This window comes from Cervus canadensis, chromosome 8 (genome assembly GCF_019320065.1).
Source record: "Cervus canadensis isolate Bull #8, Minnesota chromosome 8, ASM1932006v1, whole genome shotgun sequence".
In the NCBI taxonomy this organism is placed as follows: Eukaryota; Metazoa; Chordata; class Mammalia; order Artiodactyla; family Cervidae; genus Cervus; species Cervus canadensis.
The window spans coordinates 47,965,552-48,109,730 of record NC_057393.1 but is presented as its reverse complement, the minus strand read 5'-3'; the positions used below and the strand labels follow the sequence as shown (position 1 = coordinate 48,109,730).

Below are 144,179 nucleotides of genomic sequence, written 5' to 3'. Positions count from 1 at the left end.
ATGTTTTAAAGGAGTTTATGTTTTAAGGGCATTACAACATATGAAAATCTTTGATACTTAACATTTCTTCATTTTGTTTCATGGGCCTCTTATTAGTTTCCTGAGAAAAGTGCACAGGAAATTTATTACTTAAGCCACTGAATCTCTGAAATACCTTTATTCTGTTCTCTTACTTAAAGGATAGTTCTGCCAGATGTAGAATAATTTGATTGTCAAGGTATATATTTATTTTTGGTTTTCAATTTTGCCCCTGAGAAGTTTGCTATCATTCTTAGTCCTGGAGTCAAACAATTATTTTTTTCTCTTTTGAAGTTTTAGTATTTTCATTTTTATTTCTGGAGTTCTGAAATTTCATAATAATGATCATTGAAGCAGATAGAATTTTGAGTCATTATTCTGGGCGCATAGTTGGTCATTTAAATCTGGAAACTCATTGATGTTGAATTTTGTGAATCAGTTATATGATTATACACACTTTCCCCATTTCTTTGTAATATTTGCCTTTTTATGTACCCTTAGAGCAAATATTTTAGAATACTTGGTGCGTTTGCTGTGATGATTAAGCATTTTGAAAATCATCTCTTCTTATCACTATTCTGCCATCCAACTTGTACTTTCCTTTTCAGTGAAGGAGTTTTATTCATAATAGATATGATAGGTTCAAATTTCTTGACTATTTCTCTAACTGGAGTACTTTCAGTTCAGTTCAGTCACTCAATCGTGTCCGACTCCTTGTGATGCCATGGACTGCAGCATGCCAGGCCTCCCGGTTCATCACCAACTCCTGGAGTTTACTCAAACTCATGTCTATTGACCTGTGATGCCATCCAACCATCTCATCCTCTGTCATCCCCTTCTCCTCCCGCCTTCAATCTTTCCCAGCATCAGGGTATTTTACAATGAGTCAGCTCTTTGCATCAGGTGGCCAAAGTATTGGAGTTTCAGCTTCAACATCAGTCCTTGCAATGAACACCCAGGACTGATCTCCTTTAGGATGAACTGGTTGGATCTTCTTGCAGTCCAAGGGACTCTCAAGAGTCTTCTCCAACACCACAGTTCAAAAGCATCAATTCTTCAGCACTCAGCTTTCTTTATAGTCCAACTCTCACATCCATACATGACCACTGGAAAAACCATAGCCTTGACTAGACAGACCTTTGTTGGCAAAGTAATGTCTCTGCTTTTTAATATGCAGTATAGGTTGGTCATAATTTTTCTTCCAAGGAGTAAGCATCTCTTAATTTCATGTCTGCAGTCACCATCTGCAGTGATTTTGGAACCCAAGAAAATAAAGTTAGCCACTGTTTCCACTGTTCCCCCATCTATTTTGCATAAAGTAATGGGACCAGATGACATGATCTTAGATTTCTGAATGTTCAGCTTTAGGCAAACTTTTTCACTGTCCTCTTTCAGTTTCATCAAGAGGCTCTTTAGTTCTTCTTCGATTTCTGCCATAAGGGTGGTGTCATCTGCATATCTGAGGTTAGTGACATTTCTCCCGGCAATCTTGATTCCACCTTGTGCTTTATCCAGCCAAGTGTTTCTCATGATGTATTCTGCATATAAGTTAAATAAGCATGGTGACAATATACAGCCTTGTCATACTCCTTTCCCATTTTGGAATCTGTTTGTTGTTCCATGTCCAGTTCTAACTGTTCCTTCCTGACCTGCATACAGATTTCTCAGGAGGCAGGTCAAGTGTTCTGGTATTCCCATCTCTAAGAATTTTCAACAGTTTGTTGTGATCCACACAGTCAAAGGCTTTGGCATAGTCAATAAAGCAGAAATGGATGTTTTTCTGGAACTCTCTTGCTTTTTTGATGATCCAGCAGATTTTGGCAATTAGATCTCTGGTTCCTCTGCCTTTTCTAAAACCAGCTTGAACATCTGGAAGTTCACAGTTCACGTATTGTTGAAGCCAGACTTGGAGAATTTTAAGCATTACTTTACTAGCGTGTGAGTGAATGAAGTCGCTCAGTCATGCCCGACTCTTTGCGACCCCATGGACTGTAGTCTACCAGGCTCCTCCCTCCATGGGATTCTCCAGACAAGAATACTGGAGTGGGTTGCCATGTGAGATGAGTGCAATTATGTGGTAATTTGAGCATTCTTTGGCATTGCCTTTCTTTGGGATTGGAATGAAAACTGACCTTTTCCAGTCCTATTGTTACTGCTGAGTTTTCCAAATTCGCTGACATATTGAGTGCAGCACTTTCACAGCATCATCTTTCAGGATTTGAAATAGCTCAACTGGAATTCCATCACCTCGACTAGCTTTGTTCGTAGTGATGCTTCCTAAGGCTTACTTGACTTCACATTCCAGGATGCCTAGCTCTAGGTGAGTGATCACACCATCATGACATTTTGGGTCATGAAGATCTTTTGTGTATAGTTCTGTGTATTCTTGCCACCTCTTCTTAATATCTTCTGCTTCTGTTAGGTCCATACCATTTCTGTCCTTTACTGAGCCCATCTTTGCATGAAATGTTCCCTTGGTTTCTCTAATTTTCTTGAAGAGATCCCTGGTTTTTCCCATTCTATTATTTCCTCTATTTCTTTCCATTGATCACTGAGGGAGGCTTTCTTATCTCTCCTTGCTGTTCTTTGGAACTCTGCATTCAAATGGGTATATCTTTCCTTTTTCCCTTTGCCTTTTGCTTCTTTTCTATACATAACTTCTCTTCTATACATAACTTGTATAGAACATAGCATGTATAGAAGCTTCTCTTCTATACATAACTATAATCATATTATATATGAAAGTTGTACATTTCAACCCTAGAGTTTCAAACATAAAACCTAGTTACCCTTTTACTGGGCTTCCCTTGTGGCTCAGCTGGTAAAGAATCTGCCCACAATGCAGGAGACCTGGGTTTGATCCCTGGGTTGGCAAGATCCCCTGGAGAAAGGAAAGGCTACCCACTCCAGTATTCTGGTGTGGAAAATTCCGTGGACTGTATAGTCCATAGAGTTGCAAAGAGTCAGAAAGACTGAGCGACTTTCACCTTCACCCTTTTACTGTTGTGGTTCCCAGACCTTTCCAAAGGAACGTTTTCCCGCTTAATCATTTCAGCACCTTGCTGCCTTGGTCTGTATTTAGTCTATTTCTTTCTTTATCTCTTGGGTAACAGGCTCTATTTATTTTGCTCTTTTGACAGGTGATAGATAATCTAATTATGCACTTGAATTTCTTATGGATCACACAAAGATAAATTGTTTGTGTCTCATTATGTATCGATTCATGTACCATTTGCAAAGTAGTTGGCCCGGAGAAATAGTTACTGCTGTTACAGTTCATTTAAAAGAGTTTTCAGCAGTGTAAAGATGTTATCATTTCAGAACTGATAGTCTTTTAGAGAGATAGACTCACACATACACACACACACACACACTTGCCAGGCCTAACAATACTAAAAAAATGAATCATACTTAACATAGTTTCCTATAAAATATTTTTAGCTTTTCTTGTTAAGACGAACAAATCTCATTAATTCTCATAGTTCACAGTTTGACAGTTTAGAAAATAAAATCTGTTTCTTTATATCACTGAGTTTTGTTGACTTCATATAAAGTTCAATAGATTATATAATATGAAGTGTACAAATAGGATCTGTTAAGTGATTTTTCCACTGTCATAATTTACTTTGAAAACTTCTACTCTGATTGTAGAAGGCCTCTGAAATAATTTATTCAAAACCACATAAAAAGATTAACCGTTGATACCAATGGCTAATGGAGATTTGATTTATATTTTTACCAATATATTGTTTACAAAACAATGGCAGAATTTTAGTTTCAATTTTTATATCTTGAGGGAACAAAATGGCAATTCTATGTGTAATATTTTAAACAAAGGTCCAACGTTACTCGTTTGTGTGTCTTTTACTTTTTATAAATTTTCTCATGGACATTACCATATTATTAACATTTTTTTCTTTTTTCATGAGTAAGTGTTAATTTTATTAAAGACTTAGATGACATAGACGTACTCGAAGTGTATACAATATTTGTTATATTCATTTCCAGGTGGAGCTAGTGGTAAAGAACCCACTTGCCAATGCAGGAGAAATAAGAGACATGGATTCGATCCCTGGCTCAGGAAGATGCCCTGGAGAAGGGCATGGCAACCCACTCCAGTATTCTTGCCTGGAGAATCCCATGGTCAGAGGAGCCTGGTGGGCTACAGTCCACAGGATTGCAAAGAATCGGACATGACTGAAGCAACTTGGCGCTCAGCATGCACTTGAGAAAAGCTTCACGTATCTGTCTCAGCCAACTTCCCAAACTTTTTAGTCAACATTGAGTTTCCTCTTCCCTGAAAAAAGAACTTCAAACCACCTTTCTAAATGTTTCTCAACTAGTTTAGTACTTGATTATATACTGTAATTTTTAAGCTCCTAGTTGTTATTTGAAGGAGATGGCAACCCACTCCAGTATTCTTGCCTGGAGAATTCCATGGACAGAGAAGCCTGGCAACCTACAGTGCATGGGGTCACAAAGAGTTGGACATGATTAGTGGCTAACACATACAAGGTCCCTGAGAGAAATAATTGCCAACTCCATCCAGTATATTTTCTGTAAGAGGGTTAGAGTGGTCAAATAGCAAACATGAATACGGGGGCCAGGTAAGTTCCTTTGACACAGACACAGTTGTTTGGCATTTTAGATAGAACTGCTGTAAGGAAATGCATACATTTCCATTTCTCAAAAATGTTCTTGACTTCATTGTTTGCTTTTTCATTGCTTTGGGTATAAGAAATACTTCATGGTCTGGCTTACTGCTAAAATGAGAATAATACAACTGATTCTTGGCTTCGGTGAAAGGGCAACACTAGGGAGCAGTAGAGACTGTGGCTGTGTGGAGAATACCACTTGAGAGTGAAGCTCAGTATGCCAAATGGGCAAATTATTTAAGCAAAGAAAGAAATATAGAATTATTTGGGAGTTCTCCCGAGTTTTATATCTTCACAAATAATTAAAAAAATAAAGATAGTGCAGGCCAAGACTGTGTGGTCCATATAAAATAGGCGTACCATCAATTTGCCACCTCTGGTCTATAGTACATAACAATGAAAAGTGGTCATCAGCACTGTTTACACAATATGTTCATGATGTGGAACCAACTTTTCTTTTATAGTTAGAGGCTAAGCTTGCTCTTCAGCTATAAAGAGCTGGCTAAGCAGGTTTCATTCATCAGAGCATTGTTAATTGCTTAGTTCCTAAGTCATGTCTGGCTCCTGTGACCCCAGGGACTATAGCCCCCACCCTGCCAGTTTCTCTGTCCATGAGATTTCCTAAGCAACAATGCTGGAGAGGATTGCCATTTCCTTCTCCGTAGAATCTTCCCGACCCAAGTATCTAATCTGCGTATCCTGCATTGGCAGACAGATTCTTTACCACAGCACTACCAGGAAGCCCCTTATCAGAGTATATGTTAAATTAGTTGTTATCAGTGCAGTGGGACTTTGAAATGACCATGTGATAATTACTTTAAGTTGATTATAACTTTACCTGTAGTTTCTTAATTTAAATATCTCAGCTACATGAGATGTGTATGTTGAAAAAAATGTGTGTTATTCTTAATGAAAGATGACTAACAATGATGTTTCCAGGTTTCAGTTCAGTTGCTCAGTCATGTCCAACTCTTTGCGATTTCCAGGTTTAGTCCATCAATAAGCTATCTATAGCATAGAGTAGAAGCTTAGGGATTGACCACAGGTTGAGTTGTCAAGGAGAGTGTTTTGTTCTACATTTACCATACTTTTTTTTATTGAGATATAGTTTATATATAATCAATTCACACATTTAGATGTTTAGGTCAATGTCTGTGTTACCACCAAGGCACTTAATATGTAGGACAGTTCCGTTTCCCCAGAAAATTTCGTGGGTCCTTTCAAAGTCAATATTCTCCATTTCCACTCACTTCAGGAAATCACTGACCTGAATTCTCTCACTGTATATTAATTTTGCATTTTCTATATTTTCATATAATTGAAATCCTTGCCTTGTACTTAAAATAATTCTTCACTTGGCTTTGTGTCTGTGAAATATCCATGTTGTTGCTTTTATTAGTAGCTCATTCCTTTTATTGCAGATTGATATTCATTGTGCAGATCTACCAGAATATATTAATTTTTGTTCCATTAGCATTTTTCCAATTACTGGGTATGATAAACAAGATTGCTATGAATATTTGTGTAGAAGTTTTTGTATGAACATATATTTTAATTCATTATGAGTAGATGTAGGCATACCTTGGAGATACTGAAGGTTTGGTTCCAGAACACTGCAGCTAAGGAATATGACAATAAAGCAAGTCACATGAATTTTTTGGTTTCCTAGTGCATTATAGAAGTTACATTTACAATATAGTCTATTAATTATGCATCCAGTTCAGTCGCTCAGTCGTGTCTGACTCTTTGTGACCCCATGAACTGGAGCACACCAGGCCTCCCTGTCCATCACCAACTCCTGGAGTCCACCCAGACCCATGTCCATTGAGTCGGTGATGCCATCCAACCAGCTCATCCTCTGCCTTCCCCTTCTCCTGCCTTCAATCTTTCCCAGCATCAGGGTCTTTTCAAATGAGTCAGCTCTTCCCATCAGGTGGCCAAAGTATTGGAGTTTCAGCTTCAACATCAGTCCTTGCAATGAACACCCAGGACTGATCTCCTTTAGGAGGACTGGTTGGTTCCCCCTGCAGTCCAAGGGCCTCTCAAGAATCTTCTCCAACACCACAGTTCAAAAGCATCAATTCTTCAGCACTCAGCTTTCTTTATAGTCCAACTCTCACATCCATACATGACCACTGGAAAAACCATAGCCTTGACTAGACAGACCTTTGTTGGCAAAGTAATGTCTCTGCTTTTTAATATGCTGTCTAGGAAGGTCATAACTTTCCTTGCAAGGAGTAAGCATCTTTTAATTTCATGTCTGCAGTCACCATCTGCAGTGATCTTGGAGCCCCCAAAAATAAAGTCAACCACTGTTTCCCCATCTATTTGCCATGAAGTGGTGGGACCGGATGCCATGATCTTAGTTTTCTGAGTGTTGAGCTTTAAGCCAACTTTTTCACTCTCCTCTTTCACTTTCATCAAGAGGCTCTTTAGTTCTTCTTCACTTTATGCCATAAGGGTGATGTCATCTGTATATCTGAGGTTACTGGTATTTCTCCTGGCAATCTTGATTCTAGCTTGTGTATGCTTCCTCCAGCCCAGCGTTTCTCATGATGTACTCTGCATATAAGTTAAATAAGCAGGGTGACAATGTACAGTCTTGATATACTCGTTTTCCTATCTGGAACTAGTCCAGTTCTAACTGTTCCTTCCTGACCTGCATACAGGTTTCTCAAGAGGCATGTCAGGTTGTCTGGTATGCCCATCTCTTTCAGAATTTTCCACAGTTGATTGTGATCCACACAGTCAAAGGCTTTGGCATGGTCAATAAAGCAGAAATAGATGTTTTTCTGGAACTCTCTTGCCTTTTTGATGATCCAGCAGATGTTGGCAATTTGATCTCTGGTTCCTCTGCCTTTTCTAAAACCAGCTTGAACATCTGGAAGTTCATGATTCACGTATTGCTGAAGCCTGGCTTGGAGAATTTTAAGCATTACTTTACTAGCCTATGAGATGAGTGCAATTGTGTGGTAGTTTGAGCATTCTTTGGCATTGCCTTTCTTTGGGATTGGAATGAAAACTGACCTTTTCCAGTCCTATTGTTACTGCTGAGTTTTCCAAATTCGCTGACATATTGAGTGCAGCACTTTCACAGCATAGTTTTTCAGGATTTGAAATAGCTCAACTGGAATTCCATCACCTCCACTAGCTTTGTTCATAGTGATGCTTCCTAAGGCTCACTTGACTTCACATTCCAGGATGTCTGGCTCTAGGTGAGTGTGAGTGATCACACCATCATGATTATCTCGGTCGTGAAGATCTTTTTTGGATAGTTCTTCTGTGTATTCTTGCCACCTCTTCTTAATATCTTCTGCATCTGTTAGGCTCATACCACTTCTGTCCTTTATTGAGCCCATCTTTGCATGAAATGTTCCCTTGGTATCTCTCATTTTCTTGAAGAGATCTCTAGTCTTTCCCATTCTATTGTTTTCCTCTATTTCTTTGCATTGTTCGCTGAGGAAGGCTTTCTTATCTCTCCCGGATATTCTTTGGAACTCTGCATTCAAATGGGTATATCTTCCCTTTTCTCCTTTGCTTTTACAGCTATTTGTAAGGCCTCCTCAGACAGCCATTTTGCTTTTTGCATTTCTTTTTCTTGGTGATGTTCTTGATCCCTGTCTCCTATACAATGTCACGAATCTCTGTCCGTAGTTCATCAGGCTCTCTGTCTGTAAGATCTAGTCCCTTAACTATGTTTCTCACTTCCACTGTATAGTCAAAAGGGATTTGATTTAGGTCATACCTGGATGGTCTAGTGGTTTTCCCCAGTTTCTTCAATTTAAGTCTGAATTTGGCAATAAGGAGTTCATGATCTGAGCCACAGTCAGCTCCCGGTCTTGTTTTTGCTGACTGTATAGAGTTTCTCCATCTTTGACTGCAAAGAATATAATCAATCTGATTTTGATGTTGACCATCTGGTGATGTCCATGTGTAGAGTCTTGTATTGTTGGAAGAGGGTGTTTGCTATGACCAGTGCATTCTCTTGGCAGAACTCTGTTAGCCTTTGCCCTGTTTCATTCTGTACTCTAAAGCCAAATTTACCTGTTACTCCAGGTGTTTCTTGACTTCCTACTTTTGCATTCCAGTCCCCTATAATGACATCTTTTTTGGGTATTAGGTCTAGAAGGTCTTGTAGGTCTTCATAGAACTGTTCAACTTCAGCTTCTTCAGCATCACTGGTCGGGGCATAGAATTGGCATATCTTAAAAAACAATGTAATTACCTTAACTAAAAAATGTCTTATTGCAAAAAAAAAAACACTCACCATCATCTGAACCTTCAGAGAATAATAATTGTTTTGCAAGTGAAAGGTCTTACTTTGATGTTTGCTGACTGATCCGATTGGTGGTTGTTGAAATTTGGGGTGGTTGTGGAAATTTCTTAAAATAAAATAGCAATAAGGTTTTCTGCATCAATTGGCTTTTCCTTTCACTCTGCTTTCTTCATATTGTGCAGTGTTGTTTGATAGTGTCTTACCCATAATAGAACTTCTTTCAAAACTGGAGTCTTCTCAAACCCTGTGACTCCTTTATCAACTAAGATTATGTAATGCTCCTAATCCTTATCATTTCAACAGTCTTCACAGCACTTTCACCAGGAGTAGATTCCATTTCAAGAAACCATTTTTACTCACCCACAAGAAGCAATTCCTCATTACTTTAAATTTTATATCAGTTCAGTTCAGTCGCTCAGTTGTGTCCGACTCTTGGTGACCCCATGAACCGCAGCACACCAGGCCTTCCTGTCCATCACTGACTCCCGGAGTCCACCCAAACCCATATCCATTGAGTCAGTGATGCCATTGAACCATTTCATCCTCTGTCTTCCCCTTCTCCTGCCCTCAATCTTTCCCAGCATCAGGGTCTTTTCAAGTGAGTCAGCTCTTTGCATCAGGTGGCCAAAGTATTGGAGTTTCAGCTTCAATATTAGTCCTTGCAATGAACACCCAGGACTGATCTCCTTTAGGATGGACTGGTTGGATCTCCTTGCAGTCTAGGGGACTCTCAAGAATCTTCTCCAACACCACAGTCAAAAAGCATCAATTCTTTTGCACTCAGCTTTCTTTATAGTCCAACTCTTATATCCATACATGACCACTGGAAAAACCATAGCCTTAACTAGATGGACCTTTGTTGACAAAGTAATGTCTCTGCTTTTTAATATGCTAAGATGGTCATAACTTTCCTTGCAAAGAATAAGTGTCTTTTAATTTCAAGGCTGCAATCACCATCTGCAGTGATTTTGGAAACCAAAAAAATAAAGTCAGTGATTGTTTCCACTGTTTCCCCATTTATTTGCCATGAGGTGATGGGACTGGATGCCATGATCTTAATTTTCTGAATGTTGAGCTTTAAGCCAACTTTTTAACTCTCCTCTTTCACTTTCATCAAGAGATTCTTTAGTTCTTCTTCACTTTCTGCCATAAGAGTGGTGTCATCTGCATATCTAATGTTATTGATATTTCTCCTGGCCATCTTGATTCCAGCTTGTGCTTCCTCCACCCCAGCGTTTCTCATGATATACTTTGCATATAAGAATCAGTAACATCTTCCAGCTCGATTTCTAAAGTTTTATTGGAATTTGCACCACATCTGCAATTACTTTCTTCAGTGAAATATTTGAGCCTCCAAAGGTCATCCATGAAGGTTGGCAACTTCCTCCAAATTCCTGTTGATGTTGATATTTTGACCTCTTTCCCTTAGTCATGAATTTTTTTAATTGCATGTAGAGTGTGAATCCTCTTCAGAACACTTTCATTTGGCTCCACCTAGATCCATAAGAGGAATTAGTATCTATAGCAGCTATAGCCTTAAGAAATGTATTTCTTAAATAATATGACTTGAATTTTGAAATAACTCCTTGATCCATGAGCTGCAGAAAGGATGCTGCTTTGGCAGGTGTGAAAACATTAATCCTGTTGTATATCTCCATCAGAGCTCTTGGGTGACCAGGTCTACTATCGATGAGCAGTAACATTTTCAAAGGAATCTTTTCTCTAAGCAGCAAGTCTCAACAGTGGGCTTAAAATATTCAGTGATATTCAGTGAACTGTGTTATAAAGAAATGTGCTGTCATCCAGTCTTTATTGTTCCATTCATAGAGCACAGGCAGAGTAGATTTAGCATAATTCTAAAGGGCCCTAGGATTTTGCAAACAGTGAATGAACATTGACTTCAAGTCTCCAGCAACAGGAGCTGCTACAAAAAGAGTAAGACTATGCTTTGAAGCCTGGCATTGACTTCTCCCTAACTTTGAAAGTCCTAGATGGCTTTTTCTTCCAGTATAAAGCTGTTTTGTCTACATTGAAAATCTGTTGTTTAGCAAGTGTGTGTGCTAAGTCATTTCAGTCATGTCTAACTCTTTGCGAAGCTATGGACTATAGCCTGCCAGGCTTCTCTGTCCAGGGGATTCTCCAGGCAGAAATACTGGAGTGGGTAGCCATTCCCTTCTCCAAGGGATCTTCCCAACCCAGGGATCAAACTGATGTCTCTTAAGTCTCCTAGATTGGCAGGCAGGTTCTTTACCACTAGTGCCACCTGGAAAGCCATTGTTTAGCATATTCACCTTCATTAATTATCTTAGCTACAACTTTTCGATAACTTGCTACAGCTTCTGCGTCAGGACTTGCTGCTTCACCTTGCACTTTGATGTTATCGAGGCAGCTTCTTTCCTAAAACCTCATGAACCAACTTCTGCTAGCCTCAGACTTTTCTTCTGCAGCTTCCTTACCTTTCTCAACATTCACAGAACTGAGGAGTGTTAGGGCCTTGTTCTGGAATAGGCTTTGGCTTAAGAGAATTACTGTGACTGCTTTGATCTTTTATTCAAACCACTAACACATTTTCCATATCAGCTTAAGACTGTTTTGCATTCTTATCATGTGTGTATTCATGTATTCATTGGAGGAACACTCTTAATGTCCTTCAAGAACTTTAACTTTGCTTTCACAACTTGGCTAACTGTGCAGGAGTCCTCACTTTTGGCCTGTCACAGCTTTTACTATGCCTTTACCCTAGGCTTAATCATTTCTAGCTTTTGGTTTAAAGTGAGAGACATGTGGCTCTTCCTTTAACCTGAACAGTTAGAGGCCATTGTATGGTTATTAATTAGCTCAATTTTAATGTTGTTATGTCTCAGGGAATAGGGAGGCCTGTGGAGAGGTAGAGAGAAGGGGTAATGGCTGGTTAATGGAGCAGTCAGAACACACAACATTTATCTATTAAGCTTGCTGTTTGATAAGAGCACAGTTTGTGGTGCCCTGAAACAATTACAAGAGTAGCATCAAAGAGCACTGATCACAGATCACCATAAAAATATAATAATAATGAAAATGTTTAACATATTGCCAGAATTATCAGTATGACACAAGACATGAGATGAGTAAATGCTGTTGGAAAATGTTGCTGATAATCTTGCTCAAAACATGGTTGTCATAAACCTTCAGTTTATTAAACACACACACACACACACACACACACACACACACACACAAACACAGTATCTGTAAAGCATGACAAAGTGAAACACAGTAAAATGAGGTATGCCTATATCCAGAAGTGAAATTGCTAGATGATACAAAGCGTTGTCTTAACCTTATAGTTGAGAAACTGTTAAATTGTTTCACATCCACAATATGAGAGTCAGTTTCTCTACATCTCTCTACCAACACTTGTCAGTATCATCAGTCTTTTTAATTCCTGCCATTGGAAAAGATATGAAGTCCTGTCTCTTTGTACTTTTACTTCAATTTTCTTGAAAGTAATGATGTTCAGCATCTTTTCATGTACTTATTTGCAACTTTTGTGTGTTTGTGACTTGAATGTTAAAATCCTTTGCCTTATTTTTATTAAGTTGCTTATTTCCTCATTGTTGATCTCTTGATATATACTCTATTTAAAGTGAAAGTGAAAGTTGCCCAGTCGTGTACCACTCTTTGCGACCCTGTGGACTATATGGAATTCCAGTCCATGGAATTCTCTAGGCTAGAATACTGGAGTGGGTAGCCTTTTCCTTCTCCAGGGGATCTTCCCAACCCAGGGATTGAACCCAGGTTTCCCGCATTGCAGGTGGGTTCTTTACCAGTTGAGCCACAACTCTATATAAGCCTTTGTTAAATACATATGTTGAAGATTTCCTCCCAGTCTGTAGCTTAGCTTGTCTTTCCATTTCCTGATGTTATATATTGGAGAAGAGAAAGTTTTAATTGGTTTGTTTGGAAGAAGAGACAGTTTTCATTGTTATGCATCTCTGAAAATACTGAGTCTTCCAATCCATGGACATGGTAAGTCTCTTCATTTTTTCAGACCTTTACTTTTGCTCCTCATTTGCTCCTCATTGTTTAATATTTATTAGTTTAATAGTTTCAGGTAGAGGTATGGAACATATTCTGGTGGGGTACATATAAGGAAAAATTCTGAGTGAGTACATATCTTGTCAGATGTGACACAGATACAAAAAGTAATGTGTAAAGATAAAGACGTAAAAGACCAACTAGTAGTTGGTAAAGAAGTTTATGGCAGGAGTGTGAGAACTGTTCCTTAAAATAATAATGAGGGCAAATGATCCTTTTCTCATTTTTGCCTTGTAGCTGAGTATAGTGAAAAGCTGAGTGGTAAGAATTTAGTAGTTGGCAAAGAAAACCACTATTTTCTGAAAAAATAGTCCTGAGCAAGAGGGTGGCACCCATAATCATAGGCATTGAACAACTAATAATTGTTGTTGGGGAAAGGCTGGGGAAAGAGCTTGAGAACTGCTAACAGTGATAGCATGAATAATTTAGATAAGCAAGGCAGGCAAGATAAATACCTTTTCTCCCTTTGGGTTTAATCCAGTTAAGACATTTAAAGCCTGTTTCTATCTTTTCCATATCATAAGGAGTTATTTTCACCTCACTTGATCCAAGGCAGATTTGGTGTAGCTTTTTCTGGTTTCCTTATCTCATGTTCTTGGTAATAACATGATTAGAAGAGACCACCAGTGTAAGTGCCAGTGTGATGTGTGACAGTTCCCAGATGAGGCAGGAACATGTTCTTCATGGTACTTGAAATGTTTTCATAGAGTGATTGTATAAAGCAGTGAGTTCCTTTGAGAATCTTTTTATATATTGTGTTCTTGCCCACTGAAGTTACTAGAAGTGGTATGGACCTAACAGAAGCAGAAGATATTAAGAAGAGGTGGCAAGAATGCACAGAAGCACTGTACAAAAAAGAACTTCATGACCCAGATAATCATGATGGTGTGATCACTCACCCAGAGCCAGACATCCTGGAATGTGAAGTCAAGTGGGCCTTAGGAAGCATCACTATGAACAAAGCTAGTGAGGTGATGGAATTCCAGTTGAGCTATTTCAAATCCTGAAAGATGATGCTGTGAAAGTGCTGCACTCAATATGTCAGTGAATTTGGAAAACTCAGCAGTAACCACAGGACTGGAAAAGGTGAGTTTTCATTCCAATCCCAAAGAATGCTCCAACTACCGCACAATTGCACTCATCTCACAGGCTAGTAAAGTAATGCTCAAAATTCTCCAAGCCAGGCTTCAGCAATACGTGAACTGTGAACTTCCAGATGTTCAAGCTAGTTTTAGAAAAGGCAGAGGAACCAGAGATCAAATTGCCAACATCCACTGGATCATCAAAAAAGCAAGAGAGTTCCAGAAAAACATCTATTTCTGCTTTATTGACTATGCCAAAGCCTTCGACTGAGTGGATCACAATCAACTGTGGAAAATTCTGAAAGAGATGGGCATACCAGACCACCTGACCTGCCTCTTGAGAAACCTGTATGCAGGTCAGGAAGCAACAGTTAGAACTGGACATGGAACAACAGACTGGTTCCAGATAGGAAAAGGAGTACGTCAAGGCTGTATATTGTCACCCTGCTTATTTCACTTATACGCAGAATACATCATGAGAAACGCTGGGCTGGAAGAAGCACAAGCTGGAATCAAGATTGCTGGGAGAAATATTAGTAACCTCAGATATGCAGATGACATCACCCTTATGGCTGAAAGTGAAGAACTAAAGAGCCTCTTGATGAAAGTGAAAGAGGAGAGTGAAAAAGTTGGCTTAAAGCTCAACATTCAGAAAACTAGGAACATGGCATCCGATCACATCACTTCATGGCAAATAGATGGGGAAACAGTGGCTGACTTTATTTTTTTGGTTTCCAAAATCACTGCAGATGGTGATTGCAGCCTTGAAATTAAAAGACTCTTACTCCTTGGAAAGACAGTTATGACCAACCTAGACAGCATATTAAAAAGCAGAGACATTACTTTGTTAACAAAGGTCCGTCTAGTCAAAGCTATGGTTTTACCAGTGGTCATGTGTGGATGTGAGAGTTGGACTATAAAGAAAGCTGAGAGCTGAAGAATGGATGCTTTTGAACTGTGGTGTTGGAGAAGACTCTTGAGAGTCCCTTGGACTGCAGGAAATCCAGCCAGTCCATCCTAAAGGAGCTCAGTCCTGGGTGTTCATCGGTGGGACTGATGTTGAAGCTGAGACTCAAATACTTTGGCCAACTGATGCGAAGAGTTGACTCATTTGAAAAGACCCTGATGCTGGGAAAGACTGAGAGCAGGAGAAGGGGAAGACAGAGGATGAGATGGTTGGACGGCATCACCAACTCAATGAACATGGGTGTGGGTGGACTCCGGGAATTGGTGATGGACAGAGAGGCCTGGTGTGCTGCGGTTCATGGGGTTGCAAAGAGTCGGACATGACTGAGCGCCTACACTGAACTGAAATTACTAGGTAGATTTGCATCTTCCTTTTGTTCTTTTATTTCATGTTTTCTTTCTGTCTTGGCACTCTAGCTATCCATGTGCAATCAGAGATACAGTGCTGAATCACAGAGATGAAAAAGCAGTGTATTTTTTTTAAAATAAATGACCAAAATAAATGAGAAACATGATATAAACTTGTTTTAAATCACTGTAATTATTTAAAGTAGAAATATTTAAATGTATAATAAGTCACAGCTACAGTAAGACTATTTGAGACCATATTAAATTATAAAATATTAATAGCATGTTATAAGGAAGTATATGATTCCACTTTAGATTGTTTAGTTTAACATATACTTTAAATCAAGCTTGAAAGTTAAAACACAAAGGAAATCCTAATGTAGATAATAGTGAAACTTTAGATTAAATGCTTTACAGAACAACACACATGTGAACAACTGTGATATCTAAATACTGTAGAATTGCTTTTGGATTATCTCTAATACTGGGTTTCCCTTGTGGCTCATCTGGTAAAGAATCTGCCTGCAATGTGGAGACCTGGGTTTGATCCCCTGGAGAAGGGAATGGCTACCCACTCCAGTATTCTGGCCCGGAGAATTCCATGGACTGTATAGTCCATGGGGTCGCAAAGAATCTGACACGACTGAGCGACTTTCACTAATATATTACTAACAGCCCACTTCAATTTTCTCTTGTCTACTCATATTTCAGTTTAAAGGTTAATAACAGCAGGTATCCAAAGAGAGGAAAATACATGATTGAGTGTTAAAGAGAAAGTGTGAAAGAGTGTAGCAGCAGTCATCTGTGGCCCTACTCGTATATTCTGACCTCAAGTAGGAGGTTTCTCAGGAAGGAATTTTTTTTCCTCAGGATGTTTGTGACTACAGTGTATAGAACACCTTCTTGGCTTCTCCAGGGACCTTATCTTTGACTGGTTCTCATAGAAGATGTCAAGGTTAAGCAGGGTCTCAAGTAATTTTCTGAAAAATGTGTTCCCTTAAGACGTGCTAAGGCATGAACCTCACTTCTGCCCTCTCAGACACAGTCCAGTCTTTTCCCGACTGGTCCTTCCTCTTTAAGACTAATACTTAGACCATGAGCTTATTTCAGTACCTTTTATTTGAAAGACTCAGTCAAAGTGTTTCATAAGCTTACAAATGAAATTGTTTCTCATATGAAGTCTCACAATTCTTTGTCTCACAATATCTTTGATTCATTGTTCATTTGCAGGTCCTAAGATGCTCAGTTTCAAAATCCTAAACACTATGTAATATTTTTGCTTGTTTTCTTCCAAGGGGCAAAAAAAGGTAACAATTCTCTACTATAAAAAATTTCTTTACCCAAAGGGAAAAAAAAAATTTCTTTACATGGTGCTTTATTTTTATACCAACTCCCCAAATTTAGAATTTTAAGAAATATGCTCTGTATCAGAAAAAAACGCAGACATATGAAAGCTTGATTTAGAAAGAAGCTTCCCTTGTGGCCCAGCTGGTAAAGAATCTGCCTGCAATGTGGGAGACCTGGGTTCAATCCCTGGGTTGGGAAGACCCCCTGAAGGGAAAGGCTACCCACTCTAGTATTCTGGTCTGGAGAATTCCATGGACTGTATAGTCTATGGGGTCGCAAAGAATTGGACACGACTGAGCAGGTTGCACTTGATAACTGAGCAAATTAAAGCATCTTAATTCTGGATTAGACTTACAAAATGTTACTACTCAAAGGAACGTTAGAAATCTGAGGTCCAGATTTTGAAATGATTTTCCCAAGATCAACTATTAAATATTTGTGTTGGAAGAGTGATGATATTGCTTATTTCATTTTTGTTAAGGTTTATTTGGGGTCATACATGTCAAGTACTTGACTCAGTGTCTGGCATATATGTACATAACATTAATTGTTAGTATCCTGTTGTAGTTCAGTAAATCACATTATTACCAGAAAGTCAGCATATGACAGTAATACTCTTGTACCTATATGTGTGCTGCTGCAGCTATTTAGTCACTCAGTCGTGTCTGACTCCTTGCGACCCCATGGACTGTATATAGACCACCAGGCTCCTCTGTCCATGGGATTGCCCAGGAAAAATACTGGAGTGGGTTGCCATTTCCCTCTCCAGTATGTATACTGACTTCCCATTAGTAATAACTAGAAATAAGTCAGGTTCTTATATCAGGGTAATTATCTGCTATTGCAAACAGCTTCCATATCTCAGTGTTGTAACACAATGCAATTTTACTTCTCATTCACTGGATTGTCTAGTGTAGGTCTACAGTGCATTTTCATTCACAGAGTCATGGAGGGACTGGGCTATTTTCATATAGTGTCTCCACCATCATTTAGGGCCTTGGAATTCTGCACTGGGTCCTCTGCATATGGCTGACCATGGAAGGTCATACAGGAAGTTTTAGAGGTGTGGCCTGAAAATGGCATATCACTTTGCTCGCAGTCCATTGAAGAGAGAAATTAAAAGTCAAATTAACTTCTACAGGTTATAGCTTAGAAATTTCTAAGTTCATTAATTAAAAGTATCACTAAATTAATCCATATAAAATATTCATTATTACCCTTTAGGAAATTCATGCTTATGGGTACAATATTTGCATGGTATTCACAGTTCAATTGGAAAAATTAAAACTTGGAAAATTAAAAATGTATGCAATGTGTTTTCTTAAAACCTATCAATTTGCAAAGCTTAAGCATAGAGTTGCAGTTTTTGGAATGCAAACCCATGGGCAAACTGGAGAATGTAGGCCCAGGAGGAAAAGGAAATGGCATTTGATGATCATATGGCATTGACTCTGCAACAGCCAAGGTACAGAGTACAACACACTGACTCACATGGGAGAAAATAATCATATGCTTTCCAAAGCATTACGTCATTTGCACCTATGACATCACAGTGAAATTGGTATATGCTATCACATAAAGAAACTAGATATAAGTGATTTTGTCTAGATGCTATGATTTCTCTTTCATTTGGTTTAAATACTTCATGAAAAATTCTAAGTTTTTCGTACTTGGAAAATGAAAAATTTAATTACACTCATGTTTTTTAGATGCATCTTAAGAGACTTCATAAATCCGGTATTTTGTAGAATATTCCTAACTGCCTTTGTAGATACTAATTCTTTTTTGCTTCCTGAATTAAATTTCAGTTTGGTTAGCATAGTGTCACATTTATCAAAATCTTATTACCTAAATGAAAGCTTAAAATGACTTAATGATTTTAAAATTCTGCCCTTAATTAATTTTCAATGTCTTCCTGGAGGAACCTTCCAAAAATGGCAATACTATGTTTCATCTTTTCTAGTTGATGGATTTTAGGCATATTCATTGCATAATTTTTAAATTTTCTAAATTTTAATTAAATAAAAATTATACTTTGAATAGCATGCAAATTTGGTACTCACAAATATGAATTTCCTAAATGACAGTCATGAATATCTTTATGTGGATTATTTCAGTGATTCTTTTAATAAACTTGAAAACTTCTGCACAGAAACCTGTAGAATTAAATTTAAACTTTATCTCTTTTTCTTTTATTTAAAGGAACTTGATTCTATCATATATTTGTTTGCTGAGCTTTTATGAAAAACAGATATGAACTGGCTAACACTCCAGGCTGACAAAGTTAACTTCTAATTAGAAATTTAAGTACACTTTTTATATCAGTAGGTACATATTTGTACATTAGAAATAGCACTTATTTCTAAAGCTAATTAAAACTGTATATTGAAATCTTACTGGAAATTTTCATTTCATATTAAACTTTTGTTTCTTTCTCCAGCCACCTGATGGTCTTTCCACATATGTTGTTCTGAGTTCCACAGTTTGGGAATGTACTTTACAATTATGTTCCTTAAAATTTTGTTGAGGATTTTTTGCCATGTATGTGACTTCTGTGGTTTTATGTTTCCCTGTAGGGTTGGGACTGGGCTTCCCTCATAGCTCAGTTAGTAAAAAAATCTGCCTGCAATGCAGGAGACCCCGGTTCAACTCCTGGGTTGGGAAGACTTGCTGGAGAAGGGATAGGCTACCCACTCCAGTATTCTTGGGCTTCCCTTGTGGCTCAGCTGGTAGAGAATCTGCCTGCAGTGCAGGAGACCTGGGATCAATCCCTGGGTTGGAAAGATCCCCTGGAGAAGGGAAAGGCTAGCCACTCCAGTATTCTGGCCTGGAGAATTCCATGGACTGTATAGTCCATGGGGTCGCAAAGAACTGGACATGACTGGGTGACCTTCACTTTTACAAAGGATTGGGAAGAGAAAATACCTATAACAGTTAGGGATTATGGAAACACCTATCTACTACTTCCTGATCCTTTCAAAATCTAGATCTGAAAGTACATCAAGCTTGAAGAGACATCCACCACTTTATACAAATGGGTAAAACAGAACTACCAGATGTTAAGGTTTTAAATAATGGTGGAGAGTTTCACAAAGAAGATAGTTGGCCTCTTCACATGTGGCAGACGGGTCTCCTAAGGTGAGGGAGGGTAAAAATGTCTTATAAATGAGAACTGCATCAGCAGTTTAAATCTACGAGAATTTACATGTTACAACTTTAATCCTAGTTCCCAAAATCTGAAAGAGGGACTTATTCGCCTCAGTTGGGATTGATTCAAGATTGGGTGCCACCAGAGAGGGTCTTGGGGAGGAGAGAAATGGTTTTGTAAGGAGGAAAGGCGAGAAGACCAGAGCAGATGTATAGACAGGAGTTTATAGAACAGCAGGAATAGCCTTGGTGTGGTATTCTAAGTCCTGAGTTCTAGCTTGTGGCAGAGGCCTTATCCCACTCCTCAACTTGTGTTCTCTGAGGTAACCACCATCCTTATGATTAATATACTCTCTACTTAAGCTCCTTTAAGATGTATACATATTATTTGCAGCAAAAATCCTATATAATCTAGTACCTATCTCATTGTCAAAATCTGTAGAATAACTTTTTGCAACAGGATCTGCTTGATAACAAGAGTCAATATTTTATTTTTGCAGAAAACTGTGGAGTCTACCAAAGCTCTCACTACATTGTCACTTTTATCCTCATAGTGTTTTGGGAAAAAATCTTGACTCCAGGTAAATTTGCTAAAATATTTGCATCTGAAGGAAGATCTGATAGTTCTGTTTTACCTATTTGTCACTGATAGAGGATATGACTTCCCTTTAAGCCAGTTGAAGTGTAAGTCATATTTTTCTGACTACTATTGAAAGAAATACATCCAGACATAAAGAATATATTCTAAGTATATTTGGAAACCAATATCTTTTATAATATATTGCTTGGTGTCTATTGTCGTTGTAAATCAAGAGGTTTGTGATCTCACACTTTGTGATACCACTATCTGGAATGAATTTATTGTTTTGAGCCTTACCCAGTCTTGATAATGTAGAAATTTCTTAGATCTCTCTACAGGATAAATTGTTTCCCCCAGAAAGTCAGTAGCAGAAAATACATTTTCATGGCCTCTGATGGAGATTGTAATTTGCAATTATAGAAAGGAAGGAATTTGTCCAGGCAGTCCACTTCCTCTTAAAACTCAATTATTTGTAGTCACATGCCTCAAACATGCATACATTGTAATGCTGTTTCCATGAACAGAATATAGATACTGGGGTTTGTGTTAGTCATCATCCGTCTTATAAGCATAGAGAAAAGGGAATAATTAGAATCATTGACATAGACAAAGTGGTGTTACTTGTGTTTTATTAAGAACTAAGTCTCAGAAAGTGTGATTTTAAAATTTTCATCATGATAAAATGATTATATCTTTAAATACAGTCAGGGGGTATAAAATCAGTTATTTTAATTCAAGAGGGGAGTATCAGCTGTATACTTCTCTGGGTTTTTGCTGGCAGTGATGATTCACATGTGTACTCTCTTCCATTATGTAAGACACTGCCTCACAGTGCAGTGAAAAATGACTTTATCTGAGAGTCTCAAACTCCAAACAGATTGCCTTCAAATGAATAGGCCTATACTGTAGTAATCTACTTTTCTTAACTCTCTTCATACTCCTAAGAAAATGAAGAGTATAAGTTATTAATTAAAAGTTCTGAGTAGCTAAGCTGTTGGTCTTATCTTTTCCTTGCTGTTTTTAATGAGTCTTACACTTATGACCCAAAGTCATTGGCAAATCATAATTAGGGAGGGAACTATGCACTTCATAGTTCTTACTCGTATTTTCCTATGATTCTCTTAGTTTCCTTTAGATTCTTATACACTAAAAGAAAGGATTTTCACACTTGTTTCAAAACTTTTATTATTCTACTGATTATTCTGTTATTTTAGTGGGGTATAATTTATTAATCATACTCCCATAGATTTTACAATTTTTTGTAATTTAAAATCCAATAAGATATTAACATTTGAAGTGAAACTGAATTAAATACAACTAACTTTTTAAGAAATGATCCTGACAGCTCCTCTACAAAGCTGATCTTGGGATAAAACTTAAAGGTTCAAATCGAATGGATTTTGGCATTTCTCAGCTGTTGCTTCCTGCGAAAAATTGCTGACAATTTGAGACTCTAAATGTTAACTACACCAAATGATGATAAATGTCCTGGGTGCTAGCATTTTTTCCTTCAATCTTTCTCCTCAAATATTAGATGTTTATATCTCCTCTTTGCTACTCTCACATGTTCTGAGCACACAGGTCAAGGATATAATGGATGTGTGTGTGTGTGTATGTATATATTTACAAAAACCCTCCAATTAAAAAAATTATTTTAATTGGGGGATAATTCCTTTACAATATTGTGATGGTTTTTGCCATACATCAACATGACTCAACCACAGGTATACCTATGTTCCCCCCAACCATCCTGAAACCCCCTCCCTCTGCCCTTCCCACCCTATCCCTCTGGGTTGTCCAGAGCACAGACTTTGAGCGCTGTGCTTCAGGCATCAAACTTGCACTGGTCACCTATTTTACATATGGTAATGTACACGTTTCAATGCTATTCTCTCAAATCATTCCACCTTGCCTTCTCCCACTGAGTCCAATAGTCTGTTCTTTACATCTGTGTCTCCTTTGCTGCCCTGAATGTGGGATTGTTGGTATCATCTTTCTAAATTCCATATATGTGTGTTAATATACAGTATTTGTCTTTCTCTTTTTGACTTACTTCACTCTGTATAGTAGGCTTTAGGTTCATCCACCTTGTTAGAACTGAGTCAAATGCGTTCCTTTTTATAGCTGAGTAATATTCCATTGTGTATATGTACCAGAATCTCCTTATCCATTCACCTGTTGATGGATATTTAAGTTGCTTCCATGTCCTAGCTGTTGTAAATAGTGCTGCAATGAACATTGGGGTACATGTGTCTCTTTCAATTCTGGTTTCCTCAGGGTATACGTACAGCAGTGGGATTGCTGGATCACATGGCAGTTCTATTCCCAGTTTTTTAAGGAATCTCCACACTGTTCTCCATAGTGGCTGTACGAGTTTGCATTCCCAGCAACAGTGTAACAGGGTTCCCTTTTCTCTACACCCTCTCAGTATTTATTGTTTGTAAACTTTTTGTTGATGCCTCATTGTGGTTTTGATGTGCATTTCTCTAATATTGAGTGATTCTGAGTATCAATTCATGTGTTTATTATCCATGTATATGTCTTTTTTGGAGAAATGTTTGTTTAGCTCTTTTGCCCACTTTTGATTGGGTTGTTCATTTTTTTGGTATTGAGCTGCATGAACTGCTTGTGTATTTTGGAGATTAATTCTTTGTCAGTTGTTTTGTTTGTTATTTTCTCCCATTCTGAGGGCTCTCTTTTCACTTTGCTTATAGTTTACTTCATTGTGCAAAATTCCTTCGCTGTGCTTTTAAGTTTAATTAGGTCCCATTTGTTTATTTTTGTTTTTATTTCCATTACTGTTAGGTGGGTCATAGAGATTCTTGCTGTGATTTATGTCAGAGTGTTCTGCCTATGTTTTCCTCTAGGAAACATCTTCCATTTAGGTTTCTAATCCATTTTGAGTTTATTTTTGTGTATGGTGTTAGAAAGTGTTCTAGTTTCGTTATTTTGCATGTAGTTGATCAGTTTTCCCAGCACCACTTGTTGAAGAGACTATCTTTTCTCCATTGTATATATTTGCCTCCTTTGTCAAAGATAAGGTGTCCAGAGGTATGTGGATTTATCTCTGGACTTTCTATTTTGTTTCATTGATCTACATTTCTGTCTTTGTGCCAGTACCATACTGTCTTGATTACTGTAGTTTGTAGTACAGTCTGAAGTCAGGCAGGTTGATTCCTCCAGTTCCATTCTTCTTTCTCAAGGTTGCTTTGGCTATTCAGGGTCTTTTGTGTTTCCTTACAAATTGTGAAATTATTTGTTCTAGTTCTTTGAAAAATACTGTTGGTAGTTTGATAGAGATGGCATTGAATCTATAGATTGCTTTGGTAGTACACTCATTTTCACTATACTGATTGTACCAATCCAAGAACATGGTATATTTCTCCATCTATCTGTGTCATCTTTGGTTTCTTTCATCAGTGTTTTATAGTTTTCTGTATACAAGTCTTTTGTTTCTTCAGGTAAATTTATTCCTAAGTATTTTATTCTTTTTGTTTCAATGGTGAATGGGATTATTTCCTTAATTTTCTAATTTTCCATTTGAATTTGATTTGAATTTGAATTTTCATTTTTCATATGAGTGCAAGGGATTTCTGTGTGTTAATTTTATCTTCTGCAACTTTACTATATTCATCTAGTAGTTTTCTGGTGGCATCTTTAGGGTTTTCTTTCTTTTTTTTTTGGCTCTTATGCTTTTAATGAATAGAGGGAGGTACAAAATGCATCAAATGCAAAAGAATGTTTTACATACTCATTAGCATAGTGATTAATGTTAATTTAGGGATACAAAATGTGTTAAACCTCAATTACAAAGTTTCCTGCAACCTAAGATAATGGAAAAGCTCCTTAAGTTTTTACCAACCACCTTTAAAGTTCTAAATGGTGTCTGGAAGAACTGAAAAATAATAGGCTCCTTTCAGCTGTGGTTAAGAACTCCAGTGAAGCTATATGGCAATGACACTGAGACTGAAGTTTCCTCAAAACGGCTTTCTAGATTACCACATCACAAACTTTAAAGATATTTCCAATAACATAGGCAAGTTGAGTGGCTAAATAGTTTAAAAGTGGAAAGCAGCTAAGATGTCTCATCTTAGTGAATTTTAAAACATGGTATAAATACCATCTCTCTCCTACGGAGAAACTTTTTAAAGCATGGACATAACTTTAAGGATACTAAGGAAACATCGCTTCAATTAACACCCCAAGGCACAAGTGTTCAAAACTTCCCATTCACTAAAATGTCACTGCATTATACTTTTCAAGGTATAGGTATGCTACGCTTGCAGTGAGCGGATGGTTAATTTATGCCTAGTTAAAAGCACCAGGTGTCAAGTTCAGCTTCCATTTACACCGGATGCACCAATAACACTTAGGATAGTGAATAGTTCAGGTACTACATTTCCAACATACTTTGCTTTTTGATTAGTCGGCACTGGGGCTCTTCTGCCTGTAATTCTTCAGAGTATTTTGAAAGAGGATAGAACTACCCTGAATATAGTCTTCAAGCAATATGGAGCCCTTTTGAAAGAGCTGTCTTTTTTCATGATAACATTTAGAGAAGGGAATAAAGACAGAACTGCAAAAGCTGAGTTTCTTTCAAAAGAAAAAAAATAATGTATAATCTGAACCTAAGCTGAAATGTTTTGTGACAAGTGTCAAAAATTGCCAAGACTTTCATTACATGTTTTGGTAAGGAAAAACCACTGTATTGGCAAGGTTAATTGTGTAAAATACAATAGTATCTTAATTAAACAGAAGAATTCACCATTAATGGAAGAAAACGCATGATAAGGGAAGCATCCAAAGACTGGCAATCAAAAGGTTGGGTAATTTTACTGCTTTAGAATACATCAATACACTTTGATTATCAAACTATTTCATTTTTTAAAACTGCAGTGTTTTAATGTACTTCTAATAACAACCCAATCTAAGGAGCCATGGAGACTTATGAAAAAGACCTACCCACTAAGATGCATTTCTAGTGTAGGGGTGAATTAATACTTCTGTAAGAAGGAACCGAATCACCTAAGCATCAACAAATAGCCATTTTCCTTTACACAGTAACTCATAATTTGATGACTAATTTCTCTTTAGTTCGAAATTGGGCAGGAAAGGAACTACATCAGACCCAAAAACAATGATTTCACAAGCCGCAGTCATTCAGCTCATGGATTTGTGATAATCTGTAGAAAATTTGCTTGACTAGTGCTTGATTCCTTCACATCTGTAGAGGGGTTCGATACGATCACTTTAAAAAAAAAATCAACTTTATGCTGCATACAGGCAAAGAGATCACAGACTGTTGGGAGGCTGTAATGGTCTAGGGGAAAGTTGTGTTCCTCCTGTAGGGGTGAATTAAGCAATACTTCCTTGGCCTTCTTTCAGAGTAGCCACTTGTCTTCTCCTGAGGATAATGGGCTAAAATTTCCTGTCATCTTTCCTGGCAAGACCCAGTCAGCTGTGTTAAAGGGACACCAGGCAGTGGCCAAGGGGCTTGTAAGCTTTTGTTTGCCATCCCTGTCCTCTATAAGAGGCACTTCCTTGTTGGGACATCCTTCTTTGTGTGAGGGGGTCATGAGCCACTCTGACAAGGGACTGTTCCTGATGACTTGGAAGGAATCAGCAATTCTAGAAGCCATTGCTTTTGGTGCCTTAGTTTGTTCTGCTGCCTCTCTTCTAGATGGGGAGAGCCACATGTTCAGGGAATCTTTATGTTTCTCAGGTTCAGGTTTTGGTTCCACAGGCATACCATTTTTATCCTTTCCTTCTTTCTTCAGAAGCCATTTACACAGAGCTTCCTTCTCACAATTTTCATCACACATGCACTCTGCAAAACTTGTATAGGGCTCATTGGCTTTGCAGACCACTTCCACTTTATATGGGTCTTGGTGGTTCTGGACAAGTGAATCCTCAGTAGTCAGGCTGGGAGTGGACAAGGGTTTCTTGGCCTCCATGTGGTCGTTCAGGCATTTCAGATTGCCCAGGTTCTCAATCTCCACACCTTTGGGCTGGTTACCCTGACAATTGGTACAGGAATCAGACTTGACAAGCCAATCATTCACATTGTAGGACTCCGGGAACACCTGGAACAAGAGCTTAAACTTCTCACTGGAGGTTTCACAGCTGCTGTTTCCAGGCTTCTCAAGCTTATGGGATTCCTAGGGGAGTTACCAACCAACCAGAAAGATCCATCTCATCTTGATCAAGAGGCTCTAGATAGCTAACCTTTTCAATTTCAGTGGAGTAAGAACTGGTAGTGGTATAGCTGTTAAGACTTTTTGATAACTTGGTTTTTCAGAAACTTCTTGTTGCTGACTCTTGTGGAGTCAGTTTTCCAAACCCTTTAGGTTGCCCCAGACATTATTCAAGAAACTGCAGGCTCTAGCAGATGTCTGACTGTTCTCCAAGGTCTGCTTTTGGTTGAGCCAGTCCTGAAGATTGGTGCTAGGTAGGTAAGGAGCCTGGTGACCAATGGCAGGTTTGCTTCCAAGGAGCCATTCACTGAGAGGGAGAGCTGTGGTGCTGGATGCTGACTTCTGCTCTGGCAATGGGATATAGCCTCTCTTCTCTAAGAAGGACCCAATATTTGATGAACTAGCATGAGCCATCAGGTGCTCAGGAATTTGAATGGTCTTGAGAGACCCAAACGTGGTGATTGCCTGGCATGGGGAAGTTATATCGGCTTCAGAGTAGGGCACTTGAATCTTTAGGTTTGAGGGTCAGACTGCCCAGCCTGTCCAGGCATGTTGAGACTTGATTGGCTAGGTCTTTGTTTTGGGTGTGCTCCAGTTGATGAATAAGACAATTGAACTGGCCCAGTAACCAGTAGAGCTATTGGGTCTGCTGCTGGAGCATCTTCTCTTTAAGCTGATAGATGAGATCTACTTGTTCATACAACCACACCTCACAGCTTCGAAGGCATTCCAGGTGGTGACTTATTCAGCAGTGAATCTGGGCTTTGACCTCTTGCAGGTTATCTTTAATTTGCTGCTCAGCTGGGAGAACTCCAATTGCAAGCTCCAAGTCCTTCCATGCATCACAGCACCTCAAAAGGGGTTTTCTGTTAGTGGAGCAGCCACTCTGGTCCTGTGAGTGCTGGTCCTCTGGTCCTCTCTGGCTGTTCTCTGGTCCAGAGAGCAGCTACTCTGGTCTTCTTCACCTTGTTCCTCCTCTCAAGCTAGGCCCCCATGAGTGAGCTGCCCAGCAAGCAGGACGCTGCTTTATCCAGGCCCGGGTAAAAAAAGTCCCAGGGCTCACAGAGAGCGCCCTGCCCCACCAGCACATCTGGCAGTACCCTAGGGTTTTCTGTGTAGAGAATCATATCATCTAAAACAGTGAGAGTTTTGCATTTTTCTTTTCCAATCTGAATTCCTTTTAATTCTTCTCTTATTGCTATGGCTAGCACTTCCAAACTATGCTGAATAGTAGTGCTGAAAGTGGGCACGCTTGTCTTGTCCCTGATTTTGGACGAAATATTTTCAATTTTTTTCCATTGAGGATAATGTTTGCTGGGGGTTTGTCATATATCAGTTCAGTTCAGTTGCTCAGTCATTTCTGATGCTTTGCAACCCCATGGACTACAAAATGTCAGGCCTCCCTGTCCATCACCATCTCCTGGAGTTTACCCAGACTCATGTCCATTGAGTTGGTGATGCCATCCAACCATCTCATCCTCTTGTCATCCCCTTCTCCTCCTACCTTCAATCTTTCCCAGCAACAGTGTCTTTTAAGATGAGTCATTTCTTTACATCAGGTGGCCAAAGTATTGGAGTTTCAGCTTTAACATCAGTCCTTGCAGTGAATATTCAGGACAGATTTCCTATAGGATGGACTGATTGGATCTCCTTGCCATCCAAGGGACTCTCAAGAGTCTTCTCCAACACCACAGTTCAAAAGCATCAATTCTTCAGCACTCAGCTTTCTTTATAGTCCAACTCTCACATACATACATGACTACTGGAAAAGCCATAGCCTTGACTAGATGGACCTTTGTTGGCAAAATAATGTCTCTGTTTTTAATATGCTGTCTAGTTTGGTCATAACTTTCCTTCCAAGGAGCAAGAGTCTTTTAATTTCATGGCTGCAGTCACCATCTGCAGTGATTTTGGAGCCCCAAAATTAAAGTCTGTCACTGTTTCCACAGTTTCCCCATCTATTTGCCATGAGGTGATGGGACCAGATGTCATGATCTTAGTTTTCTGAATGTTGAGCTTTAAGCCAACTTTTTCACTCTCTTCTTTCACTTTCATCAAGAGGCTCTTTAGTTCTTCTTCACTTTCTGCCATAAGGGTGGTGCCATCTGCATATCTGAGGTTATTGGTGTTTCTCCTGGCCATCTTTATTCCATCTTGTGCTTCATCCAGCCCAGGTTTTGCATGATGTACTGTGCATATAAGTTGAATAAGCAGGGTGACAATATACAGCCTTGACATACCCCTTTTCCTATTTGGAGCCAGTCTGTTGTTCCATGTCCAGTTCTAACTGTAGCTTCCTGACCTGCATACAGGTTTCTAAAAAGGCAGGTCAGGTGGTCTGGTATTCCCATCTCTTTCGGAATTTTCCACAGTTGATTGTGATCCACAGAGTCTCGAAGGCTTTGGCATAGTCAATAAAGCAGAAGTAGATGTTTTTCTGGAACTCTCTTGCTTTTTTGATGATCCAGAAGATGTTAGCAATTTGATCTGTGGTTCCTCTGCCTTTTCTAAAAGCAGATTGAACATCTGGAAGTTCACAGTTCATGTATTGTTGAAGCCTGGCTTGGAGAATTTTGAGTGTTACTTTAATGTGTGAGATGAGTGCAATTGTGTGGTAGTTTGAGCATTCTTTGGCATTGCCTGTGTTTGGGATTGGAATGAAAACTCACCTTTTCTAGTCCTGTGGCCACTGCTGAGTTTTCCAAATTTGCTGGCGTATTGAGTTCAACACTGTAACAGCATCATCTTTTAGGATTTGAAATAGCTCAACTGGAATTCCATCACCTCGACTAGCTTTGTTCATAGTGATGCTTCCTAACGCCCACTTGACTTCACATTCCAGGATGTCTGGCTCTAGGTGAGTGATTGCACCATCATGATTATCTGGGTCGTGAAGATGTTCTTTGTATAGTTCTTCTGCTTCTGTTGGGTCCATACCATTTCTCTCCTTTATTGAGCCCATCTTTGCATGGGTTCCCTTGGTATCTCTCATTTTCTTGAAGAGATCTCTAGTCTTTCCCATTCTGTTTTTTTTTTTGGTCTGTATTTTTGCACTGATCCCTGAGGAAGCCTGTCTTATCTCTCCTTGCTATTCTTTAACACTCTGCATTCAAATGGGTGTATCTTTCCTTTTCTCCTTTGCTTTTCACTTCTCTTCTTTTCACAGCTATTTGTAAGCACTCCTCAGACAGTCATTTTGCTTTTTTTTTGCATTTCTTATTCTTGGGGATGATCTTGATCCCTGCCTCCTGTACAATGTCATGAACCTCCGTCCATAGTTCATCAGGCACTCTGTCTATCAGATCTAGTCCCTCAAATATGTTTCTCACTTCCACTATCTAATTGTAAGGGATTTGATTTAGGTCATACCTGAATGGTCTAGTCATTTTCCCTACTTTCTTCAATTTAAGTCTGAATTTGGCAATAAGGAGTTCATGATCTGAGCCACAGTCAGCTCCCGGTCTTGTTTTTGCTGACTGTATAGAGCTTCTCCATCTTTGACTGCAAAGAATATAATCAATCTGATTTTGGTGTTGACCATCTGGTGATCTCCATGTGTAGAGTCTTCTCTTGCGTTGTTGGAAGAGAGTGTTTCCTATGACCAGTGTGTTCTCTTGGCAAAACTCTATTAGCCTTTGTCCTGGTTCATTCTGTACTCCAAGGACAAATTTGCTTGTTACTCCAGGTGTTTCTTGACTTCCTACTTTTGCATTCCAGTCCCTTATAATGAAAAGGATATCTTTTTTGGGTGTTAGTTCTAAAAGGTGTTGTAGGTCTTCATAGTACTGTTCAACTTCAGCTTCTCCAGCATTGCTGGTCGGGGCATAGACTTGGATTACCGTAATATTGAATGGTTTGCCTTGGAAATGAACAGAGATCATTTTGTTGTTTTTGAGATTGCATCCAAGTACTGTATTTTGGACTCTTGTTGACCATGATGGCTACTCCATTTCTTCTAAAGGATTCTTGCCCACATTAGTAGATATAATGGTCATCTGAGTTAAATTCACCCATTCCAGTCCATTTTAGTTTGCTGATTCCTAAAATGTTGACATTCACTCTTGCCATCTCCTGTTTGACCACTTCCAATTTGCCTTGATTCCTGGGCCTTATATTCCAGGTTCCTACATAACATTGCTCGTTACAGCATCGGACTTTGCTTCCATCACCAGTCACATCCACAACTGGGTGTTGTTTTTGCTTTAGGTCTGTCTCTTCACTCTTTCTGTAGTTATTTCTCCATTGGTCTCCAGTAGGATATTGGGCACCTACTGACCTGGGGAGTTCATCTTTCAGTGTCCTGTCTTTCTGCCTTTTCATACTGTTCATGGGGTTCTCAAGGCAAGAATACTGAAATGGTTTGCCATTCCCTTCTCTAGTGGATCACATTTTGTCAGAACTCTCCATCATGACCCATCTGTCTTGGGTGGCCCTACATGGCATGGTTCATAGTTTCATTGTGTTAGACAATGCCATGGTCCATGTGATTAGATTGGTTAGGTTTCTGTGATTGTGCTTTTCAGTCTGTCTGCCCTCTGATGGAGAAGGATAAGAGACTTTTGGAAGCTTCCTGATGGGAGAGACACAGAGGAGGGAACTGGGTCTTTTTTTGATGAGCGGGGCTATGTTCAGTAAATCTTTAGTCCAATTTTCTGTTGATGAGTGGGACTGTGCCCCCTCCCTGCTATTTACCGTGGGCCAAACTATGGTGGAGGTAATGAAGATAAGGTGACCTCCTTCAAAGATCCCATGCATGTATTGCTACACGCAGTGCCCCCATCCCTGCAGCAGGCCACCACCAACACACACCTCTGCTGGAGACTCCTGGACACTCACAGGCAAGTCTGGGTCAGTCTCTTGTGGGGTCACTGCTCCTTTCTCCTGGGCCCTTGTGCACAACATTCTGTTTGTGCCCTCCAAGAGCCTATTTCCCAGTCCTGTGTATGTTCTGGCAGCTCTTTGGTGGGGTTTATTGTCATATATGGCTTTTTATTATGTTGAGGTATATTCCCTCTATGCCTACTTTCTGGAGAGTTTTTATCATAAATAGATGCTGAATTTCATCAAAGGCTTTCTCTGCAACTATTGAAGTAATCATATGGTTTTTATCATTTTTAAAAACTAGTGGTTTTCAGTTTGTTAATATGGTATATCACATTGATTTATTTGCAAATATTGAAGAATCCTTCCGTTCAGTTGCTCAGCTGTGTCCAACTCTTTGCAACCCCATGGACTGCAGCATGCCAGGCTTCTCTGTCCATCACCAACTCCCAGAGCTTGTTCAAATTCATGTCCATCGAGTCGGTGATGCCATCCAACCATCTCATTCTCTGTAGTCCCCTTCTCCTGCCTTCAATTTTTCCCATCATCAAGGTCTTTTCTAAGAAATCAGTTCTTTGCATCAGGCAGCCAAACTATTGGAGCTTCAGCTTCAGCATCAGTCCTTCCGATCAGTATTCAGGACTGATTTCCTTTAGGATTGACTGGTTTGATCCCCTTGCGGTCTGAGGGACTCTCAAGAGTCTTCTCCGATACCACAATTTAAAAGCATCATTTCTTTGGCACTCAGCTTTCTTTATGGTCTAGCGCTCACATCCGTTCATGACTACTGGAAAAAGCATAGCTTTGACTAGATGGACCTTTGTTGGCAAAGTAATGTTTTTGCTTTTTAATATGCTGTCTAGGTTGGTCATAGCTTTTCTACCAAGGAGCAGGTGTCTTTTAATTTCATGGCTGGAGTCACCATTTGCCATGATTTTGGAGCCAAGAAAATAGTCTGTCACTCATTCCATTTTTTCCCCCATCTATTTGCCATGAAATGATGGAACCAGATGCCATGATTTTCGTTTTTTGAATATTGAATTTTAAACCAGGTTTTTCACTCTCCTCTTTCACCTTCATCAAGAGCCTCTTCAATTCCTCTTTGCTTTCTGCCATTAGGGTGGTGTCATCTGCATATCTGAGGTTATTCGTATTTCTCCTGGAAATCTTGATTCCAGCTTGTGCTTCATCCAGCCTGGCATTTTGCATAATGTACTTTGCATATAAGTTAAATAAGCAGAGTGACAATACACACCCTTACATCCCTGGAATAAAGCCCATTTGGTTATGATATGATCTTTTTAATATGTTGCTGGATTCTGTTTGCTAGAATTTTGTTGAGGATTTTTGCATCTATGTTCATCTGTAATATTGGCCTGTATTTTTCTTTTTTTGTGGCATCTTTGTCTGGTTTTGGTATAAGGGTGATGGAGGCCTCGTAGGAGTTTGGGAGTTATTTTCCCTCTGGAATTTTCTGGAAGAGTTTGAATATAATAAGTTTTAGCTCTTCTCTAAATTTTTGGTGGAATTCACCTATGAAGCCACCTGGTTTTGGGCTTTTGTTTGTGGGAAGATTTTTGATTACAGTTTTGATTTCTGAGCTTGTTATTGGTCTGTTCAAATTTTCTTTTTTTTCCTGGTTCAGTTTTGGAAAAAAACCTTTAGTTTTAAATTGTGCTGTTTTAGAGTGGTGCTTCCTGTTTTCTGCCAAGAAGTTTTTTTTTTATAAAATGCATAGTTGCAGAATTATTTGAATCAAACATCATCACCTTGATTTTTAATTGATAGTGGGATCTATTGTTTTAAAACTTGAGAGATAAAGTGGATGACATAAAAACAGATTTTCATGGGTAAATAAGACTGAGTAAAAGGGAAGACCAGGGGTAAATGAACCATGAATTCATATTGCAGGATTCCTGTCACCTATTATTTTATTTTTCCTTATGTGTGGGTATTTAAGCAAATCTTTTTCCATTGAAGACATCAGGTAAGGCTTGTAAAGGTATGATTTGGGTTTTTTATTATATGGGGCTTATAACAGTTTCTATTTATGTGACTGAACATAGGTAAACATTGAATTAGATGGTGATATTTTCGAAACAAGAAAGCTAAGTTAAACCTAGCTATTCAAGGAACAAATTACTCTTGACTGGATAATCAGTCAGAACAAATGTCAGACTGCAATGAATTGACACAAAATTTGTTATTCTCATATGAACATGTTTTATAGCAGAGTAATTTTTTAATTTTAATGCCTATCTATTTAAAATAGTTGCACATGATTAAATGCCATACAGACAAAACTAGATTGTTCATGTCATATGGCTGAATTAGATATCAATCAAGTTTGGCCATTGTTATTAATGTTAAAATTAAGAAACTGAACATTAGTCACCATATTCAGCAAAATGAAACACAGTATTCTCTCAAACTAGAAGTCACTTCCTATTCAGAGAAAATTCAGCCAAAATCTATTTTTATTTATTGGTATGCTGTTACGATTTTTGGATTGTAATGCCATTTCAGTTTTCGAAACATGAGCAAAGAATATGAATAATATAAAGAGAAGGAAATAACCATTGTGAATGAAAATCTAGGTAAATTATGCTTGTAATCATTGTCTTTCCTTATCCTACTCAGTAGAGTGTCAACTTCCTAAAGACAGAGTCTTGTTCTTCAGTCAGAATCAGTACAGCCCAGAGCAGTAGCTGGCAAGTATAGATGCTCAAAGAAGATTAGATAAATGAAAGTCTGTTTAGAAAACTGATAATTATTCTTCATTTTCCAAAGGTAATAAAGTAGCCTGTATATTGAATTCCTGAATGGTTTCAACCACCAACATATTCTAAACCTAAATGCTATATTTTGTATAGATTAAGAACTCTTATAAAACATCAAAATCTTCTAGTTAAAATAATTATTAATAACTAAGAATTGTTAAAAGTGATTAAAAGTGAGTTTTGACTTACTTGAGGGAAGGCAGAAAATTAAACCTGAACCTTACAAATTGTTAAATCATGATCAATGTGCTCATTTTTATTTCTGAGTGAAAAATATATATTCAAGGCAATATAGTGACTATCTGTGTCTAATATGAATTAATCATCTGCAAACTGGCACCTTCCAGCTTTATTGTTTAGTTTCTAAACCACCAAAAGTATAATTTAATCTTCATTGATGTTTCAATTAAATATATAGATAGCCAGTGGGAATTTGCTATATGTCTCAGGGAACTCAGACAGGGGCTCTGGATCAACCTAGAGGAGTGGGATGGGGAGGGAGATGGGAGGGAAGCTTTAGAGTGTGGGGATACATGTATACCTATGGCTGATTCATGTTGAGGTTTGACAGAAAACAGCAAAACTGTGCAAAACAATTATCCCTCAATTAAAAAATAAATTAATTAAAAAGAACAAAAAATTTTAATGAGTCAGAAATTATTACTGTCAGATTTATAATTAAAGTGTCTAAAAACACGTCTTTAATGTTTACTTCTAGTGAGCATTAGCTAGTGAATGAACTTAGGTCTGATGTATTTGTTCATTACTTTAAACTTCATGGAATAATATTCTGTACCTGGTCCTGAGTGAGTGTATATAAATGTATATAAAATAATGCCAGTTAATGAGATGGGCAATGCTAAGTTTTAAAAATTTGCATTGGTTATATATAAACTTTTTTTTTTTTTTTGGTTATAAACTTTTAAATTGGCTTTCTATATAGAATCCGAGATAGGCTTGATATGGGCACAACACTGTAGTTTAAAAAAAGAAAACCCAAACAAAAAACCCTCTGGTTATCAGCTGGCAATATTTCTCCAAGGGCATAGCTAGAGCTGTCATGTAATGAGGGCTGGGAAGGTATAGACAGTCTGGAAATAAACTGGGAGGGAAAGATGTGGGGACCTTGAGTTTGGGTTCATCAAGAAGCAGTGAGAAACCAGATGACCACGTCTGAATGATTTAGGAAAAAGATCTGCTGACTGTCATCCTTGGCAGTCACTATGTGGATGACAATTTATTTCTCTGTGTTAATCAGTGTTCTGCAGGATTGTTGCAGGGCCAGAGCTCACAGTCTGCTTTGATGGGTCATTGCAAACTTTATATTCCCTAAACCCCATGTTCATTAGTGCTCCTGTTTGGAATCAGAATTTGCCAGATTATTCCTTGTGTGAAAAGATGGGGCCATATTTGTTAAAACAATGTACACAGATTCATGAGAGCATTTATTGCCAGATGGTAGAGCTGTGACAGAAGGGCAGGTGCTTCCGTGCATAGAAAAGGAACTCCAGTGAAATCTCCTCGGAATTTTCTTCATGTTCACAGGATTAACTGAGACAACAGCAAGCTCATATACTGCTTTGTGGGGACTGATGGAAGAGCGAACAGATGCTCACATTCAAAGCTATCTGGCATAAGTTCTGACTCTGGGAGTCGGGACAGGCCAAGAAAGAAAGAGCCAGTGTTGTGCAAGCCACAGAGAGTATTCTGGTTTTCCTTCTAACAGTCCCAGGAGGAATATGTATTATTTGTATTTTTGTTTTTATATGTTTAGAATTGATTTATTGTCTCACATTTCTCTATCAGTGGACACATTTTGGCAACAATGGTGGCAGTGATGGGAGGTTGGAAGCGTCACATTTTTCTAAGGCAATTTAAATGCATTATCTCTCTTAATCTGCAGAAATGTATTTTTTTTGAGAAGATATTAATTTAAAATTTAATAGGTGAGCAAAATGAAGCCTGGAGAGGTAACACAAATTGCTGAAGTCAGAAGGTGATATAGGAATCAGGAAATCATTAATGGTCACAAACCAAACACTCCTCAGTACCACTAAGGAGTAATTCTACTTGGTTTCACTCTGGAATCTGAGCTCTGACCTTATGTGGTCAGAAAGGTTATAAAGTTCTGATTTGATATTTAGTTTTAGAGAATAACTGAGAACATTGGCTTGAGGGCCAGATGATTGTGTGTTAACATTTTTGCTTTTAGATTTTAGCTCTCTGACCTTGGGCAAATTGCTTAATCTTTTTAAGCCTCAGTTTCCTCATCTGTAAAGTACTTACCTATAGTATTGTTGTAAACATGAAAGAGTAGTGGATTAAGTGTTGATATACAAGATATACAAAGAGTGAGGCCGGTTGGCAGCTTCTGCTGTTCCAGTCTGTGTCTCTGAAAGATCACTGCAATGCCTCAGAAATATGGCACATTAATTTGGATGGGGAAACAATGGAAACAGCAAGAGACTATTTTTTTGGGATCCAAAATCACTGCAGGTGGTGACTGAAGCCATGAAATTAAAAGACACTTGCTCCTTGGAAGAAGCTGTGACAAACCTAGACAGCATATTAAAAAGCAGAGACATTACTTTGCCAACAAAGGTTCGTCTAGTTAAATCTTTGGTTTTTCCAGTAGTCATGGATGGATGTGAGAGTTAGACTATGAAGAAAGCTGAGTGCCAAAGAATTGATGCTTTTGAACTGTGAGCTCTGGGAGTTGGTGATGGACAGGGAGGCCTGGCGTGCTGTGATGCATGGGGTTGCAAAGAGTCAGACACGACTGAGAGACTGAACTGAACTGTTGGAGAAAACTCTTGAGTCTCTTGGACTGCAAGGAGATCCAACCAGTCCATCCTAAAGGAAATCAGTCTTGAATATTCACTGCAAGGACTGATGTTGAAGCTGAAACTCCAATACTTTGGCTCCCTGATGTGAAGAAACGACTCACTGGAAAAGACCCTGATGCTGGGAAAGATTGAAGGTGGGAGGAGAAGGGGTGACAGAGGATGAGATGGTTGGATGGCATCACTGACTCAATGGACATGAGTTTGAGCAAGCTCCAGGAGTTGGTGATGGACAGGGAAGCCTGGCGTGCTGCGGTCTATGGGGTTGCAAAGAGTCGGATGCGACTGAGCGACTTCACTTTCACTTTTCACTTTCATGCATCGGAGAAGGAAATGGCAGCCCATTCCAGTATTCTTGCGTAGAGAATCCCAGGGACAGTGGAGCCTGGTGGACTGCCATCTATGGGGTCACGCAGAGTCGAACACTACTGAAGTGACTTAACAACAGTAGCAGCTATTGTTTAACTACCCACATGCAAGGAAATTCAAATGGCTGCCTAAAAACAAACCATTAACTCAGTTTAATGATGAGCACTCAGCCCTACCCTCCCTCTGCAATGGAAAGGGGCTGGGAGGGAATGGGTGTATAATAGTTGCATGTTTAGTTTTATATAAAACTGCCTGACTGCTTTCCAGAGTGGCTGTGCCATTTTACCTTCCTGTCAGCAATGTGTGAGTGATTCAGCTTCCCCATGCCACCATTTGGTGTTGTCACTGTTTAAGTTTTGGCTATTCTGATAATGTAGTGATAACTCTGAGATTTTAATTTGCATTTTTCTAATGACAGAAGATGTTGAACGTATTTGTATGAAATTATTTGCTATCCATATATCCATTTTGCTGAGATACCTGCTCATATCCTTTGCCCAGTTTTTAATTGGGTTTTTTATGTGTGTGGTTGAATTTTTTTGTTTTGTGTATAAACACTCTGGATGGAAGTCCTTTGTTGGATAAATGGCTTACAAATACTTTTTATTAGTCTGTGCCTTTTAATTCTCTTCACAGGGTCTCTGCAGAGCAAACATTTTAAATTTTGATGAGGTGAAATTCATCATTTTCCTTTTATGGATCCTATGTATGTTGTCAAGATGAACTCTTTTTTTTTTTCCATTTATTTTTATTAGTTGGAGGCTAATTACTTTACAATATTGTAGTGGTTTTTGCTATACATTGACATGAATCAGCCATGGATTTACATGTGTTCCCCATCCTGAACCCCCCTCCCACCTCACTCCCCATCCCATCCCTCTGGGTCATCCCAGTGCACCAGCCCCGAGCACTTGTCTCATACATCCAACCTGGACTGGCGATCTGTTTCACACTTGATAATATACAAGTTTCGATGCTGTTCTCTCAGATCATCCCACCCTCGCCTTCTCCTATAGAGTCCAAAAGTCTGTTCTATACACCTGTGTCTCTTTTTCTGTCTTGCATATAGGGTTATTGTTACCATTTGTCTAAGTTCCATATATATGCGTTAGTATACTGTATTGGTGTTTATCTTTCTGGCTTCCTTCACTCTGTATAATGGGCTCCAGTTTCATCCATCTCATTAGAACTGATTCAAATGCATTCTTTTTAATGGCTGAGTAATATAAGCAACAGTTAGAACTGGACATGGAACAACAGACTGGTTCCAAACAGGAAAAGGAGTACGTCAAGGCTGTATATTGTCAGGCTGCTTATTTAACTTATATGCAGAGTACATCATGAGAAACGCTGGTCTGGAAGAAGCACAAGCTGGAATCAAGATTGCCAGGAGAAATATCAATAACCTCAGATATGCAGATGAGACCACCCTTATGGCAGAAAGTGAAGACTAACTAAAGAGCCTCTTGATGAAAGTGAAAGAGGAGAGTGAAAAAGTTGGTTTAAAGCTTAACATTCAGAAAACTAAGATCATGGTATCTGGTCCCATCACCTCATGGCAAATAGATGGGGAGACAGTGGAAACAGTGTCAGACTTTATTTTTTTGGACTCCAAAATCCCTGCAGATGGTGACCGCAGCCATGAAATTAAAAGACACTTACTCCTTGGAAGGAAAGTTATGACCAACCTAGATAGCATATTAAAAAGCAGAGACATTACTTTGCCAGCAAAGGTCCATCTGGTCAAGGCTATGGTTTTTCCAGTGGTCATGTATGGATGTGGAAGAGTGGACTATAAAGAAAGCTGACGTGCCCGAAAAATTGATGCTTTTGAACTGTGGTGTTGGAGAAGACTCTTGAGAGTCCCTTGGACTGCAAGGAGATCCAACCAGTCCATCTAAAGGAGATCAGTCCTGGGTGTTCATTGGAAGGACTGATGTTGAAGCTGAAACTCCAATACTTTGGCCACCTGATGCGAAGAGCTGACTCATTTGAAAAGACCCTGATGCTGGGAAAGATTGAGGGCAGGAGGAGAAGGGGACGACAGAGATGAGATGGTTGGATGGCATCACCAACTCAATGGCATTGAGTTTGAGCAAACTCCAGGAGTTGTATATGGACAGGGAGGCCTGGTGTGCTGCAATTCATGGGGTCGCAAAGAGTTGGCACATGACTGAGCACCTAACTGAACTGATATCTTTGTGTATATGACCAGCTTCCTATCCATTCGTCTGCTGATGGGGCAATACTGGTTGCTTCCATGTCCTGGCTATTATAAATCAGTGCTGTGATGAACATTGGGGTGCACGTGTCTCTTTCAGATCTGGTTTTCTCAGTGTGTATGCCCAGAAGTGGGATTGCTGGGTCATATGGCAGTTCTATTTCCAGTTTTTTAAGGAATCTCCACACTGTTTTCCATAGTGGCTGTACTAGTTTGCATTCCCACCAACAGTGTAAGAGGGTTCCCTTTTCTCCACACCCTCTCCAGCATTTATTGCTTGTAGACTTTTGGATAGCAGCCATCCTGACTGGTGTGTAATGGTACCTCATTGAGGTTTTGATTTGCATTTCTCTGATAATGAGTGATGTTGAGCATCTTTTCATGTGTTTGTTAGCCATCTGTATGTCTTCTTTGGAGAAATGTCTGTTTAGATCTTTGGCCCATGTTTTGATTGGGTCATTTATTTTTCTGGAATTGAGCTGCAGGAGTTGCTTGTATATTTTTGAGATTAATCCTTTGTCTGTTGCTTTATTTGCTATTATTTTCTCCCATTCTGAGGGCTGTCTTTTCACCTTGCTTATAGTTTCCTTTGTTGTGCAAAAGCTTTTAAGTTTCATTAGGTCCCATTTGTTTATTTTTGCTTTTATTTCCAATATTCTGGGAGGTGGGTCATAGAGGATCCTGCTGTGATTTATGTCAGAGAGTGTTTTGCCTATGTTCTCCTCTAGGAGTTTTATAGTTTCTGGTCTTACATTTAGATCTTTAATCCATTTTGAGTTTATTTTTGTGTATGGTGTTAGAAAGTGTTCTAGTTTCATTCTTTTACAAGTGGTTGACCAGAAGATGAACTCTTTACCTTTCTCTAGGCCCCCAAATTTTCCGTTTCAGTTTTACCCAAATGTTCCGCTGTTTTCTGTTTTACATCTAAGTCCATAATCCATTTTGAGTTAATTTTTATATGAGGTATGAGAGTCAGGCTGTGATTTATTTAATTCATTTATGCCTCTGGAAGTCTGATTTCTCCAGCACCAGTTTTTGAATAGGTTACCCTCTTTCTGTTGCTCTTTTTTCAAAGAGCCATTAAGCATATTTGTGTGGGTCTGTTTCTGGGTTCTGTATTCTGTTCTTTTGACCTATGTGTCTCTGCTGATGCCACACATTCTTGGTTACTGTCGCTATATAGCAAAACTTAATATTAGTTAGAGTGTTACCTCCTACTCTTTTTTCCCTTCAAGATTGTTTTAGCTAAGGCTAGCTCATTTCCATTTAAATTTTAAAACTTACTCATCTAGATTATTTGGCAAATGAATTTTGATGAAATTGCATTAAAGCTGAGCAGTTTGGAGAGAATTGGCAACTTTATATTGAGTTATGGACCTAATATATCTCACTGTTTATTTTGGTCTACTTTGATATTTTTTCATCAGCTTTTTGTGTACTATACATGTTTTGTTTGGTTTAAACATAAGCATTTTATTTTTTGGGGTCAATAGAAAGTGAAAGTTGCTCAGTCATGTCCTACTCTTTGCGACCCCATGGACTATACAGGCCATGGGATTCTCCAGGCCAGAATACTAGAGTGGGTAGCCTTTCCCTTTTCCAGGGGATTTTCCCAACCCAGGGATCGAACCCAGGTCTCCCTCATTGCAGGCGGGTTCTTTACCTCTGAGCCACCAGGGAAGCCCAGGAATACTGAAGTGGGTAGCCTATCCCTTCTCCAGTGGATCTTTCCAACCCAGGGATTGAATCGGGGTCTCCTGCATTGCAGGTGGATTCTTTCCCAGCCGAGCTACCAGGGAAGACTATTTTGGATCAATAGTAGATGGTTCAGTTCAGTTCAGTTGCTCAGTCATGTCCGACTCTTTGCAACCCCATGGACTGCAGCATAGTAGATGGTATTGTGTTCTTAATTTTCAGTTTCCACATGTTCATTTTTAATATATAGAAAAGCAATTGATTTTATTTTTGAAATTTTTATTGGAGTATAGTTGATTTACAATGTTGTGTTATTTTCAGATATATAGCAAAGTGAATCAGATACACATATATGTATATCCACTTTTTAAAGACTTTTTCTCCTGTATTGAGGAGAAAATATATTTTCTACTATATTTCTCAATATAAAGTATTGAGTAGAGTTCCCTCTATTTACAGTAGGTTCTATTAGTTATCTCTTTTATACATAGTAGGGTGTATATGTCAATCCCAGTCTCCCAGTGATCCCTCCTCTCCTTATCCTCTGGTAATCATAGGTTCGTTTTCTACATCTGTGACTCTACTTCTGTTTTGCAAATAAGTTCATTTGTGCCCTTTTTTGAATTCCACATACAAGTGATATGATATTTGTCTTTCTGTGTCTAACTTAGCAATTCATTCTTTTTTGTGTGTATGTTTCTTGTATCTTCAACTTGCTGAACTCACTTATTAGTCCTAGAGGTCTTTTTGTAGATTACTTGAGATTGTCTGCATAGACAATCATGTTGTCTGCAAATACAGTTGCATTTCTTCTTTCCAATGTGTCTTTTATTTCTTGCTTCATTGCACTGGCTAAAATTTCTAATACCATGTTGAAAAGAGTGATGATGTATGCATTTGTTACTGTGAGAAAACCAGTTTCTTTGTGTAGCAAAAAAATAATAGTGAACAAGACCCAAGTTATTAGCTTAGCTATCATCATCCTTATGTATTTCTTGTCTGTAATTTTATTTTTTATTGTAATTAAAAAATTAAAAAAATTTTTGGCTGCTCCAGACAGCATGTGGAATCCTAGTTCCATGATGAAGCATCGAACCCATGCCCCCTGCATTGTAAGCATGGAGTCTTAACCACCAAACTAGAAGCAAAGTCCCTTGTTTCTGTGATTTTAAAAATGACTAATAATTTAAAAGGTATTTTATCATCAAGTTGTTGTTACATCATGTTTTGGACAGCACGAATCCCTGCTTACTTTGTTTTGGACTCATTCATAGTAGGTTATTTGTATGTTTTAATAATACTGTATTATGAACTCATTTTTAAGTTCCCAAAATGTTCTCCCCTTGAAGAGAGTAAATATGGCAAGTTTTAGGGAAACAGTTTTCTGGAATGGTTTTGAATTTGCTTTTTTCAGGTGCTGTAGATGTGTTTCTTTCTTTTCCCCATTTTCAAAATAACTTTGTGACTTGATATTTTTTTGGTACCTCTTGTGCATAGTAAAATCGAACTCCAAATCAGTGGAATGCAGTTCTCACAGGAGAATTGTTTTTTCCTTTCATATCTAAGACAGACCCAACCTGTCTTAGTCTGGGTTTCTCCTGAAGGAGACCCCAAGGTAAGGATTCAAATGCAAGTAGTTTATTTGGGCCGTTATCCCAGATAACAGCAGTAGGAGAAGTGCCAAAGTGAGACAAAGAGGGAAAGAAAACCAACAAAGATTGATTGACAATTGTAAATGAGACAATACTTTTGTTTTCAGTTCCCACATTCTCACTTTTAGCATGTAGGATGAGGATACCACTGTGGGTAACTAGAGAACAATTCTGAGAGAGATAATGTAGCACCTACTTCAGACTTACCTCCACAAAGGAGGGAAAATGGTGAGATGTTTATATTCCCACATATCGGCTGTCATTGGTTAGAAGACTTCTGAGAGACATTCTCTCCAGCAGTTCATTTGCCTTGTCTATATACACAAAGCCAAAAAACCCCACAAAATTTCCTCAGGTGATTACCTTTTATTGGATACTTAGGTACTTGCTGTCCACATTGAGAGACAAGGACAGGGTGCTGAAGACCTCTATCAAAACTCTTCTGTCATTTCCCTGGCTGAGTGAGCTGATTAAATGGAGACTTTGCACTGGACTCACAGCCCTTTCAGGGTCCAGCTATCTACAGAGTGCTGAGTTCTAGTCCCTTCCTCATGTAGACCTGTGGCCTGTTCTGTTCTGTGGGGATGTTAAACCCTAAACCTCCAGCCATTGCCAGCTCCAATATTTCCCCTGGGTGCTTCACTGCTGGCAAATGTGTGCGCTGCCGTGGTTTTCAGCATTCTCCTTGCTTTTAGCACTTCTTGTTTTTTGCTGACAGGTTCATCATTTTGCTGGAATTTGAGGACATCTGACTCTTTTAAATAGCTATATAGTATAATAAGCGATGAACTCACACTTATTCAAACTATTTACTTGGCTGTGGACATTTATTTTTTTGTTTCTAGGTTTTTGTTATTTGTTTGTTTGTTTTACACTGTAAACATGTAGCTGATACAAGCTCCCCTTTACATGGATCTTTTGTTGTAGTGCTTTTATGTATGGGATAATGCCCCAGAAGTGATAGAACATTCCAGATATTTTAATAGATTAATTATTTACTGCATTCCAGGAAAGCTACAATGATTTATATTTCTACCAGCAATGCATTCTGCTGGTAAGATTGATCAGTCTTATAAACATCGATCAGAAATTAAAATCTTTTCCTTGGAATGTTAATACTTTAATTCCCTAGCTCCTCAAAGAAAATAATTTTTCCCTTCACTTAAACAGAAAAACTGTATAATAACAATAAAACCAAACCACAAGGATTGAACAATAAATCTGCAATCTTTGTGGCTGGCAAACCCTGAAAGTTGAGACTATATGAACTATCATTTATACCTGGACCAGAGAAAAAGAAATAATAAATCCTCACTTCCAAGTAAAACTAACTCCATCTAAGGAAAATTATTACTTCTTAGCTCCTTGGATAATGAGGGGTCATTCAGGTGCTTGATGTGAGTCCTTAGGGGGCTATAACCTGGGATAATGGCTGCCTGGAGACATCAGTATAGTAATTAGAACATGGTCATGAAATCAGATGAAATAACTACTTCCTTGGAATTTAAAAAACATTGCCTTTTAAAATGTGTAGTCTCAAAGTTATCTTGGGGATGCTTGAATTCAAAGGTTTCTGGCTCTGTTTACTAGACAGGCTTCTCTAAAGTCAACTTGGTTTATCTCTGTTAAAATGAGTGTCTTATTTCTGACACATTCCAGCTGATAAAGGTCTCCCAAGCTCTGCGTGGCCCTGGCTTATGCATTAGCAATATTTCTATGTGAACTGAGAAACTTCTAGAAGAAAAAGATCAACACTGAATGCAATACTATTTCATTCCATTAAAATACAATTCTCATAAAATTAATTCTACCTATAAAGATGAAAACACTGAAATTTTTTTTTTTAATTTATTTTCAGAGCACGGGCTTTAAGCATGCAGGCTTCAGTAGCTGTGGCACATAGGCTTGGTTACTCTGTAGTATGTGAATTCTTCCCACACCAGGGATTGAACCCATGTCCCCTGCATTGGCAGGTGGATTCTTATCCACTTTGTGACCAGGGAAGTCCTGATTGAAATTTAACTACTATGTTATCACTATTCAAATCTCAAATTCAGAATTTATAATTTTAAAATCAGTAGTTACACTGAGATTTATTTTTGTATTATTTTGGGTAAAATCTCAACAATATAAAGACTATAAAGGAAGAATTAAAAACTACCGGATAGTAATTTTTAAGCACTACAAGTACAATATTTAATATAACTTATGCCCCAGTGAAAAACACTAACATAATTGTATATCTTTTTCTACATAATACTTGGTAAGTCTTTTTCTAGTTTTTGTGAGCACATGAAAGTCTCAGAAAAAGGTTTTTTCAAAATATAAATTCCATTTTATTAGCTGAAAATAACTTCATTAATCAGTTCTACTTATTTCTATTTGTTTACTCATTGTGAAATTGTTAGAAATGAGTTTTGGCTTTCAGAATAATATATTATGTATGTCCAGAAAGTTAAAAATAATTGTCGTCGTCTTTTTTTTTTTTTTTGGTGCAGGGGGGAAAAGGAGTTTTAGTTAGGAGAGGCTATCTTAAGTCTTCAAATGGTGTAACTTCTCTTGAAGAGGCTATGTGATTCACCTGTTTATTTATCTGATTGATTGTGGGAGACAGGTGCTCTGAAGAAAGGTTAATGATGCCTTAAGAATGTATGAGAGACCTTGATTTAATTTCAAAGGGTAGTCTAAGAGTGTTCCCTTGAGGAAACAGTGTTTGAGCCAAGATCTGAAGGACAGTGGGGTATAGAGGTTTGCAGAGAGGGTGGGGCACGTGGGTAGGGCACAGGGGTGAAGTGTGTTACAGGTGAAAGAACGTCATGGGGAAAGAGACCGCTGGGACTGACCTAAGACGGGGGTGGGGAGTAACTGAGAGAAGGTGGCAGGTGTGTGGAGTCCAGAGGCCAAGGGGTAAAGGGGTACAAAGTTAGACCCATGAGCAGTGGCTGAGGCCAAGGCAAGGCAGACTCACTGTCTTCATTGCTTCTGGTGTTAGCATCTTTAAATCACATTCATACCTGTTTTCTTATTTTGTTTTCACTTTACCCCTGTGATGTAGGTGGGCAGAATGCCTACAATTGACAGAGGGAAGGAATCTGAGATTCAGGTGATATTCTGAGGCCTCACTGTCAGTTAATGAAGTTGTTGAAAACAACTGTAGATAATCTGAGTTCTGGTCCCAGAGATTTCCTCCCAGGCCGTAGTGATATAGGTGGCTCAGATGGTGAAGAATCTGCCTGCAATGCAGGAGACCTAGGTTCAGTCCCTGGGTCAGGAGGAGCCCCTGGAGAAGGGAATGGCTACCTACTCCAGTGTTTTTGCCTGGAGAATCCCATGGGCAGAGGAGTGTGATGGATTACAGTCCATGGGATTGCAAAGAGTCGAACACGACTGAGAACTAACACTTTAACTTCCACAGTGAATATTGAATTTGCTTTCAGTGATTATTCCTTCTTTCCTTGTTTAGGATATGATAGTTTATTTTGCATCTAAAACACTTAGCAAATATGTGAAGTTGGAATAGTTTTGAACTGTCAGAGGATTTAAAATTCTGGTCTTTTTTTGGTCTGGTGCTTCTGGCTTAATGTTAAAATCATTAAGAGAGGATATTGTACCATGTTGCATGTTTATATATTCAAAATGCTTTGCGAAATCAGTTTTTATAGTACTCCATTTAAAGTTGTGATGCTATTTTTAATACAATTGTTAAAACTCATCAATGTAAATATCAGGAACTTTGTTTCTTATATTCTTTATGGCAGAATCATTTCCTTTATATTGATTTATGCAAATATATCAGTGACATTGTCTTCGATGTGTACTGCAAATTTGTAGAAATGCAAAATGTTTTCAAGAACTCATAGAAAAACATCAGAAAACAGTCTACAAAAGGATTCAACAAAACCAATTTGTGTTGATCCTGTAATCTCATTTTGCAGATAAAACTTTCTACGAATCTAGTTCCCTGAAATAATTTCATATTAGATTGTCAATTCCACCTTAACATAGGCATTATTTTTTGTTGTTGTTCATTTGCTAAGTCATGTCTGACTCTTTGGGACCCCATGGACTGCAGCAGGCCAGGCTTTCCTGTCTTTCACTATCTTCCGGCATTTGCTCCATCTCATGTCCATTGAGTCAGTGATGCTGTCCAACTATCTCATCCTCTGTTGTCCCCTTCTCCTCCTGTAGTCTTTCCCAGCATCGGGGTCTCTTCTAATGAGTTGGCTATTCCCATCCGGTGGCCAAAGTATTGGAATTATCTTTATGTGGCTTGTTTAGAGGAATTTTTTTACTCCCTTAATAGCAACTAGCTATTCTGTTCAACATTGTTGAAAAATTGTGTCTTATTATATAACACAAGTACAATTGTGCCTATATTGAATTTACAATCTCTTTTTCAAAATTTAATTAAATAATTTTTGACCACACCGTCTTCATTGCTGAGCGCAGGCTTTCTCTCTGCTTACAATGTGTTTCTCTGTGTTTACAATGAATTTTTTCAGTAACACATTTTGTAAACATTGTATGAAAAAATAATCTGACATATTTTGTTTTATAATGATTTCAAAATCATATCAATTTCTCCTTTATTACAGGTGCTGTATAAATATTTTGTATTCTCTTTTACTTTTGAATTGTACATTTGTTCTACCACTACTGAATGGCCCTTTAATTTGATTTCTTAAACTCTGATATATAGCTCCACCACTTCTCCCAAGTGAACTCTGCCAATATTCTATAAATGTAGCTCTATTGCTCCCAACCTCTTGGAATATCTGTCATTATCTATACTCTAGTTACAAATGAGTCTGTAACAAGCCTTAAGCCCAAGGAAATAAATGACTGTACACCATAAAAAAGGATCTAAGTGGATAAAAGAAAATCCTAACAGGTGAAGACAAGAATGCAGGCCCCTGAATATTTAAAGTTCCTTTGTTCCTTAAGGAAGCTGACAAGGATAGTGGGCTGCAATTGTTTCAGTATTAGCAGAGAAATTTAGGTGATATAAAGATAATTAAAACTTAAAGCAGCTGAAAGGAAAGTTGCAATCACATATCCTTTCGTAGAACTGAAGAAACGTGTTATGGGGAAAAAAGAAAGAAAAGACCAGCGTTAAATGCTGGTTTCTAAAAAGACCAATATGGAACAGTATTTAGTGAATGACCGCAGCCCTCTCCAGGATCTTATTAGTTTAGTTCAGTCGCTCAGTTGTGTCCGACTCTTTGTGACCCCATGAACTGCAGCACGCCAGGCCTCCCTGTCTATCACCGACTCCCGGAGTCCACCCAAACCCATGTCCATCGAGCCGGTGATGCCATCCAACCATCTCATCCTCTGTCATCCCCTTCACCTCCTGCCCTCAATCTTTCCCAGCATCAGCATCTTTTCAAATGAGTCAGCTCTTCGCATCAGGTGGCCAAAGTGTTGGAGTTTCAGCTTCAACATCAGTCCTTCCAATGAACACCCACGACTGATCTCCTTTAGGATGGACTGGTTGGATCTCCTTGCAGTCCAAGGGACTCTCAAGAGCCTTCTCCAACACCACAGTTCAAAAGCATCAATTCTTCGGCTCTCAGCTTTCTTTATAGTCCAACTCTCACATTCACGCATGACCACTAGAAAAACCATAGCCTTGACTAGATGGACCTTTGTTGGCAAAGTAATGTCTCTGCTTTTTAGTATGCTATCTAGGTTGGTCATAACTTTCCTTCCAAGGAGTAAGTGTCTTTTAATTTCATGGCTGCAGTCACCATCTGCAGTGATTTTGGAGCCCAGAAATATAAAGTCAGCCACTGTTTCCATTGCCATGAAGTGATGGGACTGGATGCCATGATCTTAGTTTTCTGAATGTTGAGCTTTAAGCCAACTTTTTCACTCTCCTCTTTCACTTTCATCAAGATGCTCTTTAGTTCTTCTTCACTTTCTGCCATAAGGGTGGTGTTATCTGCAGGGTCTTATAGCATTGCCTATAACCTGAAAAACTTGTATTCAGTATTTGTATTTGTCTAATATTGCATCTCCTTGTTTTATGATGTCATTCTCAAAAGAGATAAGAGAACCCAGCATTTCCTATAAGATGTTCATGTATGTCATCTGGATATGAAAAATACTTCAACTATTCTAGAGAGGCTGTCATGAGACCATGTAGAAATGAGGTGGCATTCTTCTTTATTCCAGATTACAGAAATCAAATATTACCCATTTAGCATATCTGTCCACCTAGATATTGAATCCTGTCACAGTGCACAAGTTGTAACCAAAATAAAGGCAATATTTTCCTTTAGGGCTCTCATCCAATATCCTTATCTTCTGACCAAAAAAAAAAAAAAATCTGCAGAGAAGAAATAACTTTGTTCTATGATACTGTGGTTTAAAAATTGTGTTTATCAGGAAATTCAACACACTTAAGGTATGTAATTATTATATTGTGAAACTGGAAAGCAATTCAGAGAAAGACAGGTATGAACCCATGGTCAAGATGCTAAGGGCAAAGTAGAATGAATTTATGGTTGTTGAGGGGAAGTTTGGAGGGAAGGGATAGTTAGGGAGTTTGGAACTGACATGTACACACTGCCATATTTAAAATGGATAAGCAACAGGAACCTGCTATATAGCACAGGGAATTCTGCTCAGTGTTATGTGGCAGCCTGGATGGGAGGGGAGTTTAGGGGAGAATGGATACATGTATATGTATGGCTGAGTCCCTTCACCGTTCACCTGAAACTATCACCACATTGTTAATCAGCTATAAACCTCAATCCAAACTAAAGAGTTTTTTTTTTTGTTGTTGTTTTTTAAATGCTAAGGACAAAGTAAATTCAGGAATCATAGATAACTACAGAACCATAATAGCAAGTTTTTAATCATCAATAATGAGTGCTATTGATGTTCTTTCTTCAGATGTGTAATTGAATGCCTATGTGTTATTCTTAGGGCTCAAGAATACAGAATGAACAAAGAATTGGGCTTAGAAAATGTCTCTGAGTATACACTCAAGGAAAGTAGTGTTACAGGTGGTTCTCTGGACATAGTGCCTGAGACAGAGATTTCTTTGCTAGCGCTATAAAGCAGTGCTTTCAAAAGAAACCTGAAAAGGAGTGAGGAAGCCAGAGAGAGAAGCTAGGCAGGTGTCTTCAGGTGAAATCTAACCTCAGTCTGATCCTATGGAAAGTTCTCAGCTGTAAAGAGAGTTGGGCTTTTGTACCTCTCAAGCCAGTCTCTGGCTACTGGATGTAACGGAGGGTGGTCACAACCTTACATGTGTTTTCAGGCAAGACAGCCTTCATTTTCCAAAGGTACTCCTTCAGAGAAGGTGGCAAGAGAAAGCTGTTAGTGGCGACAGAAGTATTAACTGAGTAAAAGGAATTCTAAGAACCTGCATGGCACTGACAATGCTTGCTATTGTAAGTGACAAAGGATGGAAAAGACATTGTGGATGCATGTAAGGAAGTTGATTGTTTTGGATTTGAGAAAAGACATGGGAAATACACTTCATCTCATTAGTGCTAAGGATCCCAAGGGTGAGTGAGGAGTTGAGTCTAATAATGCATCTACCAGAGTACCCCCTCACCAGTGCATGCACCAGTGCATGTCTTTGGACATGCTTGCCGGGAAAGGGGGTATACCGGCTGATCTATAAGGTCATTTTCAACACTTGGGTTTTATCATCTTGCAGAGACGTAGTCCTATGTGTTCCTGCATACCATTTAGCAAAATTTTTATATGGCAACATTTCTAGGATATTCAGTGTCCTAGAACTAATATTTAAGTATTCTAGTGAAATGAAATTCTAGTGAAATGAAAATGCTGTGTCACTGCTAGTTATTGTGAATTTTTGTGGGATCTTGATTCAACAAATTGTCCTATAACTTTGCTGGTCTCCAGTGGGAGGTAAATACTTTTAGGAACAAGCTGAGAACCATACACAGAGAGGGTATTATTAAATACAGTGGATATTGAATGAGTTTCTCAGGGTGAGTTAACTTCTTTTTGCTGTCACCAGGTACCTGTAGAAGCTATGGAATCTCTATCTTGTGCCAACATTTTTATTTAGAAAGGAAATAACAATTTCTGATTTCTCCTATAGTATGGTTACCTTTTGGACTGGTAGCTTCCCAAGTGGAGGTGGTTGTTTTGAAATCAGCAGCTTGTGACTTTTTAATTTGGTAAGGGACCCATTCTGGTCTTGTGAGGAGTAGCAGCCCTTCAGTGGTTCAGCACTGTAATTTCTGTTGAAAAATCATCCAGAATGCATTTTATTTTCAGTGGTTGAACCCTGACAGATCAACTTTTAAATTGAAATTTAGTGATTCCTAGATGTAGAATGTAGAGGTGGTTTAGTTCTTCTAACTCATAGAGTCGAGAAACATTTTTCTTCTCTTTGACAGCTAAACATGTATATATTTACATGTATATATTAGGTTTTAGACTTCAGGTAAAAATGTTTTATTAAAAAGTTTACTGGCTAAAGTGTGATTTGGACAATTTCCCACATTATGCAAAAGCCGAAAATGATTTGCTAAGTGACTTGCTCACTTAAAATATTTATGGTTTTATCTGAATTTAAAAATAAAACTCACATGGAAGAGTCTTTGGAAAGCTAGTTGCACTTTAAGTCTGTTTTTGATGCTCTAGCCAGCCCCCTTCTTGCCCTTACAAACCCCTTTACTTTGGAAAGATAAACTATAAATTATCCTGCTCCTGAAATGCATAATAAGCATCAACCAGTGACTTTTCACACAAGTGTACAATTATCTTTTGCTGGCTGCTTTATCAGTGACTTGGTAACTTTAAATTCTGCATAGATTCTTAATGTTTAGATTTTTTTTCTTCATGAAAATTAACTCCTATGCTAAGGTTTTTCCCTCCCCTATAGTAGTATGCAATATCACTGCCTCTATGATTAATTCAGAAAAAGACATGTAACTTGCTAGTGAATTATTTATTTCCACTGGGTCACCCATAACATTATAGTCTCAGTAATACGATGAAAATAATTCCAGAGAGAATACTTTTAATATGTTATAAATTTCAGTGTTGCTTTACACTGGATAATTTGATTTCCAAACAGAGCAAAGCTTTAAGCAAAAGCTTTTTGTTTTTAATGATGTAGGGCAATGGGTAGGGGGAACATTCTTCAGCTTTCTTGATTAAAGTTAAGGAATTATTTGCAGTCTTGAAATGTGACATGTACTGCATGTCCTTAGAGAATGCCACATAAAATTACAATAACAAAAATGTGTCAGTGTGTTTGGTGCAATATTGCCAGTGACTTGATTTCATTTCAGTAGCGTAAGGTTTCTTATCTCTTGGGGCAATGATATGCCTATTTTTATACTGCAAATCTTCAAAACTTGACTTTCTTCCTGCTTCTGAAGGGTTGTCAACAGTCATTCACCCAACTAAGAAACCACAGAGTTGCCACTGTTCTCTGATAAATGGAAACAACTTGCCCAAGGGCAAAAGTATTGTTACATAGTTAATATTATCTTGAAAATAAACATGGTGATTGAAGAGCCAAGCCATAGACCAAATCTCTAGGGGTTACTGATTTAATGATTGATGTTGTGTATCACACAGGTGGCTCAGTTCCAGTGTTTGAAGATAGCTCATGAAAATGCACTGAATGGCTTGGTTATTTTATGATCAAAGTCAGGGCAATTAATAAATAGCAATTTTTTCACATTATTTATCATATTTATTTGCATATCAATTTAATGTTGGCTGGTAAAGGACTTAGAAAAGAGACTATTCTTTTTCTCTTTGGCTCCCTTAATAGGATTGATTTGTATTGACAGTGACTTAGTGAAAAAATGAACTTTAAATATTAAGTATTACTTGCTTGATAGTATTGAGGGTAATACTTATACTGGAGGAAATGCTATTTTAATTAAGTAGAGTATTTTATACTTTTACAAGTGCATTTGTTTTTCTTTCTTTGCTCTCTATAATACTTCTGAGATAGGCAAGGTATTATTGCCTCAATAGAGATGATAAGAAAACTGAAATTTAGAAAGATTTATTAGACATTATGAAGTCTTGTGACAGAAAAATGGGAAGGAGAAATAATGTCAATGTATAAAGTTTTAAAGACTACATCTCTATCTGCCACTTATTAATGTTTAACTTACTGAATTTCACTCTGATACAGAAATTTAGATTGACTGAGAAAAACAAGGTAATACATATTAAAAATTATGATATTTTATATGTACAGGTAACCTCATTATTTGATAGGCATGTGTTAGGGATATTTATATGCATGAGTGATTACCAGAGTTAAAATATGGGAAATATGATAATTCTATGGGTATCTTTTAAAATATACTCATGTTCTGAGATCATGTATACCTGGAGCATGCCTTAGTCAGCTCTGGCTGCCTTAAAGAATATCATTGTCTGGGTGACTTAAACAACATGCCTTTATTTCTTGTAGTTCCAGAGGCTGGGAAATCCAAGATCAAGATGCTTACAGATTCAGTATCCGGGGTTGGGGTGGGGAGCCCTCTTCATGTTTGTAGATGGCAGCCTCCTTGTTGCATCTGCAAATGACAGAAGGAGAGAGGGTTCTGGCCTCCTCTTCTTTTTATAAGAGCACCAATTGCATCATGTGGGCCCCATCTCGTGACCTTATCCAAACCTAATAATCTCTCAAAAGCACTCCTCCTCCAAATACCATCACATTAGGGATTATGGCTGCGACACATGCATTTTGGGGGGATTAGAGCTTCAAGTCAAGCATTTAGTTCATGGCAGGGTATATTTCAGCCATTGTGTCATTGTTGCTGAATGGAGCACATTCTTAGGTTCAGGTAACTGAGAACCAAATAAATGTTGGGCATCAGGGATATGCATCAACCAGTGAATCCTTATGGCTTCCACACCTGGCAGGTCAGCAGGAACAGGTGATTCTACAGGCCAGATAAATCTGGGAATACACATATGGCTGATTATCGGTGCTTAGGTAATACTGTTACTGCAACATTTCAGTTAGAATGTGGTTTAAATGAGAAGACCCCCTACAGACTTCTCAAAGAAGGATCAGTAGTTAAAATATCTGTAGTGGTTCAAGAATACTTCTTGAGTTTGAGTGGCCTTAGGTTTCCAACATTGAGCCTTTTTGCTCTTTGAAAACTTTGGTTCTGATTCATCCTCTGGCTCTTAATATTTTTATTCAGCTTTGATTGGACATGCCATTCTACCAGCTCAGGCCCCAGAACCAAGCCCCAGGTCTCTTTGACTTGACTGGACTATTCTCAGCTTCATCATGGATGGGATTAATGATTTCAGGGGCATCCTCAAGTTGTATAGGCATGGGATGGTACACACTTTCAGGTCTAGGACTTGGAACTTTCATTTGCCCACTCATGGAAAGTGGTGTCAGCCAGCGATGCAGGTATAACACATATGTTAATGGCAAGGGGCAGCAGTTCAACACAGTCATTGACATCAGGTTTGGCCATTACAGTGGAATAAAGATATATCGATATGGGCTTGGAGCATGAATAAGAGGACTGATTTAGAGAAGCCTCTCAGCAGATCATCAAGCCTTAGTCAATCCTTAGGATAAGAACAGATAGGAGGGTACCAGGGTTCAAGTCCTAAGGCCATTAGTATATAGAGGTATGCCAAAAAAGAGGAAATGATAGAAGTTAATTGAAAAGCTTTGTTTTGAACTCTAGACTGGAAATGAACATGGTCTGCAGTCTACTGCACATACCAGTCTGTCTGTACCATTGGCATCTCAAGCTTAACATGTCATGTACCTGAGCATGTCGGCTTCCCTTGTGGCTCAGCTTGTAAAGAATCCGCCTGCAATGTGGGAGACCTGGGTTCGATCCCTGGGTTGGGAAGACCCCCTGGAGAAGGGAAAGGCTACCCACTCCAGTATTCTGGCCTAGAGAATTCCATGGACTGCATACTCTATGGGGTTGCATAGTCAGACACTACTGAGCAGCTTTCACTTTCACCTGAGCATGCCACTCTCATTCCTGAGGTCCTCTGCTGCAGGGGAAAAGCAGAAGCTTCTGTCCAAGTGCCAGAATTATGGGTGAAGCAGCCTTCTTAGATTTTTATACCAGCAATGACAAGCCCGCTTCATGTTTACTCATCTCTGATGAACTTCCTTTCCCCATAGTGAACCCAGAGAAGGCTGCTCTAATGATAACTTACCTAGTGCTTACCATGTGTCAGGAACTGTTCTAAGGGATTTACACATGGGACCTCATTTGATCGCCTACAACAATTTTAGGAAGCAGTGATTTTTTTTTTTTAATTGTCATTCCCATTTTGTAGATGAGGAAAGGAAGACACAGGAAGGTTAAGTAACTGGCCTGAGGTCCGCCAGAATTACAGCCCAGGTACTCCATCTCCATAGTCTACTATGCTATTCACCACTATACCATGCTGCTGCTGCTAAGTCACTTCAGTCGTGTCTGACTCTGTGCGACTCCATAGACAGCAGCTCAGCGGGCTCCTCCATCCCTGGGATTCTCCAGGCAAGAACACTGGAGTGGGTTGCCATTTCCTTCTCCCATGCATGCATGCATGCTAAGTTGTTTCAGTTGTGTCTGACTGTATGCGAGCCTATGGACAGCAGCCCACCAGGCTCCTCTGGCTACAGGATTCTCCAGGCAAGAATACTGGAGTGGGTTGCCATTTCCTTCTCCACCACTATACCACATTGCATCCTAGTTTTATTATACTGTTAAGATGTTAATAGCTATTGCCTATTAGCCTAAAAGGGTTTTGTGGGGAAGTAAATTTAGAAGTGTTGACTTTATTATACAGATTTGTGGACTGTTAATCCATGATCAGAGTTGGGTGAATTTGGTGGAGTATCACCAGGAGCCAGGCTTCTGCAAAACACATTTCAAAAAAAATTGATACTGGTTATTAAAGAGCCAGCTTTTGTATCCTGGTATATTCTTGCCAGAGAGAAGTTTGTTAGTAGGCTGAAATGTTACTCTTTTGGGCAGAAAGTAGTCATTAAATTTAACCAATTGCTTATGCTAATGATTCAGTAAGATTCTGTGGGAATCAGAGCTAGAATTGCATTCACTCAACTAGAAATTCTCTCATTTCCAACATTATCTGTGAAGATTACTTCCATCTTTCAAGAACCAACTTGAAGGCTTTCTGTCCTTAAAGCATTCCTCCATCTGAAGTCTTCACTTGTTCACATTGGAAATATAATGATTTTAGTTTAGCAGTTCACATTAAAGGCTTGTCATGTGCTACCTGACAGAGTAGTAATTTTTGTACGTTTTTCAACTCCTCTATTATATCGTAAGCTCTGCAGATCAGAAACCATGTTTATGCCTCACAGTAAATTCCCGCGTTTGTGACAGTTGAAGGTCCGTATTTTGTTCTGTGAATGAAAAAAAAGTTTTTCATGATTGGAAAATTACTTTACATGATCATTTACTTTATTTCAGGTACAAATATAATTTTATTATACTTTATTATTATTAATGATAAAGTTAAGAAATAAAGATCTCTGAGTCCATCAATCACATGCATCAAACTGTTGGCCATTTTCTCTGATGGTGCTTGCCATTTTTGCCTATTTCACATGCATGTATAATTTTTTGTAGATTTGGTAACTATAGAGATTTGATTTTTTATACTTTTAGGTTTAATTTTTTAGAGCAGTTTAAGTTCACATCAAAGTTTAGAGGAAAATGCAGAGATTTCTCACACACTCCCTGCTCTGACACATGCATAGCCTTTTTCATTATCAGCCTCACTCATTAGAGAGGTACATTTGTTACCATTGAGAAACCTGCATTGGCACATCATAATCATATTTATTAAGCTGTGTGGGGTTTCATTCAAGAAATGTTCCATAACTAAGTCTTCCCCTAATATTAGACACCCAAGTTGTGCTCTTTTTCCTATTTGACACAAAAATTAAATTTATGTGATTATAACATATACTTAAAAGATTGGAACATTTATGATGTGGGGGCAGTGTGGTCAATGCTATATTAAATTATGGGAGCTCTTTTTCTAAAACTCTTTTTTGTTTAACTGGATAAAAATATGGTAAAGAATGTTAACAGAAGAAATTCCATAATGGTAAAACATGCTGACTGAAATATGAAAAAAAATCATTTTGTAAGTGATTATTATTTTTTCTGCTCAAAGTTTGAATAAAAAAATGGAAAGTTTTTAAAATAAAATTTTGTTTTATGTAGAGACCTACAGATTGAGAAAAGGTCATGGGATCTAACTGAGAGGAGCAATAAGTGAAAGGGCTGAAAATATACTGTACCCAGCCAGCAGTCAATAAATTGTTGAATAGAATAGGATGTAGACACACACACAGACATACAGAGTGTGAACTCAGAAGCAGAGAAAATAGCTGCTCTAACAGACTGATTTTGCCTGTGGTACAGTACAGGAGACCTTCCTAGGAGAACAGCCTTGTGTTTAAAACCTAAATTGGCTCTTTCTACCCGCGAGAGCAGACAGAGAAAGGAAGGGCTCTTGGAAGCTGATGTGGCTCTGGCAATTCCGGAAGAGACTGGACTCACCTCATCCACTCTCTATTGGTTTTTCTTCCTTCTTTCTCTTGGCTTCTTTTCCTTTGTCTCTTTCCCTTCTTTCCCCTCTTTCTTTCTATTATTCTCTATTTAGGGCTTCTAGGACCTGAAGATGCAACAAAAAATAAAATGACATATAACTCGGCTTGTAGGGATTTTACATTCTGGTAAAGGGAGTCATAAAATAGACAAATGCATATACAAACAAATGAAATATTTCAGATCTTGGTAATGAAAATGGAGTAGATGATCATCTCATAGTGATTGATGGAGGCTATGTGTGTGTCATCTTTGAAGTAAGGAATCTGGAAGAGGTACTTTGAAGAACTAAAGATGAGTTAAGACCTGCAGAGTATTGGTTAATAAGACATTAATTTCCTTGCAGAGGGAATACCAAATACAAAGACTCAGGAAGACTGGTGGTTTGTGAAGCCCAGTGTGGCAGGAACGTAGTGAATCATGCTTTTGTGCTTAGTTGTGTCCAACTCTAGGTGATGCCATGCACTGGAGCCCACCAGGCTTCTCTGTCCATGGAATTTTTAAGGCAAGAATACTGGAGTGGGTTCCCATTTTCTTCCTCCAGGGGATCTTCCTGATCCAGGGATCGAACCCTCATCTCCTGTGTGTCTCCTGCATTGCAGGTGGATTCTTTATCCACTGAGCCATGGAGGAAGCCAACCATGCTTAGAAGCAAGTCAATAGCAGCTTGTTTTCTGGGGTGTGAAAAAAATAGAGATGTCTAGGGGAACTAGAGACTGGATCACACCACAGCTTCACAACAAGGCTCCATGGGAAGGTTTTTTTTTTTTTTTTTTTTTTTAAGAACTTAAAGTGATTAATTGAAGCATCAGAGAAAAACATGGCTTTTTTCGTTCTTTAAGTGTGTATCTTGGAGACTTCTTCCCATCGGTCAAAAAGTATATTCTCAAGCTCAATTAGATTACATGTTAACAGACAGTTTATAGAAGTTTGATGCCTACAGTGTTATATTTGTCATGCCAGAATGAACAGACAGAATAATGCTTGTAAAACTTAATTGTTCACTAGAAAATAATTCCTTGCTGGCACAGTTGATATACAATTTAACAAGTTAACTGAGGGATAACTCAGGCTTACATTTTAGAAAATCAATTTACCATCCAATTTAAGGCAAAAAAAAAAACAACTCAGGGTCTGATGATGGAATGGGAATAATATGAACAAATGAGATTATGAAGCTGCCTTATTTTCAGATATTTGGCAAAGAAAACCCAAAGAGAATATTTTCATTGTTGGTGCTCTTATAAAATTCTCAATTATGTGGATTAAAATGTATCATATTTTATATAAATGTTTGATCTAATTTATGAAAGAACATTAGATCTTCCAGTTCCCTCATATTTTTTAAGAAAAACAGGCTGGTGTTCATGGAAAACAAGCATACATAGAATTACTATCCCACTGAAAAACCTTTCAGTTAAATTTCATATAATTTTAAGATTTGAGATATAGTTTGAGTTGACTATAAACCATATGTAATTTGAAACACACATTTGTGTACTTAACTTTTCATGTATCACATTATTTGGAACTACTTGATGAGATGGAAATGTTCTTGAAGGTAGAGAGCACATTATCTGTTTCTTTTTTATGAAGTTCTGTAGAGTCTAGGCCCAAGATAATATGACAAAGTTAATAAGCCATCATGATTTTTGCTGAGTTTTATGTTGGTTTTGGTTGGGACACTGGGATGAATTAGGTAAGGATTGGAAAAATGGCCATGGAGCCTGGTCCTTGGCCTATTTTTGTAAATAAAGTTTTTCTGGTATACAACTATAGCTTTTTGTTATTTTCTGTAGGTACTTTGCTGCTACAACAACAGAGTTGAGTATATGTGACAGAAACTGTATGGTCCTCAAAATTTTAAATACTGAAAAATGCTTATTTTGCAGTATGAGGCCCAAACTATTTCCTTATTTGGTATCCCTGTTAAATAACTATGATATCTTCTCATTTTCCTTTAAAGTACTTTAGTACTTCAGACAAAATTACACATTAAAGTTACACACTGTAAAAAAAAAAAAAAGTACCTATATCTCCAACTAGGTTTAAAAACTTAATTTTTGCATTTGCTTTTATTTTGGAATAAGATATAAAAATATAACTACATTACATTCCTACATGATGGTTGCCTCCATGCCAGTTATTGGGTGATGCATCTGTTCATCGCTAAAATTAACTATCACATTTATTGTACATTCAAGGCCTCAGTTAGAATATTAAAATGTGTTTGAGCTTTTACTATGTGATGCTTACTGTTAAGCATTTTTCTCAGTATGATTTTATCTATTATACACAATAACTTTAATAACTTTATGATGTGTATAGTTTCATTATCCCCATTTTACAGATGAAGAAACTGAGGTACATAGATGTTACATAACCTGTCCAAGGTCACACAGTTAAAAATTTGTGGAGAAAGGAGTTTTTATAGATTTGAAAGAGATGAAGATGGCAGTTGAATGACAGTTGACGGCATGTATAAAATTATTATATGTATTTTCTATTTTGTTTATTTAATTACATAACAAACACATGGTAACAAGCTCTGTTCCAAGTGTGTTATAAACATCAAGCCATCTAAACCTCTAAACAACCTTATGAGGCATCCTTATGATAAAGTATTATCATAGTCAATATTTTGACAGTGAGAAATTGAGGCAGAGAGATGAAGAGGTTTCCTGAGGGTTATCCAACAAGTAAGTGTCAGAGCTGGGATTTAAATCCAGGAATATTTATTTTAGCCTCCTTGCTTATGATCCTTTGGTTTTTTCCCAATAATTACACAAGTGTGTATGTCTAAATATTTTTAAAAATGAACAGTTGCTGACTTATAGGGCAGTAGCAATTCAAGACTGAGATAGAATTTTTAGCATAATTATATAAGTAGAAATCCCAAGAAAATCACCTAAATCCAGTGATATTAATAAAAAACCCTTGCTTTGTATTCCTCAACACACCAGAATATGAAATGCCATCTGCTTGATTTAGAGAGGCAAACTTAAGTGATAAAATCTTGTGAAAACAAGAACTGGTCGTGTGAGTGGCCAAACCTGATAATAGTGTGAAACCTATAAACATAACTCGCATGTTGAAAGAGTTCAAAACTTTTTAAAGCACTAATTTGTGTGTGTGTCTCTGTGTGTGTGTGTGTGTGTGTGTAAAATAAGCTTTCCTTTTCTCCCTTCTTGTTCAATCTAAAACTGGTTTTGAAAGGGGCATCTGTTATTAATAGCTACCTAAACTTTTACAGAAATCTGAAACATTCCTTAAGAGGTATGAATCTTTTCCTTGTCTTCTTTATTTGAATTTGGATGTGTCAAATATAATAAATGGAATTTTAAACCTTACCAGAAAAATCACCCATGGATTCTGCAGAAGATGGATTGATTTCGACCCTAGAGTCATGTATTTCAGACTCCTCTCTCTGAGCGTAGCGGTGCCTCTTCTGGCTCCGCGCGCCTCATTGGTTATTACATTTGGAAGAGCACCACTCTGGGATTCAGAAATGCTTCCTGGGAGCAAACCAATTGAAGCAGAATGATATATATTTATGTTTCCTAATTGGTTATACTTTTACAGTGGGGCTTGAGGTTTTTCCAGGAAGGTGCTGGTATTGGCCATATTCAAACCATATCCATAATCAGGTCAAAGTTCATGTCATATGAAGATAACTCAGGGGAAATAATGGAAGGAAATATTGGATATATTCTATCCTGGACAGCCTTCTCAGCGTGGTGCCATTCATAACTTCTGACTTTCTGAGAGCCAGAACTTAAATCAGTTTTAAATGGTTGGCCTCACTTAAAATTGGGTTTGAAGGAGATAATTGACTCAGTCTCTGGCTCAGACCAGCTTGAAAAGAATTTCATTTGCTAACATTGCGCTGCTAGCTGTTGGCAGCAGTGTCTCCTGGATAGGCTGAGCCAACATCCTGATCAGATGTCAGAGCTTGAATTTCTGAAATGCTGAACCTTTCTTTGTTCCTGGAAGATGAGGATGTTATTTCAATTTTTCAGGAGAAGTTGATCAATGTTAGGTCTCCAACCAAAATGAACAATGAATGAGTGACTATGCTTACAATAATCAGATACTCATCATCCTTTGTGTTTTTTATGCCTGCTGATTTTTTTTATGCCCTCTGATAATGGTAAGTAATTAGGAGAAAATTATGGGACGTTTTAAGTTAAAAGTGCTTAAAATACTAAAATTAGGTTTATTTTTATTTTTATGTCAATAATACATAATCATTTGATAAATGGTAAAATTCAAATCACTATGTCAAATAACCATATTAGCGCCATAACCCTGTAGAGTTAGTGCTAACAAAACCCAAAACTCAGGGGAGAATAAAAGGAGGAAAGAAGAGTAATCAGTAAATGAATTGTTGCTTTGTAAAGTTATAAAAATATCTTTAAAATGCAGGACTTCAGTACAACTGATCTGTTCAAGGATTATTCTTCCTTTAAGTAATGACATATAATTTTTGCTCCCTAGTGGAACATTTGTTTATTATGCAACCCAAGAGAGTATTTGTGCCTGGGGGACTGATCGAGAGGCTGGTACCAATATGCTTAAATTTTATTCAGAACCACATCAGTGCAGCAAACCTAGAGTATTCAGAAAGTTTGATAATTCCTAGTAATAATTCATAGCATTTTAGTCACCACACCAACAACAAACATTTCATGCATATTGATTAAGAAGTGATTTGTGATACAACTTTTCCCAACATTTATATACTGGATCAAGTGAGCCTGAATGCCAGATCACTAAATTACCCTGGGCTTTCTTTTTCCCTTTCTGTATACATGTTCATTCGGAGGAGAAAGACATTTACTACTGACTAGCTTCTTAATAGCTGTGTGAAATTTGATAACTTGCAGAATTATAAAATCTTCTGGATAAAAGGAATCTTATCTTGCCCAGTCTACTATTAATAATAGGATCCTAACTCTCCTCTTCAGCATGGGCATGAAGTAGTTGTCCAGATTCTGTGCAACTCCTTCCAATGATGGGGAACTCAAGACCACCCAAGGGAACTTGGCCACTTTCAGGCACCTCTAATAGTATATTCTCCACAGAGTTCTTTTGTTTTCAGTTATGTAAATCTAACTGGATAAAATGACTATTGCCTTTTTTTTTTTATCTCACGAAAGGATACAATGAGATAATGCTTATAGGAAAGGTAGTGTATTGAGTGACTTGAGATCTAACTGAAGGTACCATTCTTATTACTCTAGCATGCTGATCTGAATGATTATACACAGTTGTTTAGTCTCCCTGGGAAAGGATTATATTTCCCTATCCTAATTAAATTAGTCTTGTCCATGTGACTTCTCTGATCAAAAAAAATAGAATTAGAAGGCCCATGAGTCACATCTACATAAAAAGTTTACACCCTAGCACATGGCCCAAAGCCCAGTTCCCTTTGTCATAACCATGAATGTTCCAGAAGAAGGCTGCTTCAATAGCCTGGATCCTAGAGGGAGGATGACCTAGGGCAGAGCCACAGTCCATCCACGGGGGTGCTGCCTGAGTCAGAAATAAAATGTATTTTGTTGTAAACCACTGAGATATTGGAATTGTTTGTAATCACAGTCCATTCTAGGTTTTACCAATTGGTGTATTCTTTCTTCCACTCTGAGTTCAGGCCTGAATTACAGGTTACATTCTTGTGGACTTCTTTCTATTATAGGGGCTGTGCTGACATTACGGAGCCTTCTATATTATAGCAGCCACTGTAGAAGGCAGGGACATGCTTTTTCTTAGGCAGACCAGATAAAAATCGAAAACATTATGGAGTGCAATTGGGTACTTGAAGCCTTGTGACTTCAGGTACTTCTTCCATGACAACTTCCAAGTTATCAATTGACATCTTTGTAAATTGGGAGCTGTGAGTATTTTTCTATAACTCAATGCTCCTTTACCTTTTCCCCATTATTTCTCCTTAGCCTTTTCACAATTTTTTCCTAGTTATCCACCCTCTCCATGAAATGTCAGTACCATAGATAAACTGTATATCTGTTTGTGTTCTCTAGTGGAACATTTGTTTTGCAGTGGAACTTTTGTTCATTTATCATATAACCCAAATTATTTGTATATTTGTGCATTGTAATTTAGAAGACTGAGATTTTTTTGTTTGCCTTCTTTGAGACTGAATACTCTAGCTAAAGAATGACAAGTTAGGAAAGGCCAGTTTCTGAACCTTCAGGCTGCTGTGGAATATCACAGGATTGGTCCCAAGGCTTCCCAGGTGACGCTAGTGGTAAAGAAGCTGCTTGCCAATGCAGGAGAATTAAGAGACACAGGTTTGATCCCTGGGTTGGGAAGATTCCCTGGAGGAAGAAATGGCAACCTACTCCAGTATTCTTGCCTGGAAAATCCCATGGACAGAAGAGCTTGGTGGGCTGTGGTCCATGAAGTTACAAAGAGTTGGACACAACTGAAGCGACTTAGCACACATACAGAATCGAGTAAGCAGAGATTTTTTTCTGGGTGAGGAAAAAGCTTTCCTCACTATAAATTAGAAGTTTTTGAGAGCTGAAATGCAAATATTTTGTTTAAAAAAAGAGAGAGAAGGAAGTTGTAAATCATCACAATTTTTTAGTGTCAAAGGTGAATGAGTAGAAGACATCATAGACTGTAGTACAAAGAAGCAGAATAGAGCATGATGAAATCTATGTAGAAAGCATTTAGTAAGCTTTTACTGTGCACCTTGCCTTTGCATGATTTCATCTTAATTCTTTTGGCAAGTTTCTGAAGTACTGTTACAAAATTAATTTTATAGATGAGGAAACTTTGACTTTGGTTATGAATGTGCCAAGGCTATGAAATAGGGAGAGGATGATCAGGATGTTTAAGGATCAAGCATGTTTAAGACTTCAACTCCATGCTCCTTGCTAGACATGACACTGTGCTTCATGGTCGAAAAGATGTGTGTCTGGGAATGAGCTCATTGCTGGCGAGGTAAGTAAGTCATAGAAGGATTAGTGTTGTTATCTTAAGGTGTGTCTTTTTAGGGGATTCTGTTCCACTGTTTTCTGAGTAACTAAATAGTGACCGTATATCTGGAATGTCAAAGATACATGTACCATGATTGAGGGATGAGTCTTGTTAGAAATCATATGCACTATATTCCCATTATGCTATTTATGTTTGCTTTATAGTGTGTATGATATCTGTGGTTGAAACGAGTCTCATAAATTTCTCCCCACCCATTTTATTAGGGAGAGAGCAGAACTGGGTCAGTACTCCTTTCACCAAGCTATTTTAGCTGCTCTTATGTGATTTTCCCATTCTGGGCTGACCTTCATACTTATGTCATCCCAGTGTCCTCAGTATAACAATTTTAGGGCCAGTTATAATTTTAGTCTTTTTTGTTTATTTGTATCTTCCTAATCAATTCTTGGCATATAGAAGGAATTTGAATATTTGTTGACTGAAGAGATTAATGACTAATCTATAGAGGACTACTCAAATTCCAGGGGTGTTGTTAACATGGGATTCACTGCCTTCTTATAATACAAATAATAATGTTAACAACACATTGGTGAGTGGCCACTTTTCTTTTTTTGACCAGTGCAGTAGGGTCAAAAACTTTCAGTTCAGTCACTCAGTCATGTCCGACTCTTTGCTACCCCATGGACTGCAGCACACCAGGCTTCCCTGTTCATCACCAACTCCCAGAGCCTACTCAAACTCATGTCTGTCAAGTTGGTGATGCTATTCAACCATCTCCTCCTCTGTCATCCCCTTCTTCTCCTGCCTCATAAACTATTTTCAGGCTCTGCCTTAAAGTAACAAGCTGAACACATGCATTTGAAATCCCAGTGGAATATTAGTAAAGAATTGGTGTTTTAGTTGCTAAGTTGTGTCCATTTCTTGCAACCCCATGGTAGCCTGCCAGGCTCCTCTGTCCATACCTTCTCTAGGGGATCTTCCTGACCCAGGAATTGAACCCAGGTCTTCTGCGCTGCAGGCAGATTCTTTACCAACAGAACTACCATAGAAGCCCAGTAAAGAATTACAAAAGATGATAAAACTTTTAATTATAAAGTATCAATAGTTGAAAGAGAGGTTAACAGAACTTCTGTAAGACAAAAAGGTTGTGAAGGCAGAAAGAAGAGTACTGCAGAGAAATGATTTTCCCAGGGAACCAGTGATGTGGTGGAGCCAGGTCTCAATGACCTGGAATTGTGATCATCTTTTCCTAGCTGTGAATTCACAGATACCATGTGAGTAGCTTGAAATTGGCCATACTGGGCACACAGATCTGGGCTTTTTTCCTTCTCATTAGCTACTGTACATTTACCAGTACATCATTGTAAAGAACCCCATAGAAAATTCACGATTTGATAATCTGGTCCAAATGGTAAGAATGAGTGAAAGTCACTCAGTCGTGTCCAATGCTTTGTGACTCCGTGAACTATACAGCCCATGGAATTCTCCAGGCCAGAATACTGAAGTGGGAAGCATTTCCCTTTTCCAGGGTGTCTTCCCAACCCAGGGATCGAACCCAGGTCTCCCACATTGTAGGTGGATTCTTTACCAGCTGAGCCACCAGGGAAGTCCAAGAATACCGGAGTGGTAGCCTATCCCTTCTCCAGGGGATCTTCCCAACCCAGGAATTGAACCAGGGTCTCCTGAATTGTAGGCAGATTCTCTACCAGCTGAGATACCAGGTAAGAATGAGGGTGTGCTCAAAAAAGAGTAGAATTATTAAAGGTTTAGACTAGCTGTGACAAACCTTTTACCTTATTTCTGTCTGTAGTTCACATTTGTGTCAGTGCCAAACCCTGGGGGGTTTTCTCTAAAGCAGTGGTTTTCAAACCCTGGTCTGCCTCATGATCACCTGGAGCCTTGTTCAAGCACAGATCTCTGTGCCTTGCTCTCAGTTTCTGATTTCGTAGTTCTGGAGGAGATAGCAAGAATTTACAGCTCTAACAAGTTCTAGGTGCTGCTGCTGCCGCTGCTATTCTGAGGAGCATACATTGAGAACCAGTGTCCTAAAGAAATTAAAGGAGAACCTCAGGGCGGGTGTTGTCATTGTGAAGTGAAGTGCTGCTCGTTTGATCCATGTGGTTGTGCGGTGGAGTCTGTCCGCTGACTTCTTGCTCTGCGTCCTAAAGTTAGCCTCCCAGGCAACAAACCCTTTCCATTAGAGACAGCTCAAGTTGCTTTGCCATTCAGTTAATACGCCTGTTGAGGAAACAAAACCAGTTATTCTATAGCTTCTTAGAATCAACCTTATTTTTCCTGTAGTTAATGAATCATTGTATAGACATGTCAATATAACTTCTGTTTATTATCATCTTCAACTTTATGATTGACTTTTCATCAAAGCATAGATAATGTAATTAAGCTTACAAAATATTAAAGTTGATATCCAAATATAGAGTTTTTTTGTGTATAACACTCAACTTTACCAAGGCAAGCAGTAGAAGAACTGAAAAATTTAATATCTCTCAAAAATAAAAAAGGTTAAGAACAGGTATCCTAAAGAAATAAATCCTATTTTTTTTAATAGTAGGGAATAGGTAGAGGGGTGAAAGTCAATAAAGAAATAAAAGGAGAGATAAGGATATTACTTAGTGCTCTGAAGGTAACAATCAGAAGTAAAGACAAATAGTTAAAGGTAATAAACTGATGACTGAATAGTTGGCTTGGCAACTAAGGAGAACATTGGTGCTTCTCATTGCAAAACTTGTGCCATCTTATAACTCAAATGGGCATGTGAATGTATTGTCTTTAAAAATGTCATTTACATTAAGATGACTTCTTGGTATGGACCATCATGAGCATTTATAGTTTATAGCTTAGTTGGAAATGGACAATGGATACAAAGACTTTTTCAGATTGAAGTGTAGTTTATTTACAGTGTTATAGTTTCAGAGAAATTAAGTTATATATTATTTTTCAGTTTCTTTCTCATTATAGGTTATTATAAGATATTGAATATAGTTCCATGTGGCACAATAAATCATTGTTGCTTATATATTATATATATGTAGTAGGGGGTATCAGTTAATTCCAAACTCCTAGCTTATCTTTTCCCTGCCTCTTTCCCCTTTGGTAGCCATGTTTGTTTTCTATTGTCTCCAAGTCTGTTTCTGTTTTGTAAATAAGTTCAATTGTATCATTGTTTAGATTTCACATTAAGTGATATCATATTTGTTTTTCTGTCTGACTTAACTTCACTTAATATGATAATCTCTAGATCGATTGATGTTGCTGCAAATGGTGTTATTTCATTCTTTTTTATTTCTGAGTAATATCCCATTATATGTGTGTGTGTGTATGTATGTATGTACACCACATCTTTATCTGTTCATCATTTGATGGAAGTTTAGGTTGCTTCTGTGTCTTGGCTATTGTAAATAGTGCTGCTACAAATATTAGGGTAAATTTATCTTTTAGAATTTGAGTTTTCATCTTTTCCAGATATATGCCCAGGAGTGGAATTGCTGGATCATATGATACCTCTATTCTTAGTTTTTTGAGGTAACTCCATACTGTTTTCCATAGTGATTGAACCAAATTACATTACCACCAGTGGTGTTGGAGGGTTTCCTTTTCTCCACATCCTCTCCAGCATTTATTATTTATACATTTTCTGATGATGGCCATTATGAGTGGTGTGAGTGGTGCCTCATTGTAGTTTTGATTTGCATTTCTCTAATAATTAGCAATATTGAGCATCTTTTCATGTCCTTGTTGGCCAGTCATGTGCTTGTTGGCCATTTGTATATCATCTTTAGAGAAATGTATGTTTATATCTTCTGCTTATTTTTTGATTGAGCTATTTCATTTTTTGATATTAAGCAGTAGGCGTTATTTGTGTATCTTGGAAATTAATCCATTGTCAGTTGCATCATTTGCAAATAGTTTCTCCCATTCTGTAGGCTGTCTTTGGATTTCATAGTTTCTTTTGCTGTGCCAAAAGTTTTCAATTTAATTAGGTCCTATTTGTTTATTTTTGCTTTTATTTCCGTAACTCTAGGAGATGGATTCAAAAAATGTAAATTGTCACAATTTATATCAAAGAATGTTCTGCCAGTGTTTTCCTCTAGGAGTTCTATAGTTTCTGGTCTTACATGTAGATCTTTAATCCATTTTTGAGTTTATTTTTGCACATGATGTCGTGTGTGTGTGTGCTCAGTCGTGTTCAACTCTTTGGACTTTTTGTGACCCCATGGACTGTAGCATGCCAGGCTCCTCTGTCCATGAAAATTTTCAGACAAGAATACTGGAGTGGGTTGCATTTCCTACTCCAGGGGATCTTCCTGACCCAGGGATCGAACCTGCATCTCCTATGTCTCCTGCATTGGCAGGCGGATTCTTTACCTGGGAAGCATATATGATGTATAGAATGTATTAATTTTATTCTTGACATGTAGCTGTCTGATTTTCCCAGCACCACTTATTGAAGAGACTGTCTCTTCTCCTTGCCATTTTTGTTCGCGTGCGCAGTCACTTCCAACTCTTTGTGACCCCATGGACTAGGGCCCACCAGGCTCCTCTGTCCATGGAATTATTCTCTCCTGGCAAGAGTACTGGAGAGGGTTGCCATTTCCTACTCTGGAGGAATCTTCCTGACCAGGGATCAAACCCACGCCTCCTGTGTCTCTGGCATTGCAGGCAGATTTGTTACCCACTGAGCGATGACTGTGTCTTGGTTTAATTGACCTCAGTACATAGGTTTACTTCTGGGCTCTGTATTTTATTCCATTGATCTATGTGTCTGCTTTTGTGCCAGTATCATACTGTTTGGATTACTGTAGTTTGAAGTTTCAACTGATCGAAACTATGGAGTGTGAGTCCTCCAACTCTGTTTTTCTTAAGGTTATTTTGGCTATTTGGGGTCACACCTTTACAGAATTCGTTGATGAGCTCTAGTGGTTTATAGTGGCATCATTAGGATTTTCTATATATAGTATAATGTCATCTGCAAACAGTGACACAGTTCTACTTCTTCCTTTCCAATTTGGATTCCCTTTTATTTGTTTTTATTCTCTGAGTCCTGTGGATAGGACTTCCAAAACTGTTGAATAAAAGAGGTGAGAGTGAGTATCTTTCTCTTGTTCCTGATATTAGAGGGGAATGCTTTCAGGTCTTCACCATTGGATATGATGTTATCTGTGGGTTTGTCATGTATGGTCTTTTTATTTTGAGATATGTTCCATCCATGCCTACTTTCTGGAGAGTTTTTATCCTAAATGGATGTTGATAAAATTGAAAAAATTTCATCAAAGCATTTTCTTCACCTATTAAAATTATAGTATGATTTGTATTCTTTAATTTGCTAATGTGTAGTCTATCACATTGATTAATTTGTCAACATTGAAAAATCCTTGCATCCCTGGGATAAATCCCACTTGATCATGGTGTGTGATCCTTTAATGTATTATTAGATTTGGTTTGCTGTTATTTTGCAGAGGATTTCTTCATCTCTGTTCATCAGTGATTTTGGCTGTAATTTATTTCTTTGTGATATCTTTGTCTGGTTTTGGTGTCAGGGTGATGGTGGCCTCACAGAATGAGTTTGGGAGTATTCCTCCTTCTTCAACTTTTTAGGATAGTTTCGGAATCATAGGTGTTGTCTTTCCACTCAGTGTTAGGTAGAATTCACCCGTGAAGTCACCTGGCCCTGGACTTTTGTTGAAAGTTTTAAAATTACTGATTCAATTTAAATACTGGTAATTCATCTGTCCATATATTCTATTTATTCCTAGCTCAGCACAAGATTTTTGAATGCAGGAATGGTGGCAGAAAATATGCTATTTTTTGTGAGGAAAACACCGATTGCTGTCTTGAACTGAAATTATTATCAGTTGACTGATAATTGACTGAAAACTTTATTTTTCACCCAGCTCTTTGGGTATCTCTGGAGATTGCAAGTAATAATAGAAGCAATCATTATCCTTTTAATTTGCTTGTATATCAGTGGCTTAATACAGAAAACCAGATTGTGAATGGAAAGCTGTTTAAAAATATAACTTCACACATTGTCAGCTTTGAGGGGCATGTGTCAATAACCTGCTGCCCTGTAAACTGCCTTATGATTTGTGGAAAATATTATTTTTTGGTATGACAATTTCCAAGTTGTAAAGAGAAGGATTCATTTAATGTCTTTCAAAGACTATAATGGTGTCTCTAGCTTTTAATTTTTCTTAGGATTGGGCAGATGGTATTTTTTTCTTAGAACTTGGGGGGATTAAAAGCTATGAAAATGAAATTCCACATGAAATTTCATCAAACTGTCTTTCAGTCAGGTGAATACATTCGTTTATTTTGCCCTTTAATAACAGTTAATGATTAAAGAAAAATCACATAGCTTTCATTTCATAGGTGCAGAATTCTCACATATATGTGGTTTGCTGTCCTTCTTTTGTTCAAAATATATTTATTCATCAACTTATGAGCTGATATTATCAGGAGTCAGTCATGTCACAGTATCTTTAGCTTTCAGTACTCTGATGTAATCATAATCATTGCTTTTTTGTGTTCTGGGTGGATGTTATTTAACATGTAAGATCATTTACAATGAAGATAATGAAGAAAATTTTCTTTTTCAATTGGAACAGCCTGACAGGCCAGGTGCTGAAAGTGGGTACTTTACTTTTCTCTATTATTTAAGATAGAATATAGAGCAGTACATAGGAAACCTGAAGTATATTATTAGTAACTGTCCCTGTAACTAACACAGTAATTTTTTTCAATGAGTTTCTTGGTACAAGGTGGGAAGCTCCATACATTTTACTATTTTGTCAATAGCAGGAGGCTTGAATAGAACTTTTCTTGTGTAAGAGATTCTGGAGGAACTTGGAGAAACTGCATTGAATTTCCTGTGTAATATAATAACTGAAACATTCCTTGAGTTATTATTAATCCTTTTTTGATGGGTTCTTTCACAACATTTGTTTTTTTTCTAATTTTTGATAGCAATAAATGTTTATATACAGATCTCAAAGTCATTGATTCCATTACAGTTGACTTTATTGAAGTAATTTCTATATCAGCTCTCACAAAATACTCCCAATTTCATGTTTCTTATTGAATGAAGAGTAATGTTCTCTTTCATATCTCCAGAAATGCTTCTTCCAAATTTGAGTATCCCCAAGAAGATCTAGTAAAGTTGAGGGTGTAGAAGATTTTTGGTATAGAGTTGTTTGGTAAGATAGCAACAGAAAAGTAGAATTAATTACTTTTCAAACTAGATTTGTATGTGGCCTTGTACAAGCCAGTTAACTCCTGTCTATTTCTCAATTTTTATATTTGTGAAAGACTTATTTAGATGATTTCCAAAGGCTCCTTTGACTCTCAAGATCTAGAACTTGTCAAGAAATTAGATCATTGTATTAGTGAGGATAATTTTCTGAAATATATAGATTTTGTTTATTAGTAGAGACTAGAAATGAGCCTGATTCGCCCTCTCATTTGTCAGTTCGCAGGGGGCAAGCTTGGTTATTTTCATTTATCACTAGCTCTTTCCAGCATTTATTGAAACTTCTCTGCACAGTCAGTGCCTTGATTAATGTTATTTAGTGTACATTCAGACCCTCAGGATGGCTTCAGTAACCTGTGAAATCATTGTGTTGTGTATTTCCTATAGCACTAAGGGACACACAAGGCCACCAGGAAGAAAGAGCATATTCTCTAGTCCCTTCTATTGTTGGGGTCCAGCCCCAGCAGGATCCAGGGGAACCCTCAGGATGAACGGCGTCGGCAAATGAGAGACAGTGAGACAAGTTTGGAGACTGAGTCTGAAGTTTATTTCTGCACGGCCCCTTTATACCCTTTACAACATCTTTTTGGGGGAAGTGCATATTGCTTACAGGTCATCTGAAAATACTACAGCAACTTGACCTTCAACAGAAAAAGGATGTCACCCACACACTTTTCGTTCACAAGAGTCTTTCTTATAATTTGGCCTTCAGGCCCGCTAACATTTTATGGCTTGCACCTGGTGTGACTTAAGCAACTTCAGTAGCCGACCCTGTTTTTCTTGTGATTAATCTATTTTCTTTCTAATAGGCATCATCTCCATGGGAACTAGATAGGATTACATTTTTACAGAACAGAAATGCGAAGGATTGCAAAAACAACAGATATGGCACAAAACAGGCTCTTAGCCTAAAAGTTACCTACCTGCAAGAAGTCGCCAGCTAATCTCTATCTAAAGTATTTTCTATTAGGCACATTTGTGACTATTATTTGTGGAGCTTTTCTCACCCCGCGGAGGGACCTATGCTTAATAGTTTCTTTTGTTAGCGTACTGTGCTTAGGATGTTTAGAACAATCATGAACATTTTTCGCAATGAGAGCACACATTTATCAAACAAGCCAGAATGCCAGCAAAAGGGTTTGAATTGAAGCATTTCTTTCATCCCTGGCTCCTTCATAGGGTACCAGCGTCTAAGAGATTTATTAATTAGGGTTTTAAGTTGGTCTTTATTCAGTGAAAGAGGAGCAGGAGAGCTCTCAGCAGGCAACACAAGAATCTGCAGCAGGGCAAACAAGAACAGCAGAAAAGGGGGAAGGATACAGGGTGGGGTAGAGGCTGAGGCCAACCTGGAGGGTCCCTTATATCCTGAACGGCCTTGCGTGTTAGGTTTTTTCCTCATGACCTCATCATGGATGGGATCCTGGATGGCCTTGCCTGTCAGGTATTTTCTTCATGACCTCGTCATGGGTGGGATCTCACATTATGGTTCCCGGCACTCTATATTTTTTAAGGACATGAAAAGGGTTATAGAGTTACAGGATGAAATGCAAGTGGTGACCTGTATAGTTACACTAGGGGTGTATGTGGTTACGTAATAAGCTTTCAGTTCCAGGTTTATTTGGATAAGGGTACTGACAGCCACAGTGCTGTAGTTACTGAGAAAAAGCTGTGGAAAAGATTGCTGTTAATCAAAATATGCCGGCAGGTCTCTTCTTGTGTCACTGAATTCCTTTGATCTTCACGACCCCGTTCTTGCTAGTTCCAGAGCAAAGAATTCCCCTGGCTCATCCCATCCCTCAGAAATAATGGAGTATGCTGATCCTTGAAAACAGGACATCCAAATTCAGCTATCCTTTTGTTCTTTGGGCTTTTATTTTAAAAATAAATAAATGGAGATGGATGCAAACAATCCATAATGATTTACTTTAAGAAAATATCATATAATAATTGTATGGAAGGGAAGATTTGTCATAGCTGACATTAGGCAGAAGAAACTTTCTGGTGAGAGCAGACCAGAAGTTAGATTTGCCCTGGCACAGTGAGAATGCCATCAAGATGTTCAGTGGCATTTGTACATGTCATAAAGGTGATTATTCTGTGTCAAAGCTCTGGCAAGGTTAGACCTCAGATGCTGTCTTTAAGATTAAGAAATGAGCATCGACAGCAGATAGGCTGCGTTTGAAGAAACTCATGTTTAAGCATTGAGGAAATTGTGTTTTGAGAGATGGTTACAAGCAGTACAATTATGATGCAGAGATTCACTATGAGTGAGTAGGAGTGAATGTGTTATATGGTAGCAGGTCAATATGTAGGGCAATGATATGGACCATAATGCATAAATCATGAATAATTAAGCTACTGAAGGCCTTTGATATGTTTAGAAAAGTAAATTTAAAAGGATAATTATGCAGGGCCAAAAGAGGGTGCTGTGTCTCTACCTATGCATTTTCACATCAGCTGAGTTAGTCCTATGAGAACATCAAAGTAAAGGCTAGTACATAAGAAGTTAATGTTATCCAAAATGCATTGGCAAAGAGTGAAAATTAGAAATCTCTCTCCCATTTCCAGATGGTGAAATATAGAGGACAAGATTTTTGGGTTTTATGGTGAAGGAGGGCACTGAGGATATCTCAGGGGTTTAAGACCAGGGAAGGGGAAGAGATCCCGAAGTCGAGGCCATGCAGATGGTAGAAAAGCACTGGAGAAACTTAAATGCAATTCATAGAAGTAGAAACTTGATACAAGAAAGTTTTGATATGGAACTTTAAGAACAACTGTGGAACTCAGGTTAAATCTGGACTCAACATCAGTCCATAGATCTGCTCTATCAGTTCCCCAGCAGGAACTTTTAAAAAAATATGTAAATCTCAGAGCTTAACATGTAATATTTCTAGATCTTAGGTGAAGCCTAGAAATTAAAAAAAAAATATTGTTTCTGGTTTTTGATTCTGATGAGCAATCGGGCTACGGAAATACCTCCTAGACAATTTGTACAGTATAGGAATAGTTTCTGATAACAGGTAACATGTGATGAGAGAGTGAGGACATGACCTTGTAAATTCAGACTGTCAAAAGAGACTGACTTTAAATTTTCCTGAGTTAAAAAGGCTTACAAAATGCAACACAAACCCCCCAAATTTCCCTGGTTATGTTATATTTTTTCTTGGTTTAGTTATGATATGTTAGTCTGAAGAGGCTCTGCTAACTAAACCAGTATTTACTCTGTGTGGTATGATTCCAGGTAAAATTAAATCAAGTATATTTAAGACATGTAGACAATATTAAAGAACCAGTTGCAAGAGTCTCATGAGTTGATTTCATTAAAACAAAGACTAGTTTGTCAAATATTTTATTAATCAAAAAAGAGCTATAAAAATAACAGCATTCATAGATTTCCATCTGTTTGAGCACCTTTATATAGCTAAAATTAGCAGGAACAGTTGTATGTTATTAAACATATTGGTAAGCTAAATGCAACTCTGAGAATTCATTGTATATGAGGTGAAAAAGAAGATTGACATACCGTTTAACTTTAATCACCATGGAAAATTCAAGTAAGATAATTTAGACTAAGAAGAATATGGCAACAGTTTTCTTGTTAAAAGAACACAGCCATGTTATAAACCCAACTTGTGAGAAGGCGGTTTTAAAATACTTTAATATAATTGACTTTGTCTTCATGAAGTAAAGGCTAAATTATTCTTAATATTGGAAAATAAACTTTTAGGAACGGTAAACTATTTTAGCTATAATTTGAGAGTGTTCCCTTTTGTACTTTTAGCTTGAAATATCAGCTTCTAAAGTCTGAGTTCTTTATACAATGAAATTTGATTTATAAATGTATTTCCACAAAGTCAGTGAGGTCTAGAAACTACTTTTAAAGGCTTATCTCTAATTTTGTATTTTGCTATAGACAACCAGTTGCTCAATACCTATGTAGCATGTAACATACTGGCATACCAAAGTACAAAAGAAATAGAAAATCTTACAATCTAAGAGGGAACACATGTTATTGGTTGTCTTTTCTCCTTCCCACTCTACATTTTTTGTGTGCCTTTTGTAGGCCTTTATAGGCCTTTGTAGGCCTTTTAAACCTCTGCTTTAATACCTCCTGTGGTGAGAAACTCACCACCTCACAATGCTATTTCATTGTTAGAGAACCTACATGAAATAAAAGATCCTCCTTATGTAGAGCATTTCTTAAAGTCCACAAATTGATGCTAGTTCTATAAAATACATAGGAAATTTACATTTCTGCATTTTACCCAGTTAATATCAGAAAAAGAATACTGTTCTGAGTTCTCTATTCCCTTGGCTGAAAATTTCCTGTTTCTGAATTCTTTTATGGAGTCTTACTTCCTACCTAGAGCAAAAAATTCCAAGTGTCTTAGCTTGGCAAGGGCCTTAATCATCTAATTTCTGCTTACTTTTTTTTTGGTTTGTTTTTTAGTTTCATCTTCTGTCATTCTCTAAAACCTCTTCTATGTCCCAATCATGCCAGAATACCCATGGTTTACCAAATGAACCATGCTCTTTCACAGTGATGTATTTAAAGGTGTATTTCTTTCTATGTCTGAAGAACGTTTCTATCTTGCAAACTTCTATCATCTTTTAGGACTCGCTGTAATGACACCTATTCTGAAAGTCCCCTTTGATACCTCCAGGGGAAGAAACGCTCCCTTAACCATCTGAAGGTATCTCTGCCCCAGGTATATTCATGCATCTGTCTTTCAGAGATTACCAACTTCTTGAAAGCAGTGACTATCCTTTTCTTTATTGCTCTGGGTATTGAGTTGCACGTAATCATGCAATGGACGTTCAACAAACATTCATGAATCCATGGCTTACAACTTTAATTTTAAATATTAGATCAGCCCTAAATCCATAAGTCCCCTGGTAATAATTACATTCTACCATGCTTATGAGCATAAATATAATTGAGGACATATGACTACTTTTCAAGTCTCAGTCTCACTTCTTTGTCTCCAAAAATCCGTAAGTGCCAGAGCTAATCTGCTTGGGCTACGTGAGTCGTTGGCTTTATCTCCTCTGACCCAAAAGATTACATTTATCATTTTTTAATTGAAGTATAGTTGACTTATAGTACTATATTCAATATTAGTTTCAGGTCTACCATGATTACTGATGTTGAGCATTTTTTTATGTGCTTGTTGGTCATATGTATGTCTAATTTGGAAAAATGCCTATTTAGGTCTTCTGCCCAATTCATATGGGTTATTTATATTTTATTTTTGTTGACTGTTGTATGAGTTCTGTGTATATTTTGGAAATTAACCCCTTATCAGATACATTGTTTGCAAATATCTGCTCCCATTCAGTTGGTTACTTTTTTGTTTTGTTGATAGTTTCCTTTGCTGTGCAGTAGCTTTTTGATGTATTCCTATTTGTTTATTTTTGCTTTTGCTTCCTTTGTGGGGGGAGAGAGATTAGAAAAAACATTCCTGAGATTGAAGTCAGCATGTACACTAACTATGTTTTCTTGGAGTATTATGGTTTCAGATCTTTTATTTCTTTAATCCACTCTGAATTTATATATATATATGACATGAGAAAATAGTTCAGTTTAATTCTTTAATGCATAGCTGTCCATTTTGCTTTGAAGCTGTAGATTGCCTTGGATGGTGTGGCCATTTTAAAATTACTTCTTTCAATCCATGAGCACAGTGCCTCTTTCCATTTGTTTGTGTTGTCTTTGGTTTTTTTCATTAATGTCTTGTAGTTTTCCAAGTGCAGTTATTTTACCTCCTTTGTTAGATTTATTTTTGTGATGCACTTGTAAATGGGATTGTTTCCTGAGTTCATTTTCTGATAATTCATTATTAGTGTATAGAAATGCAACAGATTTCTGTATACTAATCTTGTATCCTGCAAGCGTGCTGAATTCTTTTAAATTCTAATAGTTTTTTGGTGGCATCCTTAGGATTTCCTATATATAGTTATCATGTCATCTGCAAACATTGACAGGTTTACTTATTTCCCATTTAGAGTCCTTATATTTCCTTTTCTTGTCTGTGGGTGGGCAGGGCTTGATCTCAGCATGGCTGGCTGCTGGGCCAGTCATGGGGTTAGTTTTGACCCCACTGGTGGGTGTGGCCAGTTCCTGGGTCAGCTGGCTCTGGGGCCTGGCTGCTGGGCCTGGTGATGGCGTGTTGGCAGGGGAGTAGGGTCCCAGCTTGGCTGGCTGTGTGGCCCAGGGAACCTTGGGTTGGTGCCAGCCTGATGGTAGTTGTGGCTGGTCCCGGGCAGGTGGTTGTATATCGTGGGTGGGCTGGGCCTGGTACAACTGGCTACACAGTCCCCAGAGTAGCTGCTGACTGAATCTCAGGTGATTGTGGCCAGCGAGGTGAGCTGGCTCGGTGGGCTGTGGGATCGTAGGTTTGACGCCCACCTACTGTGGTGGTGAGGACTTAGTTCCAGGGTGGCTGGCTGCGGGCCACAGTGATTGCATTTGTTCTTTGTAATTTTTGCCATCTTGCCACTCTTGACTCCACTTTGTCTTTGCTCCCGCTTTGGTCTCCACACTGTGGTGAGTCCTGGGCATAAATATGGCAGTACATACAGTGAATTTAAGCAGTGAGCCACGATAGGGATATCTGATAATTAGAAATCAAGCAAGAAGAATGGTTCTAGAATCAGTCTGAAAGGTAAGAACAAGCGTACCAGACAAAGCCATTAGGCAGGTCAAAGTTAGGACTACACAAATCATGAGAACCAGAACCTATAGCAGGAGACAAACCTAGGAGATTATGACTAGAATAAGAACAGTATATAAGCTGGAAGGCTCACAGAGCTGTTGGTCAGAGCCCAAACAGATAACTCTTCACTGACTACATGTCTGGCTGGTACTGTGTTGGGTATTATACACTCTGAGGGGTGAGCAAGGGGGTCAAGCCTCTGCCCTTGGGTTGCATATCGTTGGCTCGGGGGACTCCTACAGAATAAGCAGTTATGACTATTTATGAGAAAAGTTGTGATGGTGGAAGTGTGGGATGCTATGAGAACTCAGAGACCCTCAGATTGCTGCTCCCATGCATTCGAGGGCTATGTCTTTGTTAGTACCCTCAACCCTTAGGTTTGCTTTCCCTTTCCTGTGACCACCTGAAGATTTTCCAATCCTGGGTCTCAGCAATCCCTTTTTATCCATTCTGGTCTCGGACTGCATTGTTGGACCATGTCACAACACTATTGCTCTCTCTCAGCTACTTAGCAATCCTTGTATTTATATCACGTTTACTCCCTAATACATCACTTGAGTGGCTACTCCAGTCCTGTCCCTTCCAATCAACCTCAAATATTTCATCCTCAGCACACGACCTTGTCTTCCATTTTCCTGAGCAGATTGAGGTCAATGAGTGAGAACTCCCTCATTCCTTCACCTGTTGCTCCCTGCCAAAACAATATCCTTGCTATGTCTGTTTCTGCATTTGTGCTTCCATATTTCTTTCCTCCTGACTTAGAGAAAAAGGTAACCTTCCTTCTGAGCTGACCTGTTCCTCTGTGCTGCGGCGTTACTCCTCCTTCCCTACCCAGAATTTCTTCTGTTTCTCTCCCTTTCTTTGGCTGTTGCAGTTTCTCCCTCTGCACTCATTTCTCTTCCAGTTCCAGAATGCATACACAAGTGTTCAACTCAATCTAAAACTATCTTCCTTACCCACTATCCATTTCCTGGTATCCATAATTGTCAGAAATTTCTGGTTAAATCAAGTTGCTAATATTGCGCTGTTAGGGAGAATTTTACTCTGTCATCCAAAGGTTCTTTTGGCTGGTCACATAATCGAGTTGTTACAAAACAGATGAATAGAAGAGAAACCAAATTTAATTTTGTACACACTGAGACCACACATACTTGAGAGGTTCAAAGACAGAAAGGTAAAATGAGGTATATGTGCCATTCTATATATGGCAAGCCTGGGGCTTCCAAGGATGGGAAGTAATTCACAGGGAGATAAGAAAAAGCACGTGTTGGCTAATGAGATGCTTGCCTTGCCATACAGATGGCTCACTCAAATAAGAATTTTCTCTGGTAATAATTCTCACCCTGAGAAAGACCTCCAATTTAAATTCTTATAAGTAGTAATGGAGGGTAAAAGTCTTTCTTGAGCCTGCAGGATCTCAATTGACTTTAGCTTAAAATAATTCATGTGCTAAATGGCACATTTTGGGGAGGTTTGTTCTGAATAAATGCTTGTTCAGTGCTTCACACGTGATGGGTCACCAGGTACAAGATTAATGAGCCAAACCAAAGAGTTACAATCAAGTTTTTATTCACTTATACTGCAGTGTGGTCAGAAGGCAAAAAAAAGGAGGAGACACTGGTTCTCCAACATTCCATTTTTCCCATGGAAGGCATCTGGAGAGGGTCAAATGGATTACACAAGAAAATTATTTCACAGAAATAATTATTATTTTTAGAGTAAGCAGAGAAAATTATTTCACAGCCTTCAAATAAAATGCGTTTTATGAAACCTTGGTCTTGGGATAGAGAGAAAGGAAAGGGCTGGGGGTGGAAAAGTATGGATTCAGAGGGGAGAAAAAGTTATTTAGCCAGGGCCTGTTCCCCCATATGCCACCTGGATTAGGAATGCAGGTAGGTGTATGAGTGTCACTAGTTCACTGCCCCTGCTTTCCAGGACCTTGACTGCTACTCCCTCCAGAAAACTGCAGTGAGGGAACTAGTAAGGTTTTAAAGCCAGCAAGAGATTATTTTAAAAGTTGGGAAAAATCAGCAATTTAGGAAGAATTTTATAAGAAAACTGCTTGTTTAGTTACCAAATTGGTTAATGTCAGTAGACATTACCTCTTCTGTCACCAAAATTATTTTCATCTCTGCTCGGCAAAACTCTTTAACCTTTGCCTCTCAGACTTTATTAAATTGCTCAGACAATAATCAAGTCTAGCATTACACTGGGGAAAAAAAAATCAGTAATCTCTTTTAACAGTTCCGAAATTTCAGATACTTTTCTGACATTATGAAATGTGGTTATTCTGACCTACCTCACAGGATTGTTGTCTTAAATAAGTTATATATTAGGCCTGTACAAATTATGTAGTGATCACTCAGATGCCAAGTGCTATTATTAAATTGTCATTATTCCTCCTCCATAACCTTTGCAATCTGATTATTCTATACGATTCAACTGAAATATTCTGTTGGAAGGGACATGCTGTACCTAAGATAATTGGCCTATTTGTGGATACCACTATTGTTAATCTCCCTAGCATTTGGTCCAGTTTACTGTCTCCTACTTCTTGAAACTTTCTCCATCTTTGGTATCTTTTTCCTCATTCTACTTCCTTCTCACTAAGTCATTTTTCCTGATTCATGTTCCTCCTACTAGCTTTTAAATGTGAGCACCCCTGCAGTGCTTCAACTTCCTTCATATCATTCTCTCCATTCTTCAGTATCTCATACAGGTAACTCATATTCCCTCCTAACATAAGTTAGACATATTTTCAATTACATTTGGGAAATTTCTACCTGTATATTTTATCAGCACTTTAAACCAAACACATTTTACTAACACAATTCCTGGCTTCAGTATTATTGTTATTTGATTTCTGAGATGCAAGCCATATCCTAAGACATTCAGGCTTGAAACTCTTCACTGTAACTTTTGGCTTATTGTTCTCCTTTATTTCCTGTATTTAATCACTTGCCTTAAAATAACCTCTCACACTGTGGTAGACTGCTACTTTGGTTGCCCCAAAGGAACTATGCATCTAATATTCAGGCCTTTTATAGATGGGGGCCATCTGCCCTAGAATGCAGACTTTGTCTATAGAGAATTTAAAAATAATGATAAAATCAACTAACAGTTGGTCTGCTTTCTGTTATCACCTCTCCTTCAATATTAAACCATGTTAGCAATCACAAGCTTCTCCCTACTGGAGTGGACTCCTGTTGCTTCCCACTGGGTATGCATGTTTTTGTATTTATTCTGGGTTTAACTTTTCCTGATGGATCATCAACAACCATGATGCATTCAAAAGCTTGCTAACGCCTTCACACTGGACCTTGCCTTCCTGAAACGTTTGCTTTGGCTGCTCCCTGTTATCACTTAGCCACCATGCTGTAAGAAGCCCAAGCCACATGATGATGCCATGTGGAAGGCAATCAAGGAGCTCTGGTCAACAGTCCCTCCTGAGTCCCCAGTGCTTTATAAATCTAAGAGTCTCTTCTAGTTACATTGCAGACCCAGTAATGATCTCAAATTATGCATCCCTCCAAACAATGCCTATACAATAGTAAATAGAAACAGCATCAAAAACAACCAATATAGTTACATTCTGAGAAATACAGCTGCAATAAATTGAATTTCTTTTAGTCAACACCAGCTATCTTATGGAACAATATAAAATATTACTAGTAACTGGCAGGAAGAAAATGAGGGTTTTCTAAACTTTAACTGATTTCCTGAAATATAAAGGCAGAAGTTAAAGTTTTCAAAATAACAAGATTTTTATTTTCTGATGTGGAATTCAAAATTTAGCATTTGGGAGGCTCTACAAAGAAGTGAGCAAACTTAGTGACTTTAATACTACTTATGGTTTAAAAAATTATAAATTTTGTTGATAAGTAAAAATATCCTACACTCAGACGTTTATGGATTTTAAACATCAATTAATGCAATATTGATTGAGCACTGAATTGAGTGCTGTGATATCAATGTATGAAGATAAAACAACATGCAGACCCTGCCCTCAAGAAGAGTTTAATCTTTTGGGAAATTGGACATATGCATTTATGAAGTTAATAGTGTAAGTGATAAATAGTAACATGTAGTGAAAAGGAAGTATATGTTTAAGTGCCCAATAAAATATATGAAGAGAAGTGCCAACAACTTGGAAAGATTAATTTTGCAGGGGGGTTCATGTGGAGAAATAGAGGTAAAGTATTGGAATGGTGTGAGTATGTGTCAGATTGTGAAATATCATGCACCCTTTCTGTTTATCTAACATATCAAAAATTCTAATTTTAACTGTGTAGCCATGTAAAACTAAAAAATCTGCATATTTTCATATATAAATAGGCATTGTTTCCCCTTTTAATCAGAGTTTCAAGCAGTCCAGAAAGTTGCTTTAAATAGATCACTCATTGATTTTGTGGATTATTATTAATGGGCTCTTTTCATGTGATAAGCATTCTGTGAGGAATGGGGGATATAAGAGTAAGGGAGACAAATACACTTGCCTTCTTGGAGTCAAGACTCTACAGATAAGACAGTTAAAACTAGTCCTTGTAATACAATGGGCTATAATGGGGTAAGGTATTATATAAGCAGAGAAAGGTAAAATCAGCTTTGATAAAGGAAGATCAGGGAAGGCTTGCTGAGAATGAGATAACAGAGACCTGAAGGTAATTGGGAGTTAGTCAGAGAAGGAGATGCAGAGGAGTTTTATGCAAGAGTCTAGAGATTAGAGAGAGAAAGAGAGTTTTGAAGAACTGAAGTATTCTTAGAACAATCTTTAAAAAAAAGTGAAAATATCAATATCAGTCTACCTACCTATCTTTCTGTTGAGTGATACAAAAATTATATGACATTGTAGCTTATTTAATACAAAGTTGATGGTTGAGAAAGAGAAAGTATTGTATGAATGGATATCATGCTCTAAGTCTGTAAACTTGCTCTGGTTTGCCCAGTTCAATAACTAAACTAACATTTACTCAGCAAGTCAGTAATTGTGATTACTGCTTGGTGCTTGGTGAGATGGATGTTGAGATAAAAAAGACATGGACTCAGTATCCAGTAGTGGAAGAAACACATCATGGGTAAATTGAATGTTGTGCTGAATGCTGTATGCTAAAAGCTTGTATACTGGATTCTGAACAAACAAGGCTGCAGAAGGACAGAGGAGGGCACTTCACTTGGCCTCAGAGGATAGGAATGACTTGCCAGAAGACTGATAACTGGGCTGGGCTGAGCCATGAAACTGCTCAATTCAGTATTTTTTATTATGAAATCATATGAAAGCCTAGAAATCTACAAAGAGCAAGCTTTATGAGTGCCAGCCATGAATTAACCTGTATGATCAGCATACCTAAAACAGAAAACACTAAATATGTCTTGAGTCAATGATTGAGACATCTTTATTATATTTATGAATGAAAGCCAAAAATGCTTTAATATCAGTTAAAAAAACACAAAACTTCACAGGTTGGAATAGCTCTCCTTAATAATAGGACATTTAATAGTGAAAAATATAATAGGCAAATTAAAAGACGCTTACTCCTTGGAAGGAAAGTTATGACCAACCTAGACAGCATATTAAAAAGCAGAGACATTTCTTTGCCAACAAAGGTCTGTTTAGTCAAGGCTATGGGTTTTCCAGTGGTCATGTGTGGATGAGAGAGTTGGACTGTGAAGAAAGCTGAGTGCCAAAGAATTGATGCTTTTGAACTGTGTTGGAGAAGACTGTTGAGAGTCCCTGGACTGCAGGGAGATCCAACCAGTCCATCCTAAAGGAAATCAGTCCTGAATATTCATTGGAAGGACTGATGCTGAAGCTGAAACTCCAGTACTTTGGCCACCTCATGTGAAGAGTTGACTCATTGGAAAAGACCCTGATGCTGGGAGGGATTGAGGGCAGGAGGAGAAGGGGATGACAAAGGATGAGATGGCTGGATGGCATCACCGACTCAATGGACATGGGTTTGAGTAAACTATGGGAGTTGGTGATGGACAGGGAGGCCTGGTGTGCTGCGATTCATGGGGTCTCAGAGTCGGACACGACTGAGTGACTGAACTGACTGATACTGAGTTCATATAATCAAATGTCTAAGGACAAGAGGGGAAAGATCATCTTAAAATGGCAATACCGTCTCAGAATGAGTTCACATATGTCAGAAGTAAAGACAGTATTTAGATGGGAATAAGAGTGCAGTGCATGTGTACTCAGTCATACCCAGTTCTTTGCAACCCCATGGACTGTAGCCACCCAGACTCTTCTGTTCATGGGATTATCCTAGCAAGAACAGTGGACTGACAATTCCACTGGTCTCATTGCATTTTTTGGAATCTCTAGATAATTGTTTATGGTTCTTAGCGCAACATGTAGAAGAATGTCTATGACAAACTTGCCATTTCTCCATATTTGGAGAAAAGCTGTTGTCAGGGGATGTTTAATTTTAAAGAGTTCTATATGTTGTTTTTTGTTTTTCAAGGGCCCCCTGTTTTTTTTATTAGTTTTTGGAAAACAGGAACGAGCAGAGCTGTACGCAGTTCTCAGGACTGAGGTCATGAGATGGAACACATGCGTGGATTCCTTTCAGTAACCTTTTACTTTTCTGTAAAACTACTTAGTCATATTCCTATTTCCAATATATGGATTGTCTGCTGGCCCTTTGACGATTGTTATTCCCCTCGTTACTGTTGTTATGGCCCTATGACTATTGTTATTCCCTTAGCTACTGTTGTTATGCGTCTGGTTTTGGTGTTTTTGCTCAACTTTAATTTTTACCTAAAGCTTCCTTGTATAACAATATATAAGCACACACTGCCATGAATAAAGCACCCTGTTTCACTAGAGACTTGGGTCCCCTGTGTCCTTCTTTTCGTTGCTTTCTCTTCATTGGCTCCAGTCCCCAGGTCCCGTTGTGTAAAGACCGTAACAATTGGTGCCTGAACAGGGGCCTGGAATACGCCCTTTGCAAGTGGACGGAGTGACTGTGGACCTTGAGTTGGGTAAGTGCGGGGTTATGGGACAAATGGCTGGAGAGCCCCACAACTTTTCTACTTTGCTTCATCATTTATTTAAAGTTCAAAGACTTTTGGTTTCGTGTCAGTGGATAGAGGTTGTCTCCAAACGGTGGTTAAACATAATCCCTGGTTCCCCAATGAAGGCAGTTTCAATTTAGAAATTTGGAACCGGGTTAAAGAAAATGTTGAATGAGCCACTAGACAGGGAAAAAATATTTCAATAGATTTCTGGCCCTTATGGGCCCTCATTAAAGCCGTGATTTTACCATTTCAAGGAAATTCTAGCCCCCTGATATTCAACAACAGGCAGAACACTTGTTACATGAATATGAATTAGATGATGAATCTTTACAAAAGGCCCAACTAGAACAACATAAAATATTTCCGAATTTTCCCACCAGCCCTGCTGCTGCTGCCCCAAGCGCTGCTCCTCCTCTTAGAATGGGCGCCAAACCGAAAGTTCCTTCAATTCATGGACAAGATGACTCTGACAATGACTCTTCTGAGGCTCTTTTTGACATGAAAGCTGACGATATTTTTTTTTGATGACAATGATAAGCCTTTAACACACACTCATGTTGGTAAGAAAAACTTTTTATTCATTTTTCTTCACGATGAAAGCTTTATGGGTTACTAGACTAGGACATGAAAAATGAGTCCTTTCTAGCATTCACCACGTCACACCTGCCTTTGGCCAAACAAAACCTTGCCAAATATAAACTCTGAATAGTTGAGCCACCCAACTCCGATAAAGATGGGCCAGATTTTGAGCCCAACCTATGGATGTGGATAAACCCCAACGTCATGCTTCCCTCTGAAAAGCTAAAAGTCAATAAAACATGAAGACAACTACACAAAAATATTTCAAGGACCTAATGAAGCCTTTGCTGATTTTTTGGCTAGATTGGATGTTGCTATTTCCTGTAGTATTATCAGAGAAAAAGCCAAAAGGCAGCTAGGAAAACTGCTTGCTTGTGAAAATACAAATCAGAAATGTAAAAAAGCTACCGCTCCAATTTGTGAGACTGAGACTATTATTGATTATTTGAAGGCTTATCACAATTTAAGATCAGAAACTAAAAAAATGCAAATGTTAGCTAAAATAATGGCTGCTACCTTTAAAAAGGGAAATGAAAGATATTTTACATGTAGAGATAAGACCCACTTAAAAAAAGATTGTCCTAAAAGGCACACAGAAAAAATTAAAACTGTTTAAAAACCTCCAAAAATTTCCCCTCGTTGCCGTAAGGGGATACTTAGGGCCAGAGAATGTTGATCTAAATATGATGCTGAAGGGAAGCCTATTTCGAGAAACTCCAAGCTGGGGACTCCCCAGGTCCCCATCAACAAAAACCAGGGACAAACTCCATCTTTTCCCTCAAACCCTCAACATCAGGCAGTGCTGCCATCAATATACAAGCCCTAACTGATTTTCTCCTTTTTCCTCAAGCAGTCCCTTCTAGAATACCTACCAGACTTTTTGGACTCCTACCCCCACAAACCTTCGGTCTTTTACTTGGCCAGTCTAGTTTGACTTCTAAAGCAATTACTGTTCACCCTGGAGTGATTGATTAAGATTATAAGAAAAAAAATTCGAATTATGATGTTATCTCGGATACTATGGCAATTCAAAAAGGGGGACAAAATTGCTCAATTACTTCTTTCACCTTATATTTCTATTAATTCCTCTAATGATGTACAGACAGATGGATTTGACAGTACAGATCAAAAACAATCCTTATAGATATCAATAATATCTGAATATACCCGACCAGATATAAATATCAAAATTAATGGCAAAAAATTTTCTGGTCTTCTTGATACTGGATCCAATATTACTATCATTTCCAAACATTTGTGGCCCAAATCTTGGCCTATAAAAAAATTTCTTGCCAAATTATAGGAGTTTCTCAAACCAAAGTACAAGAGGTTTATCAAAATGTCCAAATACATCCATGTGAGGGACCAAAAGGCCAACCTGCAACATTATGACCTTATGTGATAGATATACTCCTTAATTTAATAGAAAAAAAATTTACTTATACAATGACAAGCTCAAATATGTATTCCACCTTTCTCCTAGGGGCTACTGCTCACTTAACAAACGGTACAATTATGAAAATAACTTAGAAAAATGACGAGCCTATTTGGACACAGCAATGGCCCCTTACAAAAGAGAAACTAGAAGCTACTAAAAAACATCAATACACAATTAAAATTAAAACATATTGAGGAATCTTATTCCCCTTGGAATTCTCCCACTTTTGTAATAAAAAGAAAAATCTAACAAATGACATTTCTTAACAGACCTTAAAAAAGTTAATACATCTGTAAAACCTATGGGTGCATTACAACCAAAAATTCCATCACCTACCACTATTCCTCTAAACTGACATATTATTATTATAGATTTACAAGATTGCTTTTTTTTTTTTTTTTTACTATACCTTTATACCCTCTAGACCGAGAAAGATTTGCTTTCTCTCTTCCTTTTCCTAATCATATTGGGCCTCATAAACGGTATCAATGGACTGTATTGCCTCAAGAAATGATGAATTCTCCCACCATGTGTCAGTATTATGTAGCCAAAGACCTTAAACCTGTGAAAAAACAAACTGTTGACTGTCTTGTTATTCATTATATGGATGATATATTGTTTTCAGCTCCATCTGTTTTAAAAACTCAACATATGTTTGACATAGCTCAACGATGCTTAAAAGACTCTAGATTAATTATTGGCCCTGAAAAAATTCAAACCTCTACACCTTACCATTACTTAGGATCTATTGTTAATAGACAACATATTACTCCCCAACTAACACAAATTCATGTTGATAAATTATCAACCTTAAATGATTTTCAAAAACTTCTAGATGATATAAACTGGATTAGACCCTCTTTAGACATTACAAATTATCAACTGACTAATTTATTTAATACTTTGAAAAGAGATCCTGATTTAAATAGCCCTCATTCACTTTTACAAGAGACACGAGAAAAACTCTATTTGGTACAAAATAAATTACAAAGACAATTTCTTACTCGTATTAAACTTAAATTACTTGTAGAGTTGTTTATACTCCCCTCTTTCCATTCTCCCACTGGACATCTTGCCCAACAAAAACACCCAATAAAATGGATCTGTACCTATTTTAGAAGGACAAAGTCACTTATGTCCTATCTTGATTTGATTGCTGTAATAATTATCAATGAGAGAAATAAAACTAAGACTTTAATTGACTCTGATCCTCATAAAATTGTATTACCTATTAATGAAGTTCAATTTGATAATACATTACAAACTTCTACTGATTTCCAAATAGCCTTCTTAGACTATTTTCATTTCATTATCCCTCTAATAAACTTTGGAGTTTCTTCAAAAATACCAAGTTTATTATCTCTCACATTGTTACATCACAACCTGTACCTCAAGCTGATATTTTCTATACAGATGGGACTAAAAATGCCAAAGCCTCATTTTGGTCTCTCAAAAAATATGAAATCGTTTATACTAAATCTCACTCTGCTCAACAAAATGAATTATATGCTCTTATTCAGGTTATTCACCTACATCCTTACCCTATTAATATAGTTTATGACTCCTCAATTTAGTTTTTGTATCAGAAAATATAGAAACTTCTACCATAAATTCTAATCAATCTATTATTCAACAACTTTTTCTTGAATTATAGTCTATTATTAGGGACCACACTTCCCCCATTTATATTACCCATATTTGAACACATTTCAGCCTTCCCAATCCTATGACTCATGGTGATGAACAAGCTGATAAACTTATTTATTTTACTGCTCCTGAAAAATGACATGCTCTGTTACACAATAATGCTGGCTCGTTACACCAGATTTAAAAAATTCCATACCGCCATGATAAAAAAATATCATTAATAATTGCTCTACTTGTAGACTTCTACATCTTTGACCCATTACACAAGGTATCAATCCTCAAAGATTACAACCCAGTAAATTAAATAGATGTGACTCATTGCCCTGAAGTCTTTCTATCTTCTTTTTTACCTGTCTGTATTGAAACAAATTCTTTTATATGGGCCATACCTCTTCAAGGTGTAACTACACAACATATTATAACCCACCTGTTAGCTTCCTTTGCAATAATGGAAACTCCTAGTTCCATAAAAACAGACAATGGCCCTGCCTATATTTCTAGGCCATTCAAACAATTTTTACAGTCTTTTTCTATCAAACATATTACAGACATTCCTTATAATCCACAAACACAAGACATAGTTGAACGAAACCATCACACACTAAAAATACAAATAAAAAAAAATTAAAAAGGGGGAATACACAGGAACAATTCTATCTTCCTTATCCAGAACAGACTTTACTAGATTCCAATGCAAGATATTCTTTAATCCTATAACTACTGTTAATAAAGCTTTATTTGTTTTAAATTTTTTAAACTTACCACAAGGAGATATCTTAACAAGAGTAGAAAAACATTTCAAGGAATTGAAGGACACTTCTCTTCCTCTGCCCATTTGGTATCAAGACGGGCTAACTAAACAATGGAAATCTAAGAAATTAATCTTGGAAGGAAAAGGGGTATTCTTGTATTTCTCCAGATGGATCCAATGAACTCACCTGGCTTCCACTTCGGAAGATCCACCCCAAGGAAGTCTCTGGCATTTAAAATAAAGATGAAACCAAAAAACCCCTAGGAGGAAGAAATTCCAATACAGGCCATGGAGGCTCTGAAAATCTCCAAGAAGTACCACCCTTGGCGTCATCGACCTCATGATCTCCCTACTTGGGGGCAGATAAAAACCCTTACTAATCAAGCTGAAAATCTGATTTCTCAACATGGAATGCCTTGGAATCCAGAAAATATTTTTGTTAATATGCTTGCTTTACTTTGCTTGCTTTTGCTTCCCTCACTCAAACTGAATTAATTAACCATACTTATTGGGCCTATATACCTAACCCCCTTTTACTGCAGGTGTTTTGGACAATGGACTGGTGAAACCCATCCTTATTATAAAAATGTCTCAGAACAACTGGGAGCTGGTGGTTGACCTTCTCTTTCACAAGCTTTCCCAGAAAGGATACAGCTGGAGTCAGTTTAGTGATGTGGAAGAGAACAGAACTGAGGCCCCAGAGGGGACAGAATCAGATATGGAAATCCCCAGCACCATCAATGGCAACCCATCCTGGCACCTGGCAGATAACCCTGTGGTGAATGGAGCCACCGGCCACAGCAGAAGCTTGGATGCTTGGAAACTGATCCCCATGGTAGCAGTGAAGCAAACCCTGAGGGAGGCAAACGATGAGTTTGAACTGAGGTACTGACGGACATTCAGCGGCCTGATGTCCCAGCTCCACATCCCCCCAGGGATAGCATGTCAGAGCTTTGAACAGGTAGTGATGAACTGCGGTCGCATGAGGCCTTTTTCTCCTTCGGTGGGACACTGTGTGTGAAAAGCGTAGACAAGGAGATGCAGGTATTGGTGAGTCGAATCACAACTTGGATGGCCACTTACCTGAATGACCACCTAGAGCCTTGAATCCAGGAGAGTGGCGGCTGGGACACTTTTGTGGAACTCTACGGAAACAACGCAACAGCTGAGAGCTGGAAGGGCCAGGAGCGCTTCAACCGCTGGTTTCTGACGGGCATGACTGTGGCTGGTATGGTTCTGCTGGGCTCGCTCTTTGACTCATAGTAACTATTCCTTTCATTATAATCATTCATATTTCGTATAAGCTTGTGTTCCTTTGTTATAACTATAGAAAACTTACAATTTAATAAGACTTTAAGTTCTGTGACTTATATAGATTACAAATTGTATACTTGTCTTAATTCCCCTGTTTCTTTAAAAAATAAATCCCTTTTGATTCTTCAATTTCAACATAATCTGTGGTTACCAGTAGATCTCCAATGACCCTGGGAAGAGGGTCCCATGGCAGGACTTGCCTCCTGGCTACTGATTAAATTACTCCGGCGATCTAAACAATTCATTGGATGGTTAATTCTTGACATTTTGGGATTAATAGCCATTTTCACCACTGCTGCTATCGCAGACATTGCTTTACAAACCTCAATTCAAACACAAAACTTTATTCAAAATTAGACCAAAGATGATCATACTATATGGGCCACTCAGGCTCAGATAGATGAGAGAGTTCAAGATGAAATACAGGAACTAAAAACAGCCATCGAATGGGTCAGAGATCAATTGATAGATTTACAAAAACAAGTAATACTGAAATGTGATGGAATTCTACTCAATTTTGTATTACCCCTGTTTGGTTCAACTTTAGTGCCTACAACTGGAAACAAATCAAATTTCACTAACAAGACATACACGATAATGCTTCCCTAAATGCACAGTTATTACAAAAGAAAATCTTTGAAACCTTCTCTAAAAGTCTGCCCTCTTCCAATAATTTGAAAACTTTAGCTGAACAACTAGCTGATCAATTATCTGGGCTAGACCCTCGAAGATGGTTCCAAAATATTACTCACTGTATTGGGTCTGGTGCTGTAACATTGGTAATTGTCCTGGTAATTAGATTTGTTGTATATTGATGTCTTTCAACAAAAATTGTTCAAACTAAACAAACTCAATTGGTCAGGGCCTTTTTCACAAAAATAATAAAAAAGGGGGAATTGTCAGGGAATGTTTAAATTAAGGAGTCCTATATGTTGCTTTCTGTTTCTCAAGGGCCCTCTGTTCCTTATCAGTTCCTGGAAAACAGGAATGAGCAGAGCTGCATGCAGTTCTCAGGACTGAGGTCATGAGATGGAATACATATGTGGATTCCTTTCAGTAACCTTTTACTTTTCTGTAAAACCACTTAGTCATATTCCTATTTCTAATACATGGATTGTCTTCTGGCCCTTTGACGATTGTTATTCCCTTAGTTACTGTTGTTATGCGTCTGGTTTTGGTGTTTTTGAGCAACTTTATTTTTTTTGCCTAAAGCTTCCTTGTATAACACTATATAAACACACACTGCCATAAATAAAACACCCTTGTTTCACTCGAGACTTGGGTCCCCCACATCCTTCTTTTCATTGCTTTCTCTTTGTCAACTCCAGTCCCCAGGTCCCAGTCTGTAAAGACCATAACAAACTGTCAAGGCAATATAAGCTTAAAACTAATATGAAGAATGTAGTGTACTATTTTAGCACTCAAATTATGTAGTTCTTTAATATTAGAAAATTGTTTTTTTTGTGATGGAGAGTTTTCCTCAAGAAAGTATTATTTTGTTAGATTATAGGTGCTGGCTTTCAGTTTGAGAATTCACTATATTTCCATAACTTTTGACTTTAGAAGAATAGGAAAGTGATGAAGAAAGTGTGAATATTGCTAATATTTCACTTTATAAAGTATTTTCTTGTTTTCTATTTGGCTCAAGTACTGATTTATTATATAATCATACATATTCATGCATTGATAGTATAACAATAAGCTTAAAGGTTTAAAGTTACTACGTAATAAATTTTGTTAAGGTCAAAGAGAATACACATATTTTTATGACTTGAAGTCTCCCTGTCTCCCCAGAAAATGATGGGACATGCTAGATTGAAAAATAAGCTGTAATCCTTGCTTCTTCTTCTCCTTGTTCAGTTGCTCAGTTGTGTCCAACTCTTTACAGCCCCACAGACTGCAGCATGTCAGGCTTATCCTTGCTTCTTAAAACACCTCAAGTGAAAGAGAAGCTGCATTGAGACTGCTCTGTTACTATTACTCTTTAAGGAATAGATGAGATAATATCCAAAGAGCATGTTCTGTAATAATGGGTCAGTGTGGCTGTCTCTTGATATTTTCAAAAGTGATTATATAGTAACTGTCTATATAGTAACTATCTATAACCAGTAAAAGTATACAAGGAGTGATAGTAGAACAATCTGTCTGTGAATATTTAATGATAAACATATTCCATTATAGATTAAGAATCTTATTCTTCTGAAGATAAAATTACAAACGTTAAAGCATCTTTTCTTTCTGTGATTTGTTAAACTATCAGGATATTATCAGAAGCAAAGTATGTGTATTTCCTTGAGTTTTTAAATTTCACTTATGTACAAATCAGGTCAAGCTGAGAAAGTTAAACATGAGAATTATGCAATAAAATTATTTAAAATCCTGAGTTCAGAAGATTTGAGCATGCTTCAGGACACAGTGTATGACCTTCATTCCAAGACACAAATGAAATACATTTCATTTTATGGTCTATTTTACCTTGGAGATACTTCAAAAAAATATTATAGGGACCATGAGTATATATGGCAAGAAAATGAATATATAAATTAATGAGTAAGTAATTTGGAAAGGCATATAATTCTGGATCACCAAAGTGAAACTTTAACATTGATTAAATCAAAATTTTTGCCCTGTCTTGTATCTGTAACTATACTGTTTTAATACAACTGGTCAAAAACACACATTTCTTTTCTCATTTAAAATTCAGGGCTACTAAATCTCAAGTCCACTTTCGTTGCTGCTTAGAAATCCTACTTTAGTTCATTTGCTCTACTATTTTCCTTGATAATTTATATTTCTCTTCTTTTAAACCTCTAATGTTTCTTCTGCCATAATCATATACACAAAGATTTTATCTGAGATTTTTCTAGTAGTCATGTATGGATGTAAGAGTTGGACTATAAAGAAAGTTGAGCACCAAAGAATTGATGCTTTTGAACTGTGGTGTTGGAGAAGACTCTTGAGAGTTCCTTGGACTGCAAGGAGATCAAACCGGTCCATCCTAAAGGAAATCAGTCCTGAGTGTTCATTGGAAGGACTGATGTTGAAGCTGAAACTCCAATACTTTGGCAACCTGATATGAAGAGGTGACTCACTGGAAAAGACCCTGATGCCGGGAAAGATTGAAGACAGGAGAAGAAGGGGACGACAGAAGATGAGATGGTTGGATGGCATCACCAACATTGATCATCATATCATCAATGGACATGAGTTTGAGTAAACTCCAGGATTTGGCAATGGACAGGGAGGCCTGGCATGCTGCAGTCCATGGATCGCAAAGAGTTGGACATGATTGAGCAACTGAACTGAACTGAAACCCTCCAATTCTACAAATACTACATTCATCCTCTTGCCTTTGCCAGCAAGTCACTAGTTCTAGTAACTCTGTCTTCTTGTACTTTATCAAATACTACCTGTTTGTTGTATTTTTTCCTACTAGCATTAATATCCCACTAGAAACCCACATTTTTTCTTGTTAAAAAAAATCCAACTTTTCTTTTTAGCTGTGAAGTAAGAATACTTGAAATTACCCTTCTATCACAAACAAAAAACAGAAAAACCTATAGAAAGCAAATATTTTCAGACATTAGAAAGCAAGCAGCATGAAACTATGATTCCTGAGAAGGAGGAAGATGTTTATCTCTACATAAGCTGGACTCTCCACCTAAAGGTAGTTTCCAGAGTGTAAAGAAGAAAGACAGAACCCAAAGGGAAGATACAACTGAATTCTGGAAGCCAACACAGGATTTTGAGAGCATCGTGCCCAATAAGAGAGGGGTGCATAGAGAAAGAATGCCAGAAAATTGCATAGGGATTTTTTTTCCTGAGATTTTGGTTAAATACAAATCTGAGAATGTATAGGATAAAATCCTGTGAGGTCAGGAAAGAGCAAATTCTATGGAAAATATCTGAAAGCTGTATAGTTTATAGGTTTACAAAGGGCTGGTGATCATACAAGTTCTCACCAGCCAAAGTGGACAGATCTTATTGAATATATGTGGTGTTATAATAGAGAATGTAAATGGGTTGTGACTAAGAAGTGGAATTAATACAAGAGAAAAGTTTTTTTTGAGCTTTGCTAGAAGGAATTTTAAAAATAAGGCCTTAAAGATCAAACTGGCCTGTAGTAACTTAACTTCCTTCTAGAGAAAAAAGATAAAAGTCATATAGTTGTAAGAAATACACAATCTAATATTCAACAATGTAAATGTCTACCATTCAAAGAAAAATTTCTGGATGTGTAAAGAAACAGAAAATGTGACATAATGTGAAGAACAAACAAAAACAGATATAAATTCAGAGATGATAATATCAAAAAAAGAACATATCAGCTATTATAAGTATGCTCCGTATGCTCAAAGATGTGAGCAAAAACATGAACATAATGAGGTAACAATTGGAAAACATAAACAAGAACTAAATGGGACTTCCAGGGACAAAAAATACAGTATCTGAAGTAACATTTCTTTGGATAAAGTTAATAGCAGATGTGACATTGGATTTAAATTAACTGATTAAATTAAATCAGTTAATTTCAATGCATGCAACAGAAATTATCCAGAATGAAAACTAGAAAGTAATATGATTGGGAAAAAACACAGAGCCTTGATAAATGATGAGAAAGTATCAAGCAGTTTCACATATGTGTTGATTGAAGTCCCCAAACGAGTGAGGTGGGGAAGGAAAATTATTCTTAGAAATAATGGCTGGAAATCTTCCACATATACAAAGCTTAGTGAACTCCACACAGGTCAAACACAACATTGAGGCACACTGTCAAATTGCTGCAATCCAATGATAAAGGAAAAAAATATTAAAAGCAGCTGGAGAAAAGAATGCATATGCAGAGAAAAGGGATAAGAATTACTACAGATTTCTTTTTAGAAATTATGCAGGCCATTGGAAAATGGAATGATATTTTAAAGTGCTAAAGGAAAAAAAAATCATAGTTAGATGTTGCAATACACATTAATAGGATGACAGGAGGTGGTGGCTCTATAAATAAATAGCCTAAAAAGCCAAAGAGTAAGTTCTTGCTTCTTACTCTCCATTTCTTTTCAAAGCTGAATACCAGGTTGAGATGGAGGATGGCTGGAATACAAGTAAGCCAGAAAGTGGCCTAGATTTGGGTTCCTCAGCCCAAAGTTGCCCATCATTTTGTTAAATAGCTGTCAATGTTTCCTAATTTTTAATTTTTAGAAAAAAAATGAATAATATTAAAAAAAAACAGAATATAAGCTTCTTGGGGGGTGGGTCTATTTATTCTCCACTTATTCACATCACTAAGAAGGAAGGAATGTTGAAACAAAAATATTTGTTTTGAATGAATGAATAAAAGTAAGTACTATAGTTCTACCAAAAATATGTTTGTTACTATATTTTCTTAAAGAAGGTAAACATATTTCAAATGAAAGTAGTTTCTTTTAACAACCACTCTTGGTTTTAAATTCACTTCTATTTGTAGAGGTAATCTTATCATGGATATGGTATGTTTTGTTCTGGTCATTATTCTCTTACAGTTAGATAGCTATAAAGATAAACACAGAAACATCACTATATATGGATATATGCTCAAATTTATCCTGTCTTCTGTCTATCTGCTATCATAAATATTCATCTTGCAAATCTCCATGAATGCTGTTTAAGGCACTGCACAGTTCTGGGGGAAGTGATTCATGTAATGCTAATGTAGACATCATTGCTTTTACACTAGACATGTTGTTCTGTCTTTTCATATATCTTTGTCAGTATTTACAAGGGCCAAATGTTAATTTTATCTATTTCTTTGTTGTAATGTAGTTTTTATGTAGTTCATGGCTTTTCATTGCTATATTTCATTATATGAATAGACCATATTTAATTTATCTATTCCCTGAATGATAAACTTCTAAGTTGTTTTGATTCTTCAGTGTAACAAAAAATGCTGCAGAAATATGTTTATATGTATATCTTGCTCAAGGTTCTGTGTAAAAATTTCCTGAAGGATGTATTACTAGAGATGAAACTGGTAGGTCATAGGATATATTTCTTTTCAATTTCATTAGACTTTGTAAAATTACTTCACAGGTCACAGCAGGTTGAACCATCTTATTGTCTTACTATCCATATAGGACAAAACTACTTTCCATATATCTTTATCATTACTTACAAGGCCCAAATGTTAATTTTGCCAGTATGAAACATGAAAACTGTTATCTCATTATTGTTTGAATCCAATCCTTTAGTAATAATGAGGTTGAGCATGTTTTCCAAGGTCTGTTAGGTAGCTGTCTTTTGGGGGAATTACGTATCTGCACTTCATGGCATACTTTTATTATACACTTGAAATTCTCTTTAGAATGGGGGCAAATTTCTGGTTACATAGGGGCAATAAATAAATATTTGTTCATAATTAAGAAAAACATGTCCTGTTGATCTTTGAAGAAACTGTTTTTTTCCTCCTCTTTTTATTTGAGTTGTTTTCTAAAAGACTTGATTTTTAGAGCAGTTTTAGGTTCATGGGAAAATTAAGAGTAAGGCACAGAGATTTTTCATATTGCTCCAGCACCCACACATGTGTAGCTTCCTCCAAAGTAAGTGTCCCCCACCAGAATGGTACGTTCATTAAAACTGATCTTTGTGCTGTTTGCTGAATCCTGAGTGTGGCTGAATGTGGGAGGCAGGATGGTTTAGTGCAAGAGCCTGTGCTTTGGAGTCAGGTAGACTTGGGTTTGGGTCCTGGCTCTTTCACTCTATCATTAACACTGAAAATTTACTCAGACTTTCTGAAATTTAGATAATACTTAGTAACTCATGAAGTTCCAGGTATAAACTTGAAAAATAAGTTTAAAGCATTTGGTACAGTGGCTATAAAGTAGAAAGTGCTTTATAATAATAATGACAGTTCCTTTTTTTTCCATACCCTTTATCTCAAACTGTGTATGTAAACATTGCTTTGGTCTGATAAGGTGTCCAGTTAATCTTTTTCATCAAATGTTTCATTAAAACCCCATCTAGGTGTCTGGAGGGGCTACTAGTATGCTTAATCTACAACTAAGTGTATTTTTCTTTCTGGAAAAACTTGTCTTTACTGAATTTACACTAAAAAATCTAAACAACCAATCTAGATAAGTGTTGCATCTGTGGGTGACATTTCTTTTTTCTTTTTAGAGATTTTCATTCATTTATCTTCACTCATTAAACATTTATTTGCCATGTATTGTGCTAGATGTACCATGATCAAGAGAATTGAGTTGCTCCCAAATATTCAATTCTGATTAAATAAATTTGGATGATCCTAATGAGGAGGAAAAGAGGAAGGTGTTTGAAGAAGCTGGTTTGAAAGCCTAAGGTATTTTCTGTTTGGTTCAGATTTTAATTGAAAATTTTCGAATGATGTTAATAAGGAAGTATAGTTAAGGATGAATAGACAGAATAGCCTAAAACTGTTAAAAAAAGAAAAAAAAAAAGCATCAGAAACACCAAAGTCCAGTGTGAGTTGAGAATTGCAGACCTGCTGCTAAGGACAAATAAAAGAGGTTTATAAATCATATTTAGAGGAAATAAGGATAAAGAATTAGGTTTGGTGCTTGGGGCCAACTGTGTGATGTGAACAGGTGACAGAGTAGGCAGAACCCTGAGTCTGTTTTCTGTGTCAAGGAGGATGCTCTTCATACTGAAAAAGGTTAAACCAAAGTGGGTTAGAAGAAACTGGGGCCCAAAATAGGTGAGAAGTGTGTCTATGATGTGCAGAGGTCACGATCATCTAGGCTACATGAATTATGTCCAGCATGCTCAGACAGCCCAGAATGAGTGGTTGGACAAATATTAGATGTTTCTTAATATGCTCTTTTAAACTTAACATATTGAACCTTTCTTTTTATTATGTTGGTCAAAAAGCTCATTTGGGTTTTTCCATAACATGTTACATTGCAGTCTTAGTCATATACAATGGGAGCTGAGGAGGGACAGCTGCAATGCCTGTGGCTTGTTTTCAGGGAGTTTTGAGGGAAAGAACTGTTACATGCTGACACATCTGTCCTTCCTTCAAATTTTGTTGAATTATCTGTTTCTTGAGAACAAGAGTCATATTTTTAGATTTCATATTGGTTTCTAGTCTAGCGGTCTTTTTCATTAGAAACTTACAGAATAGTCAGTAATGATGTACAGCTTCCTCAGTAATCAATGCAAAGGAAAAGAGGAAAACAATACAATGGGAACAACTGGAGAGCTCTTCAAGAAAATGAGAGATACCGAGGGAATATTTCATGCAAAGGTGGGCACAATAAAGCACAGAAATGGTATGGACCTAACAGAAGCAGAAGATATTAAGAGGTGGCAAGAATACACAGAAGAACTATACAAAACAGATCTTCATGACCCAGATAACCGCGACGGTGTGATCACCCACCTAAAGCCAGACATCCTGGAATGCGAAGTCAGGTGAGCCTTAGGAAACTTCACTACGAACAAAGCTAGTGGAGGTGATGGAATTCCAGTTGAGCTATTTCAAATCCTAAAAGATGATGCTGTGAAAGTGCTGCACTCAACATGCCTGCAAATTTGGAAAACTCAGCAGTGGCCACAGTACTGGAAAAGATCAGTTTTCATTCCAATCCCAAAGAAAGGCAATGCCAAAGAATGCTCAAACTACTGCATAATTGCACTTATCTCACACATTAAAATAATGCTAAAATTCTCCAAGCCAGGCCTCAACAGTATGTGAATCATGAACTTCCATAAGTTCAAGCTGGATTTAGAAAAGGCAGAGGAACCAGAGATCAAATTGCCAACATCCGCTGGATCATCAAAAAAGCAAGAGAGTTCCAGAAAAACATCTACTTCTGCTTTATTGACTATACCAAAACCTTTGACTGTGTGGATCACAACAAACTGTGGAAAATTCTGAAAGAGATGGGAATACCAGACTACCTGACCCGCCTCTTGAGAAACCTGTATGCGGGTCAAGAAGCAACAGTTAGAACTGGACATGAAACAACAGACTGGTTCCAAATCAGGAAAGGAGTACGTCAAGGCTGTATATTATCACCCTGCTTATTTAACTTATATGCAGAGTACATCATGAGAAAACACTGGACTGGATGAAGCACAAGCTGGAATCAAGATTGCCGGGAGAAATATCAATAACCTCAGATATGCAGATGGCACCACCCTTATGGTAGAAAGTGAAGAAGAACTAAAGAGCCTCTTGATAAAAGTGAAAGAGGAGAGTGAAAAAGTTGGGTTAAAACTCAACATTCAGAAAACTAAGATCATGGCATCTGGTCCCATCACTTCATAGCAAATAGATGGGGAAACAATGGAAGTAGTGACAGGCTTTACTTTCTTGGGCTCCAAAATCCCTGCAGATGGTGACTGCAGCCATGAAATTAAAAGATACTTGCTCCTTGGAAAAAAAGCTATGGCCAACCTAGACAGCATATTAAAAAGCAGAGATATTACTCTGCCAACAAAGGTCCATCTAGTCAAAGCTATGGTTTTTCCAGCAGTCATGTATGGATGTGAAAGTTGGACTATAGAGAAAGCTGGACTATAGAGAAAGCTGAGTACTGAAGAATTGATGCTTTTGAACTGTGGTTTTGAAGACTCTCGAGAGTCCCTTGGAGAGTTCCAAGGAGATCCAACCAGTCCATCCTAAAGGAGATCGGTTATGAATATTTGTTGGAAGGACTGATGTTGAAGTTGATACTCAAGTACTTTGGCCACCTGATGTGAAGAACTGACTCATTTGAAAAGACCGTGATGGTGGGAAAGACTGAAGGCAGGAGGAGAAGGGGACGACAGAGGATGAGATAGTTGAATGGCATCACTGACTGGTTGGGTATGAGTTTGAATAAGCTCTGGGAATTGGTGATGGACAGGGAAGCCTCATGTACTGCAGTCCATGGGTTTGCAAAGAGTTGGACACGACAGTGACTGAACTCACGTAAAGCTTTCCCTTGAAATTAAATGTGTGAACATATGTTGATAGTAGGGGTCACAGTTGTCTGAGGTTAACATAAAGAGCTGACGTGCACATAATTCTTGTTTGTTTTTGCCTTTGTTTTTAAATTTATAAGAACTAAGTTTAGTTTGAAAAATGCAATCTTTGGCCATATTAAGAGACTTAAAATCTTGTCTTTCCTGTATTCTACATATTTGCGTATTTGTCTTCAAAGTTTTTTCAGAGAGAAGTTTTCATTCTTAGCTATGTTCTAAATCACAGTCAAACCAAACCGAGGTTTTCATTAGGGATTTTTAATTTTTCTAATCAAAGTTCCTGAAAACATTTTTTTGGAAAAACAATGGGTTTCATATTGTACGGTATGGTAAAAATCATTTCTCTCTCCTACTTTGAAGAAATGAATGAGGTAGTATTAAAGCTGTAGTTGCTAGGAAATTATTGTAACATGTTATTTGCCTGTGATGGGTTAGAATATATATGTTTACCCAAGTGTCTACATCACTTAACTGTAATACATCATGAGAGCTCATACAGCCATGACAATTTAATACCGTATTTGCAGCAAATTATGCACTTAGTTAACAACTTTTTGATTAAAAAATATTTGTAGGAGACAGATGCAGTAGATAAGCACAAAAGGGCATACTATTTCTTGTAGACTAAAGGAGGGTAACAAAGCACTTTGAAGATATACAGTAATTGCAACCCATATTGCTAGTAATAGCAAAATCTAGTGCAACTTCTTGAAAGACTTGGCTGTGGCAGTATCTATTAAAGCTGATTATACTTATACCTGGCCCCCGTGCCATTAAAAATATACCCCCCAACCATGCTGATTCTAGGCTGAATACTGAAGAATTGATGCATTTGAACTGTGGTGTTGGAGAAGACTCTAGAGAGTCCCTTGGACTGCAAGGAGATCAAACTAGTAAATCCTAAAGGAAATCAATCCTGAATATTTATTAGAAGTACTGATGCTGAAGCTCCAATACTTTGGCCACCTGATGCAAAGAGCCAACTCATTGGAAAAGACCCCGATGCTGTGAAAGATTGAAGGCAGGAGGAGAAGAGGCCGACAGAGGACAAGATGGTTGGATGACATCACTGACTAAGTGGACATGAATTTGAGCAAGCTCCAGGAGATGGTGAAGGACAGGGAAGCCTGGCCTGCTGCAGTCCATAAGGAGTCAGACACAACTGAGAGACTGAACAATAATGCTGATAGCAGCACTTTTGTAATAATTCTAAACCAGAAACTATCTCAAAATCCATCAACATGTTAAACCAGTAAAAGTTTAAAAAGCCAAAGAGAGTATGTAAATTATGACTGATTCGTGTTGTTTTATGGCAGAAGCCAACATGACATTGTGTAAAGCAATTCTCCTCCAATTAAAACTTAAAAAGAAAAAGTTTCACAGACAAGCAAAAGCTTGAAGAGTTTAGTGCCACCTAACCAGCTTTACAAGAAAAGTTAACTTCTCTATGCAGTAAAGAAAAGACTACAAAAAGAAATATGAAAACTACAAAAATAAGAATCTCATTGGTAAAAGCAAATAATCATTTAAGGTAGTAAATCTGCATTGTATAAAGCTAGTAGGAAGGTTAAAAGGGAAAAGCAGCAAAATCATCTATGTCCACAATAGTATTTAAAGGACGCACAAAACAAAAGATGCAAAATATAATGTAAAAAAATAGTAAACATAGGAAGGGAGTAAAAGTGCAGGGTTTTTAAAGTGCACTGGAATTTAGAGATCAGCAATTTAAAATGATCATGTACATAGATTGCTGTGTATGGTGCTTATATGCAGAGTACATCATGCAAAATGCCAGGCTGGATGAAGCAGAAGCTGGAATCAAGATTGCCAGGAGAAATATCAGTAATCTCAGATATGCAGATGATACCACCCTAATGGCAGAAAAAGGAGAGAAACTAAAGAGCCTTTTGATAAAGGTGAAAGAGGAGACTGAAAAAGCTGGCTTAAAACTCAATATTCAAAAAACAGAGATCATGGTGCTGGGAAAGATTGAGGGCAGAAGAGGGAGACACAAGGTGAGATGTTGGATGGCATCATTGACTCAATTGACACAAGCTTGAGCAAACTCCAGGAGACAGTGAAGGACAGGGAAGCCTGGTGTGCTGAGGTCCAATGGGGGTTGCAAAGAGATGGGCACAATTGAGTCAACAACAGCAACAGAGGGTGATGTATATAAAAAAGTTTCAGACAACTGCAGATAAATCTTAATTCTCTATACCTGAGATGATATTTGGATTATCTTGGAACATTAGCAGTTTTTGTTCACACATTTATTAATGATTTCTTAGTGCATTCACCCACATGATTAACCATAACCTTCGATTGGTGTGTGTTCAAAGAACCGTCTCAATTTCATGTACTTTGGGGCTAACTTGTGGCCTCACTTATGAATCTTTCAGTTAGCCCCAAAGTACATGAAATTGAGACGGTTCTTTGAAGTATAGTTTAGTATAGTATCGACGGTATATTGAAGTATAGTTGATTTACAATGTTGTATTAATTTTTACTGTGCAGGAAAGCAACTCAGTTATACACATATATGCATTCTTTTTTTGGATTATTTTCCATTATGTTTTATCCCAGGATACTGAATATATTTCTTTGTGCTATACAGTAGGACCTTGTTGTTTATCCATTCTCTATATAGTTGGTGTCTACTAATCCTGAATTCCCAGTCTATCCCTCTTCCACCTGCTCTCCCCCTTGGCAATCACAAGTCTGTTCTCTGTGTCTATGAGTCTGTTTTGTAGGTAGGTTAATTTGTGCCATATTTTAGATTACACATGTAAGCAATATTAGCATTTGTCTTTCTTAGTATGATAATCTCTAGTTGCATCCATGTTGCTACAGATGGCATTATTTTGTTCATTCTTATGGCTGAGTAGTATTCTGATAGTTTTGAAGTAAACTATTTTTACTTCTTTATAGCTAGAAGAAACATTTAAATATTATTGTTCTTTTTCCCTGTTCCAACTACATTACATAAACCAGTTCAACTAGATGAGAATATATTCTACTTGAAAGAAGTATTTTTCAGGGAAGATAACACAATTGTTCTCAAAACCTACCTTTTTTCCCCTCTAAATCTGTTCTAGAATGGAAGATAGAAAGCAGTAGCACTAGCTGTGAGGAGAGAAAAATACAACTAGTAGTATTATAGGGAGAAACACAGTTTCAACTTAGTTTGGAGAAGTACCTGAGGAGTTGAAAAACTGCAGACAAATTTTGTCTTGGTTCTCATCACTTCTTGCTCATCCATTTTTAAAGTCAAGCAGGCAGCCATATGGGCCAGATACAGCAGATTGAGAGACTGATTACAAACCCATGTACTGAGGTGCTGATATTTCCTAAATATTCCTCAGAAGAGACCCTTAGCTTCAGCCCAAGATCTGAAGACACACATTCATGTAACCGAGCAATACCCAAAAGAAGGATATAACTTGTCTTCATAGAATGAACTAGACATAGCTGTGGAATCCAATCGGGGGGGTGACAGTATTATATTCAAGAATGCTGACCTTACCACATTTTTATAAGATGAAACTAGAACAACTAGTTAAATGGTGTTGAGGATAAAGTCAGACATATAGCAAGGTCAGGTCCCCATAGTTAAGATACCAGGCATAAAATGCAGAATAGATAAAATATTTGCCTTTTAGAGGATTTTGAGTATAGAACAATTAACATTTCCATTGAAGTCCATGATGAACAACAATGAGTAAAGGAGATTGATTTTAAACATTGATATGCTTGAATACAAAACCATATTTTAAAAATGGGAAAAAATTACTTAGTTTAAACTAATTTTAGAAGTTAGTTTATTTCTTGTTGACCTGGTTACTTAAACTGGTGATCGTGATTAGATATAATATTGATAAGATCAAGTGATGATATTTACAAAAATTAAATCCTCATTGCATCATGGAGGAATTTCAAAAATGTCTAAAAAATGTTTGTGCTTTCATGAATGTTGGATTCCTGAACTCAGATGTTTTTAATGAAAATTGACTCATTCACTTATTCATGTTTTCGTTCATTCATTCAAAGCCTACCCTATTCTAAATGCTTTGCTAGGTGTTATTGGCAGATTCAAAGATGCCTAAGAAATAATCCATGTGCTGTAGGCATTTGTGCTCAGTTCTGTCCAAGTCTTTGTGACCGCCTGGACTGGCTTTTATGACTTGGTAATTTATTCTGTGGTGCTTCTCTGGTAAAGAATCCACTTTCCAAGCAGGAAATGCAGGTTCCATCTCTGGATCGGGAAGAACCCTTGGAGAAGGAAATGGCAACCCACTCCAGTATTCTTGCCTGGGAAATCTCATGGACAGAGGAGCATGGCAGGCTATAGTCCATGGGTCACAAAGAATTGGAGATGACTTAACAACTAAACAACAATAAATTAGTTATGTATCACTTACTAAGTAAGTACAGTTTAAATCCATATTAAATTCATGCTAGAAGAGATGTATTAGTAACTTGTGCCTCAGAAGAGAGGACAATTAATTCTTATCAGGGAGAGCTGCAGAGAGGAGGTGACTTTTTAACTGGGTCTTCAAAGATAAAGACTATTTCAATAGCAGGGAAGGGTACAAAGGACATCGTTGGCTAAGAGAACAGTAATAACAAAGATACAGAGGAATGTTGCTGGCGTGCTCTGGCCTTTAGAGAAGAGTATTGTCTGAGTATTGTCATGCTCAGTAGGATATGAAATGTAGTGAGACAGGAGATAGTTAATTAGGAAATAGACCAATAATTTATAAAAAGAGAAGCCGCATTCATTTCTCTGACATTTACCAAACTGAATTTAATACTGAATCTATCCAAATAACTGAGAACAGAATGTTCTACAAACACATTGGATCTGGAGGTAATCTTGGAGATTATCTGGTTTAATGTCTGTCTGTCTCTCCCCAGAACAGGGGCTCACAGAGAGGTTAAGGATTCTTAATCAAGACCATCCAACCAAGTTGGTAAGGTATAAAATATCTCAGGTTGCTGGAGTTGGTCGGTAGCCCTTTTGACCACAGTAGGTAGAGGAGAGGCTCCTGGGCTATGAGGTGGAGCAGAGATCCAAAGTAGAGACAGTTCACATTATTGAAGGTAAAGAAGGAAGTAATTTCATAGTTTTGTAGGTAGATGGTGACCCGAATTTGATGTAGGTGACTCTTCAATATGGCAGATATACTGGGAGGAGTGTATCTGATTTTGGAGTTTCTGAATTGAACCATTTGTAACTACTACATTGTAGTACACTAGGTAGAATCTAGTGCTGGGATTCTGACAAGCTACAGCCATTTGTAAGAGTTGGGGAAATGGTTCTGTCAGTAAAACGAGGGAGGAAAGAAAGAGGAGAAGGAAGATGTGAAGACAGAAGGAGAGACGGTGAGGAATAGAAACAGAACTTAGTGGTACCCTTGCCCCGCTAAGGTTCCCTGTTGCACAGTGATACCTGATTTCACCTTTCTCTGTGACACCAGTGAGATCTGACATCTTTGAGAGACTCGCATGAACCTCTGTGATGTACAGGCAAAGCAGATTTGATCTTAAAAATCATTTTACTGTATGACTTTTTAAACTCCAGATTGTGAATTATCCATTTCCCTTTGAATTCTGTTTTCCCTTCTTTTCTTTAAAATAAAACGGAACAAGAACCCCCTGGGAAAACTTGCCTTATCCAATTTGTTATTTAGGGGAAAATGCTTACTTCCTTCTCACTTACAGCTACTAAGTCAGGATTACCTCATCAAATTACCACCAGACAGTGGAAACTGTCTGAAACATTTAGTTTTTCATGCACAAGACCAATGTGTGTTAGACAGAAAGGCTTGACTTTCCCCTAAACTGCTTGCCTTCTTTCATCTGTTGAAAAATCACTTTTCAGTTGAGTGAATAACTTGAAAATCTGAAGAACAGATGAGTTATCCTTAATGGTTTACTTTTCCATCTTAATTATAAATCCATTGTCATTAAAGGGGGTTAGTGGATCTTAACAGAAATGGTGAAATGAGCACTTTCTATTATAAGGGGAAAAATGTGTGTAGACATGATGCTGGAGCAGTAGTTACAGAAATAACTTACTTACTGAACTTCTGTCAGAATAATAAGCCATTATAGATCTCTCTAACTGGTAAGAAAATGTATGTGTTTAACTGGTTGGCGACTATACAAACTATAAGGAGTATATTTCAGTTAAAAATATAATTATTTTTATAAGCATTCATTTGAAATATTTGGTTTTATAATTTATAAATACATTTATAAATATGTTAATATCTGTATTTATAATTTATAAATTTGCAATAACTGTATTTATAGAATTTATTTATGAATAATTTGGGCTTCCCTGGTGGCTCAGATGGCAAAGAGTCTGCCTGGAATGTGGGAAACCCAGGTTCCATCCCTGGGTCAAAAAGATCCCCTGGAGAAGGAAATGGCAACCCACTCTAGTATTCTTGCTTGGAGAATCCCATGGACAGAGGAACCTGGCGAACTACAGTCCATTGGGGTCACAAAGAGTTGGACACAACTGAGCGACTAACACCTTTCATTCTCACTATGAATAATTTACTTACAAATTCTAAACATGAATTTACAAGACACCTCTCAACCACCCCCAAAATCATTTTGCTCAGGAAATAGCACATGTTCTATTTAGTAAGAATTGTCTTTCCCTGCTCTTTTCTAAGGGCTTCCCTGGTGAATAAGACAGTAAAGAATCTGCCTGCATTGCAGGAGACCTGGGTTCTATCCCTGGGTTGGGAAGATCCCCTGGAGAAGGGAATGGCTATTCACTCCAGTATTCTTACCTGGAGAATTCCATGGACAGAGGAGCCTGGCAGGCTTTCTAAAAACAGTACTTTTTGTGGGCATTTAAAAAAAAAATTTTTTTTTAACTTTTTAAAGTTAGAATATAGCTCTAACTATACTTTATGGAGTATAGCCAATTAACACTGTTGTTACTAGTTTCAGGTGGACAGCAAAGGAACTGTCCACATAAATACATATAAATACGTAGAAATATATATAAATATATTCATTCTCCCCCAAATTAAAAAGAGTGCTTTTATATTTGTAAAACTTTAAGCATATTTATAAACAAACACACACATAGGAAAGAGCTTCAATTTGCCAGGATTTTCAAGATGTTCATTAACTGGAATCCTATTGTAGACTTACCGTAGAGTTAGAAAGACCAAGAAGCAATTTAATCCAGCCTTTAGGTCTTGGAAAGCATGAACCTTCTTGGGGAGATTAGTGCTGGAGTAGTGAAGGTGTATGGAGCACTGTATACCCATATCCCCAATGCTAGCACATTTAATTCATGGTTCATCATGGATTGACACTTAGATCTTTGTTCCTTTCTTTGCTATAAGGAAATAATCACCTACAAGATTCATCCTCATTAAACTGCAGTCAACACTTACACATCAAGGACCACCTGCAGGTAGCTTGAATCAGGCAAAAAAAGCAGCTTCTGTCTGAGGTATAGGGCTCAGCAGGTCCGCTCACAATGCTGTTCGTGACTCTGTATGCTTAACCTGAGCACTTGTTCATAATTGACCTCTTTTAAATTTTTTTTTTAAATTGGAGGATAATTGTTTTACAGTGTTGTGTTGGTTTCTGCTATAAAACTACCCTAATCAATCATAATTGTATACCCCCTCCTTCTGGAGGCTCCCTCTCCCATCCCATCCCTCAAGGTCATCACAGAACGCCAGGCTGGACCCCCTGTGTTACCTAGCAGCTCCCCACTGGTTATCTATTTTGAACATGGTACTAACATACATGTTAATGTTACTCTCTCAATTCGTCCTACCTTCTTCTTACCACTCTGTGTTCATAAGTCTGTTCTCTGCATCTGCGTCTCCATTCCTTCCTTGAAAATAGGTTCATCAGTACTATTTTTCTAGATTCCATATACACGTGTTAATATAATTGTTTTTCTCTTTCTGACTTATTTCACTCTGAAACAGGCTCAAGTTTCATCCACCTCACTACAACGGATTCAAATTCAAATTCATTCCTTTTTATGGATGAATAATCATAACTGACCTCTTATGTTTTAGCAACAAGTCCTGAAATTAGATTCCTCGTCTCTTAGATCTTGTGGTATATGTAGAACGTCTGCTTTTTGTCTGAATTGAAAGCCTAGTCAGCCCCTCCTGACTAACTGTCTCTCTGGCACCTTGTGCTATAGTTGAGGCACCAAGGAAGAGGAATTAGCTTTCAAATACTGATTTCTACGTATACCATTCCTTAGACGATCACTGCCCCCTTCTGATGTCTGTATCAGAAGCTTTCTCCATCTCTTTTATAGTTTAATAAAATTTTATTACACAAAAGCTCTGAGCAATCAAGCCTTGTCACTGGCCCCAGATTGAATTCTTCTCCTCTGGAGGCCAAGAATCCTGGCATCTTTTGTGGTTCAGCAGCAACCCTTCATCTTGGTGGCTCACCAGGATTCTTTAGAACAAGGTAAGGATGCTTGGAGCTCTGGTTCTTTGTCCTCCTAGTGAACATGTTTTCTGCTGTACTTTACTAACTCTACAGTGTGCTTGTGTGAATGAATGACACACCCTGCGTGAAGCAAGTGAGGAACCCTGCTCTGCGGTTCTGCAGTGACCTCATACGGCTTATGCAGAAACCCTGTCGGGGGTTTATACCAACCTGCCGATGGCTTCCCTGGTGGCTCAGCTGGTAAAGTGTCTGCCTACAATGCGGAAGGCCTGGGTTCAGTTCCTGGGTTGGGAAGATCTCCTGGAGAAGGAGATGGCAACCCACTCCAGTATTCTTGCCTGGAAAATCCCAGGGATGGAGGAGCCTAGTAGGCTACAGTCCATGGGGTCACAAAGAGTTGACTTCCCTTTCACTGTCTAGACGGTTACTTAGTCTTTTATGTCTCATTGTCTTCATCTGTAAGATAGAGTGAGAACAGTGTTGAATAATTGTTTTAAGAAATAGGTTAACACTGTATTTGATGAAATGTATACGAAGTGCTTAGAAATTCTAGACATATGGCAAGAATCTCGGAAAACAGGAGTAGAATCTTGCATGAGAAAGTGGCTTTGGATTCTAGAGTCAATTATTATTATCAAACCATAACTAAAACACATAGATTTAAAAATTTTCTGAAGAACAAATGACAGCAGTATTGAGAGTGTATGTGCAAACTACATCTCCTGCTTTAGGCCTTGATATAAATAATTATTTTAGGTTTTATGGAATACTCAAGACTAATCTCGTAGAATAAGCTTTCTAATATGAGACTTTAAAATGTTGGCTCAGCATTTGATCTCATTCCCCGCCCCCCTCCCCCCCGGTATAATAGTTCTAAATACACACTGGAAGTAAAAAATGTTATTAAGGGGAACATTGCAGCCCTGAGGACTCTGTTCTTTCATAAAAGAAGCATCTGCTTTTTATGCCTCCAGAATCACATCTCTTTAGTATTCTAGTTGCTGAGTACTAAAAAGCTTTTTTTTTTTTTTTTTGGGAGGGTGGGGGAAAATGAAAATTAAGATTGTGAGTCTGTTAGCATAAAGGAAATTAAGTTTATTCAAAATATGAAATGCTAAGAAAATAAATTTGTGTTAATTTAAAGCCACTTAGTTCTCACAGGGCTTTGACTGGGATGTAATTTAAGTGGTTTCTACACATACATGAGCAGTCTTGCTGGACATGCCCCAGGCCCAGGGTTGTGACTGTTGATAAAGTGATTTAAGGGAATAGAGGTGCAGCATAGATAAGTTCTCAGAATTTACTGTCCAGAATGGCTGGGACTAAGAGAAGAAAAATGGTCATTCCATATATCTATCATCTTCCTTCACTTAGAGAATTAGGGTCCTAAATGTATATGTCATAATGCCGTGGAGGGAACATGGTGTCCCAGCTAAAGGAGTCTGGAGAATAGTGCCACTGATCTCTGCACGTCTTTGTCTCCTGGAATTGTGTGTAAGTCATTCAGGCGTACCTTGTTTTATTGTACTTCACTTTATTATATTTGAGGCTTCTCTGATGGCTCAATCAGTAAAGAACCTGCCTGCAGTGTTAGAGATCTGGGTTTGATCCCTGGGTAGTGAAGATCCCCTGGAGAAGGGAATGGCTACCCACTCCAGTGTCATCTCTTGCCTGGAAAATTCCATGGACAGAGGAGCCTGGCGGGCTACAACCCATGGGGTTGCAGAGAGTTGGGACATGACTGAGCTACTAACACTTTCACTAACACTGCATTTAGCAGATACTGTGATTTTTACAAATTGTGGGTTTGTGGTAACCCTTGTCAGGCAAGTTTATTTTTATCCTTTTTTCAACAGCATTTGCTCACTTGTGTCTCTGCATCACATTTTGATAATTCTTGTTATGTTTCAAGCTTTTTCATTATTATATTTCTTATGGTGATTGGTGGTCATTGATCTTTGTTACTTCTATGACTCACTGAAGGCTTAGATTGGTAAACCAATAAAGTGTTTTAAACTAAAATATGTAAATTTTTTCAGACATAATACTATTGTGCACTCAGTAGACTACATTATAATATAAGGACAACTTTCATGTATATCAGGAAGCCAAAGAAATTGTGTGGTTCACTTTATTGTGATATTTGTTCTTTTGTGGTAGTATGGAACTGAACTTGCAATATCCCTGGGATATACTTATATTTAAGTTGCTCAGAAAATAAGGTTTTCCTTATCATTGTCAGAACCTTGAAAGTGTATTTAGGTTTGAACTCTAGCTCAAATTACTGTTATGGGTTGAATTATGTCTTTCCTAAAGTTGTATGTTCAAGTCCTAATCCCTAGTACATTATGATGGACTTTATTCGAAGTTAGCATCTGTACAGAGAGTTAAGATGAGGTATGTTAGTATGGGCCCAAATCCAGTGCAACTGGTGTCCTTATGAAAAGGGAAAATTTGGAGGCTGATACACACACAGTGAGAATGCCATGTGAACATGAAGATAATCTGCTACAAGTCAAGGAGAGAGGCCTGGAATAGAACCAACTCTCACAGCCCTCAGAAGAACCAGTCCTGTGAACACCTTGATTTTGGACTTCTAGCCTCTAGAATTTTGAGATGATGTATTACATTTCTGCCACCGAGATTGTGGTACTCTGTTATGACAGCCCTAATAAACTAATACAATTACTTATTAGCTGTTCTACTTGGACAAATGACTTAACTTTTTTTTAAAAAACCTTGAGTTCTCCCCATTGCAAAGTGGGAATGATAAAAACTGAATTGTTGAAAAGAATGAGTTCTGAGGTGAGTTCTTGTGTTCATATTCCAACTCTACCACTTAATAGAGGTATAACTTTGAGAAGGTTACTTAACCTCTCTTTGCCCTAATGTTTAATGTGTAGTATGAAGATGGTTATCAGAGCTATCAGCTAATATCACTCAGCTGGTAAAGAATCCGCCTGCAATGCAGGAGACCCCGGTTCAATCCCTGGGTCGGGAAGGGATAGGATACCCACTCCAGTATTCTGGCCTGGAGAATTCCATGGACTGTGTAGTCCATGGGGGTCACAAAGAGTCAGACATGACTGAGTGACTTTCACTTGTGAAAATAGTAGCAGTACCTATCTCATAGGTTTGATGTGAGAATTGAATGAGTTCGTGTGTATAAAGCATTTAAAACTGTATCTGATATTTACTAAGTGCTCAGTAAATGTCAACTAACATTGGCCACTTGGAGGTTGTTAGTACACATAAAACACACTGCATGGTGCCTGATACATAATAAAGTCCTAATAAATGCTTATTATCATATTAATTTCTTCCTACTAATCATCTTAAGTTCTCCTAATGACATCAGAAAGAATTCAGAGGTCTCAAAAAATGTTTGAATAGTTGAATTTATAGAAGACAGTGATTATTAATAAAAACCTTAGCATAGAATTTTATTTCAATTATATATTGCCTGTAAGATCTTGAAAAGCTGCCATTTTTCATATTCAACAATACAAATATGTACTCATTTTTGAAGATCTTTTTTTTAATGTGTTTCTTTGAATGTGTCATGGATTTTATATTTTCCTTCAGTAGATCTAGAGCAGAATTTTCTATAACTAATATTCCACTTAGAATATTTTTAATATTATGCTATATAGGAGGATGTTGGTTTCCTTTTCTTTCCTCTTTTCATTTTCCATTTTCTTCCCTAAAAGAGCATTAAAATTGGAAATATATCTCTTACAGCTATACGTGATGAAATTAAGATATAAAGACTTCATGATTTATTAAAAAATTAATCTCTGTGATTAAGAAAAAATTCTTGGTAAATGACTTCACCTATCAAAAACAAGTGACCTTTGCACTGATTCAAACAAAATAAAAAAGATAGTTCATGCTGACTAAAAGTATTTTCTTTTTTAATTCTCAATTCATATCTCAGTTAAGGAATGAAAACTTTTTCCTCAGGGAGACATTTCTTACAATTCGGGCCTTTATGATGCAAAGTTAAACCAAGTGGATTGCAAAATAGTCTGTTGGTGACTAGACTTAAGTGGGCACAAGTGCCACTGTCAAACACAAGGAAGAATAGCAGATGATCACTGACTGCATAGTGGATGTATCATGCTTGCTCTACTGTGGTGAGAAGCCATTTCACAGTGGACGGGTGATGTTTCCTTGTTTGTTTATTTCTGTTTTTTAAAATTAGGTGTATCAGTCAAGGTCTCCTGTGGAATATAGATTTCTTATTTCCTCCTTACTGAATGTGAATATAGACTTCACATTACCTTCACATACCTTACTCGGAGGGTACATGAAGAGGTAGGTTGTTTACAGAGATGTGGGCAGGAATAAGGGAATCAACATGAAACATAGGCTAGTAAAAGTGAAAAGCTGTTATCACTTCTAGGCATAAAATAGCAAGGAGAGGGAGCAGTTACCTGAACCTACGGGAAATATAGCTCTGACAAGAGCTGTGGCTTTAGACAAGAGGAAAGAACCACTATACAACAGCATCTGGGCAGAAGGGGAGTAGGGGGGAATAAATTCCTTGACCTGTATATCTTCCCACTTTCCGATCCCCTGCAGAATCTCCCAATGTTTGAATGTGGGAAGCTAGAGAGCAAGGGAGCCTAGTGCTCAAAATTCTTGCAAGTCAGCCTCCTGCTGAACAAAATAGGGCACATATGGCTGAAAATGAATCTGGAAGGACAAACTAAGATAAAATACATGCAGAAGATTTTTTTCTAAGTCAAAATTATATCCTAAATATGAGTGTTCATTACACGTTGACTAGAATAGCAGAGATCATTTTTCAAATACTTAAATAAGACCTTTAATTCATTCTGTGAATTGACTATTTTGAGGTATAAAAGAAAGTATTATTTGGTATATTCTGTTCAAATGTTTTCTTCCTGCTGGTGGGCTATTAATTATGTGAAATGTTTGTCATCACTTAATGCTTTACTGATTATTCACATGCATTTGTACTTAGAAGTTTAATGATACTGGGTATAATGATCAACCTTGTATTGAAATGAAAATGATGCTTTGTTGAAGAGTGAGGCTGGCGTGCTGTTGAGTGACCAACTGAGCATTAATCTTGCCATAATTATTGCTGTTTGCTTAGTCATCACATCAAATAATCACTCTAGTCTTAAGGATTTGATATTTAACTGCTCGGAGCACTTAAAAGCTAAGCCAACCATATGGTGAGTGATTAAGAGTGTAATTCTGGAGTTCTAATGCCAGTGTTTCATCTGCAACTCAACAATGAGAAAGCATGGGTGAGTACTTAACATTTTAAAGTTTGTTTTTCTGATTTATGAAATAGACTCAATAATATAATGCATATGATAAAATGATTACAAAGATTAAACAAAAATATAAAATATTTAACATAATGTCTGGTATATGAAACAGTGATAATCCCAAGAAAAACTGAATTTACTATATAGATAGAATCTGTGACAAATATAATTAATCTGAGTTAATAATGGGCCTCCACTGTTTAGAAGAGTGCCCTCACTAATGTGAGATTATAGACACAATGGAAAACATGCCATATTCTTGAGGAAGCATGAAGTATGTTAGCAGAAAAATTATAAAAACAAGAAAAGGCACCAAAGATAAGAGAATTTACAAAATCTAAGAATTAGAATCACTTGCCTATATTTCAGAAGCTGAATTAATTGACCACTCAATGAAAGTGTAGCAGAGATATTTTTCATTATAAGATTGTACAAGTTTGTTTAAAACATAAGATTATGTAGTTGAAATTCTTCTCAAAACAGGCCATGAGATCTGCTGGAGAGTAAAGATTAACATGAAAAATATTTCTTTCTCTAGACATAGAAAACTTGGATCCTAGTTCTGTAATTACCTGTGATTTTGAATGAGCCATTTCCTGAAATTCAGTTTCATTTCATATATAGAATGAGTTGGATAGAAGCAACAGTTTTCAAAATACCTACCAGAAAAATTGGACTCATTAATTGAACAAGTTTGGAAGATAGTGCTTTCTTTATCTCCCTCTCAGAAATTCCTACAGCATGTCTACTCATTAAAATTTTAAAAAAATCAGATGTTTTGTAGTAAGGGGAAAAAAGTAGTTCAATTTTGTTTAACCTTATTTTAAATTTACTCATATACAGTTTTCCTCATATAACATCTATTGATATTTTACAAACTGCTAGTCAAGAGATACTTTATTAGAGGACATTTTTCTCTATTACAGGTCTTAGAATCTAATTCTTGAACTGTTTTATGATGCAGTAACTACATAATAACTGTTAGGAAACCTGATTGATTGAATATCTCACCTTGGTTCTAAAAGGTTAAGAAAGAGAAGGATCCTGGACAGTTTGTTACTTCTGCCTGAGACTCAAAGGAAAGTAGATAGTTAAATCTGATCCCCCAGAATAAATTCAGCAACTTTATTGTTTGTACTATACAGTGTGAAATTCTATGTGACAGACTAGAAATGATTGGATGTATATGCATTTTAATGTACCTAATATGGAGCTCACTGAATATGTAAATCTGTACTGAATATTTTCCATGTTGCTTTAAAAAAAATCTACTTGTTAAATACTAGTAAAATATAGCTATTATTTTACTGGTATAAGTATATAAAAGTATAAAAATAGAAGGCATGAGGGAACTGTTGCCACTTATTATGAACTTGGAAACAAACCTGTTTCCTAGCCATTCTAGAATACCATTTGCCTTCAGGAACTATAATATAAATTATCTTGGCTACTAACTGATCCTATGATTGGACCCAAATACTCAAAATGTGTGGAAATGTGTTTAGGACACCAGACTCTTCGCTGTCAAGCTCCAGAAATAGCTGCCGGGAGCATGCCATGTTACTACTTCAGTTTCACTCCATACTGAATTCTTGTTTCCATTGTCTTCTCATCACATAGAGCAGATAAGGTGTTCTCTACTTCTTAAAAGGGCAGAATAAGTAAATGATAATGGCTACTTCTGCACGTTCATGATAATGAAATGCTGTTGGCTACTTTTTATTGAGTGCCTTCTGTTTTAGACACTAAACTTGCACGTATTGTCTTGAATTTTTTCAGCAAGCTCTGAAGTAGGCAGTATTACCATCCATGGTCTCTCATACAAGTTGAAGAGCTTGTGAAAAATTTAATATCTAGTAAATTCCTAAATCATGATTCAAATTCAGAACTGCCTTAGGGTTCTCATTCTGGCACAACGGGCTAAACCGTAATGACTATGTACATGGTCAGTCTGGTACCACACATAGTGTATCATGTGGTTTAGCAAATGGTATATAATAGATGTTTTATGTACATTTGCAAAAAAAGGCATAGTGTGCTCTCTTTTGGGTAGAATATTCTACAAATGCCTGTTACATCAATTTGATATTGCTCTTCACATCTGTAATGTTCTTACTGATATTGTATCTAATTGTTCTTTCAATTACTAAGAGAAAGGTATTGAAATATTCAGCTATACATGTTGAATTCTCTGTTTTTCTCTTCAGTTCTCTAAGTTTTTGGAGCTCAGTTGACACATGCATATACCTTTATAATTTTTATGTTTTCCTGATGTACTGATTTTTAGCATTATGAAATTATTCTTTGTTTCTAGGGATGTTTCTTAAGGTCTGTTTAGTATTAGCATAATACTTCCAGCTCTTTTATCATTAGATTTTGCATTGTTTCCCCATTCATTTACTTCCACCTATTTGTGTGTATTTCTGTAGATAGCATATGTTGAATTATGCTTAGTTATTGTGTTTGGCAATATCCATGTTTTGATTAGAGTGTTTTGTCCATTTGTATTTAATATAATTGCTATACTTGGACTTATATCTGCCATTTTATTGTTTTTTCTGTTTCATGTAATTCTTTTTGCCTTACTTTATTTTTTAAAATTATTTTTTATTGAAGGATAATTGCTTTACAGAATTTTGCTGTTTTCTGTCAAACCTCAACATGAATCAGCCATGGGTATACATATACCCCTCCCTTTTAATCCTCCCTCCCATCTCTCTCCCCATCCCACCCCTACAGGTTGATACAGAGCCCCTGTTTGAGTTTCCGGAGCCATACAGAAACTTCCCTTTGGCTATCTATTTTATGTATGGTAATATAAGCTTCCATGTTACTCTTTCTGTACATCTCACCCTCTCCTCTCCTCTCCCCATGTCCAGAAGTCTATTCTCTATGTTTGTTTCTCCATTGCTGCCCTGTAAATGAATTCTTCAGTACCATTTTTCTAGATTCCATATATATGTGTTAGAATATGGTATTTATCTTTCTCTTTCTGACTCACTTCACTCTGTATAATAGGATCTAGGTTCATCCACCTCATTAGAATTGACTCAAATGCGTTCCTTTTTATGACTGACTAATATTCCATTGTGTATATTTACCACAGCTTCTTTGTCTATTCATCTGTTGATGGACATCTAACTTGTTTCCATGTTCTAGCTATTGTAAATAGTGCTGCAGTGAAAATGGGATATGTGTATCTCTTTCAATTTTGGTTTCCTCAGGGTATATGCCTAGGAGTGGGATTGCTGGGTCATATCTTTTCACCTTGCTTGTAGTTTCCCTTGCTGTGCAAAAGCTTTTAAGTTTAATCTGGTCCCACTTGTTTACTTTTGTTTTTATTTCCGTTACTCTGGGAGGTGGATCATAGAGGATCTTGCTTTGATTTATGTCATTGAGTGTTCTGCCTATGTTTTCCTCTAATAATTTTATAGTTTCTGGTCTTACAGTTTGGTCTTTAATCCATTTTGAGTTTATCTTTGTGTATGGTGTTATGAAGTGTTCTAATTTCATTCTTTTACATGTAGCTGTCCAGTTTTCTCAGCACCATTTATTGAAGAGGCTGTCTTTGCCCCATTTTATATTTTTGCCTCCTTTGTAAAAAATAAGGTACCCATAGGTGCATGGATTTATTTCTGGGCTTTCTATCTTGTTCCATTGGTCTATATTTCTGTTTTTGTGCCAGTACCATACTGTCTTGATGACTGTAGCTTTATAGTATAATCTGAAGTCAAGAAGCTTGATTCTTCCAGCTCCATTTTTCTTTCTCAAGACTGCTTTGGCTATTCAGGGTCTTTTGTGTTTCCATGTGAATTGTGAATTTTTTTGTTCTAGTTCTGTGAAAAATGCCATTGGTAATTTGATAGGGATTCCATTAAATCTGTAGATTGCATTCGGTAGTATAGGCATTTTCACAATATTGATTCTTCCTACCCAAGAACATGGAATATCTCCCCATATGTTTATGTCATCTTTGATTTCTTTCATTAGTGTCTTATAATTTTCTGTGTACAGTTCTTTCATCTCCTTTTATTCCTAGATATTTAATTATTTTGTTGCAATGGTGAATGGGATTAATTCCTTAATTGCTCTTTCTGATTTTTCAGTGTTAGTATATATAAATGCAAGTGATTTCTATGTATTGATTTTGTATCCTGCAACTTTGCCAAATTCACTGATTAGCTTGAGTAATTTTCTGATACTATCTTTAGGGTTTTCTGTGTACAGTACTATGTCATCTGCAAACAGTGACAGCTTTACTTCTTTTCTGATCTGGATTCCTCGTATTTCTTTTTTTTCTCTGATTGCTGTAGCTAGGACTTCCAGAACTATGTTGAATAATAGTGGTGAAAGTGGACATCCTTGTCTTGTTCCTGATCTTAGGGGGAATGCTTTCAGTTTTTCACCATTGAGAATAATGTTTTCTGTTGGCTTATCATTTATGGCCTTTACTATATTGAGGTAGGTTCCTTCCATGCTCATTTTTTGAAGAGTTTTAATCATAAATGGGTGCTGAATTTTGTCAAAGGCTTTTTCTGCATATATTGAGATGATCATATGACTTTTATCATTCAATTTCTTAATATGGTGTATCACATTGATTGATTTGAGTATATTAAAGAATCCTTGCATCCCTGGAATTAACCCAACTTGATCATGGTGTATGAGTTTTTTGATGTATTGCTGAATTCTGTTTGCTAAAAATTTTGTTGAGGATTTTTGCATCTATATTCATCAGTGATATTGGCCTGTAGTGTTCTTGCCTGTGTTGTTTTTGTCTGGTTTTGGTATTAGGGTGATGGTGGCCTCGTAGAATGAATTTGGAAGTCTTCCTTTCTCTGCAATTTTTTGAGAGCTTTAAGAGGATAGGCATTAGCTCTTCTCTAAATGTTTGATAGAATTCTCCGGTGAAGCCATGTGGTCCTGGGCTTTTGTTTTGGGGGAGATTTTTGATCACAGCTTCAGTTTCAGTGCTTGTAACTGGGTTGTTCATAATTTCTATTTCTTCCTGGTTCAGTCTTGAAAGATTGAACTTTTCTAAGAATCTGTCCATTTTTTCCAGGTTATTCATTTTATTGCCATATAGTTGTTCATAATAGTCTCTTATAATCCTTTGTTTATCTGCATTGTGTGATGTAACCTCTCCTTTTTCATTTCTAGTTTTGTTGATTCGATTCTTCCCTTTTTTTCTTGGTGAGTCTGGCTAAAAGCTTGTCAATTTTGTTTATCTTCTCATAGAGCCAGCTTTTAGCTTTATTAATCTTCACTATTGTTTCTTTCATTTCTTTTTCATTTATTTCTGCTCAGATCTTTATGATTTCTTTCCTTCTACTAATTTTGGGTTTTTTTTCTTCTTTTTCCCATTGCTTTAGGCATAAAGTTAGGTTGTCTATTTGATGTTTTTCTTGTTTCTTGAGGTAGGATCGTATTGCTATAAACTTCCCTATTAGAACTTCTTTGGCATCCCATAGGTTTGGAGTTGTGTTTTCATTGTTATTTGTTTCTATAAATTTTTTGATTTCCCTTTTTATTTATTCAGTAACCTGTTGGTTATTTAGAAACGTGTTGTTTAATCTCTATGTGTTTGTGTTTCCTACAGATTTTTCTTGTAATTTATTTTTAGTCTCATAGCATTGTGGTTGAAGATGCTTGATACAATTTCAATTTTCTTATATTTACTGAGGTTTGATTTGTGACCCAAGCTGTGGTCTATCTTGGAGAATGTTCCATGTACACTTGAGAATATGGTGTATTGTTCTGCATTTGGATGGAATGTCCTGAAGATATCAACGAGATCCATCTCATCTAATGTATCATTTAAGACTTGTGTTTCCCTATTAATTTTCTGTTTTGATGATCTGTCCGTTGGTGTGTGTGGAGTGTTAAAGTCTCCTACTATTATAGTGTTATTGTCAATTTCTCCTTTTATGTCTGTTAGTGTTTGTCTTATGTATTGAGGTGCTCCTATGTTGGGTGCATAGGTATTTACAATTGTTATGCTTCCTCTTGGATTGATCCCTTGATCATTATGTAGTGTCCTTTCTTATCTCTTTTAATCTTCTTATTTTAAGGTCTATTTTGTCTGATATGAGGATTGGTACTCCAACTTTATTTTGCTCCCCATTTCACGGAATATATTTTTCCATCCTCTCACTTCCGTCTGTATGGCTTGAGGTCTGAAGTGGGTTTCTTGTAGACAGCATATATATGGGTCTTGTTTTTGTATCCATTCAGCCAGTCTGTGTCTTTTGGTTGGAGCATTTAATCCATTTACATTTAAAGTAATTATTGATATATATGTTCCTATTGTCATTTTCTTAATTGTTTGGGGTTGATTTTGTAGATCCTTTTTCTTCTCTTGTATTTCTTGACTATATATGTTCCTTTAACATTTGTGGTAAAGCTGATTTGGTGGTACTGAATTCTCTTAACTTCTGCTTGTCTGAAAAGCTTTTTATTTCTCCATCAATTTTGAATGAGATTCTTGCTTGGTACAGTAATCTTGGTTGTAGATTTTTCCCTTTCAGTACTTCATATAGATCCTGCCATTCCCTTCTGGCCTGCAGAGTTTCTGCTGAAAGATCAGCTGTTAAATGTATGGGGTTTCCCTTGTATGTTACTTGCTGCTTCTCCCTTGCTGCTTTTAATATTCTTTCTTTGTATTTAGTCTTTGTTAGTTTGATTGGTATGTGTCTTGGTGTGTTTTGTCCTTGGGTTTATCCTGTATGGGACTCTTTGTGCCTCTTGGACTTGATTGGCTATTTCCTTTTCCGTGTTGGGGAGATTTTCAACTATAATCTCTTCAAAAATTTTCTCATACCCTTTCTTTTTTTCTTCTTGTTCTGGGACCCCTATAATTTGAATGTTGGTTTGCTTGATATGGTCCCTGAGGTCTCTGAGGCTGTCCTCAGCTCTTTTCATTCTTTTTACTTTATTCTGCTCTTTGGAAGTTATTTCCACCATTTTATCTTCCAGTTCACTGATTTGTTCTTCTGCTTCAGATATTCTGCTATTGATTCCTTCTAGAGTGTTTTTAATTTCAGTAGTTGTGTTGTTTGTCTCTGTATGGTTATTCTTTAATTCTTCTAGTTCTTTGTTAATTGATTCTTGGATTTGCTCCATATTGTTTTCAAAGTTTTTGATCATCTTTACTATCATTATTCTGAATTGTTTTTCAGGTAATTTTCCTATTTCTTCTTCATTTATTTGGATTTCTGTGTTTCTAGTTTGTTCCTTCATTTGTGCAGTATGTCTCTGCCTTTTCATTTTTTTTTTTAATTATTGTGTTCGATGTCTCCTTTTCCCAGGCTTCAAGGAAAGTTGAATTTTTTCCTTGAAGAAGGTTGAATTCTTTCTTCCTTTTGGTTTCTGCCCTCCTATGGTTGGTCCAGTGGTTTGTGTGAGCTTCGTATAGGGTGAGATTTGTGCTGCGTTTTTGTTTGTTTGTTTTTCCTCTTATGGTCAAGGCTGAGTGAGGTGGTACTCCTGTCTTCTGATGGTTGGTTTTGTATTTTTGTTTTGTTTGTTGCTTAGTTGAGGCATCCTGCACAGGGTGCTACTGGTGATGCCGGGTCTTGTATTCAAGTGGTTTCCTTTGTGTGCATTCTCATAGGGTTAGTTCTCTGGTAGTCTAGGGTCTTGGAGTCAGTGCTGCCACTCCAAAGGCTCAAGCTTTGATCTCTGGTCAGGAACAAAGATTCAACAAGTGGTTTGTTATGGCATTAAGGGAGAGTAAAACAAATATCCAAAAACGAGAAGCCAAAGATGAACCCAGACAAATGGCAGTTACAAAATCAGGCAAGTAATAATTAAAATAATGGAATATACACATATACATATGCACCCATAAGCAAAGTGAAAACAGTCCAAAAAAGTACAGTAGATTGACCTGGTAAACAAAGGAAATAAAAAATTATATTTACCAGTTAAGAACAAAACTAGCTTAAGAAGTAACTGGAAAGCAAAACTAAAGCAGGGTGCCAATTGAGGAATAAAGCAATGAAAACAAAACTAACAAATATGCTGAGAGGAAAGGAAAGATTAGATATACAAAGTTAGATAGAGGTAGATGAAGATTTATATACATTAAAGATTAACTGCAAGGGGAAAAGAACAGTAAGAAAGGCAAATGAAGGAATAAATGTAGAAAAAATATAATAGGCTTAAAAATTAAAAATATAAAAAGAAAGAAAAAAAATGGAAGAAGAAAGAGAAAAGGGGAAAAAAAGGAAAACTCCACAGAACTGCAAAAGCCCAATGCAGAGGCAGAGGTTTAAAACAACAATAGAAATTGTGACTGAATGTATACATATACACCCATAAGCAAAATCAAAACAGTCCAGAGAAAATTAAGTACAATAGCCTGACCCTTCACACAAAGGAAACCAAAAGTTATATCTACCAGAACAAAACTAAAGCACAAACTGGAAAACAAAACTAAAGCAAGGTGCCAATTGAGGAATAAGGCAATGAGAATAAAGCTAACAGATATGTTGAGAGGAAAGGAGAGAAAGAAAGGAAAGAAAATAGATATGCAAAGTTAAATAGAGGTAGATAAATAAGATGTATGTTAAAGATTAACTGCAAGGGGAAAAGAACAGTAGGAAAAGCAAAAAAAAGGCATAAATATAGAAAAAATAATAGGTTTAAAAAATTAAAAAAAGAGAAAAGAAAAAAAGGAAAATTACACAGAACTGCAAAAGCCCAATGTAAAAGCAGAGGTTTATAACAACAATAAAAAATGTGACTGAGAGAAAAGGAAAAAAAAGCTCAAAAGCTTAATTGGATTTCTTAGTGCCAATTGACAACAACAGAGGGGGAGAAAAAGGAAAAAATCCAAAAGAATCTACAGAACAAGTGAAAAAATAAGAATAGTAAATGTTTTTCTTGAGTCACTGCTGACAGAGTCCTTTCCCGCACTGAGAATCACAGTCCACCTTACCTCCCTAGGATGCCCTCCAACACTGGGCTGATCTCTGGACCTGCTCTGGGGGCTGCTCGGATTCTAATCTGGTCCTGCTGCTGTGTGTTCTTGCCTACAATGTCCATAGTTATCAGAGCTAGTGCGTTTTCTTTTGTGGGAGCTCTGTGGCCTTTTATATAATGCATAGGCACAGAGTCTGCTTAGTTGATCGTGTGGATTTAATCTGCAGCTTGCACAGCTGGTGGGAAGGTTTTGGGTCTTCTTTAGCCACACTGCCCCTGGGTTTCAATTGTAGTTTTATTTCCACCTCTACATATGGGTCGTCCACTGGAGTTTAGCTCCTGAGGCTGCCCTGGAGGACTTGGGTTTGCCCCTGTGAGGGCCAGGTGTGGAAGTAGTGCAGCTGCTTGGGTCGCAGGAGTTCTGGCAGCAGCAGGTACTCAGGGGGGTTGGTGGCTAGGGCAGCAGGAAATATAGTGCTCTAGAAGGGTGTGGTAACCAGTATTGGCCAATATGCTCCAGTGTTCTTGCCTGGAGAACCCCTTCTCTGACAGAGAAGCCTGGCAGGCCACATTCTACAGGGTTGCAAAGAGTTGGACAGGACTGAAGCGACCCTGCGCATAAACACAAGACTTTTTTTTTTTTTTTTTGCCTGTGGCAGCTCTGTCCCAGTGAGAATTGAGCGTGAAGGTGGCGCAGCTGCTTGACTTTCAGGGACCCTGGCGGTGCCAAGTGTTTAGGGATACAAACTGCCTCCATGGCAGGTGTCATGGCCCTATCAGAGTCTTTTTCTCGAGCCTCTTGTAGCTGGTGATCAGAAGGCATCTTTGGCCACTCTTTATCCATAGCTCCGCCCATTCAGGCACTTAGATCCCTTGCCTGGGGTCCTTCTGTGTTGCTCAGCATGTCAGGCACATAGAGGGGCCCCCCTGACTGGGGTCCTACTCTGTAGATCAGCTCATCAGTCACTGAAAGGAGCACCCTGGGTGAGGTCCTACTTTGTAGTTCAGTGCATCAGGCGTTTGATGGGTCAGCCTGTCTACTGTTCAGCTACTGATGCTTGTGTGTGGAGCGAGAGAGGCTATGCTGATGGTCTATGCATGACTCAGCAGTATCACCTTGCTTTCATGACTGCCTGGCTTTCCTCCACAGGCATTTCCCACCACGATCCCCTCCCTCACATCCCCTCGATCTGTCTCTCTGCAGTCAACAGCAGCCCTCGCCCTGGGTTTGCTTCACAATCCCTAAACTCCAGTTCCCAGCTACCGCACCTTCTAGGAGACCCGCATTCCTGTCTGGCTGCGGCAAGGACTGTCTGATTCTCATTCCTTTTAGGTTGCCACAGATCAGCTGTTTCACTCTCGTCTTAAATGTTTCTCCTCTGACTGACACAATTGCTCCACTGTGGGGATCAGACCCCTGCTTCAGTTCCCCCACCACTGAGGACAGGTCCAGTCCTACTAACACTTCTGTTTTTCCCCCTAGTTCCTTTGTCCTGCCGTGTTTTGTGTGGGTCTATATATTCTTTTCCACTTGTCAGGTCCTCCTGTCCTCCCTCAGCTGGTGTTCTGCATGCACTTCTGTGTCTGAAGGTGTATTCCTGATGTATCCGTGGAGAGAGATGTACTCCACTTCCACCAACTCCTTCACCATCTTGTTCTCTCCTCTCCTTAATTTAATACCATCTTTTCTTCTTTTTTTTTGTTTGCTTGCTTAACAAATGTTTTTCTTTGTATCATTTCATTCCTCTGATTTTTAACTATGTTTTTAGAGTTGTTTATTTGCTAGATTACTCTAGAGATTATAATATGCAATCTTATCAGAAGTTTCTTCAGGCCAATTCTAATATAATTCTGGTGTGAACCTTAGCAACTTTGCTCTAATATAGCTTCATTTTCTGCCCCCCCATTCTTAGTGCTAATATTAACATATATTACACTTTTATGTTTTGTAAACCTAATCTAAGAGTACTATAATTATTGCTTTTTAATAAACATGTTTTTTAGAGAAACTAAGAAAAGAGGAAATATGTATATATATATAATAGTGTCTTAATTCAGTCGGCTGCATGAGTACCATAGAGCATATGGCTTATAAGTGATGAACATTTATTTCTCACAATTCTGGAAGCTGAGATGTCCCAAATCAAGGCACTGGCAGATTTATTGTTTGGTGAGGGCTTGCTTCCTGGTTCATGACAGTTGTCTTTTTGCTGTGTCCCCACATGGTAGAAAAAGCAAGAGAGGTCCTGGGGTCTCTTTTATAAGAGCACTTATCCCATTCATGAGGGGGCCACCCTCATGATTTACTTCCCCAAGGTACCACCTGCTAATACTGTCATATTGGGGGTTAGAATCTCAACATGCGAATTTGGGAGGTGGGCATAGTTCATAATACTTAGTCTTTTATATTTACTCACCTGTTTTCCATTTCTTATGCTCTTCATTTCTTTGTGTGTATTAAAGTTTCTGTTTTGTGTCATTTTCTTTCAGCCTAAAAGACTTCCTTTAGTATTTCTTGTAAGGCAGTTTTGCTAGAAATGAATTATTTCACTTTTTATTTATATATCACTGTCTTTGTTTCACCTTCATTTTTGAAAGATAGTTTTACTTGTTGACAGTTTTTTTTTTCCCTCTAGCACTTTGAATATGCCATTCATCTGCCTTCTGGCCACCATTGTCTCTGATGAGAAGTCAGCCATTAATCATAATGTTAGTCCCTGGTGTGTCATGAGTCATTTTTCTCTTGCTGCTTTTAAGACTTTCTTTCTTGCTTTCAGTGTCTTGACTATGATGTGTCTGGGTGTGTATCTTTTTGTGTTTATCTCTTGGGTTCCTTGAAATTTTTGTATCTACATAAAAATATTTAAAAATATAATTTTTTATATTTTTCCCCACAAAAATATAGTATGGGGAATTTCCAGTCATTATTACCTTAAACAATTTTTCTTGTCAGTCTAGGACTACTATTACACATATATTGGTACATTGGAATTTTGCCTATAGTTTTTTGATTATTCAATTTTATTCCAACTTTTCTACTTTCTGTTCTCCAGATTGAATAGTTTCTTTTTGACATATCTGCATGAGTGCAAAGTTACAAAGTAAATTTAACAGTGGAGATGATATCTTTTTATTTTCTTCTTATCTGGCCTCAATTTTTTAATCTAAATAACACTGGCAAAGTCCTGTGAATTTCTGAACAGGAGATAAATGTAGGTAGCAGAGATACCTCCACCCCTAAAACTAACTGGAGTGAAAGGGAGTAGTGTGGCTAATCAGTTTAGCTTTGGATCCAAATTTGCCTACACCATCAGGAAAACCAGAGCCCTCAGTTAATATGACCCACCCTTTTGAAATGGTAATTTGTTATCATTTATTCTTTTTTAAAGTAAATCTTGTATGTGATTGTATTTGGTTCAGGAGGGAATGTAATCTCAGTAATCTCATTTCCTACACCAGGTGAATGATAAGAGTGTTCCTTCCAGAAATAAAGAACAATTGCTCGGGAAGGAATTCTGGCAAATGCCGCATTCTTTCTTTTTTTTTGGACATGTTATCTTGTGACTGTTTCTTTTCATCTGTAAATGGGGACAATAGATGATCGTAATGATTAAATAAGTTAACATATGTAAGTATTTTAGGCAAGTGTCTGGCAGATAGCAAGCACTCACTATGGATTAGCCATTATTATGATCATTTAATAACATTTGTATGGTATTCAGAACCTCAGATGTATTGGAACACCAGATGAAATGGCACCCCACGTCATTTCTCAATGTAACCCTGGGTCACTTTCATTTCTCTTGTACTTGTGTTGCTTATGGTGAACAGATGATTCCAATGATAAGTGATTTGAAGAATCACCAGGACAATACTTATCAGGTGTGAAATTCATAATTGCCCTTAAATGTTTTTACATGGTAGTAGAATCAGTCAGTGATGAAGGTTTTATTTCATTTTGGTTGTTTTCGAAAGAGAAAAGTCAGGTCAATCATATGAAAGTTTTGTTGTTGTGAACATTGCCTTCATCAATCAGATCCTGATTTAAAAAAAAAAAAATTGTATGGAGTAGAGCCGATTAACACTGTTGTGATAGTTTTGGGTGAACAGCAAAGGGACTCAACCATACACATACATGTATCCATTCTCCTCCAAACTCCCCTTCCATCCAGGATGCCAGATAATATTGAGTGAGTTCCATGTGGTATACAGTAGGTCCCTGTTTGGTTATCTAAAGCAGTGTACATAGTAGTGTGTACATGTCCCTCCCAAACTCCCTAACTGTAGCAAGGGCTACATGTCCATCCCAAACTCCTTAATTCTACCTGGCAACCATAAGTTTGTTCTCTAAGTCTGTGAAGCTCTTTCTGTTTTGTAAGTAAGTTACTTTGTACCATTTCTTTTTAGACTCCACATATAAGGGATGTTGTATATTTCTCCTCTGACTTCACTCAGTATGACAGTATCTAGTTCCATCTGTGTTGCTGCAGATGGCATTATTTTATTATTTTTAATGTCTGAGTAACATTCCACTCTGTGTGTGTGTGTGTGTATGTACATATATATATATATATATATATATATATATATATGTACCACAGCTTCTTTTTATCCCAGACTTTAAATTTTTTATTTTGTGTTGGGGTATAGATGATTAACAACATGGTGGTAGTTTCAGGTGAACAGTGAAGGAACTCAGCCATACACATACATGTATCCATTCTTCCCCAAACCCCCCTCCCGTCCAGGATGCTACATAACATTGAGCAGAGTTCCATGTGCTATATAATAGGTCCTTGTTGCTTATCCATTTTATGTACCACAGCTTTTTTATCCATTGCTCTGTCAATGGACATTTAGGTTGCTTCCATGTCTTGGCTATTGTAAACAGTGTTGCATGGATCCTTTAGGATCATGTTTTTCTCCAGATATCTGCTCAGGCATGGGATTGTAGAGTCTAATTACTTTTAGTTTTTTAAGAAACCTCTGTGCTATTTTTCATAGTGGCTGTATCAATTTACATTCCCACCAACATAGTGGGAGGGTTCTCTTCTCTCTATATCCTCTCCAGCATTTACTGTTTGTGGATTTTTTGATGATAGCCATTCTGGCTGGTGTGAGGTGGTATCTCATTGTAGTTCTAAATTTGCATTTATCTAATTATTAGCAGTGTTGAACATCTTTTCATGTACTGCTTGGCCATCAGTATATCTTCTTCTGTTTAGGTCTTCCGCCCATTTTTTTGTTTGGGTTGTTTGTTTTGATGGTATTAAGCATCATGGACTATCTGTAAATTTTGGAGACTAATCCTTTGTTGGTCACATCATTTGCAAATATTTTCTCCCAATCTGTGGCTTGTCCTTTCATTTTGTTTGCTTTGCTGTGCAAAAGCTTTTAAGTTTCAGAGGGTCCCATTTATTTTTATTTCCATTATTCTGGAGAGAGATTAAAAAAGATATGCTGTGATTTATGTCAGTGTTCTGTTTTCCTCTAAGGGTTTTATATTGTCTGGTCTCACATTTCAGTCTTTAATCCATTTTAAGCTTATTTTTATATATGGTGTTAAACAATGATCTAATTTCATTTTTTTACATGTAGCTGTCCAGTTTTTCCAGCATCATTTGTTGAAGAGACTGTCTTTCCAATATTGTGTAGTCTTGCCTCCTTTGTTGTAGATTAACTGACCAAAGGTGTATGGGTTTATTTTGGGATTTTCTGTCGTGTTCTATTGATTTCAGATCCTGATTTCTAAATGCAGCTGTGTTATGCAATACCACCAACACTACTGGGTTTTGGGTTCTTACCAGCTATTTCCCCTCTAGTACTCCTTTCCCTACTTCTAATAGTTGAATTTAAGCAGACCTGAATTGAGTTGTCTCCAGTGTCTTGGATCAATGTTATAGCTAGTACTAAAAAAAAAAAAAAATAAAATAAACTGGGGGGAGGAAGGAGAGGGTGAGAGGTATGGAGAGTTAACATGGAAACTTACATTACCATATGTAAAATGGATAGCTAATGGAAATTTTGGATTCAGGGAACTCAAATAGGGGCTCTGCAACAACCTAGGGGGTGGGATGGGGAGGCAGATGGGAGGGAGGTTCAAGAGGGAGGGAACATATGTATGCCTATGGCTGATTCATATTGATATTTGGCAGAAAACAACAAAATTCTGTAAAGCAATTATCCTTCAATTAAAAAATAAATATTTTTTTATAATTAAAAAAGTAAATTAAAAAAAACCTCAAAATGTTTGGCAAAATGATCATGGACCATTATGATGTAATTTTTTGACTAGTCACTAAGAAATAGAAATCGCCTTGATGAAACCTATATGTATGCTTTAAAGACACTGAATTTATTAATCCTTTTGTAAAATTTGCATATATATAGGAAAAAATCAGTATAAATTCCCTTAACTAGGAAACCCTAAATAACTCTAACTAGAGCAAGTGGGTTGTACTATAATTCGGGTTCCCACAGAGGACTTAATGAACCTTTATGGTAATGAACACCTAGTAAAGTTAAGGTGTAATCTATATGTGAAAAGGGCATGAGAAAGGAACTATCCCCAGAGATAAGACTGGGTCTTCATTGAGTACTTCAGAACTAACAGGTCTACCTCAGCAGTTCTATTAAACTTACTGGCTAAAAATAATATATGAACAACCTAAAATTTGAGAGTTATATTTTATTTAGCAGAAAATTTTAAGACTTCAAGCCTGGGAGGCAGCATCTCAAGTAACCCTGAGAGAACGGCTACAAGGAGGTGAGGCAGGAAGTCAGGATATATAGGAGTTTTGTAATAGAGTGCAGGTAGTCTGAACGTCGAAAGAGCGTTGTTAAAGAAAACCAGATATGGCAAGTTAAGTCCTTGTCTATGTGTGGGAAGATGGAAGAGTGTGGGATCGCTGAAGTCATTCTTCTGATATACACCTCAGCTGTCTGTGCTGTGCTAGTCACTTCAGTTCTGTCCAGCTCTTTTGCGACCCTGTGGACTCTAGCCTGCCAGGCTCCTCTGTCCATGGGATTTTCCAGGCAAGAATACTGGAGTGGGTTGCCATGCCCTCCTCGAGGGAATCTTCCAGACCCAAGGATTAAACTCACACCTCTATATGTCTCCTGCATTGGCAGGCAGGTTCTTTACCAATAGTGCCACCTGGAAAGCAGCTATCTGAGGCTAGTATTCTCATATCCTGAGTTTCCTCAGGGGTCACCATGGGAGTGGCTGCTAGATGGCAGGTATTCTTTTCCTTCCTTAGTTCCCTCAGGCCTCACCAGCTTACTATTGGCAGTGGCTGTAATAGCTGATGACTGTCATTTTTTATTTACTGATACAACCGGCAGTATTCCATTTCTCACACTGAATGTAAATTCTGACATTACTTTAGTACAGTCAAGCCTTAGATGATGAAAATATGCATGTAGGATTTGCAGTGCTTCATGTTTTATTAGATAATGGCAGTCAAATATCTTTTCAGAGCTATCAAGTCGATAAAATCAAAGTTACTTGTTTCCAACTCATAAAAGTTTAAACATTCAATAATATGTGAATACTATTATAAATATCCTACTTATTGTACATAGATCAGTGTCTTATGATCATTTTAATAATTCCCTCAGCATTAAGTAATCTCCTAAAGCAAGTGGTGAATAAAAATAAGCAAGAAGCATTTCTGTAAACCATTGTTTACTGGCTGGTTATTTAAAGTCTCTTCTACTTGGAATAAGTGTTTAATAACATTGTGCTTAGCACTGTTCCACATGAAGCTGAATCTAAGCTCAACACTAAATTAAATCTTGGGAACAAAGAGTTTTGGGTTAAGTAGAAAAGAATAGCTCTATTACTTTGCCAGGCAAAGGGGGCCACAGTGGGCTAATACCCTCAAAACTATGTCCCAACTTGGAGAGGTTAGTGAAAAGTTTTTAGTAATGGTTCAGAGGATGTGATCAACTCCTAGACTTTCTTCTAATTGGTTGCCAGTGAGGTAAGTGGGAATCAGCATAATCTGATTTCAGCTAGTCTGGGGTCAGTGTGCTTGTAGGCAGTATACTGTTAATTTCTCCCACCTGGAGGGAGTTTCAGTATCTGCAAAATAGCTCAAAGATACTGTTATATACATCTCATGTTGGGGAACCAGGACCTTGCCCCAAGGCTGGACTATTGTTTCTCTTGACTGTTCCTCCTTGTCTCCACATTCCCTCCCTTCCTTAATTAGCTACAGTTGCAACCTGCTCCTTGAAACTCAGGAAAGGTCTTGGAGGCTGACTGAAGCCTATTTCCTATAATCAAGAAAGGAGGAACGCAGAAAGGCTTTTTGCCCAGAAGTCCCACAGAGTCCTGCTCAGTATCACGCAGCATCTTAAGTAACTGAAAAGTTTGTCTTAATTTTAATGATGTGCAGAAAGGAATGAGGGGAATCAAAGTGGTGAATAGTGGTTCGGTTCAGTTCAGTTCAGTCTCTCAGTCGTCTCTGACTCTTTGCGACCCCATGAATCGGAGCACACCAGGCCTCCCTGTCCATCACCAACTCCTGGAGTTTATGCAAACTCATGCCCATCGAGTCAGTGGTGCCATCCAGCCATCTCATCCTCTGTCATCCCCTTCTACTCCTGCCCCCAATCCCTCCCAGCATCAGGGTCTTTTCCAATGAATCAACTCTTCGCATCAGGTGGCCAAAGTACTGGAGTTTCAGCTTCAGCATCAGTCCTTCCAATGAACACCCAGGATTAATCTCCTTTAGGATGGACTGGTTGGATCTGCTTGCAGTCCAAGGGCCTCTCAAGAGTCTTCTCCAACACCACAGTTCAACAGCATCAATTTTTCAGCGCTCAGCTTTCTTCACAGTCCAACTCTCACATCCATACATGACCACTGGACAAACCATAGCCTTGACTAGACTGACCTTTGTTGGCGAAGTAATGTCTCTGCTTTTTAATATGCTATCCATAGTGGTTACAGGTGAAATTTTTACCGTTTAGGGAGCTGTCTCTGGGGCTTCCCTGGTGGCTCAGATGACAAAGAATCTGCCTGCAATGCAAGAGACCTGGGCTTGATCCCTGGGTCAGGAATATCCCCTGGAGAGGGAATGGCTTCCCACTCCCGTATTCTTGCCTGGAGAATACCATGGATAGAGGAGCTGTCTTTATCACTGAGACCCACAGCTGTGGAGGAAAATATGTATTCTGACCATTTGAACAGTAAATATCAATAATTTCTGTGACCTCTACCTGATTTTCCCATTTCTATTCAAACATGACTAAGAAAAATGATCCCAGAAGTATTTCCTGTGATACCAGGTAAAGGTCACTAGCTGTGGTTGGGACCTCTGACTTGGTTTACAAGTCACTATTTCAGATTTCTTTTGTTGTGCTTAGTTTTCTTCAAATGGGGATGTTGTGCTGAGATAACATACAGCCACTAAGGACTAATTTTTGCTCTTGGTATTTTAAAAAGTATTTCTTGAGTTCTATAATAAGTATGAGGGATAAAGTAGTTAACATGGGACTGCCCTTGACCTCAAATAGCTCCCTAGTGTATCTGGCTCATTTGCTTTAAAGAGGGCTGCATCTTGTATATGCCTGTGTTGTCTCCATTTCCTTATGTCTACCATTGACCTTCCCTGACAAAATGCCTACATTTCCATAGTATTTTGGTTATGATTCACAGTGCCCTTACTATTTATAGCCAATCATTATTGAGCTTTATTCCATGCAAGCTAATGTGTCAAGGTCTTTGGAGGAATAATTTCATTTAGTTCTTTTTTTTTTTTTTCATTTAGTTCTTATAACAATTCACGTTATTTTTTTCTGTTTAGTAGGAGGTGAAACATAACTTGAAAAGTCCAAGTACTTTATTCCAGGTTATATAGGTCTTACCCAATGGAGCTGAAACTGCTACTACAGTCTCACTCTAGAACTCAACATTTAGCTACTATAATACACTCTCATACTTTATTTTCTTTATTTACTTTAGTAACTCCCAACTTGAAGAACTAGGTAAATGGGGAAATAGGGAAAATGTGTTAATTGAGTCTTTTTGAGTTATGAAGAGAAAATTTCAAGATACACCACTTAGGTATTCCTCCCCAGAATTCTGCCTTTTGCTGGTAGGAGGGACTTGTAATTTGATTCGGAAAAAACTGCCTATTTGCTTCACTCTCTCTGAGAACCACCAGTGAACAGTTACATCCTGGGCTGCATACTTTTTACCTTACTCTTCCAGACATTTGATTTCCAGCTGAACTCTGTTGGTTTCTGACTTTAACTATTCTTGGTTTCATCTTCTGGCTCTGTTTCCCAACCTTACATAAAATGGGAGCACTGTAGCTCCCAGTTTGATCCCTGTCTCCCCTGAGCTGCTCCAAAGAGGCTGCAGGCCTTCAAGTTGGACTCCTCCATAACTTCTTTCTGCTCACAGTATAAAAAGTGGTTTTTCACAGTCAGTATTCCTTCCCTTGGGACTTTTAAGTAACTTTTAATAGGAGGTCAGTAATTGCAGTACAATAGGGCAAATAGGTTGCAGAGAAAAAGTCCCAGAAGTTATATGACCAGAAGTCAATTCTTAATTTGATGTTTTAAGTGACCTTTGAGCCCTGTGAACATTTGATAGGAAAATAGTAAAAAGAATTATCTGCTGACTTTGAAAACTGTGTAATTTCCTGGAATTATTCAGTTAAGACCGTGCTCAGTTGCTATAGTCGTGTCTGACTCTTTGTGACCCCCATGAACTGGAGCCCACCAAGCTCCTCTGTTCATGGGATTTTTCAGATAAGAATACTGGAGTGGGTTGCTATGCTCTCCTCCAGGTCATCTTCCTGACTCAGGGATTGAACCCATGTCTCTTGAGTCTCCTGCATTGCAGGTGGATTTTTTTACCTCTGAGCCATCGGGGAAGCCCAGCAAGCATTTATTCAGCTCTTAATACATAGGGCACTTTTATAGGTTTTACAGATGATATCAAAGTGAGATGTACAAACACTGCTCTTAAACCTAGAAGGAAGGACATAAATGCAACTAACAGTAATAAGCATGAGAACTGTGGCAGAGGTTTAGCCTTACCTGTGGAATCCTTGCAGACTGTTAACTTTTTTAGTTTTGGATGTTTTGGGATTTAGAGGGCAAGCACCATGTGCATTACAGTGAAGCCTCATGGGAAAAGCCATGTTAAACCACAGGGAAGTGAAGTAGAAAGGGGATTGGTGAGAACAGCAGGAGGAGAGGCTAGGGAGGAAGGGAAGGACCAGTACATATAGACTGTTGTGTACCATCTATGTATGTTCAGTATTACACGCATGTGGATTCACACCAAACAGTGTGTTTCATTCACAGAGTTGGTGAGCCTGATGGAAGCTAGCTCATTTTGATTTTCATTGATCTAGGCGTAAGGGCCTGATGTACTCTTTTCTCGTAGCTTTCAAGGGATTGTCTCTGAATACGATTGTCCCTGAGGACGACAGAAATGCACAATCTCTTTTTATTTATTGTTCAGCAATAAACAATGGCTGTGTGGCTTATACCCTTCTAAGTGCAAAATGGCCGTCAGGATAATCAGACAGAACTATAATTTTCATTAGTTTCACTTCTATATTATGCATGAAAAAGGAAAGAGATCCTACCATTAAAAATGGTTGTCTTTTCTACTAATTGAAATGATCAACTTGTAGTAGTTTAAAAGCTCTTATTTTTAGAGTCATGTCTGAGGTTCAGCAAGACAAAGCTAGTTATTATGCCTATTATCTTTCTTTAAAATTTATTGAGTTAACCCAAAAGTTTGTTCAGGTTTTTCATAACTTCTTACAGAAAAACCTAAACGAGCTCTTGGGCCAACCCAATACTACCCCTACTAAAAACACTACCATCATATAATTGTTCTCCTTACCTACATCCCTTCCTCTTCTCTTGATCCCCTCACTTACTTATATTATCCTAACCTAAACAAACAGGCTACATTGGTTAATCTTTTGTATGAAGCAGACATCTTTGTGAGATTTCCTTCCTATTTCTGTTCCTAAGGCTTGAGTTATCCCAATCTTGCTACATAATATTTATGCCCATTAGCTACATTTTCTCAAGGAGACCATTTATTATCCTTGAATAAAGAATGAAATTTAGGTTTCCCTTTAAATGTCAGGAATTTTGGATTCTATTTGGATCAGTGACTTTGAAATGATTGCAAGTATATAAACTGTGATTCATTGCCACTTTAAAAAATATAAGCTGACAAAAGGGGCATGAAGTTACTTATCACACACTGTGCAGTGAATTACACCTATCTATCTGTCTATTTAATAGACTTTTACTGAAGTTCCTTTAGCTAGTTTCTTGGAGTACAAAGGTGAATACCAGTGATAGCTGATCTACTTTACATGTTGCCCATAACTTACAGTGTCATATTCACAGGAAAACAATTATACTAAACAGAGTGTATCAGTAACCCTGCTTTCTTTAAAACTTTAGTAATTAGCCACTTAGGGAACAATGAATTTATGCTGCTTAATACTGATTTCAACTACAAAAACAACTCATAGATGAGAGAAATCAGTGTGGCCTCTAGTAATTAGGGAATGATTGGTTGAGAAGCTGGGACTATATAGGAGCCTTGAAAGAGGATTATTACTTAAATACATACAAGCAAATAGAGATGTCCTTCCAATTATAGGAAGGTTGAGAAATAAAATCCCTTTTTCCAATGCCTAGGCTGTTTTCCACTCTTGTATCTTTGGTTTCAATATTACTGACCATAAAGAGCAGGACTAGTTTGAAGCCAATGATTTTGGTTTTGGATTCTTCCTAGTGGCAACATTGACCAATTTATTCATTTGGCCTTTTATTTCTATCAGTCAGCATATAGAGGCTTACAGACATCATCTCATCTAAAGGGTGTCCTGCAGTGTGATCCATTTATCATTTTTATGTGAAGTGCAGGGATACTCCTTGAAGGCAACGACTGTCTTTACTTGCTTTATGTTTTTTGCTTAATTTTTTCTTGTTTATAGCAAACATTTAGTTTATATTAGTAAACATTTAGTAAGAATTCAATAAACATTGAGGATACTGAGTAGAGGAAGAGGGTAGAGTTTATAACTCCTCATTGCCTTTTAGGAGATAATTCCATGTAGGTCCAATGGAGTGCAAACAAGAAAACAATGAGCTAGCAAAAGCTGATTTTGTTGATTAAGAAAAGGGCATGATGCTGAGAACTTATTTTGTTTTCTGAAATAATAAACTTTCAGAAACTTTGCTGTTTGAAGACTGTTTCATCAGTAAGAATGGAATGGTTCATTTTGGATAGAGGATCTGAGTCACTTTGAAGTAACCTAAATTGCTAACCTATGTTCAAAGCTCTATAGATAATGAGTTTCTAAATTAAAAAAAAAATTTAAATTTCTCTTAACTTTATAGTTTCCAAGGAACAGAACCTTGAGTTCACTTTGCAGTATAGATAAACCTCTATACATCATGCTCTTGCTTCCCTTTGAGCCTATCAAAACTCATTTAAATTTTACCTGAACTCCACCCTTTGCCAGGAATCCTATAATAGTCCTTTCTTTGATGTGTCATTACACTGTTGCTTTAAAGTGCCTTCCTTTGTTGTTGTTAGAAAAATCTGTGGCAGTCTTTATCAGATTGGCTTTATTAAATCTTAATACTTCAGATCTTGATATTAGGGGAAAAGGTGACTATTTTTCTCCACCTGATGAATAGTATTTTTTTTTTTTTTAAGATCATTGATCTCTGCTCAGTAATTTTTGTCTCAAAAATCCACTGCCTCTATTGGATAAGGTTATGTGATATAAACTAGAGGAACTTTGGGTGAATTGCTCATTACAGAAGCGCGCATACAGGAGTGTAGATTCTAGTCAGCACGGTGCTTCAGTTCAGTTCAGTTGCTCAGTTGTGTACGACTCTTTGCAACCCCATGGATTGCGACATGCCAGGCTTCCTTGTCCATCACCAACTCCTGGAGCTCACTCAAACTCACGTCCATCGAGTTGGTGATGCCATCCAACCGTGTCATCCTCTGTCTTCCCCCTCTCTTCCTGCCTTCGGTCCTTCCCAGCATCATGGTTTTTTCTAATGAGTCAGTTCTTCCTATCATGTGGCCAAAGTATTGGGACTTCAGCTTCAGCATCAGTCCTTCCAATGAATATTCGGACTGATTTCCTTTAGGATGGACTGGTTGCATCTCCTTGCAGTGCTTAGGGATGTTAAAAAAAAAAAAAAATTAGAAAATTTCCCTTGGCCACATGGAAGATATTTTGTCTTTTGTTCAGTGAAGTATCCTAAGCACCTAACAATATCTGGCATGTATTTTGTTGTTCTCAATATATATTTATTGAATGATATACACACACAAACTTCCACACAAACAGTTGCTGTGAAGGGCTAGAGGAAATAAGCTAATTGTACAATTTTAGTCTTGAAGAAATAAAATAGAGGCAATAGTATCACTTTCTTCCCATCTTTTATAACCTGATATATGAGCTTTACCATCTATTCATACTGTCTTCATTTATTATGCCTTCTGGGTTATATAATTGTTAGTTACACAATAAAATCAAATTTTTAGCTTGCTATCAAAAGATCTGACAATCCTTTCATGTTCATATTCTGTTCCTCTCTCATTTGAACAACAACAAAAATTTTTAAAGAAAATTCCTACTTGTGACAGTGATTGCTTCCAAATATTCATGTGCTTCCCAGACATTTACCCCTCCTTTTGGGGTGGATGACTAGTTTTGGTGGATGGACCTTCAACAAAGTGACATGGATCACTCCCAGGTTAAGGAAGTTAGAAGCTGCTGTCTCTTTCCCTAAATGATGAACTTGGAGGTGATGTGTTAAGTATAGCACAACTCTAAGATGGATGAGGGGAGCTTGCCTACATCAAAATTTACATAAGGGACACAAGTGACAAAGTATTACCATACTAGCGCATTGGAATTATTGTGTGTGTTAAAGCAGTTAGCATTATGGACTCTGCAAGATACAATTTTTATATTCAATCTGTTTTGCCAATCTGGGTACTCACATTTCTACATCTCTGTCAGAAGTTTTATTTCTCAAGATCCAAAAATAGTTCTACCAATTCTGAGAAGCCTGCCTAATTGCTCCACATCAAAGGGGAAGATTGATTTGTTTTCACTCTGATGACCCATTGCATAGCTAGTCTGCAAAATTTATTTAATAAATAGTGGACTCCTGAGGATGGCTAGGATTATTGTTTATCTCTTTCAGTATAGTTGCAATTTGTCCCCTAGTTTTGTTATAAGTTCCTATATCCTTTACTATATTGTGATCCCCAAAGACCTAGAATAAAATGCTTACAAACTCCTCCTAGTTATTAATTACATGGTAGATTTTTATCTTCTGAACATTATAACAATGAATTTTTTATTGGAAATGTGAGTGTTGAATGTAGATGTTTTTCTCAGGTGATTTTGAAGCTATTTTTATTCCAATTTGAGTAAATTGAAATTGACTTAAGGAATTATGCTAAATGTTTACAAATAACATTAGCTAATGCTTCTCTGAAGTGGTAATTTAAATGATAATCTAGTGGTCATCACTAGAGAAAGCTGCCTATCTTCAGTGGAACTCAAGATACCGCTCCTTGACCATGCTAACTTTGTATGTGATAAGGCTCCGGCATTTCCCACATTGTGAATATACAGACTGTTAATGAACCAAACTTTGGTCCACATGCCCTTGCACAGTAAAACCAATCTTCTGGCCCTGAGTTGTTATAAAGGAAAGTTCAGTGTTAGGTGCCACTTGGAGGGTGCCAAGCAAGGAGTTCAGGGCAGTTAGTGCTCAAAACACTTGAATTCCTCAATGGGGTTTCAGGAAAGCATTCTTAAAGGCCATATGAGAGAGGGGAGTTGCAGGGTATGTGATCAGTTTGTGCACAGTTCTCTGACTGGTTGATGGTGAGGTAACAGGGCCGTGTTACATTATCGATCCTCAAACTCCAGTAGGCCTAGGGGCTACATGCTCTTGGTCAGTAGATAGTTAATTTCTTCCATTTGGTGGAGGTTTCAACATCTGCAGAAAATGTGCGTCAGATACTATTATCTAGGTACTTCAGAGAAGAGCTAAAGCAGAGAATATAGGACAAGGGTCTGTCCCAGGAAGGCCCCATCAGGTCCTGCTCAGTCACAGAACCTCTGCCTGGCACTCTGTCTGTCCAGGTTTGCTCCTAATCCTTTTCACCTCAGATGTTAGTCTTTAATTATTCTATGTGCTCTCCCAGGGACATTGTGGAGGACAGGATGATCTAGTCCTAGGGTAAGCTTGTCTCTTAAACTACTAGATGTGTTGAAATAACAGATGAATAGTTTGAAAATTACCGTATGTTTAGTCATTCAGTCATGTCTGACTCTTTGTGACCCTGTGGACTATAGTCTGCCAGGCTCCTCTTGTCCTGGGGATTCTCCAGGCAAGAATACTGGACTGGGTTGCCATGCCTTCCTCCAGGGGATCTCCCCAACCCAGGGATTGAATCCAGAACTGCAGGTGGATTCTTTACTGTCTGAGCCACCAGAAAAGCCCAGTTTGAAAATTAGTGACATTAAATAATCTCTTTGCCTTAGATATAAATGTTGAGATGCTAAGCCCCTTTGAACATTTTTCTGTTTATGAGTTCAGGCTGGTTTGCTATCAGTTTTACCTGTCCCCTTTAGACTAATGGTTATTGTTATTTTTAATTTTAATTATTTATTTTTAATTGGAGTATAATTGCTTTACAATGTTGTGTTAGTTTCCGCTGTACAACAATGTGGATCAGCTATAAGCAAACATATATTCCCTCACTCTTGGACCCACCTCCATCCCACCCTTCTACGTCATAACAGAGCACCAGACTGGGTTCCTTGTGCTATATAGCAGTTTCCCACTAGCTCTCTATTTCACATGTGGTGGGGTATATTTGTCAGTGCTACTCTCTCAATTTGTCCCACTCTCTCCTTTCCCTGCTGTGTCCACAAGTCCATTATCTACTACATCTGCATCTCTATTCCTGTCCTGCAAATAAGTTCATCAGTAATATTTTTCTAGATTCCATATATATGTGTTAATGTAGGATATTGGTTTTTCTCTTTCTAACTTACTTTGCTCTGTATTTCAGACTCTGGGTTCATTCACATGCTACAAATGACCCAGTCTCATTCTTTTTTTATGACTGAGTAATATTCCATTGTATATATGGATATACCACCTCTTCTTTATCCATTCATCTATTGATGGACCTCTAGGTTGTGTCCGTGTCCTGGCTATTGTAAATAGTACATGTTTGCTTCTGAAGAGATCAGAAACTTCCCTACTGACTCAGCAGAAGCCTCCTATCTAGTCTCACACAGAAACAAGTTGAGAGCCAATAGGGGTCATCCTTTCCAGAACTTTGGCCTACCTCTTGGGTACAAGACAGTGAAGTCTGGACCATGTCTTATATCTACTCATTACATTTGTTACCGAGTCCAAGCTCGTTCTGCTCACTGCATGACAGGCCAATGAATTGAGAGAAGTATTGAGGCAAGGCAAACGACTTTATTTGGAAAGCCAACTGACAGAGAAGATGACAGGCTAGTGCCTCAAAATAATCATCTTATTGGGGTCTGGATGCCAGGTTTTTTTATAAATCAGAGAGAAAGAAGCAATGAGGAACTAAAGTCAAAAGGAAGAATAGAGACTGGCAGTGAGGGAAATAAAGTGATAGAATCTTCAGTCTTGCAAAACATCTCCAAGGGAATGGCCAACCTTTGGAATGTGTGTATTAACCTCTTCTATTCATAGGTGGGTAGGGACAAATTATCTGTGAGCTGAACCAAAGGCACTTTAGTTTACAATCAAGCAGAGGGACAGGTTCTCTGAGGCAAGCTATTAAGTAGAATTATAATAATAAAAGTAACGAAAAGCAAGTCAAAAAAAGTTTCCAACATGGAGTCAAAATTGGCTTCCCCCCTTGAACGCACCCATTATGTCTTCTTTTTATCCTCACTTATAATGAGGCAGACAAAACAAAAATTCTGTGATAGCCCATTCAAGGTCTGTAGATGACCAATAATTAGCCTCTCCCTGAGTATATCTGAAAACATGAATCTTTTTCCAAATTGAATTGTAGAGGCTAAGTTAACTGGAAGTTTATTTCATTTTGTACCCTTATTCTGAAAAATCTGGTGTGAGTCAAACTTTATTCGAAATGCTCTAGGGAAGCTGTTGTAATCAGAGACTTTAGGTCAGTGCTTTCATAGTTTGGATAATTACCATTGCTTCAGTTGGGAATTTTACAGATTGGCCTCTCAATGCACGGACTGCCTGCAGTCAGTTACCCAGAATTCCATGACAATTGTATTTCTTTGTTGTATCTATTCTGATATTCATGGACTGACTTCTTTCTCTCCTTAGATTTTCTCTGTTGTTTTAGAGATCACCAATTATTATAATTACTTGGTCGCAAAGTTTGCAAGAGTGTTTTGATGATGATATTCACCATTGGGAGAAACTTTGCCACTATGAAATCAGTTATAAAACACTACTGAGCAACTAACACACACACACAAACACAGGTTCTTTATATGGATTTAGATGGCAATCTTGCTATAGGACTCCAAATTACTGCTCTTTAAATGATTTTGTGTTAAGGGAGCAAAAATAAGTAGAATATTTTTAAAAAAATGTACTTGTCACCACCCCCATATTGTATCCATAGGTTGTAATTCTGTTAAATTTATTTTTAATTTCAAGTATATAAAGTGATTCCAGGAAATATTCTCATTTAAAATGGAACTTACATTCTGTAGCCTAGGTTGGTTTTAATAGACTAGTAACAGATTTGTAAACTGAGCATAAGGAGAGACCAGGCAAACAGCTGTATTTCTTAGACAAATTCCTCGTTCATAGTAAGTCAGTTCAGTCGCTCAGTTGTGTCTGACTCTTTGCGACCCCATGGACTATAGCATGCCAGGCTTCCCTGTCCATCACCAACTCCTGGAGCTTGCTCAAGTTTATGTCCATTGAGTCAGTGATGCAATCCAACCATCTCATCCTCTGTCATCCCCTTCTCCTCCTGCCTTCAATCTTTCCTAGCATTAAGTTTATAGTAATAGATTAAAAGAATGAATGAACTTGCCTGAGATCAGCATCAATTAAGCTATAAAACATGATCTGGGCTTAGGTCTCTTAGGTTCTTAAGTCCTTTCCATTACATTCATTATTTCCAAGCTCAAACTTCATGAACTAGGAATTGTCTGTTTTGGAGTTTTAGAAGATTAATGAAAAATTTGTTTTCTTCATGACTATCTCAACCAAATTAAGGGACAGATGTCTAAGATACAAAGAGAGGCTAACGTATACAAAAGGCATAGCATGAAAGACAGTTATGAACTCTGCTACTGACTCAGTAGAGTTCTGACTCTGCAGAGTTGCAAAGAATAATAAGGAGAGATAAGAAAGCCTTCCTCAGTGATCAATGCAAAGAAATAGAGGAAAACAATAGAATGGGAAAGACTAGAGATCTCTTCAAGAAAATAAGAGATACCAAGGGAACATTTCACGCAAAGATGGGCTCAATAAAGGACAGAAATGGTATGGACCTAACAGAAGCAGAAGATAGTAGGAAGAGGTGGCAAGAATACACAGAAGAACTGTACAAAAGAGATCTTCATGACCCAGATAATCACAATGGTGTGATCACTCACCTAGAGCCAGACATCCTGAAATGTGAAGTCAAGTGGGCCTTAGGAAGCATCACTACAAGCAAAGCTAGTGGAGGTGATGAAATTCCAGTTGAGCTATTTCAAATCCTAAAAGATGATGCTGTTACAGTGCTGCACTCGATATGCTAGCAAATTTGGAAAACTCAGCAGTGGCCACAGGACTGGAAAAGGTCAGTTTTCATTCCAATCCCTAAGAAAGGCAATGCCAAAGAATGCTCAAACTACCACACAATTGCACTCATTTCACACACTGACAAAGTAATGCTAAAATTCTCCAAGCCAGGCTTCAACAGTACGTGAACCATGAACTTCCAGATGTTCAAGCTGGATTTAGAAAAGGCAGAGGAACCAGAGATCAAATTGCCAACATCCACTGGATCATCAAAAAAGCAAGAGAGTTCCAGAAAAACATCTACTTCTGCTTTATTGATTACACTAAAATTTGTAGATCAC

General features: G+C 37.7%; 2 pseudogenes; one reads left to right on the top strand and one right to left on the bottom strand.

Annotated features, from left to right (window-relative positions):
• Positions 1-25,714: 25,714 nt before the first annotated feature.
• Positions 25,715-90,370, bottom strand: LOC122446795 (annotated as a pseudogene).
• A 253-nt stretch (positions 90,371-90,623) lies between these two features.
• LOC122446794 lies at positions 90,624-91,300 on the top strand (annotated as a pseudogene).
• The last annotated feature ends 52,879 nt before the right edge of the window (positions 91,301-144,179 follow it).